Below are 122471 nucleotides of genomic sequence, written 5' to 3'. Positions count from 1 at the left end.
CAAAGCTCCTGTTCTGCAGGCATCAGGAAAATTGAGTGTAAGATCGAAAAAGCAAACAGCCTATTTACAAGTGGAAACACATTGGTTCTGATCACTCCTAACTTGCTGGGTGATCATACATACATCAACGTGAAGGTGTGACATCAGAATCATGAGCACCATGGCTGCAGTTGTGTGATCCAAGGCTAGTTGGCTTGGTAGCTGTTGGCAGCAGTTTCCCTTGGTCGGAAGCCTCCTTGCTATCTATTGCTGCTCTCTTCTTCTTGTCATCCTTAAACATTCAGTCATGTTCCCAGGTCTGAGGGGAGAAATGGCCAGACCAGTTTCATTACCTCTGGCAACAGAAACAAGGATTGAAATGGTGGTAGTTAAAAGTGCAGACACACCTGAGGTGCAACGTCTGCATCATCCTGGTGGCTAGCCAGTGCTGGGAGGCCCTGCCCTGGGATACCAGTTGTGACAATAAAGGGATGGCCCTCCTGGCTTCGGCATCCTGCAGGTAGAGCAGCCGCATTCCTTCACAAGATGGAAGGCAGGTGGGGATGTCAGGATGAGATGGGACCAGGTAGCCGAGGACAGTGAGGTGTGACTGAGCCACTTGAGGGGCAGCTGAACAGAAGGATGTCTGTGTGCGTCAACCGAGCAGATTGTGTGCCCACTCATTTCCGAACTACCTCTCCCCAAAGAATGTGAGGCATTGTCACCTTGTTACAGCTATATGAAGCAGAGCTCTCGCAACTCTTCCTGTCTACAGGCAGGAAAACCAGGATGGAGAAGGGCGACTTGCTTATTAGGATCACCCATCAAGTCAGGAGTGATCAGAACCAGTGAAGTTTCCATTTTTCATCCATTGCTGCCCTTTGTGTGAACAAATGTGACTCCATATTTATTACACAGCAAGGACTGCTGTGCGTGGGTGTTCCTCAGACCATCTCTACTCTTTGGTTAGGACACTAGGTTCTTCCAGCATATGAGTGAGAATATCGGTGGTATTTTGGGCTCCTCTACTGCACAAGGGCCAGTCCCCGAGTCTACTCTGATTGTCATGGGCACCCACACAGATCAGGACACCCTTTGAATTTTTGTTTGACATGAACTATTTAGGTGTTCCAAAACCTTGGGATCTCAATGTGCAAACTCCTTGGACTCCAGACCCCTGTCTGGTTGGCACTCCCAGCAGCGTGTGGTTTCATCAGGAAATCCTTGCAGCAGGGGTTTAGATGGTTCCTTCAGGAGGTGGGAAGCCTCCATAGCATCGAAGGCCAGCCTGCATCTCGCGGTGTGTGTCCACTTCTCCCCTCACTTTCCCCTCGCCCATCCCTTTAAAGTGATTGGCTGTGAGGAGCACAGAGGGTGGCAATTCCATCTGTTATGGGCTCAGAAGACATAGCCGCCATGTTGATTTCACATTAAACTGTGTAAAATGTGGAAAAGACTCAGCATGTTGGTCAAACAATAAACTGTCCTAATTCTCAAAACAAAGCTTCTTGTCTGTGTTTAAGTGGTGCAGTCATAAATGGGGGGTTCAAAAACAGTTCCTGAAGTGTGTGTTCCACAGAGTCCCTCTTCTCATGCCTGGGTGGTATGTCCACTACCTAAAGCCCTTTGCTGCTTTGCTTCTTCCTCCTACTGGTGGAGTTGGGCTGTCCACCAACTCCAAAGGGGAAAAGATGGGACACACTCATGAGAGTAAATCCACACACATTCCCCTAATCTCCATTCTGCTGAAAGGCTGATGGGAAGGGAGCCTCCAGGCAGAACTGAGAGTCAGGGGTACGATATATTCCTTCGTCCCCACTCTCTGCTTGCCATGGCTAGGGGATTAGGAAGGGGGGAGAGGGTACAGGGACTGGATCTCTCATGCTTCTGGTGATTTTCAGAAAGCCATTTAAAGGCAAGAACTTAAGGTGAACTATAATGACCTTTGACAACATCTAGCTGCCATATTCCATCCCCAGCCCCACCCCACACCAGTTAGGAACATCCCTGAGTGGCCCCTCCAGGTCTCAGTTATCTCCAGACTAAAAGATGCTCAGAAAGCCAGCACAGTTCTGGGACCAATCCAAAGAGGAACAAAGGCCAAGATTAGGTAAATTGCCCTAGCCTGGGAATCTCACTCTTCAAGTCCAACTTCACTAATTACCTTTCCTTTTAAAGCTTATAAAGGTTCCAGAACACCCTCCAATCTGCTGCCACCTCAAGGAAGCCATCTTTGATTAGAAGAGACGTCCTCTAATCCTCAAGGAAGCCATCTTTGATTAGAAGAGACATTGAGGCCAGGAGTTTGAGAACACACTGGCCAACATGGTGAAACCCCATCTCTACTAAAAATACTAAAAATTAGCCAGGTGTGGTGCCACACGCCTGTAATCCCAGCTACTTGGGGAGGCTAAGGCAGAAAAATCACTTGAACCCGGGAGGCAGAAGTTGCAGTGAGCCGAGACGGCACCACTGCACTCCAGCCTGGGCGACAGAGTGAGACTCTGTCTCAACAAAACAAAAAAACCCTTGAAACAATATTCAAGTCAACAGAACATGGCCATGTGCCTCACACATCAGCATCATGAGAACACTGGCACTTCAGAGGCCAGTGGAAAAGTGGCAGTCCTGTTGGGGCTGCATGGCTGGCAGCTGACCACAAGCCCACACAGCGCTTAGGAGTCAAGTGCAGCAGTGATGGAGCTCACACTACTGAGAGAGCAGGGAAACCACACTGAAAGGGCACATTTCTTAACCTCAGAATGGGGCTACTAGCCTCTAAATCAGGAATTGCGTTTTGTTTAGTATTTCCATGGTCTGCTGCAAGGCGTGGCCTTTACCCAATGGATAAATGCATACAAGGCTCTTGTGAGCAGTCAAGTTTCTCGAGGTTTACAGTTGAAGGGAAGTGGGATTGTTTTCCTGCGCCATTTAAATGAAGGTAGGTGTGGTGATCACCTTTCCTTAAATGTGTGAAGGGATGAGATAAAGAGATAGGCATCTTAATTGCCACTGATGGCCTTCAGGTGAGGACAGGCATGAGCCAACTGAAGCTTTGACAATTGTGCTGAACCCAAAACTTCAAAAACAAGAAAAAGCATAGACTGGCTGAAATGATCTAAGTCAACAGAGCATGGCCAGCGCTTCATACAAGGCAGGATCACAGGGGAACACTGACAGCCCAGGAGGCACTGAGACAGAGGCAGTGGGAAGAAGTGACAGACCCCAGCGACTCCCCACCAACAGCAGCTGCTGTTGATTAGGAACCCCCAGTGGACTGTCAGGCACCTGGTAGTGGAGAGGCTACCAAGGCCCAGGCTGGAGAGGAGCCAAAGGAAGAAACAGTGCAGTGCTTAGACCCCTCTGGGTCTGCCCGTGTCCATACCCACTGGGAGATTCCATTCCAGAAGTGGACAAATTCACCCACAGAGTGCCTGGGGCTCACTCATCACAGGTGCCCCTCCACAAGGGCATCTCACTGCAGCCTTAGCAGGGAACAGGGTCATTTGCATTAGGCAGCTGCTGTCCTAGGAGGTCTCAGTGTCCATACACTGCCATGTTCCCAAGGTGTTTCAAGCTCAAAAGTCTCATTTATGTCATACAGTCGTGCCTAGTTGGCCCATCTCCAAGACCTGACATCCATCCTACTCTGGCCACACCTGCCCATCTCACGAAATGGGCCTACTTTAGTCAAATGCCCTCAGGGCCACAACAGGGCACCACCTGAGTGGAGAGAGCACATTTGACCTCCCATCAAAACCCTGCCCAGTTCCCAAAGACTAGTCACCATGACCTCATCCTGGCCCAAAGCCACAAGAATGGAATGCCTGCTACTAGTACAGGAGTAAGAAGCAAGGTCAGAGTTCCCATGCCTGCTGACTTGACCTTGTCAGAAAAACTCAGCAGGGTGTGTGCCCCAAGAGACTTTAAAAACAAAGTAAAGGCACACGTGACACTCCAGGCCAGATCATCTCTAGGGATGCCATGCGACTGACAAAAGACTAATTAAGCATGCAGATTCCTGAGGCAATACCAGACTTGCTATTGAATCAAATTGAGAGTAGCGTCCTCAAATCAGCTTAACAAGCATTGCAGGTAATTCCAATGCCCACTAACATTTGAGACCACTGTTCCAGATAGAATTTTCCTTTTTTGGAAGACCTTCTTTAGGCCTTGAATCCAACTCAAACTTGCAGCCCTTCTTCAGTCACTTTTTCTGGTGTGCTGCTTCCTCCAATAAAGTAAGATATTAACCAGAAAAAAGAAAAGAGGCTGAGAGGGACACATGCCTCTAACAGAAGCATCAAGCCACTGACTTTTATTCCCATGAGCTCCTACTATGATTACATAAGCACATCACATTCATTGCTCTTACCTACTTCCTAAGTTACTGCTTGCCTAATAAGGAAAAGGGCAAGAAATGAGTCCAAAAGACACTCAGAACACCAGCAGCAGCTTTCAAGTAAGGACTCAGGGTCAGGGTCTCACAACTCCTCCATTTCATGTTTCATTTACATTGTCTTCGTGTCCAGCAGCAAGGCTGGCATGTGCTTTGGGGTGGGAGCCTGGAGTATTTCTGCCAGATGGTCTGAGGTGACGTGTACTCCCAGAGCCCAAGTGACCACCAGAAGGGACGTGTGAGACAGCAGGCAGAGGCCGTACATGGAGGATCACACTCCCTCAGATGTCATGAGCCCCATGCTTTATCCTTTGACTCCCCCTGATCCTCAAGGCCAGGTGGGGTGCCCCTGCCGCATGCTCCAGAGAACTGTGGGCCTCTCCTACCATGGCTCTTAATGCACTGTTCCATAACTGGCTTCTCCCCTGGACAGAGCAACCCTGGTCTCCTTGTAAGCTTTAGCTGGGCTTGTCCCTGAGTGTGTGGGGTAGGAATAGGAGAGTGTGTTCCTGTGTATGTTACAATCTTCAGGCTCAGGAGACAAGAAGTTAGACCTGAGTCCTGACATGTGCACTCATTTGTACTCACCATTACATTCTATTTAATTGCTTTGAGCCAGATAGGCTGTTTTCTTTACCACGAAATATACTAATCATTCAAAAAAGCCTTATGTTTAAGACAACAGCAAAAAACATCACTTCAAAAGGGCAACTTTTTTTTTCTTGGCATCAATGAATATGCACTTCAGAAATCTACAGAGAACTTTTTTCACTTTGTATTTGTTCCACAGCATTCTAGCCAGAAGTACAAAATAGGAGCTCTTCAAGCAGCACATGAAGATGGCCCAGGAGCCTTCAGCCATCCAGAGCAGCACAGCAGCACCTAAATCTCCATACACTTCCCAGTATAACCACTAAGAACACACTAGACCCTTGGCATTAGGAGATTTATCATTTCCAGTTCTATTATCTGGGAATGACTCCAAGGGTTTGTGACAAGCTTTTGAAACATAAGTGCTAAGGCTGGAGTGTGGACAAGTCACTGAGCTAATGAAGAGTAGACCCACTGTCTGCTTGGCTCTGCTATTTTGTACCTGTCTTCACATGTGGGGAAAACTTCGTAACTGTGCCCACAAATCAGAGAAATTCGCAAAAGACTAGACAATGTATTGCCTGTGAACTTCAGAGGCAACTGGAAATAGTGCAACTGGAAATCAACTAGCTTCATACATAGGCGGGTTTGTTTCCAGGGACCAAAAGCACAGAAGATAAGAAAACTTTTCAGGTGATGGCCATATTCTCATCATATCCTCTCTGTGTGGAGTCTGCCTGTTGTCACAAAAACCTTGACCCTACATCAAGTTACACCTTAACAAAGGGAAGATACAGGCATCAGATAAAAGGTACTTGTTTGAAAGGCAGCCACAAGGGAGAACTGAACTTTAAAAAAAAAAAAAATTCCAAGCTAGTTTCAACAGTACTTTGTTTCCAGAACAAGGAAATGTTTCTAACCACATCTTGTATTGTACCCCTTCCTCATCAACTCCAGACTACCACAGACCTTTTTCCAAAACTGTGTGTCACACATCCAGGTCTTGTGCTTTTGAGCTGCCTCTCAGGCAATTTTAGCCAGCCATTTCTCCAAGTCCTGGATGTCAGCAGAGCCCACGTCCCCTCTTCCACCCTTGGCACTGCACTCCAGGAACTCCACTTTGAGGGGCAACTGTGAGAATTCAAACTCTTTGCCTTTCTTCCCCAGCTGAGTAGGGGCAGTGCTGGAACTGTCCAGTGTGCTGGGGGCAGCAGAACGGGTAACTCGTAAGGTGTTGCTGTGGGGCAAAAGGAAACAAGTCAGGAGGCAAAATTTTTATACAGCAATTAAATCATATTAGTTTCTAAACATTTCAGCACTCATTTAAAACTTAACTATAGAATTGCCAATTATGCTATTAAGATTGTTGAATAATCCTTTGCATTTATAAGTCCCTCTCTTGGACAGAGAGGTGAGGTAGGTGGGGCGGGGTGTGGGGGTCGGACCTCACAGGGCTAGCGGGCAGGTGAGCAGTAGACCAGGTCACACCAACTTTCTTTCAGCCCGGGGCCCCCTTCTAATAGGATCTCCTAAATGATGCCATCTAAAAATATATTTTTAAAATACATGTTTTAAGTGTTATAAAAACATAAGTTTCTGAAAGTTAAGTGTGGGTAGATAGGGTATGTATTTTTATCTTGAGTCTATTTGGATATGGAGTTTAGAAATCCACAAACTCCAGATTCTCATATCTAACTAGGGCACAATTACTATTATCCAACCTCTTTAACCACCAAAACCTTCCCAGTGTAAGTCCCCTTACTGCCACCTGCTGGCCCTAAGAAAGGGTGCATAAGCAACACTCATTTGCCGGCCTCCCCTTCCCCTTTCTGCTATCCAGAAGCAGAGGAATACATGCTGCCAATCTTCTTTCTTACAAAATAAAGCATTTCTTGTTCTGTAAAGTTGCTTCAAAATTAGTGAAGAATCCACAGGCAAAACTAAGCAATACCTTGTTTAGGAACGAACACACACACACACACACACACACAATAAAATATTTTTAAAAAACAATACAAAACTGGATATTGCTGACCTCTTGAGGGAAAAGCTTTTGGGGAGAAACAGGGGCCTTCTAGGCATGGTGGTGAGTACATAGGTATTCATTTTAATATTTTTTAAGCTTAATGCATGTGACATATATACTATTATATGTAAGATATTTTACAATAAAAATTTTTTAAAGGAAAAAAGTAAAACATGTATTCAGCTTTTGCCACAAGGCCATGTAAATATAATATACCATGTTATTGAGAGATTATGAAATGCCTCTAAGCTAACAGGGCCTAATTCTCATAAATCTGAGATTAAAATTAGTCAGATTCCTAATTTTAACTGATGTTAACCTTTACAACTTTTCAACATTTTGTTTCACTGCCTTTTAAGAAAGCATTGCCTTTCAATGCTTTTAAGAAAGCATTGCCTTCTGTATTGTTTTTCTCTAAGTCTATAGAGTGAAAAGCAAACAGCCTATGGAAAACATGTGTTTTAACCATGGGAGACTTGGACTGTACTGTTAAAAATAACCCAAGACTGATTCACAAATAACATTATGACAGCTTTGGCTTCCCCAAAACAATTCCCAACAATTTCAAGAGAATTTTTAGAAAAACCCAACCATCCAATTGTTCCAATGTCCTTATTAACCTAATGGCAGCAACAGATACAATCCAAGAGACTGAGCATCAAGAGCACAGGAGGATAGGGTGATAAACTCGCAGCTCCAGACAGGAAAGGAACCACTGAAAATGGCATAGGCAGGGCCGGCAAAATTGTTCTGCAAAGAGCCAGAAATTAAATATTTTGTCGCATATTTTTCTTCTGTTTTTTACCTGCCCTTTAAAAATGTCGATATACTCTTGGCTTGCAGGCCCAGGCAGGAGTTTGCCAATGCCCGAAGCTGACTAGATTCTACTAGACTCTAAGCTCCTGAGTACACGAACACATTTCCTCCTACAGCTGCTCCCGACTGCAGTCTTGGCATCCACTAGATGCACTACAGGTGCTTCTTAAATGAATAAGGGAGTCAGTAAATCATAGTGGGGAGAAAAGGTTCTAAAAGTTGAATTTATACAGTTTTTCCTCATCAGATCCTTTTCAAGGCCTTACACAAAAGCAATAAGAAAACATAACTTGCTTTACTATAAATGTTGATCATTTCTTCTACACCAGCTTTTGGCTAGCTCTTACAAATTGGCATAACGCAGAAGACATGCTAGATGCCTTAAAATTCAAAAGCTTACAGCTCAATTTACAAACTTTGAAACACTCAAAGCAGGATATACAATATTGCCAAGTATTTTAACAATCTAAGAAGCTACAATATAGTATCGAAGACTTGCAGTCTTCCTCAGTGTTCTGTTCTTATTCTGTCAACAATAATTTCCAAAGTGGCTTTTAAATGTTTTAATTTCTTTTTTCCTGATTCTCAGTTTTTATTTTTTATTATTTACATGCATCCTTAAATACCACTTCACAGGCATTATTGAGTGGTGAACAAACACTTCCACTCACTGAAATAACACTGTTCTCAAGTTGGCATGTAAACTTTTTTAGCTTCTAAAACCTTTCAACTATAAATGATTTAGTAACAATGGTAAAATAAATTAAGTTTATGGTTTCAAAAAAATCTTCTTTCCATGAAATTTTAAAATATCTATAAGCACCCTAGTAAGCTTTTGTGATTCCATTATTTTGTAAATTATTTAACAAATATTTATCACACTAATCTTCAGTCTATAATTGTGATAATCACATAAAACCAAACAAAAGAAACATGACCATGCTGCTTACAGTCTTAAGTGTTAAGATGTATAATTAACCAACAGGCCTCTTTCACACTTACAGTTCTTTCTCCAGCTGCTGTTGAATTAACTTTGCTGATTTTGCCATTGCAATATCTGTAAAGAAATAAAGACACTGTTGTAGTTTAAACAAGAATGAGTTTTTTCCCCAAGACTTCTTACACAGAAGGAAAATTCCTATTTAAACCAGTAAGTTTTTCTTTTTTTTAAAAAAAAGACCTTTTATCACTAGTTCCTTCTCTATCAAAGTAAGCTTTATACTTGCACTAGGGGTTTTCCCAAGATAATGCTTATAAACATATTATGCTGGTGACCCTAAAACTGACTTTAGCTTTCCCTAAAGTTCTCCACACCTTACAGACCTTTCAATTCAAAACACATATAAGTTTACTCAGTTTAACAGAAAGAAAACCTACCAGTGCTGTGATTATGAGAAGTGCCTTCACATGCCAAAAGACAATGCCCTATCTGTCATTTTAAAGTAAACTTAGCATGTTTCCAATTGATCCTAAGACGGTATGTTTAAAGCATTAAGTGTACTAAAGGTAAGAAACAAGCTCTGGTTTGGCACAAAGCCCATGGCAAATAAACAATAACTCCCTTCCTTATACTCAATCAGGGAAATAAAGAGGTCAGGTAATGACGCTAATAACTGCATTCCCAATAAGGCATTATCAGTATTATCTGGTCACTTCTGAGAAATGCCTTGAACTCTTCATAGAATCAGAATTTCAGATCTGAAAGAGACCTGAAGAGATCCACTAGTCTATCTTATTGTACAGGTAACAGAACTGATGCCCAGTTTTATTGGGGATTACTAGAAAAGTTTTCAATGGTTATCAGGTTAAAGGAAAACAACTTCAGCAAACTCCCCTTGATAAAATGTGCTGTACAGTAAACTTGTTTGAAAGCAGAGACTCCACCCTCCAAAACTGTGCATCTGATATCACATATTGTCAATCTGATGAACTTAACTTGGTAAAGTAAAATAATTTATAATCAGAAAAAACACTGTATCAAAGAAAAATCAGTTAGCAGTCACTTGGTTATCATTCCTTGGTCTTCTGGTTAGAAGACTGGTGAAAAGGTAGGAGTAGAAATAAATTTTAAGATTAAAAATCCTTCAATTTATAGTTCTTTATAGCAATTATATCTCATCCTCAATAATAACAACTGTAAATAATGGAAATAATTCTTAGTAGCAGCAATCCCCAAAAAACTCAATTATTATTGCAAGAAAACATGATGGCACCTTGCTTATTGCAGGCTATTAAGAATGATGGTGTATTCTTCAGACCCATACTGTCAGTGAGGACTTGATACAGAAACTCAGCCACATCTTTCACCTCTCGCTGGAATGCTGCACTATCCACAACAAACACAATAGCCCTGGAGGGAGAAAACAAGAAAAACTGGCATGTGGACACGTAACAGGACATCATTATCTTGAAAAACTATCCTGAACTTCTTCAAAGTCAATCTTGGTGATTAACACTCAGCAGACACACATGCAGGTCTGTGCATATGTTATCATATAACATAAATCCTCATTTAACAAGGAACTATTGAGTGCTACTGTGTATCAACGACTGAAGCTGAAAAAAGACAGTAAGAAATGATTCCTGTCCTCCAAGACAAATCATCATATAGAGAACCATATGATAAATGCCAAGACAGAACTATGCACATGTATAACAGGAATAAAGAGAAAGATCATTTAAATGAGACCAGGTCAAAGGCAACTTTAAGGAGAATGTAACAGTTGAGTTGAATCTTAGCTAGACCAAAAATTGGGGCACAGACTGTCTGGAAAGTACAGGTTGAGTATCCCCAATCCAAAAATCCAAAATCTAAAATCCAAAACACTTCTGGTTCCAAGCATTTTGGATAAGGGATACTCAGCCTACAGTAGGTTCAAGCCTCAAATACGTGAAACACATTCCCTGGGGAAGTCAAGGTAAGCTGGTATACAGGGAGATGGGGAAATGAAGGAGAACCGAGTCAGACAGTGAGACGTGACACAATGACCTGTGGAGTTCATGCTTTTCTGTCTTATGAAGAATATTGGTGCCTAAATGGAAGACAAAGCAATCTTAGAGGGCGCTTGAACTAGAAGCACAGTGACCAGGTAGGGCCTGAATTAAGGCAGCCATAGTGGGACTCCTCATGTGACAGAAACAAAGAAATATCAAAGCTAAAGTGCAGCAGCCCAGGGAAACTGCAGACAACAGGTCTTAGGGGGCCGGATGCGGTGGCTCACGCCTGTAATCCCAGCACTTTGTGGGGCCGAGATGGGCAGATCACTAGAGGTCAGGAGTTCGAGACAAGCCTGGGCAACATGATGAAACCCAATGTCTACTAAAAACATAACAATTAGCCAGATATGGTGGCAGGAGCCTGTAATCCCAGCTACTTGAGAGGCTGAGGCAGAAGAGTTACTTGAACCCAGAAGGCGAAAGTTGCAATGAACTGAGATTATGCCACTGCACTCCAGCCTGGGTGACAAAGCGAAACTCCATCTCAAAGAAAACAAAAAAACAAAAACAAAATATGGCCAGGCGCAGTGGCTCACGCCTGTAATCCCAGCACTTTGGGAAGCTGAGGCGGGCGGATCACGAGGTCAGGAGATCAAGACCATCCTGGCTAATACAGCGAAACCCCGTCTCTCCTAAAAATACAAAAAATTAGCCTGGTGTGATGGCGGGCGCCTGTTGTCCCAGCTACTCAGGAGACTAAGGCAGGAGAATGGTGTGAACCTGGGAGGCGGAGCTTGCAGCGAGCCAAGATCGCACCACTGCACTCCAGCCTGGACGACAGAGCGAGACTCTGTCTCAAAAAAAAAAAAAATACAACCCTTATGGGCAAGGGTTTGAATGCCCAGGTGGAGATAAGAGACATGCAATGGCCAACATGTAGCTGGGGAGCTAGAACTGAATGCCCTGCACAAAGCCTACAACTTAAAATAGTTTCAGGGAGGTCGGGGCTTGCAAAAAAAGTTCCCTTAGAAACAGCAGGCCTCCACTGCCTCACACAGATATAGGGTATGAATTTATACTCTCTCCAGGTATAAGACCCCCAAGGGAAAAGGTTTACATAAAAATTGGGCCAGACTTATTGAAGCCCTATGGCCCCAACAGAAGGAACTATGAACTGCTTATGGAGCAAGGCTTTCATATCCTACAGGATTAAAGAAGAACAACCACAATATCAACGATGTGCCACTCTTGAAGAAAGGTTCTGGAGCAAAAATTACAAGGCACAGAAGAAAATAATTATGAGGGAGAATAACTGGTACCCCAAAGAGAATAATCAGCACCCCAAAACTAAGATAATAAAGCTATCTATAAAGTAAATGTTTAAAATTATTTAAGAAAATACTACAAACTACAATAAAAAATAGAATAGTATAAAAAGAAACAGGCTGGTTTGAAAAGGTATTTTAGACAAATATAGTAAATGATATTAATAAATCAATGGAAAAGTTAAGCAGAGATGATGCTCAGCTGAAAAGAATGTAATAAACTAGAAAACAAATCTGAAGGAATCTTACAATATGCGAAGTAGAAAGATCTGGAAGATACGATAGAGAGGAAACAAGAAAGGCCAAAATAATAAGGTTCAATAACATTCATAAGAATTCTAGAGTGTGAGAAATGATAATGGGGAAACAGCACTACCTGGAAAAACGATGGTGAGAATTTTCCAAAACTGAGGAGAATCTTTGCTCTGGAATAGCACAACTGAATTCCAAGAATGATAAAGCTAAATCCATCCTTGAACAGAAGAAAATCTATCCCTGGATAGAAGGTCAAATCAGGCAGACTTACTACAGTGAAATGACAATTAGACTGACTGGCAAAAGCATTCTCATCTGCAACAGGTGGATGAGGTCGGGAGTGATGTGGCTGCCACCCAGGACTCTGCACTCAGCTAAAAGAGACATTCCAAAATGCTGGCCAAATAGAGTTACAAATGAACAAAGACTGAAAACATTTCACTACTCATCACCCTCTCTGGAAACACTTCTAAAAGATATACTCAGTGAGAGAAAACTGAATCTAAAGGGAAGAAGTAAAATTCAAGAAGCAATGGGGAGCAAAAGACCATAAGCATCCTGGTAATTCTCATCGCTGAATGTAAGAGGAAAAAAAAGTATGGATGGAGGTTAAAAAGGAGCATAAATAAAAGGAAGATGTGACGAAGATCACAAGTGTTGAAGGTTCAGGAAAAGGAAACTGATATTATTGGTTTCAGACAATCAAATAAGCAAAGTTTAAAAAATGGGGGAGGAGAACCATGATGAGAACAGCAACAGCATATGTTGAAATCAGGAGAGGGAAAATAGCCACTAGGGAAACTTGGCGAAGCCAGAAAGTAGGATTAAAAAAAGTCACATACCAATATAGTAAATGTCTTTTCAACTTGCATGTTATCATGATTATAATTTACTTGAACTAAGTTTTATCTTCATATTTTGCATGTTTTATTTACCCAAAATACATGAATCATAGAGTAGTTATACTGCAGATCATAAAATATTTAGAACTGGCAATAGAAAAAGAAAAAAAATTTAATTGGAAATAAAAACCCAATTATGGCAAAATTTACCAGTTCTAGATTTGTCTCAAATGTCCAAGGAATTTTCTTATCTGTGACAAATTGTTCGTCACCACCATCTTGTGGGCAAAGATGCAATAATGAAATTCCAGTCTAGACATCTTCAATAAAAGGCAAAGAATCTACTACTTCATTCCATCAAAACTAAAATGCTGCCAATTAAAGACATTATTTTAGGGACCACTAAGAGAAAATACTGCCAATTAAACTACGACACCATCAACTATAAGATATATTCCAAATTCAGAGATATTAAAATGTGTCTTCAAATCAGTGAAATGTGGCATACTGATTTTCCTCTTCAGTTCTTATTAATGTTAGAGACCAAAAAAGCAGCATCTGAAACTGCAGCATAGGACTTTTTAGGGAAGAACTTAAGAGTCAGTAACACCAGAGCACACACTAAAAGAAATATGGAAATATTGTTCTGTACTTCTTGAAACATCAATTTTAGGTAATTTGAGAATATATATGGGCCAGGTGCAGTTGCTCACGCCTGTAATTCCAGCACTTTGGGAGGCTGAGGCCAGCGGATCATGAGGTCAGGAGTTCGAGACAAGCCTGGCCAACAGGGTGAAACCCCGTCTCTACTGAAAATATAAAAAATTAGCAGGGTGTGGTGGCGCGTGCCTGTAATCCCAGCTACTCAGGAGGCTGAGGCAGGAGAATCACTTAAACCCAGGAGGTGGAGGTTGCAGTGAGCCGAGATCACGCCACTGCACTCCAGCAAGGACAACAGAGTGAGGCTCCGTCTCAAAAAAAAAAAAAAACACTATATATACAAATGATGTTGGCATTTAATAACTTCTAGGATTCATCCCAGCTTTAAAATTCTTTTTTCAGATTTTAATAGTCATATACATTATTAAATTCACCTTCAGAATAAATGCAAACATTTAGTAACAATGACAAGAAGGGTTAACATTTCCTAAACACTAAAAAACACTTTTTAAGCATTTTAATCCCATAAAATCCTCATCATCCAGGTGAAGGTGGACTTGCAACCCAGAACTGGCTGACCCCAAGGTCACCTCAAGGTCTACCACAGGATACCATGCTGCCTCCCAAACACCACCAGAGCAAATCACATGAGTGGCTTTGATATATAGATACAGACCTAGACAAGCCCACTTCGCTTCTTTCCTTCTTACCTGGCTGAAGACTTAAACCGCTCTAAGAACTGAAGCCTCAAACTCTCATGGCCGGGAAGGTCAATCAAGGTCAGACTATTGCCCTGGGGATGGCAGCAATAACATTAATGTTTCAATACAGTTCCACATTCACAATATAAACCTTTAGTACCATATTTTGGCTACCAAACTGGTACCTAATTAATTAACCAAACAAATGTTCACAGAGCATCTTCTACTCATAAAACACTAGTCAACGTTCTGGGGATGTAACAGTGGCCAAAGACACAGTTCCTGATCTAGCAAAATTCATGAGAAAGGTGAACATAATGTAAAATTACACATAAATATAAAATGAGAACGTTGATAAATGTTTTGAGGGTACAGGAGAAACCTGTCTCGGGGAGTCAGGGAAGCATGATCTACCTGAGGCTTGGGAGATAAACCAGTGTGAGTACAGCAAAGTAGGAGTACAGTATGAGTATAAGCAAAAATGTGAAAACAGTAACAAGTACTCATAAACTAGTAATGTAAGAACTTACAATTTTTCATAGAGCATATTACTCTTACTGGGATCTCCAATCTTTATAACAAAGTACACTTTTATCATTTCCACCCTTAATCGAATTATTTAAATATTTATCTTCCAGACACATAATTTATTTGTTCCAACTCCGTCAGTATTTGTGTCAATTCTTGAGCCCCTACTGAGCAAATCTACGATGCACCCTAATAAGTTCTACTCACCATGCCAGGCTGCCATTCTTGAATATAAGGTCAAGGCCTGGAATGGTGAATAAAGCTTATATTCAGTGTAAATGTAGCTGTGCTCAACAATAAGACTCTTAGATGTGGCCTGATACATGCAGCAGACCATCATTTCTTAGATGTTCTACATTATCCACAGCCAACCATACCCACAGTTCAGAAGCAGGCAATCAGTATCCTGTACAGATTTAACACAATTCCAGCTGGGTTTATTATGACCTTACCTTTCACATAGCCTGTGCATTTCTTTATAGACAAATTTGTTTTTTATTAATCCCTTTCTTTTTTTTAAGTACTATTAAGAGTCTGGAGATCCCAGGTTGGGACTTAACTGCTCCATTTCAAAAGCAGCACTATACCACCCACCCTAAGCAATTCGGAAGATACATTACTAGGTACATTACTATCTAAAGAGATTAGATCGAAAACGTAAGGGGGTAGGAGAAAGAGTGAAGAAGGAAGGGAAAAATGCTCTATTATTCAGTAGAAATATTGATAGAATAGAAATATAGTAGAAATATAGAATAACAGAAGCCACATATATAATTTTAAATATTCCAGTAACCATAATAAAAAAGTAAAAACAAATTGGTAAAATTAATTTTAGGTTATTTAATTTAACATATCCAAAATATTATCTTTTAAAATGTAATAAAAAAGAAATTATTAATGATACTTTACGTTCTTTTTTTTCCATACTAAGTCTTCAAGATCTGGTGTGTACTTCACACTTACAGCATGCCTCAATTTGGACTAGTCCTAGTTTAGGTGCTCAACAGTCACATGTGGCCAGTGGCTACATATTAGAAGGTACAGATTTAAAGCATATTCTGGAATATCCTAAGTTAAAAATCTAGTGCAGGTACTAGACGATCTTGCAAACCTGGAATTTCAAAATCTGAATCCTTGGGAGTTTAAAAAGGTCTGGGCCACAAAGAGTGTCATCATCGAAAAAAAAAACAAAGATATCTCTAAGATATTTAAAAACATGTCCCTTTAGCTTTCTTTACAATCTTTAATTCTGGAGGCATGGAGAAAGGGGAAAGAAGACAAAGAGAAGAAGAAAAGGTCTCAAACCACAATTCTAATTCATCCATCTATCCATCCACACCCTCCAACCAGCCCTCACTCCACTCACTCACCGAAACTTATTACATGGCTGGGTGCAGTGGCTCACGCCTGTAATCCCAGCACTTTGGGAAGCCGAGGTGGGCGGATCACTTGAGGTCAGGAGTTCAAGACCAGCCTGGCCAACATGGTGAAACCCCATCTCTACTAAAAATACAGAAATTAGCCAGGCATGGTGGTGGGTGCCTATAATCCCAGCTACTCAGGAGGCTGAGGCAGGAGAATCGCTTCAACTCGGGAGGCAGAGGTTGCAGTGAGCCAAGATCACACCACTGCACTCCAGCCTGGGCAACAGAGTGAGACTCCTGTCTCAAAAACAAACAAACAAACTTATTACGCATTACAATCGGTTTGGTAGTCACTGTCTACATTCTGAAGTTACAGAGGTATGTAAAATGTCTTTCCCATGATTCCTTATATTTGTTTTGTTTTTTTGTTTTTTGAGACTTAGTCTCGCTCCATTGCCCAGGCTGGAGTGCAGTGGCACAATCTTGGCTCACTGCCACCTCCACCTCCCCGGTTCAAGTGATTCTCATGCCTCAGCCTCCCGAGTAGCTGGGATTACAGGTGCCCACCACCACACCCAGCTAATTTTTGTATTTTTAGTAGAGACGGGGTTTCATCATGTTGGCCAGGCTGGTCTTGAACTCCTGACCTCAAGTGATCTGCCTACCTCGGTCTCCCAAAGCGCTGGGATTACAGGCGTGAGCCACCAAGCCAGGCCCCATGATTCCTTATATTTGAAATACACTCATACATACTCTGTAAGATATCCATTGCAGCACTGTTTGTAAAAACAAAGGTTATAACGAAACTAAATGTCTATTAACACAGTCCTGATTAAGTAAGAATTTAATTTTATGGTATAGCAAGAGTGGAGTACTATGCAGTTCATAAACCAACCAGATGGTACTATGTATACAAATGTAGGAGAATAAGAAAAGTCCAAGTTGTATCAGCCGTATGAAAAAAATAATGGGCAGAACAGCATTTAAAAAAAAAAAAACCAATAAAGGATATACAGACATGTCTGTATATGCACAGAACATCCGGAAGACTACACACAAAAAAAGTAAGTCACTGCTTCTGAGGAGACTAGGTAGTGGGGAAAGGAAAGGAAAAATTACTTTTCACCAAATATATTTTCTAACCTTTTGAATTTTTGTCCCATGTGCACGTATTACCTATTCAAAACTTAAAAGGTTTAATGCCCACTCTTAAGAACTCATTGTAAAGTTGGAAAGAAGACACAGAAACAAAATAAGAATAAAATGTGATATAACATTACTGTACATTAAGGTACAACAATGCAGAGGGCATGATTAAATCTACTGTACAGATTGTCAAGAGCAGAATTTGTCACAAAGAATATGTTTCTCCATAAAAATAAGCTACAAATGGTACTTACATCCTCAGATGAACTCATCCTAAAAATGTTAACCTTAACTGACACACCACAGTAAAGTAAGACTGTCAGACTCCAAAACTCCACAAACATCTTACCCTGTTATTGTTGACTCTGTATACAGCACAGCTGTCAGTAATGGATGTCTGAGTGTCTCTATAAAGGCCTGTTAACAACTGTAAAAAAAAACAAGATGGGTGATATTCAAGATTTTAATAGCAAACCTAAATTGAGTTATAGTATTCTAAGTCTCCCAGGTGTAAGGTTAAGTAAATGAATGCTGCTTCCAATAGGTGAAAAAGACGATATTGATTTTTTTTACCTGTAGAAAAAAATCTAATTAATTGCATATTTTACTCCTCAATGGAATAAAAACAACATTATTCTCAAAAGACAGTTAGTGGCCAAATTTGCCAAGCTTCTGTAAAGATTTTTAACCATCAAAAATGATTTGATGCCTGGGCAACATAGCAAAATCTCATCTCTACAAAAAATATAAAAAAGCAGCCGGGCATAGTGTTGCACGCCTGTAGTCCCAGCTACTCGGAGGCTGAGGTGGGAGAATCATCTGAGTCCCAGAAGTCAAGGCTGCAATGAGCAGAGATCTCGCCACTGCACTCCAGCCTGGGCATTGGAGGGAGACACTCCCTCAAAAAAAAAAAAAAAAAAAAAAAAAAATTGAGATATTTCTCTAATGGAAGGGAAATAATTTATACTCTCAAAAAGAAGAGTTAAAAAGCAGAAAACCTCTCCTATTCACCACATTAAAACACAGTTAAAAATACTAAATGTATTAAAAATAAATATTAGTAAAAAGAAGCCTAACTAGCCCACTGTGTCAAAGAAGGATCATCCTGCGAAAAAGTGTCTTTGATAAACTCTCGTAAGAATTTGTTAACCAAGGAATTATAAACTGTAGGATACTGGCTTCTATGCCTTCTGCTATTCTGGAATGAAACTAATTAAATAAAACCCTTAAATGTGATAAAGACTAAATATCAGCATCTGGCAAGGGCAAACAGAAAAAAAAAAGGAGAAATGATCAATATTTCTCAATTATGGGTTTCTACGAGTCTTTTTGTTCTCCCAAGTAAGTCAAGAATTAACTCCCAAATTTAACAGCATCAGCTTCTTTTACAAAATAAACCATGAGATGACAGGAATACTGGGATGCTATAAAATTTTCTATTAAGCTTAACAGGGGTGTCAATGAAATCATTTACCCTGACAAAGAGCAACGTTTTCCCGGAATCACAAAGGCCAACAAGAAGAACAGCTCTCTGACTGCTCCTTCTGCTCCGGATTAACTTCCAGAAGACTGTGGAATAGACAGAGAAAAACAACAGAAATTACACCTTGGGAATCAGTATATGTGCATGGCTGGGGTGGGGAAATTCACAGAAGTCTGTGACGAAACACCTCATTCACCTGGAATTGACTTTTATCATAATGGTTACTATTGCTGTTGTTAGGGATCCACTGAGAGCCAGGCACTGTCAACTGTCAACTTTTCTTTCCAGTCCTTACTCTGACTGGGACTCAGGTGCTATCTCACTACCTTGGTATCCCAGCGCCCGCACGCAAACGCGAGAGGCTGAAAGTTGGTGTCAAGACCCTGAGTCTTTGCAGTGAGAACAGCGGAAGGCGAGGAACAGCGCGCTCAAGTATAACAGCAGATGACGAAGAGCAATCCGCGCCCCAAGGACCAGGACGTAACTCTGGGGGTTGCCCGGGATCCCCCTTAACGCCCAGCTGCTGCCGCTGATTCAGGCGAGAGGGTGGGGTGTAGACTGGGTGGGTCTCACCCTCCTGATGCCCTCAAAGCGCCCTCTCAGCCCCGCGTCCCCGGCCTGCAGCGGTGCAGCCAAAGCCCGGACCTCTGCCCGCCCCGAACCCGCCATAACCACCGGCCGCCTTTTACCTAGCGTCAGCAGCACCGCAAGAACCGCCAGCACTACTGACAACAGCGTTGGGTCCGTCTGCTGCAGCTCCTGCCGCAAGGAGTCTAGGTAGGGCTGGAAGGTGCCCCCGGCACCGCCGCCATCTGCCACCCGGCGCGAGTCCGCGGAAGCCATGGATGAGACGCGTGGTCCCCGGTACCGCAAAAGCGACGTGGCCCTGCACTCTGCGCAGGCGCGGGGAGCAGAGCCTCACGCGAATGGTGGTTCCTAAGCCATAGTCTCTCCCTCAGCCGCGACGATCCCCAAGTGCCTGATGGGAGTTGTAGTTCTCTGGGACTCCGTCCTCCTACAGAACGATAGGGACAGACAGGTTATTTGTCGAGGTTAAAAGACACACACGTGGCAGCAGCCGGGCTGAGAGGAGCGTGGCTGTCTCCTCTCTCTGCCATGGCGTGTGCTCGCCCACTGATATCGGTGTACTCCGAAAAGGGGGAGTCATCTGGCAAAAATGTCACTTTGCCTGCTGTATTCAAGGCTCCTATTCGACCAGATATTGTGAACTTTGTTCACACCAACTTGCGCAAAAACAACAGACAGCCCTACGCTGTCAGTGAATTAGCAGGTCATCAGACCAGTGCTGAGTCTTGGGGTACTGGCAGAGCTGTGGCTCGAATTCCCAGAGTTCGAGGTGGTGGGACTCACCGCTCTGGCCAGGGTGCTTTTGGAAACATGTGTCGTGGAGGCCGAATGTTTGCACCAACCAAAACCTGGCGCCGTTGGCATCGTAGAGTGAACACAACCCAAAAACGATATGCCATCTGTTCTGCCTTGGCTGCTTCAGCCCTACCAGCACTGGTCATGTCTAAAGGTCATCGTATTGAGGAAGTTCCTGAACTTCCTTTGGTAGTCGAAGATAAAGTTGAAGGCTACAAGAAGACCAAGGAAGCTGTTTTGCTCCTTAAGAAACTTAAAGCCTGGAATGATATCAAAAAGGTCTATGCCTCTCAGCGAATGAGAGCTGGCAAAGGCAAAATGAGAAACCGTCGCCGTATCCAGCGCAGGGGCCCGTGCATCATCTATAATGAGGATAATGGTATCATCAAGGCCTTCAGAAACATCCCTGGAATTACTCTGCTTAATGTAAGCAAGCTGAACATTTTGAAGCTTGCTCCTGGTGGGCATGTGGGACGTTTCTGCATTTGGACTGAAAGTGCTTTCCGGAAGTTAGATGAATTGTATGGCACTTGGCGTAAAGCTGCTTCCCTCAAGAGTAACTACAATCTTCCCATGCACAAGATGATTAATACAGATCTTAGCAGAATCTTGAAAAGCCCAGAGATCCAAAGAGCCCTTCGAGCACCACGCAAGAAGATTCATCGCAGAGTCCTAAAGAAGAACCCACTGAAAAACTTGAGAATCATGTTGAAGCTAAACCCATATGCAAAGACCATGCACCGGAACACCATTCTTCGCCAGGCCAGGAATCACAAGCTCCGGGTGGATAAGGCAGCTGCTGCTGCAGCAGCACTACAAGCCAAATCAGAGGAGAAGGCGGCGGTTGCAGGCAAGAAGCCTGTGGTAGGTAAGAAAGGAAAGAAGGCTGCTGTTGGTGTTAAGAAGCAGAAGAAGCCTCTGGTGGGAAAAAAAGCAGCAGCTACCAAGAAACCAGCCCCTGAAAAGAAGCCTGCAGAAAAGAAACCTACTACAGAGGAAAAGAAGCCTGCTGCATAAACTCTTAAATTTGATTATTCCATAAAGGTCAAATCATTTTGGACAGCTTCTTTTGAATAAAGACCTGATTATACAGGCAGTGAGAAAAAAAAAAAAAAAAAGACACACACATCTTTTAAGATATGAGTCAGTCGTCGTCACCTACGTTATGACTGTTGAAAGAATGATGAAAGAATGATGAAATCAATAAAATGAATGAATGGCTCCCGAAAGTACCACTGAGGATTTCCCGACCGTCGCTAAGTGACGTGAGACTTGTGAAGAACTCAAGCATCCTACAAACATTTAATCTGAATTTAATGTGGCAAGGGATGTGACAGATGGAGGTACGGAGCGATGTGGGAATACATAATGGGACGCGGAGTCCATCATGAGTTCAGAGAAAAGCTTCTGGACATTCGAATTGAGTCCTGAAGAATGAGTTAGCATCTGCGAGTGGTTAAAGGAAAAAGAGGTGCTGTGCAGAAGAAAATGAGTGTAAGAAACGATGTACGTGGGAAACCTAACTAATTCAGTGCCCCTACACTGTCAATCTAGGGCTGCAAACTCAAATATCTGCATTAAAGGAAGCAACTAGGAAAATCAACGCCCAGGAGAGCTGGGGCTGTTGAAAACTGCAGAAGTTATTTCTGCTGAAAGTGGGGCCGACCCTATTCAGCCAGGTAGGTGTTGTGGGACCTGGGTGGCCAGTTCTTCCAGAACTTTCAAGAGCAGCAATAAAGGCAGATTTTTATAGGAAATTTTCCACTTTTGAAATTTTCCGTAGGTAATTGAAAGCATTCAAAAACTTGTGGCCCAAATAAAACACCAAAAGTGGCCAGCCTAGAGGGTCCCAGTTCACAGTCTGTGTCATTAAACAGGTGTCATTGTTTTAAAATGTACACATTATTTAATTTAATTGTATAGCTGAGTAGAGACATGAAGATGTCAGTGTCACTGAAAGATTGAGAAAAGTTTATCACAGTTCCACATTGCCATTGAAAAAGTTGTCAGAATCAAAATGGAGTCACTTGTATTTTTTTTTTAAATCAGAAAAATGGAGCTGGTGAAAGGCCATGGAGGGAGGGTTCTCATGCACCCATGCCTGATGACAAAAACTGTCACAAAAGACTGCAAAAACCACAGCCTTGCACAAAGGCCATCGCAACCTTACACACACAAAAATACGTCTGTGAGGACAGCTACCCAGCAACTGCCTGTCCAACCTAGTACTGATGCCATCCTTGCTGTTTGATACTTGTAGCCAAGGATAATTATCTCAAAACAATTATGGACTCTGACTCATTTTTTCTTTAAAAATCTTTGTCTTCCTTTACACCTCCCTGAATATGCACATAGTTGACTATGGCATGTGTAGTCCCATTGCAATGCCTATTCCTGAATAAATATTATTTTCTTTTAGAGCGTCCCTCTCTGCTTGTTATTTAGCTTGATACCACTCAGGGCCACACAAAACCTCACCATGCACAAGGACAAGGAAAAAGAGAGGAACTGGGGTTGGACCCGGTGACTCACAGCTATTAATCCCAGCACTTTGGGAGGCCAAGGCAGGAGGATTGCTTGAGGCCAAGAATTCAAGACCAGCCTGGGCAACATAGTGAGACCCTATCTCTGCAAAAAACATTTTCTTTTTTTTTGTTGTTGTTGAGACAGAGTCTCGCTCTGTTGCCCAGGCTGGAGTGCAGTGGCACGATCTCGGCTCACTGCAAGCTCCGCCTCCCGGGTTCACACCATTCTCCTGCCTCAGCCTCCTGAGTAGCTGGGACTACAGGCGCCTGCCACCACGCCCAGCTAATTTTTTGTATTTTTAGTAGAGACGGGGTTTCACCATGTTAGCCAGGATGGTCTCGATCTCCTAACCTCGTGATCCACCCACCTCGGCCTAAAACATTTTCTTTAATTAAAAAATAATTAGCCAGGCATGGTGGCATACGCCTGCAGTCCCAGCTACTTGGGAGACTGAGGCGGGAGCGCTTGAGCCCAGGAATTCCAGGTTACCGTGAGCTGTGATCACATGCCACTGCACTCCAGCCTGGGCGACAGAGCAAGACCCTGCCTCCAAAAAAGGAAAAAAAAAAAAAAAAAGGAACTGGGACTCTGCCTTTATTACTAATGTGTCATCGAGTAGCTAGATAGAGACGTTTTTGATTGGGCAAGAAGTGAAACACAGATGTTAAGGGTTGTATTAGGAAGATTTGCAATATGATTTAGGCACACCCTCAAAAGCCAGGCCACAGGGGAAATGTAAACAATGTTGGCTGTTAGTTTGGCCTAGTGATCAACGGATGCCAAATCATCAATTATAAAATCTATAAAAATTGATTAGAGCAGTAATTTAAGTAGGAGTGACAGGAGATGAAGCTAGAAAGGTTGGCAGGAATCAGACCAGAAGGGATTTTGTGTGCTATGTTGAGGAACTTTAGAGTTTATCCAGAATGCAATAAGAGGTTTCATTTGGGGTGACATAGATAATTGACAGATCTATGGAGGACTATGACTTGAGAGAAAAAAAAAAAAAAAAAAAAAACTTCAGACAGAGAGACCAGCTGAGAGCATTTAGGCAAAAGATGCAGTATTTAGGCAAAGGATGCTCAGAGTCTAATACAGAGACAGAAATAGGTATGAAAACGAGAGCACAAATTTGAGAGATGTCTGAGAGCTAAAATACATAGGATGTGATTAGTTGGATATTGTGAATTAAGTAAAAGGAATGTTATCAAGTCTGCATCCTAGGTGGTGGGTGCGGGTGACTAGGAAGATGAGAAAGCCATTAAATGAATTAGGGACCTCAACGGGAGGAGGCTTGGGGCTGTGGATCCAACGTAAGAGTAGCCAGAATGAAAATTGTCTTTTTTCTATATGTTGAGTTTTGGGTGCTTCTGGGAAATCTAAAAGCTTATGTCAAGCAAATGATGAGTAAACACATATAAAGTTCCACAAGTATACACTAGATCTTCATTTGGGAGTTAGGAATAAATAAGTGGTCATTAAAATCATGGAGAACATGAAGAATGAGGAAAGGAACCCACAAAAAAAGCCTAAGAAGGAAGAGTCAGTGGCACAGGAGTAAAACAGACATGTCCTATAAGTGGTCAGTAGCATCTTCTGTGGCAGACAGGCTCCTTTGACAAGGCTTTGAATGAGTCTGAGCTCAAGGCTTTGAATGAGTCTGAGCTCAAGCTTTGAATGAGTCTGAGCTCATGGAAGCAAGACTATGGTGTATAGGGAAGACAGTGGGGCATGAAGACAGTTTCTAATATTAATGAGCACTTCCTGATGCCAAGCATCATTCTAAATACTTTTAATTTTTTTTTCAGGCAGAGTCTCACTCTGTCGCCCAGGCTGGAGTGCAGTGACAATATGGCTCACTGTAACCTGGAACTCCTGGGCTCAAGCGATCCTCCTGCTTCAGCCTCCCAAATAGCTGGGACTACAGGCACGAACACCATGCCCAGGTAGTTTTTTTATTTTTATTTTTGTAGAGACACAGTCTCTCTGCCGCCCGGGCTGGTCTTGAGCTCCTGGGCTCAAGCGATCCTCCTGCTTCCGCCCCCCAAAGCGGTGGGATTACAGGCACAAGCCACCACGCCCCGCCTAATGTATTAATTTGTTTAATTCTCACACTGACTCATTTTCTAACTTTACAGAGGGGAAACTGAAGCAGGGTTGAGTAACCTTCCCAAGGATATATAGTAATGAGCAGACTTGGGACTTCATCCCAGGCAATTGGGCTTCTATCTACTTAACCGTGTGCTTTAACATAGTAGGATTCATTTTCAAGGCATTTTTATTGATAAAGGTAGGCAATAGGAACTCCAGATCAAGGAAGGACGGTTAAGATGTGAGGCTTAAGTAAGTAAACCAACTACTTTATTTTAAATTACCAATTTCAAAAATATCAGAACTGGCAGCAGTCATGCCACATTCCATTTCTCTTATTTCTTATGGTCCTAACCGCTGCTCTGTATTCACCACCCAAAACACACACACACACCCCTTGTATAATGTAACCACTGATTCCTCTTTAGAAAAATCACTAGATATTATCATTAGACCTCCTGACTGGGGACTAAAGATTCAGGGAAGAAGGAAGAGCCAGACACGGAGAGTTCCAACTGTAACTGTCTTAACTCTGAGGATATTTGGTCAGAGCTATGTGAATGAAGAGGGCTGCCATGGTGGTGAAGTTGGGAAAGGAAGAAAGAAGGTTTAAGAAAACAGACTTTTTTTCTTCAGTATGTTTCCTGGGCAGAAGAAATGTGCACAGCTCCCACACTCAGTGAGAAGTTAGCACTCCCATTCACAGGAATGAGCAGGAGGGGTAAGATTAGTTGCTTCCCTGTACTCACCCATCTCCATCAGGAGTTCCGTGGGCACGGATGCAGAGGAAGGACATGCGATACTGACTGCTGCCTGCTGATAAGTTTTTAGTTCTTGATTCCAATAGCAGATGGAAAGTTACAATGAAACCAATTGTAGTCAGGGAATTTTTCTCTTCTCTTCCGTAAACTAAAATGTCCCATTCACCAGACACCTTCTTCCATCCACTCCCCAAAGCTCCAATGTACAATGGAACATACTTCAGACCTAGGGATACCAATCATGGGATTCCCCTGCTATGGCTTTGTTTAAAAAAAGGTTTAGAGGATTTTTAAAAACAGAATTTAACACATGCTTATTATATTAAAAACTCAAGCAATAATGAAAGCCACAAATCACCTCTATTTTTCTACCTATAATATCTGATAAATATTTAAGACATTCCTCTGTACATATGTACTAATAAGAAGGCTGTATGCATAAGAGCAGTAAATACAAATGAACATGTTATTTTTAAAGAGATTATAGTACACACCTCTGTATTCCCCATCCCTGTACAGTACTTGGCTCACGGGAGGCGCTGGTCAACTGTTGAATGAATGATCCCAGACCTACTGTGTCCATTGCCGTGCCCCAGGCTCTTGTCTGACATCCTCCTGCTTCACATCCCTGCCTTAGCGGGTTTGAGGACATGTCACCCTAGCCTACCAAATTTAATTTCTAATTTTAGCTTCTCAGAAAGTGGGATCTGCTGGTAAGAATAATTACATCTGAATAGAGGCACCATTTGGGATTTTCTCTAACATCATTCAATATTCTTTGTCAGATACAAGTAGGATCAGTCCCCCATATCCATCAATCACACTTAGTCCACAGACATCTGGCCAGGCAGCTTGGGCAGCTCCCTCCTGTCCCTTAAAGGATGGAAGGGAAGAAAGGTGAGTCCACTGGAAACATAAGAGGTCCTGACAAAGAGCTCCACTTCAGAGCTGACTCACTCACTTGATTGCACCATATCTAAGCTTATTCAGCTCTGATACTTTGGACAGTCCCACAGCATACATTGTAAAATGTAATCATTCATTTTTCAGGTGTAGGCATAGGGAAGGTCTGGCTCTATACCAAAACTGCTGGCTCTTAGCAGGCACCCGGTTTACACTTATTTAAATGCCTTGATCTGGGAAGGAAACACCCGGAGGTCCTAGGTGGTCCCTATCTGCTGATGGAGCAGCACAGTGTGAACAAATGATGTCTTATCCTTTTGAGACCAAGGAGGGGGATTTAAGGCCAGGCCAGATTACAGCCCTGAGCCTGAGTCATAGGCTGCCTGGTACTACAGAGGAACAGTGCCACACTTCTAGGTTCGTCCCTGGGGGAAGAAGGAAGATGATGTTAGCCACAGCTGTCCTGGCTTTACTCAAAGCGTGCTGTCATTACTGCTCACTGGCATGTGAAAGTGCACATGCTGACGTTACAGAGATGTAGACGAGAAGAGCCACCGTGGTGTTCTACAAGGGAACATTCCACTCAACTTCTGTTCATCCTTGCCAGCCTTTTCCACCCAACGGCACTTTTTCCTTCACATTCAAGGACTACTTTTTGTCTGTTAAACACAGAAGGGGTCTCTTCTACTTCTAAATCCTTCCTGATATTAACAGAATCTAGCTGGGACCTTTGGAGAATTATCTGGGCATACTTTCCTTAGACCTTAAAATACACAATTGCATAATATCAGGAACTGCAAAATTCAGATTATTTTACTATTAAACTTCTCCCCGAGAGCCACTTGAAAAAAGTAATTGAGGTAATAGATCTTCATTTTGAGAAGTTGAATGGTACATAAAAATGCAAAATTAAAATAATTATTTTTTTCTCTGTCCTTCCAAGGCTACTGCTCATATGTAACTGTCCTTTCACACACACGCAAGCATATATGTTCATGTTTTTTATTCAAATATATGATTATATACTATACATCTGATTATGAAACTTGTTTTACTGAACCACCTTTCCCCAGCAGTTCATATAGCTCTACTGCACTCTCTGTAAATGCTGCGGAGTATCCCAGTGTTTAGATATATCCTAAATCACTGTTGTACTCTAATGATGGAAATTTAGGATTTCATTTTTTTACCTTATTATAAACACCCTGTGAGAGTACTTCCATGGGATATATTCCTAGAAGTGCAATCAAGAATAAAGGACATATGTGTTTGAAGGATAATAGATTTGGTGAAACGTCCCTCTAGAGAAAGATTTCTCCAATCTAGAGTCACATCAAAAGTAGTAACCGTAACTGTTTCTCTATTCCTTTCTCACCTCTGAGTATTAGTAGTTTTTTTTAACTTTAGATGTTCTCATGCATTCTGTTTCTTTAATTATGAGTGAGTTGTTTCAAATTTTAGATGTGTGTTGGCTCTATGTGTGTTATCTAGTAACTGTCTAGTATTTTTTGCCTATTTCTTATCACAATGTTCATCTCTTTTTTAATGTTTTTAAAATATCTTTTATTTTTAAAAAGCTAACGTGCATTTTAGGAAACTGGAAAACACATGAAGCAAAGAGCAAAGTCATCCACAATCACAGGCAGTTTACAGTTTGACTTGTCCTTCTAGGTCCTCTGTGTGTATAGACAACAACATCCAAATTTATGGGATTGAGATCATGCAATTTTATGTGTCATGCTTTTTTACGCGTCATGAATATTTACCAGTTCAAAATCCTAAAGCTATGTGAGTATTTTGATAGTCAAGAAAACACTACACCAACTCAATCTATTAGGAAAAAATGTAATCCTGCCTTTCTTGGAACAAAAATTTTATAAAAGACAAAAATGGCATCATACCTCGAGATAAAAGCATTGGCAGAGTTCCAATTAAAATACTGCATTCTCTTAATGTTCAATTTAAAATGAAACATAAAGCAACAGAATACACTAAGTATAATGTTTCTAAGAGAATTCATTAGCAGATCTATACCATGAAAATATTAGCAAGAAGGCATATTTTCACTGAATTACTTAATGTATTCCTATACTACAGCCAAAAGAGATGCACATACATCAGTGGCTATCATCAAAATGTAAATGTATATCTGCATATATCTCTCCCTTTATGCTTCCTTTTGCCCCCCTGCTGCCAACTTAATGAGCAAGTCCTGATATACACTGCTCAGTGGTGGTTTAACAATTCCATGTCCAATATGCATCTTTTCTATCAATTATAACAAAAAGATATTTACAAATTGGCTAATTCGCTAGCTCTACTTTTAATCATACATTGTCTCCTCAGGACATTCATAAAGGTTAGGTGTTCCAAAAAATAAACTTTGTCCACAATAAATGCAGGCACTTTACTAAAATGCTGTTAGACCTATGTCTGTTATCTCAAACTATCTTCTGGATACCGAGATACTAGCAAAAAGCCCTTCCCTTCACCCTTCCCCTTCTCCCTCTTCTACCATGCCAGTGACTAAGTACAGGACTATGTCTAGCTCCAAGACGTGGATTAACAAAGATTACTCCCAGAAGGCAGGTCTTCCTAAAAACTAACAAAAGGACATTTATAAAGGGATATTTTACTACCTCTACTTTTAAACTACCTTGAGCATTAAGACTTGTTTATTCTTTAAAACACATCAATATTAACTGAAATTCACATACAGAACAATGGCTAGATCATCTGAACTAATCTAACTCACGGGCCCAGAGCCCTTCTCCTTGCATACCTCCTCCTCTTCCCGCCTGCCGACACCCGATGAACAGTCAGCATCAAGTTTAAAAATGCCATTCTCAAATGCAACCATCCCTAGGAAATAACACCAACCACAAAAATGCATAAAGGGTGTTACTTTAGCCCTCTATTTTTAATCTATATTGTGCACTTTTAAACATCTAGGAAGACTAGGTGTTTTAAATAGGACTTGAGTTTTCCACTTTATACACAGTAGCATTGAATAAATGGTGCATATACAAAGCAAGGCTATAAGTTGGATGTGTCTTCTAAATAGGAACATGGCCTAGAGCCCTTCCCCTTCCTATCTCTATCAATCCAGTGGACAGGTATAAACATCTGTAATGCTTAGAGGGGATTTTAACAATTCTACTTTTGAAGCATTTTTAAGAACAATCTTTCCTATGAATTTTTAACACACAGTGTACTCAATGTATTAGTTTACTAACTCTAGTTTTGTTATATGCTGGCAACCTCTTTAACATCTAGAAAGACTAGATGTTATAAATTAGGACACCATCCAATGTTATGCGATTGGGATCATACAGTATGTATCATGCTTTTTCACACATCATGAATATTTCCCAATTCAGAATTCCAAAGCTATGTAAATGTTTGTTGGTATACACAGCAAAGTAAAAGGAAATGCAGATATAAGGGACAATAGTCAATTGTGTCATACTGTAAACACACTGGTATAAAGCCCTTTGCACTTTCTTCTGCTCCTTCCTCCCCGAATCAGCATAAATATTATGTGGTTTGATCAGTTTCCAAAAGACAATATTTCATATGAATCAAAAGAATATCTACAAAATGTGTTATTTACTACCTCTACTTTTAACATACTTTGTGCACTTCTAAACATCTAGAAGACTAGATGTTTCAAATAAGGACTTAATTTTGTCCACTATATGCACATAGTGTTACCACTGGAGGGTGTCCAGGTTCTTGGCTTCTTGAACAAAATTGGACAAAATGCACAAACAAAGCAAGGAAAGAATGAAGCAACAAAAGCAGAGATTTATTGAAAACGAAAGTACACTCCACAGGGTGGCAGAGGGCCTGAGCATAGGGGCTCAATAGCCCGGTTACAGAATTTTCTGGGGTTTAAATACCCTCTAGAGGTTTCCATTGGTTACTCAGTGTATGCCCTATGTAAATACAGAAGACATTTCCCATCATAGCTGAAGTGTTTCCATTTGATTTAGTTCTAGGAAGTGAGCATGCATCTGCCTTATATTCCTTGCCTACAGACCCTATTCTTCTGCCTCATTTCCCTCCAGAGATGGGATCCCCATAAATCTTTATGGGAGGTGGAGGGGCCGATGGTCTTTCTTTTGTAACTGCTTCATGCTGGCTTGAGGCCTAGTCCCTACCTATTGAGGATCACAGAACTCCTGCCCTGCTCTGTCTAGTGAAGGCAGGGTAGCTCCTTGATGGCCAGGGGTGGTGGAACTGGATGAAACTTTTGTTGCATGATCATCCGAAGCTTGATGGTCTTTTGGCGAGAGGAAATGAATTTGGTTAAAAGATTTAATGGGAACTCGGGGTGGATATCTATGCTGTCAGGAATGTTTGTTATAGAGATTTGTAGGAGAAAAACAAAACCTGGCCTGTGGTCTGTTCTAGGATCTATGTGTTTCCTTAAGGTCTTGGCATAGGTGACTCCGTTTTGGTTTGGTTTGGTCTGTTGGGGCCTAGCGCACGGGCTCAATACAAAACAATGGCCTCCCATAATTTTGTTTAAAAAAATTCCCCTTTTTGGCTGGGTGCGGTGGCTCATGCCTGTTATCCCAGCACTTTGGGAGGCCGAGGTGGGCAGATCATGAGGTTAGGAGATCGAGACCATCCTGGCTAACATGGTGAAACCCCATCTCCACTAAAAATACAAAAAAATTAGCCCGGGTGTGGTGGCAGGTGCCTGTAGTCCCAGCTACTCGGGAGGCTGAGACAGAAGAATGGCATGAACCCAGGAAGTGGAGCTTGCAGTGAGCCGAGATCACGCAACTGCACTCCAGCCTGGGCAACAGAGTGAGACTCCATCTCAAAAAAAAAAAAAAAAAAAAATTCCACTTTTTTGGTCAGGTTCTCACTTGAGTGAGAGTGTGACCAAAACTTAGGGCCTTACTTAGCACCACTCTCAGTTACCAACACTTTGGGTTTTTGGTCTCAGCACGTCATTCATAGGTTACAGTGTCCTCATGGTTGCACATTTCTTTCAGCTCTTGTCATTCCAGTTGAAGAGAGACCATCTGACATTCTAGAGTGGCTGCATGCAAACATTTAAAACCTTTGAGAGAATACAGCACACCAGGGAGACTATTATTATGACTATCAGGAGGATAATACCAAGAGTTGAGAGTAAGTCCCCATAAACCAAACCTCCTAAACTCAAATAGATTAAAGAATGAGCTAAAGAGTCTACTCACTTAACTAAGCAGTCTCTTCATTAATTTGCTACAACTGAATCTCTATAATACCTGATGTTTTCTCCATAGGCCATGAGTGCCAGCAGCTGCACAGATACTCTTCTGTTTAGCCAATTCTATTATTTAGCATAACTTTCTTAAGATAATTTAGTCTATTATGTAACCATAGCCTTTACAGTAAACTGCTATAGAGCCTATTATGAGGGATACATTTGCCTCTTTTATTCCAAATCATGGAAAAAGGACCTAAAGCTGGCTGCAAAATTCTTCACAAATAAAAGTATACCCCATAATTGTACACAACAGATCCCTTTTCCTCTTCTATTCTTCATAGAGGCAAAAGCAAGGAAAAAATATTCAAAGGTAAGAGTCTCATGATAATAGAGAAATCTTGATTCATGATCTTGGGAAAAGTTGTTCACATCAAGGATGCCATCTTCTTCGGGAGAGAAACTTCCCTGGTTAGCTTTACCTTAAGGGTTCCAATGGGTGTACAGTTCCAAGAGTGTGGAGGGACTCTTCTCAGTTGTGAGATCATGAACCCAAAGTTCAAAGTCCAGAAGTTTTGCTATAGTGTGGATGGCAAGGACAGTCTTTATCCGATGTTCTCAGAAGATACAATCTTCAGGTTCTAGGTTGTGAAGGAGTTGATTGTCCTCAGTGAACCATAAAAAGCTTTCTTTACCTTGTGAAAATACTTGGTGGCATAATAACTTAGTGTTATAACATCAGCCCTCTTGCATTGGAAAGCTTTTATACAACCAGAAAACATGCACTGAAAATAACAATTGAATGAAATCCCTCTATAAAATGTTTAAATGGCCTATCAGGTGACTGGATGTACCTGAAGCTTTGATTGTTTTCCCAGGAGTATGGGACCAAACATTGGTTATAAACTATTTTAGCAATTTATAAGTCACCACATCAATATATTCAATTTGGATCATTTTATCTTTTCTGTGACAAGTCATGTAATGCAGAAACTTTACTAACAAAAGCTTTAAGGACTTAGGAAGGACAAGGTGTCCATCCTGGTTCTCCATGAGTTCATGCTTAATTAACATTAGACTCATATCCTCTTGAATACCAGTTGTTTCCCCAAATTAGGTGCAAAACACTGATAACTGATGGGTTATCATAGGTAATTTGATTTAGATGATGGAGTTTATTCAAATTGTATATCTAAACAGTTTCAGTACAACTGATTTAGCATGAAAATCTGGCAAAGTATTTTCTTGGTATTTAATTAATTTTTGTTCTACTTGGGTTAGCAGTTTTAGAACTCAGTCAGTCTTTTCATTAAAGTTCCAGGAATTCTTACCCAGTTCCAATTATATAATTCTAAACTTATTAGAAACCTGTATTCAAGAGTGCTTTTTAGGGTCCTTTCCAATCTTTCATGAATCTCCTAAAAGACACCATATTCTAGAACTTTGCATGCTTGTGAAGTTTTCAGAAACTGCATCAGCATTAAGCAATTAACTGTGGAAATGACTTTAAATAGTTATAGTTAAAAACACAATTGACAAGGAAATTTGGTTATTTCTGTGGTCTACAATAACATAATAATCATAATTATGATTGATAGCATATACTCAGACATATTGGAATTTTAGAAATCTCATACAATTTTGGAACATATATTAATATTATTCACTAAAATATAACCTGAAGAAGATTAAATTTTTTTTTTATTTTTGAAAATGCTTCCCATGTAATTAAACATGTCAAATAATTCTGTTTACCTCTCTTTTGGATGCTTCAGGGGCCCTCTGCAGCATCTCAAAGTTAGAGGTTAGAAAAGGCAATTTTGAAGCTGAAATTTGATTTTGGGAAGCCTATTAAATATGTTAAAGATTTAAAACACTTGATATTATGAAATAGAATTCCAGGTTACCATAGTCATTCATGTAGCAAAATGATGACTCAAAAATGTTTTAAAAGGCAAAAACCTTTCCTTGTTGATAGATGGAAGACTTACTTTACAAACAATCTGTCTCTTGTCTTTCCCTTCCTTTTTTTGGTGGGGGGTAGTTTATTCAAAAGGCAAACAAAGATCTTTCATTATCTTTTAATATTGCATGAAAATCTTGTTCAAGAGAGAAAGCCAAATTTCACCCTTGCATTAGTGTGCTATTAATGTCAACCCCAATTTTTAAGAAAACCTTGTAGACATATCTTTCCAATCTTAATCAGTTTGACCATAAGGTGAGATTCTCATAAACCTTTTATAACCCTTTACAAATGTTTGTTAAAGAGCAGACCAGTGCTTTAAGAAAACCCTGTTTGTGCTTTTATTTTGATGTTCAATTTATGGAAAAACCAGAAAATACCCCTTTAAATTTAGTCAATATGTTCACACACATAATTTTTTACAATATTAATTTTTATAAATCTTCCACAACTCATTCAAACTTTTAGCTTTATCCTAACTTAAAACAATCCTTTAACCCTTTAGACAGAAAAAAAATCTACATTCCCATGCCTTGTTATAATCTTTCACTGAAAATGCATTCACTTTTCTTATATACCTTGCATGTAAACCTGTTGCTTCAGTAGTCTCACTTACATGTTACAATGTTAACTCTTAGCAAGTTTTACTTTTGGTGAAAACTTTGGTAAGTTAAGGATTTTAATTATATATTAGTTGTGGAGTCTAGGACCCAGAGAGAAGTACACTTAAGGTCTGACTCCAGCATCTGACTCCACATGTCTCAGGCCTTACCTGGCTGTAAAGCAGGCAAGTTGTAGAGTTAAGAGTCATAGTGGCATTTTATGAAGCATTTAGGAGGTCTAATCACCGTTAAATTGTATATTTCTTGCATAAATTCTCTTTTGTAAATTATTTCATGACTTACACAGACCATCTATGACATGCTTGGACTTTCTAACTTGTCCTAAACATCCCTCTTTTTTAACAACCACTTATTTTACTTTAGGACAAGAATTTATGATATAAGATCCTTTATTATATAAAATCTCCTTTCTTTATAACCTTCTTTGCATAGCTAGGGGACATGGCTAATTCTATTTGTCCCCAGGCCTTATCTAGAATCTAATACTCCAAAATAAATTGAGCAATTTTTAAAAGTCAAAGAAGCAGTTTATGACCTTAAAGCATTTCGCAAACCTAATATCTGACCTGCATAATTTAGACTAAATATTTACATTTTGAAGATATTTTTATTTTATCAATAATCTTTAAAACTGTCTTTATTTCCCAAAGATTACTTAAGTTACACGAAGTAAATAAAAGGCATTACACATTTTTTACTTTTCTGACAAAATATTTGATTTAAGCTCATTATTATTAAGCTAATTAATTAATGCTCTTTTATAGTACACACACAACACATATAAATACACAGACAGAAGATAAAGGACTCATTCCCTAAACCAGGAACTGAACCCTAAACCCAGGCTGCCATTGTGAAAAGAGAAAGCATGGCCACATGGTTACAAGGTCAAGCTCCCAAAGACATGACTGACCAGTCTGCTGGGATGTCTTGAACAGCAGGCCTATGGGGTCCTAAGCACACATTTTATTCTAAGGTACCCCTCTTTATGACAAAACAATACAGAAAGACACAAAGCACACCAGATTCACTACAGCTTAAGATCGGCCTCAGAATTCTTTTTTTATATTAATCAAAACTTTACAGAGGAGATAAACAGTGACTTTTACTATTCATTTATGCAGTTTGCACAGAGAGACACAGACCAGAGTCTGGCTGGTAAGAAATTCTTACCCTTTTGCCAGCATGCCAGGTTTCTGGGTTCTGTCTCCCAAAGCAGCCCTAGGAACCCTGCTTGACTATATGCAAACAAACACATTGCCATGAATTAAGACTATTCACAAATAGTTTATGAATTTTGGAGAAAATGGGCAGAGGAAAAAAATATGACTCAAATTCTGTTTATGAAAATATACTCCATACACTTAAAGTATCATAAACAGAATTTGAGTTAGTTCAAGGTTAAAAAGCTGGTGTGCTCCATCAATTCCTGCCAGCCTGACAAAGGTAGCCTAGGAATTCCAGATAAATGGAACAAATGATGACTTGCTAGAAATGCATAGGGAACAAAATAACTATTCACAGAACCAAATAAAAGCCTTCTACTAGAAATTTAAAAAATATATATATGGTTTTATATATGCATACACAAGCAAAGCCAGAGGAGAATAAATGGCAAACAAATGAAAATTAGAAGCAAAAACAAATAGGAACCCAACCCTAAATTCTTCCTTCTCAATCTATCCTGGAGGCTACAATGTTTACCTAGGGCCCCCCAAAACCCACATAATGAATATTTTATTCCTGATACACAATTCAGTATCCTTAAGTTCACCAATATCACCATACATCCTGTGCAATCAAGAAATACACTATAGGCACATAACCAATAAATACTCCAGTGCCAGCACTATCCACAGAAAACAGTAAACAGTGTGAAGCAATGCAAGCATGTATGTGAAATTTGGCTCCACACTAAATCCGGCTTCATGCTTAACTATAGTAAAAAGGAATTGCCAAACTGCTGATGCATTTCTTTACAATGCTTATTTTACTTTTATCAAGACTAAGAGCTTTCACTATGAAAATGTTAATTAGCCAAATGTCTCCAATTCTCTATCAGGTTTTAAAGAATATTTTATTATCTAAACTTTTTCCATATCTTTCTCCTCTACTTACTGGTTCCTTATTACATTGTTTCATAAGTAACCTTTTCAAATCTGTAATTTGAACTAACTTTTAGATAACTTCTAAATTATTCTTTTTCTCACTAATAACACAACCTTTCTGGCATGTTTTGTATACAGAATTATGTGTTAATTAGAATTCTTATCCTTAGTAACCTAAAACTTTAGTGAAACGCTAAAAAGAAAGAAATCCTGAACTATCAGATATGGGAATTTATAGTTAAGAACAATTCCACAATTTTAGAAACATATTTCCCCATATCACAACCTTTCTAATTGGAAATGGCCCAGATACTAAATAAGCATCAAAAATAATTTTAAGACTTTACACAAAAAGCTTATCTAAAACATTTGTCCCATTCACTGTACTCAGTTGTTTCACTTTTAACAGTTTATCTAGATTACCTCTGTAAACCGAAATATTAGACACTATCTTTTAAAGTCAGTTATTTCCCTGTTAACCACGTTTTGAATAGCCAGTGAATATTGGGTGTGCACTTAAACCTAAGTAAGAGCCTCAAAGTTAAATACATAGGTATTTTTGCCAGTAATCCAGAAGATTTGGCTAACATTAAATTATGCTCATTTGTCCAAAAAAAAAACACAAACAAGATCATTTTGTTTTGGCTGGGTTTATAGTTTTATAACCTTCTATGCCAAACCCTAACACCTCAAAATATCTAGCAGAGACAAATATAAAATCCAGACAAAAATGTATGCTGACAATTCTGAAGGCATTTCTATTTTTACTTTACCAATAATTTTAAAACTAGCTTGTTTAGGAAAGTTATACTTAAGTCATGTGAACTTGAAAATTGCTTAGACTTATTTACTTAATTTATGAGTGCTCTTTTACTTATAAGCCAAAACACAACATATAACAAGTGTGCATACAAATAAACACATCTAGACATGTGTATATACACACACAAATGAAGATTCAATAGCTTTTACCTTGGAACCCTAACCATGAGATAGCAATACAAGCTTGCCAGTTTTACTTTGTTTACCCAATAAGCAATCCAATGAAGGCTGTGAACCATCATTTCAGGTAAAGCAATTTCCTTGGCAGTTTGATTTTTAAAGGCCAAACCTCCCCAGACTCGAAAGAACACTGGGGCCAAACAGCACCAAAGGAGAACATCACATAATAACTAGGCCCGCCCCTGCTTAGAACAGCAGCACCAAAGCCTGAATACATGCAACTGCATCCCGCTTTCCCATTCAACAGCAAATACCAGAATCCAAACCGTATTGGGGCCAAACAGTATTGCAACTGCAAGAGAAAATTCTAAGGAGGGCTTAGTACTAGTCCTTAGAACTGCTGCCAAGGGCATCCCCTCTGGATGCCCTTTGGAGAGGCTGAAGTCTGGAGGATCCCCTGGGGAATACCCCTTTGGGGTCCAGTATTAAGAGTGTCAGGCATCTCTGACCTTAGGTGGGCACCAGTGCCGCTTTGCATATTTTCCCTCCAGAGGCAACTGTGAGCTGTCCTTTGGTTCCTGGGTGTAATCACTGATGTTTAGCATCCTTATAATTTGATAAGGCCACACTATCCCATGCTTCCTGTTCCACTAGCGTGATAGCCATGAACTGTAATGATAGGAAATGGAAGCTGGGTAGGCTTCTTTTGTCCTTAGCCAGTCAAGTAGGGTAAGGGAAGAAGTTAGTATAGAAAAGGTTTCCGTTGCCTGAAACATATGCAAGTTCACCCTGAGCTGCAAGTTTGCCCTGAGCTGCGCCACACATAGGAATCAGGGCCCACAACCAGAAAAGATAGAAAAAAGTCCTTCAGAGTGGCCCCACCCAGAAACCTGCGTTTGCCTCCATGTTTAGGCGCTGCCCACCAAGGGTCCCAAGTTGGAAAGGAAAAGAGAGACAGAGGGAGAGATTCCCCTGTATGGAGTGGAAAAGAAAAGATGAAAAATCCCAAACTTTGGGCTTACCTCCTGGCTGGCTTGCCAAAATACGTTACCAGTGGAGGGTGTCCAGGTTCTGGGCATATTAGACCAAGAATTGGACAAAACACACAAAGCAAGGAAAGAATGAAACAACAAAAGCAGAGATTTATGAAATGAAAGTACGCTCCACAGGGTGGGAGAAGGCCTGTGCTTAGGGGCTCAAGAGCCCAGTTACAGAATTTTCTGGGGTTTAAATACCCTCTCAAAGTTTCCATTGGTTACTTGGTATATGCCTTATGTAAATGAAGAGGGTGAAATAAAGTTACAAAGTCATTTACTTGGTATACACCCTAGTCATTTACTTGATATACGCCCTATGTAAATGGAGAGGATGAAATAAAGTTACAAAGTCATTTACTCTGTTGGAGAGTATATGTCCTGTCATAGCTGATGTGTTTCCATTTCATTTAGTTCTAGGAAGTCTGCATGAATCTGCTTTATGTTTCCTGCCTCCAGACCCTATTCTCTTGCATCAGTAGGGTTGAATAAACTACACACATGGTTGTATCTTAAAGTGTCTTCTAAATAGGAATATTCTGATCTAGAATCCTTCATTTCTTCCAGCTCCTCTGCACCACCAACCTGGTTGGTGGATATGGGCCCATGTGTCACTTAGAGTTGATGTTATCATTTCACTTCCAAAAGTCGTTTTCAGAAGATAGTCTTTTTATAAACGTTAACACAAAGTGTACAATATGTGTTACTTTACTATTTTTGTCATACATTGGCAACCTCTTTAGTATCTAGAGAGTGGATATTTTAAAATTGGGACTCATTTTTCCAGTATATAACACAATATATAGTATAGCAAAGTTACATGCAATGCATTTAACATATAAGGCAATGGATAAACTGAAATTTTCTAGTACACAATAGCAAAACATCTTTTGTAATTTCTTCCCTCTCACCTTCCTCAACTGAATGAAGAAGTAACACTGTTCACAGAGGTGATTTAATAATCCCACTTTCAAACACAGTATTTCCCATCAGTTTTTAAGAGCTATTTACAAAAAGTGTTATTATACTATTTCTACTTTTAAATACATCCAGCATTTCTGACTATCTAGAAAGACCAGATATTTCATATAACTTTCCACTGTGTACATAGCACTGTAAAATAAAATTGCACATGTAACAATGGCTATAATCGGAGGTATCATCTAAATATGACAATTTTGACCTTGAACCAGTCCTTCCTCACTTCCTTCTCTCTATCTTCAATCCAGTAGACAGGTACAGGCATGTGTAACGCTTAGAGATGGCTGAACAAATTCATACCCAAAAATCATTTACAGAAGACAGGCTTTCCTATGAATTTCAACACAAAGTGTGCAAAATGTGCTAATTTTACTAGATACTTTGTCATACACTGGCAACTTCTTAAACATCTAGAGACCAAATGTTGCAAAATTAGGACTCATTTGTCCATTATGTACTCTACATACACAGCAAAACAAAATGCACAAAACATACAGAAAAATGGCGAGTGAAATGTCCCAGTATGAACACACTAGCATATGACCTTTGGCAATTTCTTCCCTCCCATTTCTAAACCATTGAACGAGTATAGACAGTACTTCCCAAGAATTTTAGCAAAAAGATATTTACACGGTGATATTTTACTACCTCTACACTTAACATACATCAGGCAATTCTGAACATCTACATAGATAAGATGTTTCAGGTAAGAAGTTAATTTGTCCACTATAGGCACAGAAGTCTTGAATAAAGTGAACACATGTAAAAACAGTTATGACTGAGTCTTCCAAATATGAACATTCTGGCCTACACCTTCCCATCTCCATCAACCCACTGGGCAATAATGCTCAAATTTTCAGAAGACAGTCTTTCCTGGGAATCTTAAAACGAAATGTACAAAATATATTAGTTTACTAACTACTTTTGTCATACACTAGCAATCTCTTTAACATCTAGAAAGACTAGATCTTGTAAAGTCAGGACTCATTTGTCCTTTAGATACACAATATACCCAGATAAGTAAAACAAAATGCCCAGGCATGAGACAATGGTTAACCTTGCCTCACTATAAGCACATTGGCATAGAGCTCTTACACTTCCTTTCCTCTCTCCTCCCCTGAACCAGTGCACAAACACAATGTGAATTATTAACAGGTGGTTTGGCCATCCCCCCCAACCAAAACAACATCACATATGAATTTTAACAAAAAGATTTACAAAATGTGTTATTTTACTACCTCTAATTTTAACATAGGCATTTCAGAACATCTAGAAAGGGTAGATAGTTCAAAAAATACTTAGTATTGTCAACTACATATACAGTCGTGAGAAATAAAATGCACACACAGAACAATGGTTGGAATATGAAAATGTCTTCTAAATATGACCAGTGTGGCACAGAACTGTCCTCTCTTCCTTCTCAGGTCTTCTGCCCCATGTCCTCTAACCCAGTGGTCCCCAACCTCTTTGGCACCAGGGACTGGTTTCACGGAAGGCAATTTTTCCATGGAAGGTAGGGGCATGGTTTCAGGATGGAACTGTTCCACCTCAGATCATCAGGCATTATCAGAGTCTCATAAGGAGCGTGCAACCTAGATCCAGGGGTTGGGGACTCCTGCTCTAACCCACTTAATAAACGTGGATGTGTGGCTCCTGCTGTCACTTCCAGAGGTGATCTAACAACTTCATTGCAAAAAGTCATCTCCAGAAGCCATTTATGTCCTATTATTATTATTATTATTATTATTTTTAACAAATGGGAATTTACAAGATGTGTGATTTTCTAACTATCATAAGTCGCAACCTCTTTACACCTAGAACGGCTCGATGTAGCAAATGTTTTCTTTTAAAAGGCTGGGGGGAAGTTGAGAGCAGCTTTTTCATAGGATATACAGGGGCCTTCTATAAACAGCCAATAATCTTCCCAAAGGGTGGTGGGCCTTTCCGATGGGCCTAATGGCGGAAGTTATTCTTCCACTTCTCTTTTCCAGCACCAGCATCTGGTAGAAGGAAGACGAGCTGGGCGATGGCCGCTAACCCTACCATCCCTCATTGCCGGACTCCCCTCACCTTCTGGGCCCATTAAGGACTTTGTCGGTTGTCCTCGGGACTAGGTGGGTGTCGTCCACTTGGGACTTGCGGCCACCCGAAGACCCGGATCTGCGCGGCTCCATGGCCTGCAGAGGCAGCTGAGCCGCGCGCAGACCCGTTTTCCTGGCCCTCTGCACCCGCTGGTGGCCTCCGCGGCGTTGGGGCCGCCTCCCTGCTTCCCGCCCGGCCATACCTGCCGCCACCCAGGGGCGCTGCGTCCAGGCGGCTCGGCGGAAGCTTCGTCTGGGCCTGGCAAGGTTGGGCAGGGAGACCCTGCAGCCGGCAGGTCGGGGAGGAAAAGTGGTTCGCCCCTGCTTCAAGGAATGGGCCCGGTGGGGCAGCCGCGGCCAGGGCTCCGGGTTCTACCGGGCGGAGGGCCTGAAGGGCCCAGCAGAGCTGGCCGCGCTCACATCTCAAATTCTGTTCTTTTCATACTAATTTCAAAATATAGATTAGCCCTTTGTTCTTTCTTAAAAATCTTCACATTTTATTTGTCTATTTTTGTCTTACAGGACTTCTGAATTTTGTATGATCTGAAATTAATATTTTCCTTAATTGCTACTAGGTTTGTGGAATGTTAGAAAATCTTTCTAAGTACTATATAAGAAATATGTTAACATAGTAATGTTTTTACGATTTTAATTTTATATTTAAACCTTTATACGTTTCGAAAGTTTTTACTTTAACCGGTAAGTTGGAGGTCCACGAGATTTTCTTCTGTGCCAAAATTTTCAGCCACTTTGCTTCTAAACACTTCAGTGAGTAGCCTATCTATCCCCGCCAAGTATAATGCCAGCTTTATCATGTACTAAATTCTCATTTGCATTTAATATCTGGAACTTTTATTCTGCTTCATTACTTCCATGTGACTGCCACCCTTTCCAGTCATCATTATACATTTCGTTTTTTAAAATAAGCTTCGTTGAGTATATTTAAGGTATACAACATGTTATGAGATACATACGTAGTTAAAAAAAAGATTACTACAGTGAAGGAGGAATCCCAAATAAAGTAGAATTTATTACCTATACTGTGGTGCTTATGTTGTACATTAGATCTCTAGCCTTGTTCATCATACATATCTGCTACTTGGTTTTGTTTTGTTTGAGACGGGGTCTCCTGTCCCCAGGCTGGAGTGCAGTGGCACGATCAAATCACTGCTCACTGCAGCCTCGACCCCTCAGGCTCCATCCATCCTCCTGAGTAGCTGGGACTGCAGGTGGGCACCACCACGCCTCGCTAATTTTGTGTGTGTGTGTGTGTTTTGTTTGTTTGTTTGTTGTTGTTTTGGTTTTTTAGGTTTTTTTTTTTTTTTTTTTTTCCAGAGATGGGGTTTTGTCATGTTGCCTAGGCTGGTCGCAAACTCCTGGACTCACGCAATCTGCCCACCTCTGCCTCCCAAAGTCCTGGGATTACAGGAGTGAGCCACTGCGCCTAGCCCTCCTATCTGTTGCTTTGTATCCTCTGACCTACATCTCTCCATCCTCCTCCACCTCAGGTTTTGTTATCTCTGTATACCTGTATTTGAGTGTTTTCTTTAGATTCCCCATATGAGTGAAATCGTGTAATATTTTTCTTTCTGTGTCTGCCTTATTTCACTTAATGTCCTCCAGTTTCATCCATGTTGTGGCAAATGGCAAGATATTCTTTTTAGGGCTGAATAATATTCCATTGTATATATATGTATATATATACCAGTTTCTTTATCCATTCATTCTTCAACAGGCATTTAGGTTGTTTCCCTATATTGGCTGCAATGCTGCAATGAACGTGGGTTCGCATTTATCTATACAAGGTGGTTATCTCATTTTATTTGTGTATATCCCCTAAAGAGGGATTGTTGGGTCATATGTAGCCCTATTTTCAGTTTATTTAGAAACCTCCATACTGTTTTCCACAGTGGCTATACATTCTCACCAACAATGCACAAAGGTTTTCTGTTCTCTTCACCCTTATCCACGTTTATGATTAATATCTTTTGACTTTTTGATAATAGTCATCCTATTATTATCTAGTATCTCATAATGGTTTCAATTCACATTTCCCTTATGATTAGTGATGTTGAACACCTTTTCATATCCATCTTGGCCATTTTTCTTCTTGGAGAAATGTCTTTTCAGGTTTTTGCCCATTTTTGACTGGGATCATTTGTTTTCCTGCTACTGAGTTGTATGAGTTTTTTATCAATTTGATATATCTTATTAGATACATAGTTTGCAAATATTTTTTCCAGTCCATAGGTTGCCATTTCATTTTGTTGCTTGTTGTCTTTGCTATGCAGAAGTTTTTCAGCTTGATGTAGTCCCATTTATTTATTTTTGCTTTTGTGGTCTGGGCTTTTGATGTGATAGACAAAAAATCATTGCTAAGGCCAAGGTTCAGGAGCTTATCATACATTTTAACAGCTAGAAGAGCTCATCCACTCTCATTATTTTTTTCTCAGAATTTTTCTTATCTGTCTCACTTTTGTTTTTTAGTTGAGGATTAGTATCATTTTGTCAAGTTAAAAAATTGTATATTGATTAATTTAGGGAGAATTGACATCTTTACAATACTGAGTCTTCCTATCCAAAGCAATATGTCTTCTTTACATTATTTTTTACTTTGATAAGTGTGGTTTAAATGTAGCTTTTATTAATTTACTAAATGATACATTTTATTTATTCTTGTTAATTATTATTGTCCTAACTCACTATTATTTGTATAAAAGAAAGTTATTTTTTATTTTAATATTTCCTTTCACTTTACTGAATTTTATCTTACCACTTTTACCACTTTATTTATTATTATTATTATTTTTATTATTTTGAGACAGAGTTTTGCTCTTGTTGTCTAGGCTGGAGTGCAATGGTGCGATTTGGGCTCACCACAACCTCTGCCTCCCAGGTTCAAGCGATTCTCGCGCCTCAGCCTCCCAAGTAGCTGGGATTACAGGCATGCACCACTACGCCCCGCTAATGTTGTATTTTAAGTAGAGATGGAGTTTCTCCATGTTGTCAGGCTGGTCTCGAACTCCTGACCTCAGGTGATCTGCCCGACTTGGCCTCCCAAAGTGCTGAGATTACAGGTGTCAGCCACCACACCCTGCCTATTATTATTATTTTTATTATTTTCCAGACAGAGTCTTGCTCTGTCACTAGGCTGGAGTGCTCTGGTGCGACCTTGGCTCACTGCAATGTCTGCCTCCCAAGATCAAGCACTTCTCATGCTTCGGCCTCCTGAGTAGCTGGGACTACAGGTGTGCGCCACCAAGCCAGGCTAATTTTTGTATTTTTAGAAGAGATGGGGTTTCGCCATGTCGGCCAGGCTGGTCTTGAACTCCTGACTTCAGGTGATCCACCCACCTCAGCCTCCCAAAATGCTGGGATTATAGGCATGAACCGCTGTGCCTGGCCATAATACTTTATTATTATTTGGTTCTCATGGATTTCCTAGGTGTATAATCACTTACAAATAAAAGTAATTTTGGCATTTAGTTAAATATTATAACTTATTTTTCTTATATAATTGGACTGGCCACCTGTTCTAAAACACTGTAAAATAAGATAGATAGTAATCAATTTTTTTCATGTTCCTAACTTTAGTAGGAATGCTTCTGTTTCTTCATCATTAGGTATATATTAGCTTTTGTTTACATGTATATAAAATTATGGCCAAATAACATCTGTCTATCCTATTTTAGTAATTAATTTAATAATTAAGAATGGATGTTGAATATTTTTGTTTTAGCCCAGTTGTCTAAGACTTCCAGGAATATACCTGTAGTGTAATAAAATTAGGTTTATTGATCCATTGCAATGAGACAGACTGCATTCCAGGGGAGCCATGGGGTATCTCACCAAACAAAGGGAAAGGCAGAGTTATAGGATTTGGGGTAAGTTTAGGTGAATATTAAATAAGGTTGAGTGTTGATAGGCTCAGAGGAAAGCAGGGCTGTGTGTAAAAAGGTCCATATCAGGTCTGGACTGTAAAGTGGACCCAGAGTCCTATTTTCTTGAATACTAGACAGTTGAGAGAGGTGTGGAATGTTGTGTCCAGATACCCCTTACCTGCAGTTCTGTATTTGAGTATAAGATGAGGCTGTGTTAGGAATCAGGAAAAGAAAGGAGCCAACTGAAGTTATTTAGAAAGCAAAATCAACAGAACTTGGTGACGCTGGATGTAGTGTGAGGGAAAATGGCGAACTGAAATTTCACCCCTCTATTTATGGCTTATGTGATTGGGTAGATGACCATGTCTTCAGCTGATATGGAATATACTATAACAACAGTTGGTTTAGGGAAGCAAGAGAGAGAAGAACAGGATCATCACTTCAATTTTTGATTTGTTGGGTTTCTGACTGCTGCAAGACTCGAGTGTAGACCCACAGGTAGGTAGTAGGATGTATAAGTGCAGGGATACTGCTGGAGGCTGGGGTCACAGCTATAGATACAGATGCCTAGGAGTCATGAGCATCACTGAAGGAGGGCCTGCAAAGTGAGAGGAGCACTGACCGGATCAAGAGAAAACCCCAGGAAGATTTTCCTAAGGTTTCCAGGCCAATAGGATGAGCCCACAGTGAAGACTACAAATGAACAGAGAGAGGTAGGAATCAAAGCAGAGGCCCGCCATGTCAGAGAAACTGAGGAAAAGAGTTCCAAGGAGGAGGGAGTGGTCACCTGTATCAACTGCAGGAAATGGGCTCAGGAATGGAAGACCTGAATTGGTTTAACAGTTGGCAGGTAGATGGTGACTTTTGCCAGGGTAAATTCAGGTAAGTTGGTGAAGCAGAAGACGAAATTCTGTGTGTTCAGCCAATAATAAGAAGTGAGACAGAAAAGTGAGCCTCCACCTTACAGGAAGCTGGGCTGAGAAGGGCAGGAGACAGGGCAGTAACTGCTGTGGCATCAGGCTCAGGGAATGCTTTTCAGCAAAAAAGATGTCAGTGTTTCACTTTTTTCAGCTAGTTAGAATCAGGACCTCAGCTATGCCTGATGTAATTCATTTAAAATACCAAAATAAAGGGAAGTCTTCTGTAGTCTTTCTGTACTCACTTGAGTACTTGATCTCTGTAACTCACTCTGCATCCTCCTTCCTGCCCCTTCCTTAGCATGACACACACACACGCACACGCATGTGCACACACACGCACACGCATGTGCACACACACACGCACATGCATGTGCGCACACACACGCACACGCATGTGCGCACACACACACACCAGTATACATTTGATTATATTTTAATGATCACACAGACCCTTTTAGAAAAGATATCTCCTTAAACTCTACCCAGGAGGTGTGGCCATGGCACACACAAAGCTGTAGGGAAAGACCAGACGAATCTTGAGCTGAGAAGGAAGGGCTCAGTTGCATAGGTATTTAGGCAGAATGCATAAACAAATCCTTTTGTTGAAAATATTTAGGAAAGAATGGAGTTTTTGAAATATAAAATCAATAATAATTTTTATTTTTTGTTCAGCACACATGGCAACACAGAGCTGTGAAGACAGACGTGGTTAGCACAAACCACTCGGGCCAGTGAAACCAGGGCAAACTCATGGATCATCTGCGTTCCCATCTTCACCTTGGTGGCAGCCCTACCTCTGAGATTTTAAGGTCTACGGAAAGCGCAGGCTTCCAGGAGTGCTGTGGAGCAGAGGAGAGAGGTAGGATTTTCAAAATCTTCCTATATTTATTTCTGAACTGTCAAGTGATTGAACAATTTCAGCATAGTACAAAGTGTGCAGACTTGCTGCCTCCTCTTCTGTGAACTGGGCCGTTCTCCCAGTGCTCTTTTCTACTTGCCTGCACAGCTCCTGTGCCTATCCTGGGGAGTGCCCCATGCCAAAGCTGTAACATGATTTTCCTGCCCTACAGGGTTCCCCACCTTGTTTCTTATGGGCGAGGCTCACACATCTGAGTTCGTGAGGCCGGGAGTCGCCCAGGAAGACTGTCCTCCCTGACCTCTTTAAGCAGGTGAGGAACTGACATAGCAAAAAGCACCTGCAATGTGCCAGTTACTGTGCTGTGGGCTAAGGATGGAGGAAAGAAGAGCAGAGCCAGACTGTCTGCTTTTGTGGAGGATATAGGTTAGGTAAACATCAACTTGATTCTCACAATAGCGAACGTAGACAAGCACATTGCTGCTTCTGTCAGAATTACATGGGGGCAACTTTTAAAATGTGGATACCTGACCTAGCACAGACTTTCTAAATCAGTATCTCAAGGCTCTGATAATCAGCATTTTAATAAGGATCAAGACTCCCTTATCTGCATACTCCTGTGGAAAGACTAACTGCCCTACACCACCACATGTTATTCCCCAGCTTCCAAATTTTTTCAGGTGACTCAGTTACACCCAACATAGTTATACTGCAAAGATGTGTTTTATTCTATTTCAGTTCTCAGAAACTGGTGTTCCAAATGAGTAGTATGCATGGCAACTTTATGGTTACCAGAACCTATCATTGTTGAAGCTGTCTAGAGCAGCGCTGTCTGAAAGAGCTTTCTGTGATGATGCAAACATTCTCTTTGCTGACCAATATGGAGCCACATGTGGCTGTTGAGCACTTGAAATGCAGCTGGGTGGGATTGAAGAAATACATCTTTTATTTAGTTTAATTTTAATTAACTTAAATTTAAATAGTCACATCTTGCTGGTGGCTACCCTATTGGACAAGGCAACTCTAATCAAAAGTTTACTGCAGAGCAATGGCATGTACACATAAACCCAGTCCTTTTCTTAGAAATAAGATGGAATTCTCTATGCCCAATAAGCTCACTACCTTAGTGCTCTGAGCCTGTATCCCCTTACTATCTGCCCATACAGCCTCGCCTGTCATACATGCCGGGCTTAGATTGTTCACTCACCATTTCATTTTGTCCATGTTGTCCTATCCCAAGGGCCACAGCCTACCCCTCCTGTACCCACCACCCCAGCACTCACCACCATGTTTGGTTGCCACTTCCCCATGCTGTTCCTCCTACTCACGTGAGGTGGAGCATTTTCTCAGGTTACCAACAGCCTTGACATATTCTTCTCCTAAGTATTTTTCATATGTGTTTCTGTCATGAAGTTTGGCCAAACATACTGTGTCATCTCTGAACAGAAGGTCCTTGGTTTCGGACCGGAACAAACAAAAGTTGCCCGAGCAGTCAGTTACGTTGCTTCCAAATAGGCGCTGTCAAGTGAACAGAAAGTCCGTGAGGACCTTGTGGTCTTTAGCAGCTGGGAACACATGGATGAGTAGAGTCTGAAAGCTCTGAACCAGCCCTGGGGAAAAAGGGAAGCTACAGAGTATGCCTTGGGAATTTTCCACCTCCTTTATCTGCCATTTACCCACTTAGGGCCCCAGCTCCATGCTTTCATGATGCCCCCAAAATCATCTATAGGGTCCCTGGTCCCACCTTCCTCTGAGAAGTCCCTCCCACCCACACCCATGCCTGCCTACTCTGACCTCTCTTCCCCACTTCATTGCCCTTCATTGGGGGCTGCTTATAGGAAATGAGAGGACAATAACATGTCCCTTCAGATGTTATTGTCAAAGAAGATGTTAAATGTGAACCCTCCCAGAGGAGTGGCAGAGGTAGTTCTTAAAAGTTCATGTTTGACTGCATTTTGAATCCTTTCTTGGGCAAGCCACTCAACTTCTCCATATCTCCAAAGGTTATAAGTGAAATGATGACTGCAAAATGTTGAACCTTCCATATAGCAGCTAGGAAATGTATGTTAAATGCTTATTATTGTCATGTACCTTAAAAGGACTTCTAAATATACTCTATCTTATTTTTTTTTAAAAAGGTAATGGTGAATCAACAGCAGGCAGCTATGCCCAAAAGGAAGGTGATGTGTGTGTGTGGAGGGGCCTTTAGGATTAGAATACTCAGGCAGCCCCTGTCTTCAACAAGGCTGGCCCTGAGTGGTTGTTCCCCTAGAGAACAGGCTCTCCGAGGGCAAGGGTCCTGTGTTTTTCAGACTGTTGAGAACAGTGCTCAGTCTGCCTAGGCAAGAGGAACAGAAATCTACTCTTCATGACTCGTATCAACAAGCGCTGGGAAACAGGAGCTGTCTTCTTCATTTTCGGGAAGGACAGGAATAGGGGAAATGAGAGTACCCCTGAACAAGGTTAGGGGGAGCAGAAAGGCAGATTCCTGGTCCCAAGAGCACATGGATCAGATCTAATCACCAGTGACCAGGAGCTAGAAGCAGAGCTGGGCCTGAGACAGGGTCTAGTTCCATAATTACACAGCTAACATATTTTGAGCACGTCCTATAGGAAATGGCATTTTCCTATGCCGTTTGGGTGCATGTCTTCACTTAATACTCATGTTAACTGAGAAGTAGGTAAAAATATTATTATTACAATTTTATATATGAGGAAGCTGAGGCATAGAGAGGTTATATAATATACCCAAGATGGCACACCTAGGAAGCTGTGGAGCTGAGATTTGAACCCTGATACTCTAGTCCACAATGCATGGCATGAAATGCACAGTGCATGAAATTCTAGTTTTCAAAAAGAAAGTGCTGGAGTCATGGCTGCACTTTGTTGTAAACTCCCCCCAAATAGCCTATAGCCATCTAGGAAGAAAAGGTGGGAGGCCCTGGCTGGTCCATACCTGCTGGTTAAGTAACACCTTGTAGACACAATCTTCCTTATCTTTACGTGTGACCACAGCATGATTCGGGGCTCTGGCCAGGTGGCATTTCTTAAACTCCCACACAGGTTTCCTGGAACCATCGAGGCACAGCAACGCATAGTCTTCTTTCTTCAGATTCTTAGCCCACGGATCAGGGTTCTCTCCTAGGGACAGGAAGAAGGTGGTTCAGCTGATGGCTTTGGTCAAGGTGCCCCACTGGGGAGATGGGACTGACTCAGTGATGTGTAGAGAACCTGGGCCTTCTGGCCAGCAGGAGTGCCCACACTGGGGTTACAGTGATATGGACAGGAAGAGACACCCATGTGGTCTACAAGGTGATACCAGACTCACAGTGACCAGGAATGATTATTGACCATCCCCTTCCAACCTTCCCTACCCAGCCAGGTAAGAATGAACTACATTCTGTAGATGCTGTTCAAAAAGATCTTCAATTCCACTAAATTCCAATTCCTTCTGTACCTCTTGCTCCAGCAGAGGAAGAATGTGACGCTCTAAGCCAGGTTTATCCATTTCTGTACTGTAACACATGGCATCTCCAAACAAAATAACTTTTCCTCAGAGAACACCTTTGGAATCTGCACCAGAATTTTAAATCTGACTCCCTTGTTCCAGTTCTAAATGAGAATGTGCACACGCCTGTGTGATACACGTCTGTATCCCATCTCAGCCCCTTTGCCTCTTCTTTTCTGTATTGTCCCTGAAAAAAAAATCTCACCCATTTTTAGGGTTTCAGCTCCTTCCTCCTGAGGCACTTTGCAAATATGTTTTGCTAATTTTTATTTCTTTCCCATAATTCAGGATTGCAACCTTTTTAAAAATGAATTTTTCATTTAATTTTCTTTCTTTAACTGAATAACTAATACATGAGATCACACTCATAAATTTTTGAATATCTCCCTATATTAACTAAAAGCCTCCTTTCCTATACTCTCCAAATCTCACTCAGTCTTATAGTGCCAGTCTTTAATATCACATTTGCGAGTTTCCGTCCACGACTCATTATATGTATTTTTTTACCTGTGTATATGGATTTCACATATTTCTAATTTTGTTTAGTGTTAGATCTTGACAAATGTAAAACTCTGTAGCTTTTTTTTCAACTGTTTACATACCTTATAGATTCTTCTTGTCAGTACATATAAATCAAGCTCGTTCTTCTTAACTACTGTATTATATTTCATAGTGTGGCTATAATAGTATCTTTAAACCATTCCTCTTTTAATAGGCATTTGAGGAGTTTACAATTTTTTGCCACTACAGTAGTGTTAAAATGAGTGTTACTGGCATCTAATTGTGCTTACATAGAAGTGGAATAGTTAGTTCAAAGGGTATATGTATTTTTATTTTATTTTATGTTATTTTATTCATTTATCTATGATACTATGTTCCCAGCCCTCTCCAAGGCACAATCTTATTGGAGGGGAAAATAACACACAAACCAAAACAAAAAATTGGGGGCAGGGATAATAATATTTTATATTTTGTAAAACACTCTAGATGCTGTGTGAGCTCAAACCAGGGCTTTGAGAACAAATGAATTAAGAAGCTGGCTGGAGGAGGCAAGATTTCGGTTATCTCTTATAGGGTGTGTAGGATGAGAGGAGGAGAAAGGAATGCCTCTCTGCGGGAGGAAAGGAGAGTGCAGGCGAGACTGGGGGCAGGTGTGTGCCTGGTGTTTCTAACGGAGAGAGGAGACCGCCTCTGGAACCATCTCAAGCAGTAGGGTATGTGAGGCACTCAGGCAAGAGGAAAAGTGGGTTTGTGAGGACTTATGAATGGAAATTGATGTTAATGAATGAGCCAGAACCTAAAGGTAGAAAATTAAGAAAAATCAGATGGGAGGTGATTCAGTCTGGCTAGGAGGGCATCTAGAAGGGCATGTTAAAAATATGCTTTTTCAATAAAAATAATACACATTTATTGATGGAAATTTGTAAAATGCCACATAAGTATTGGGAAGAAAATGTTGAAGCATTTGTAATTTCATAGTCTACGCCTTCAAAATTGGTACATTTTTAACATTCTTTTTCCTACACACACCTATAATATGCACACACACACACACACACACACACACACACACACATTGAGATAAAAGAGCCCATGTGGGCTGGGCGCAGAGTGTCACGCCTGTAATCCCAGCACTTTGAGAGGCCGAGGTGTGCGGATCATGAGGTCAAGAGATGGAGACCATCCTAGCCAACATGGTGAAACCCCGTTTCTACTAAAAGTACGAAAATTAGCTGGTCATGATGGTGCGCACCTGTAGTCCCAGCTACTTGGGAGGCTGAGGCAGGAGAATCACTTGAATCTGGGAGGCGGAGGTTGCGGTGAGCTGAGATCGCACCACTGCACTCCAGCCTGGCAACAAAGTGAGACTCCATCTCAAAAAAAAAAAAAAAGCCCATGTGTTTCTGTGTCTTCCTTCTTGTATATACCATAGCACTTAAGACAGATTTTGGAGGAGGGAGAGAGGGGGCAAGAGTTGAAAAACTACCTGTTGGGTGCTATGCTCTCTACCTGGGTGACAGGTTCAATCATGCCGCAAACCTCAGCATCATGCAGTATACCATGTAACAAACCTGCATATGTACGCTCAATCTAAAATATAAGTTGAAAAAGCAATAAACTAATAACAGACGAAGGTAAGAAGGTGCAAAATATAAGTATGATGAATCAGACATGATGTGACTTATATTTAGTAATATTTATCAGGAATGTGATATTAAGTCAGGGGTATTAGACCAGTAGTTCCCAAACTTACAATATATCAAAATTACTTTGGCTCTTAAAAATCATGTTGTCTACCTTAAATACACACAATAAAATTTAGTTTAAAAAAAGACACATTTTGAAGAAATAAGATATTGACTGACAGACTTAATCTAGGCCTGATGGGCAGGGAGTATAGCAGGATTCTCTATAAGGATAGAGGTTGGGAGAAGAGGAGGAAACATTGACAGAAAGATGAGGACAGTTGAGTTGTATATGGATTGTATATATACAACTACAGTATATGAGGACATCCATGTACACATGTAAAAAAATACAATTGCAATGCCAATGTACTCTGTACATAAAAGTGACACCTTGGGAAATAGACTGGAATGGAATTGAGATTGGATGTCAGGCCTCCTATCTTAATTCTATTCAGGAGGGAAGAATTTTTGAGTCATTGCAAAGAGTAAGAGAGTCAAAGCTTAGAGAAGGGAGCTCTACTCAGAAAAGTACCAAAAGAAATCAAGTGTGGCAAAGAGCCAAGCTTAGGGTAACACTCCCTTAAAGGAAAAAGCAATAATACGAGGGAAGAAAGGAAAATTAATCAACCCAATATTCCTTCAAACAAATTCTTAGCAACTGCTGTGTACTATGTGCTACACTAGGTGCTGGGAATATAAGAGGAAGAAAAAGAGCTCAAAGAGTTTCTGTAGCCAAAGTGTATTACAGAGTGTGGTGAATTCAATCATAATGGCAATATGAACAGAGGAGTCTTCTTGTAGGACAGGGTATGCCATCTGGGAAGGCTTCCTGGAGGGGCTGGTGCTGAGCTGGTTCATTCTGGATGAGTTGCCCAGGAAAAGTGAGGAGTTGGGGGAATGAACATGAGAGAAGGTGGGGAAGTATTCACAGCCTGAATTCCAGTGGGCTCTGCTGGCACTTAGTGATACTGAGGGGTCAGGTGTGGAGCGCTCAGTCTGGCCAATGTTTGTTTTGCTTTGTTTTGTTTGTTTTTAATGTTATGGCTGTCCAGCGTTCACCCACAAGTTAACACCCATTGATGATTCTTGCTTGAATCAGTTATCAATATATTGGTTGCCAAGTGATAGTTTTCTAACTCTATCATTCCTTCCACATTGATTAGTTTTCCCTTCTTCATTTGTTTAATCAGTATTGCCTCATGCATTCTTATTTCTTTCAATGGGCTATTATCCCTTACTGCTATCATTATTTATTTTAATGCTCAAAATTCCCAGACTTGGCAACAGGAGATCCTTCAAATTGGTTCTTGTATGCTTTGAGTGTCCCATCACTGTTTGAGCACTTCAGTGTGTTGTTCTAGGCTCAGCATGTATTTTTCCTGCCCCAGCCCTGAAGTCAGCTATTTTTCCAAGGAGTTCTGGTTCCTTTTAGCAAAGAAGAGTACTTACAAGCCAATATCTTGGTGCTTACTCCTGCTGGTGTGCCACTGCCTCTAGGCCTTCTCAATGGACACAGCCCAGAAATACAGAAAATGGCTATAAAAGGCATTACTGGGATAACTGACAATAGTTAAATGTGGACTGTGGACGTGACGAGTATTAAATCCACATAATATAAAATATCCTGATCTTGCTAATCGTACTGTTGGTATGCAAGATATTGTCTTATTCTTAGGAAACAGGCACTGAAGTATTTAGGGGAAAGGAGCACAAGGCTTGCAGCTGTGGGAGTGTGCGTTGGGGAGGATTTAGGGCCATTGGGGGCCCCATGATCCTGATCATTCTGCGCACTCAGGTGAACATGTCTCTCTTCACTGAGCAGACAGATTGAGAATCAGAGCTTTGAAGTCTGACAGTGTATACAATACTTCCACAAAGGCATACCTGAATACAAGTGAATACCAGTGACCAGGATCTAGTGATCTAGGGGGACAGAGGAGCAGGTGCACGTACCCCCAGTGTTCTGTAGGACAGTCTGGTCTTTCACAAAGGCCACATCTCCCTTCTCAACCAGACACCTGCAGAGGTCCAGACAGTGAGAGAGAAAAAAAAAAGGTGGTCAGAGTGACTTATCTGTCATTCAGGGGGCTACCTTATAGATTCAGGACAGCCATCTGAAAACAGCAACTGTAACTTCCATTCTAACAGTAAGCAATGTAAGGAATCAAGAGAACAAAAACAAAACATTCTGAATTAATTGTAGTTTTACAATCTCACTTCCACATACTAAACTTAATTTTTTTACAGTTTCTCTGAGAGATAACATAATTTCCCTGACATCAACAAGGATTGTAGGGAATTGATTTTCAGTGAGGTGATGCCTCCCCCAGCATATGAATGAAAAACTCAGTTCCTTCAGGTTCTTGTACAAGGCGAATGTCTAGGCAACATTTGTGAGAGACTGAAACTCCATCGCAAATTGCAATTTGTGCTGTCCTTCATTCCTTTGAAAAATAATTTTAACATTTATGGAGCATTTGCTATGTTGTGGGGTTTTTTGTTTTTGTTTTTGAGAAATGCAGAGAATATGGCAAAACCTGGCATAAAGGCACCTGACTCTACTAACTCCCAGGCTGCATACCTCTGGGTGTGGTATTGGGGGTTGTAACACGGCTCTGAGCTACAAGTCCCCAAGAAGTTTCAGAAAAGAAATAATAACAAAACAAACTCTGGTTATTAGGGTTCTAATTTTAATTTTGACTGTCTTCCAGTCCTTTGAAAGGGCATACCACACAGATGATGAACTAGTGTGTACTTCAAAGTCTACACAAGGCCCTCCTCAATGAGCCGAGTGGGTTGGACTTTTGAACAATGGACCCAACCCTGCTCTCCATGTACTTTAATCCCCTTGCCTCAAGGAAAAGAACCTGCCTATTCCTGCATTGGTTCAAGAGTTTTGGGGGTAGCTAGCTGAGAAGACGGGGTACCTGTTGTGCCACATATTGATTTAATTTTATTTTCTTTGGAGTTTGGAGTCTTTTTATCAGTCTGGTACATTTTACTTCATAGCTAAGTTTTATAAGACATGTTTAGAAAAAGAAACCTTTGTACACATTTATTTTATGTGTGTTTATACATACATGTTATTTGAGCATTTTCTCATGACCTATAATTCTCAAACGTATGTTATCACCAGAAAAAGACAAGGTATAAAAATGCAAAGGGGAACTCTATTTTAAGTCCCCCAAACTCTTCAATTTTTGTGAAAACAACACGCTCTACTTTGTGAAATTAGAAACTTGGGGAATGTGAATTGTACTTAATCTAACTTACAAAGTGGCTTTAACTGGAAAATAGGAATGACCTTTGTTTTTTACAGCATTACTGGGAAGCTCAATTATAATACCATCATCATTTGCAGTTCATGGATTCATGAACCACCAGATAACAGAAGGCCTAAAGCGGAATGGGTAGTTAAAAAGTAGTAAGGTAGGGCCAGACGTGGCCCACGCCTGTGAGTGCAAGCACTTTGGGAGGCCAAGACAGGAGGATTGCTTGAGTCCAAGAGTTTGAGACCAGCCTAGGCAATATGGCAAAACCCTGTCTCTACAAAAAATACAAAAATTAGCTGGGTGTGGTGGTGCATGCCTGTAATCCCAGCTACTAGGGAGCCTGAGGTGGGAGGATCACTTGAGCTCAGCAGGTTGAGGCTGCAGTGAACCATGAGTGTGCTACTACACTCCAGCCTGGGCAACATATAGAGACCCTGTCTCCAAAAAAAAAAAAAAAAAAAAAAAGCAAGATACACAGGTGTCTCTATGAAAATGAATGATATGAACTCCATAAAGTACAATTGTAGTTAGGAATTTAGGAATCATGTACTATTCTGTATTTCTAGATGAGTATTGTTCTGGATTACCCAGAGGTGCATGGAAAAGCTTGAGCCAAACTCTCGACTCAGTGTTTATCCAACTACAGTAGGGTATCATTGCTGAGGCACTAGTGACACTTGGGGCTGGATAATTCTTTGTTGTACCGTGTTATCCTGTGCATTGGTGGATGTTTAGCAGCTTCTATGTGTTAGATGCTAGGAGCACTTCCTCCCCCACCCAAGCATTGTCACAATAAAAAATGTCTGCAAACATTGCCAAATGTCCCTTGGGGGTCAAATCATCACCAGTTGAAAACTGCTAAACTGTACCAAACATAAGTCTCTGCTGTCTTTGACAGCCATGTCAGCATCCTGGGGGAGTCTGGCTGCCCCGCCCCATGTGGCTCTACATCTGGTTGTGAAATCTACTCTCTTAATACACGCCGCACTAACGGAATAGGAACCTAAGAATCTTACCTTAGTTCCTAAAAGAAATCTGGCCAAGGCTTGTATATTATTCTATTTGTTTCAGGGTTAAAAGACTCACCTGAAAGCCCCGGTGTAGCCGTAGTATCCCTCTTTGTTGTTGGGTTCACACAGGTGTGGGCCTGAGCCCATGCACAGCTTACAGAGACTGGAGTCTTTCTCAGACCCAGGGGCACAACCTTCACTGAAAAATTCATCTGCACAGAAGGACAAGAGGAAGTCAGCTGTTCCTGAGTCAATGCAAGCAGCTTTTATTTAAGAGATAACAGGGCTGCATGGCCCAGAATAAGTAGAACATATTCATTAATTGTGTGACCAGCCACCACCAACCCAGGACTTGCCAGGCTATAGGCTTTAAAGGGGAACCTATTGAGATTGGGAAAAGGAGTTAAGGACCATTACAATTCAGGGCAGAGGGGATTTGTTTGAGCACAATAATGATGTCATCACTACGCTAAACAAAGAAGAAATGAAAAATGTCATGAAAGGGAACAGAAAAAGGATGAAGACTGAAGGTCTTGCTTCCTGAGCTTGTGCCACCTGTTTTCAGATGTTCCCGTTCCCTGCCATTCATTAGAAGAGCCTTTGCTACATCTCCAACCTCAGGAAAGGGATGGGGAATTTTCTTTGTAGCTCAGCTGCTCTCCTGTGGCCATAAAAGTGCTAGGAGGTTCAGGAGAGCAGAGGTAGTGCCTTTGTCAGTGGGGATCCTGAGTTTTCTGAATGTCACCCTGGTCGCACTCTGCTTCATGTCTAAGTGGTGTCACAAAGCACCCTGGTACAGAGACATACTCTTATCACCACTTCCCTGACCCCACAGGGTTTTCTGGGTTAATAACCAGATTTAGAGGCCTTTTCTTTCTTAAAGAGTTGCCCAAATTTGGAGGTGGCAGGGACAAAGTACTTAGGAAGCTAATGTAAATCAAAACCACTGGAAAACATCTGTCCGTGGGAGAACTTACACTTAAAAGTTTAAGCAGGGTAGAAATAAGCTCATATCTGGTGATATTCAGAGGACATAGAAAATAAAGTGATTTCTACTGCTTAGAAGGGTCCTAGGAGCTGGGCAGGGACTTGGTGAGATTGCCAATGCCATAAAGAGACCCGGGATCACCCACACTCACATACCCTACAAAACCTTGTGGCAGGGATTGCTACCTGTCTACCCAATATCTGTTTCTCCTTGTACTTTGTAACAAAAATCTGGTTTTATCTGGGGTAGGGACATTTCCAAGTGAAAGATTACATTTCTTTTTTACAGCTAGGGATGGTGATGTACCTAAGTTCTGGGAAATGAGAAGTTTGCTGAAATAACTGGTTAGACTTCCTAGAGAGCTCCTTTAAAAAGGTGGCATAAACTTCCATTTGCTGTAACCCCTTGGTGATTGGGGCTGCCCGGATCATGGATGCGATGGCAACCATGGGGTGACCTTGAAGATGGAAGTCTTATGCTCAGAATGGAGGAGCAGAAAGTGTGAAGGAGCCTGGGTTTCTCATGACCATACCAGCCATGCACTGCTCCCCGCTGGTCTTTCTCATGAGAGATAAATGTATATTCACTCGTGCCATTGTGTTCAACCTAAATGAACCGTCCCAACTCAGCAACCCAGTTCCAGCCCTCCCAGCCCTTGTTGCTATGTCCTTGAGGACAGCGAATTCTACTGTTCTTTGACCAAATTCTACTTCTCTAGAACCAGAGCCCACAGTATCTTATGCCACACTCCTCTTCCCTAAGGCAGGACCCTGCTTTCTGGCATGGCCCTCACCAGCCCTCCTTCCCAATATTCACACACCAAATCTGCAGTGGTTGATCTTATTGTAGAGCAGGCCCATGGGGATGTTCCAGCCAGCGGTTCTGCCAACTGCCGTATGGCAGGACTTCTTGCCTTTCAGATTGTCCCAGGTGAGATCAGAAGCTGATTTCACCACTGCTACAGCAAAATACCCTACAAGAAAGACACCAGAAAAGGATGTATTAACATCTCTGGGGCTTCCAGAGTGTCTGCTTCCACTCAATTTCCCTAGGGAAGCAAAGATATCCTCAATCAGTCACTGTATCTTGAGAGGATCTTCTCAGTAATTGACTGAGGGGAAGTACAAGGAACTCTGTCAGGAGGAGATTAATCTGAACTTTAAAAACAAAATATTGTGAAAACACCATCATTAGATCAATGGCTGGGTGTATAACCCTTCCCTAAGCGCATAAAGTCACTGAAGTTATAAGCCAGCAATTCACCCTCCAATGAGTCCTATCAGAGGAATGGATACTGAAACAGCTAATGTAACCACAAACTTTCATAAATTAACATGTGTTGAGATATAGTAGTAAAAGATCAATAAGCAAAAGAGAAAAATTGGGCCAAACATTTTTTGATAAGGAGAATATAGTTTTATACCAAAATAAATATGCAAAATGGAAAATGTCAATATCAAGTCAGCTGCCATTTTCAGCAGCAAATATATACTGGTCCTTAAAATGGGAAATAGAACATCAACCTATGATTTCAGTTTGACAGTTTAATTAATTGAGATTATAGTTTCCAACAGAAAACAATCTTTATTAGCCATAGAATAAGAATGGCTTTTTCTATATCTGCTGAAGGGCTTAGCTCCCCAAGTGATGGGGAGAGGCTGGGAGGTTATAATCAGTGGAAGTGGCAAGGACAGACTTGTACAGTAATGGCTGTCTGGAATGTGACCTGCAGGGGCCTGAGCATAGGGGGCCAGTGATCGCCTTGGTGTAAGACTTCCTGACTTGCTCCTGCTCTGTTTCTTCAGATGTACCCTTACTTACCCAGAGCCCTGGGTGAGAGCCAGGTTGGCCTGGGTTCCTGGACCCAGCCCTGGCTAGAAGGTCAGATAATTTTATGTTCCCTTGATATCTTCCTGTGTGAGGCTCTCTACTGAGCCCTGTAAGGAACAAATAAGCAAAGTTCCTTGGTTGGTGCTTATTATCTGAAAATGTGCAGGCTTCATGTCATGTAAGGTGAGGATCAGTGGAAAAGACCTGGATTTCCCTTCCTAGATGTATAATCCTAGATGATCTGTCTGTAAACTCCCTGAGCTTAGGGTCCACTTGTGTATCCTTAGAGGATGCCACAACCTACCTTATAGCATTAAGTGAAAAATCCTGTGTGCAAGCCATGGCAAGTGTAAAGGGATAACCATCATTATCAATTACTATCCTTCCATGATTCTCTCGCATTGTAAAAATTGGTCTCTTACAGCACCTTATATACTTGAATTTTAAAGCTAACCAATTCCCCAAAACAATGGGAATTTATCTTTTAACTCCAGAGGTTACCAATTCAAACTCACCTGCCTCTGGTGTATTCTCACAATTATCGCTCTCTGCAGGAGAAAAGAAAATGAAGAAGGCATTAAACCCTGATTTATAGATTGGGAAACCATGCCTTTTTTTAATGCTGCAGCTAAGAATAAAGAAAGTCAGAGAAAATTATCTATACATGTCACCAATTCCCAACAAGTCCAGACTCTCTGGATGATGCAAGTCCATTTCACCTCCTGGCCTCTAGAATTTATCCACAAACTGCAAATGTCAAGTTTCCTGCTCTGTCTGCACTGAGCCCACAGAGGAGTGCTGGCCAACTATATTTAAATCCTAGCAACAGGGCAGCGAGAGAAGTGTGAGTTTTGGAACCTGGAAGACTGCCAGAAATCCCAGCTGTCCTTTGCATCTTCAGTGAGGACTTCCCAGTGCAGAACTTTCATTTCCCATTTCTGGAATGTACTATAACTCCCAACCTTCAAGATGACTGTGGGGATTTGAGATGAAGGAGCCCAGAGCTTGCAAAGTAGGAGGTGCTCAGAGAGGGAAAGCTTTATGGCAGCTGTGGTATGAATCAGGCTGTGATTTTTCCATCTCCTCTCTCCATGGCCCCGAGGGAAGAAAACACAGAGAGGTGCTCCCCACCACTTACTATTGTAGTTTTCTGCCAAGACAGGCACCAGACCACACTTGCCCGCTATGTAGACAAACCCTCCATCCAAGCTCATGGCATCAGCTTCTCCATTCTGCAAAGACACAGCAAATCACAGCAGATGAAAAGAGGCTGTTTCCTGTGCCACCCACTTTTCCAGCTGTTTCCTTGAAGCAGCCTTCCCAGCACATGAATGCCAGGGAGACAGCAGATGCTGATACTGAGCCCCCAAAGGCTCAGCCAGGCACACTCAGCAGAGAAAATCAAATATACTCTCATTTTCACCCAACCATCATAAACTGATCATCAACTCCAGGTGCCTAGTTCAAGAGCAAAGACCCACATTCAGTCCTCTTGCCCTCTCACCAAGAATTCTCATGTGCAGATGGATGAGTGGAGTCAGGGACTCGTGGCTGTGGCTGTGGAACACAGCACCTTCTGAAGCGGGGCTCTAGCCTCTAATGTCAGCCTCCTTGGGTGAGTGCTATTTCCGTGTTTGGTGCATATGTGTTTAATGAATGAGTCAAATATTTTCAAATGTTCTAAATCTCAGCTCTAATAAGCCCCAAATTTCAGGGATGCTTAGATTCAACAAGGTTTGTAAGATTTCCCTTTGGCCTGGCAATATACTTTCTAGTAATAAACCATAAAAGAACAATCAGATTGGTGGGCAACTATTTGGACAAAATGTGTAAGTGGGCAAAAATAACAGGTGTGATTTATAATAGCAAAAAGAAAATTAAACTAAATGCTCAATGACAGAGAAATAGCTAAATAAGTGGAAGCACATCCATGCTATGGAATAGATATCAATATTAAAATATCATTTTTTTCTTTAAAACGTAAGTATGGCTCTATTTATTTCTCTCAATTCATGCAAGATAATAATTACACATCAGCAAATATTATCCTCAATGATTTGATTCATAAGCATTTGAAATGTACGTAATTTCACATCAATAGCCTTGCATTTTTTTAATACTGTAAGTTAAAAAGCACCCCCCAACAGCCACTTTATATATTTTCAATACCTCCCTCTACACATCCAAACTTTAAAAAGTCATAAACTGAACATATAGGTCATGTTTAGAAACTTGAGGTTTTAGAAATCTGCTTCCTCACTATGATTCAGAAAACTCCTTATACTGACAATACAGTCACAGGTGGTAAAGGTAGTTGTAGGAGGGGAAAAGGAAAAAGACACAAGTTTGCTCTCCTACTATTTTACTAATCCTGTCTGTTGAAAATGGTGATGTCTTCAGAAGTAAAAATCTAGGTTGAATATGAGGAATGGAGTTTACCTCACAGTTTGAAACATGCATTTCAAATAATTTCCTATTTGATTTGAGCTCACTGTAGCAAACTGATGCCAAAAGAGAAAAATCATTTCTTCCACACATTCGCTCAGAGTCTGCCTGGTAATGTGTAATAAATTCTTTGTGTTTTAGCTTGAAGGCACCTGTCACCAGACCAGTTTCAGGATCCATGGGTCAGGGCTCAAACCAATTTTTAATGGATTTTCAAACTTTTTCAGACATGCTCAAATAGCAGCTTCAGAAAGTACTTTAAGTATGGTAGTCCCCTCTTATCCGCAAGGGATATGTTCCAAGACCCCCAGTCTTGGAACCTGAAACCCTATACAATGTTTATTTCCTAAACCTACAAGCCTATGATAAAGTTTATAAATTAGGCACAGTAAGAGATTAACAACAACAATAATAAAACAGAACAATTATACTATAATAAAAGTTATATTAATGTGCTCTCTCTCTCTCTCTCAAAATATCTTAACATTTTTGGACCACGGTTGACTGTAGGTATAACCCAAGAAAGCGAAACCTCACATAAAGGGGGACTACTGCACCTCATCTTCTGTTTCACAACTGTTAGACAGCTCCTCCCAAGTTCCTATAAGTCCTTTCTTTCAAGTTAGTTCTGTTAGTTCCTTTTGATTTGGCACAACAAATCCAATGACATAACAACAATTAACTGTTTGCAAATGCACAAATGTCATCTATTACTGAGAGATTCTTCAGAGTTGGCTCTACTTTCCCAAGGGAAACATAGTCTCCTGCCTATAGTTTTACAAGGTCCTTTTTATGATCGATCATCTGTAAACAACCATCAAACTCTTCAGCATCTCCAGGACATAACCACTTCTGTCCATTTCCATCTTCAAAGAAATCAGCTTTTGTTTCTGCTTTGTTTCTGTAGCATCCCATTGTCACTTTTTAGCCACCGATAAGAATTCCACCTCTGGGATGTGGTTTTTCAGTATTAAAGTATCCAGCTTCCTCCCAGTTCTTTAATTTAACTTCACGGCAAACTAATGGGACTCCCACTTCTGCCAGTATTGTAATCCACACATCTATAATTATTCCAGCCCCTGTAGGTTCAGTGAGTCTGGATCCCTGACCACAACAAAAACATATTCATGAACTTGCTGCCTGTTGCAGAAAGTGGAGCACTTTCGTACAATAAAAGCTGAATATTTCCACCTAGAAAGCTTCACAATTTCCAGAAAACAAAGCTGTCACACAATCCAGTACTATGATCTTTTGAAATGTGTTCCATTTTATAATTATAGGCCAGAATAAACAGATTCTGTTGAAGGCTACTCATTTCATACACTTTATTCATGACATTTTGGTAGATCTGATCCATGATTTCCAGAAGAGCTGCCATCAGTGTTGGTTTCAACCTGGAAGTAGACCCTTTGCTTCCGGTTTTTATTTTTTTATTTTTTATTTTTTTGAGATGGTGTCTCACTATGTTTCCCAGGCTGGACTCAGACTCCTGGGCTCAAGCAATCCTCCTACCTCAGCCTCCTGAGTAGCTGGTACTACAGCTGCATGCCACACTGCCCAGCCCATTTTTTACGTTTAAAGACTGATCCACTAAAGTCTGGAGTGAAGAGTAGCCAAGCAGCCATCCATGAGAAAAACAAAGAAGCTCAACGCTTAATTCTAGAACATGGGCCACAGGTAAATATCCAGTGTAGCCATCTTCCTCTTCCAGTCTGGGAATCCCTTCTGCCATCCCAGTAATACCAGTAATGATGTTTCTATGCGAGATGATGACTCCCTTTGGAAGTCCTGTGTGTCTACTCATGAACATGATTACTGCAATAATTGAGGGCACTGGTCACTCTGGGATCTGTTTTCCACACTCACCTTTGCTTTCTACTGCAGCCATGGTGTCCACGATAACAACCTTGGGAAACTGGGACAGGTCAGTGGCTTCCCATTGACAGTGATGATATGTCACAGGTGTGGGACCAAATAAACTATGTCTTTCAACTTTGTTTCCAATAATTCTTTACTAGCAATGATATTGGTTACTTCTGTTTCATTAATCCACAGACCCTGGACCTCCTAAAGTAGCATACAATTTTATGAACTAAATGTTATGCATGAAACATACCTATCCAGCAATCATCCACTTGGACGTGGTCTCACAGAACATGGCAATATTGGTCTTTGGTTTCTGCCCCAACATCTGTAAGCTATTTCCAACATTAAAGGCTCAAACGATGACATCTTCATAGGAGGGCAAATTATGATGTCCAAGAAGAACCTTTTAAAATATGTTTCCATTTGGTTGTACTTAATCTTCTTCATTTAAGATTTCACATGTTCCCAAGAGTCTTTTGCTCTTCCTTTTTTTTTTACAGACGTAAAAACTTTATCTATTGTATCACATCCAGAGTATAATATTGAAGCCCAGCCACTCAAACTGCTAACAGATTTGTATAGACTCAGGTTTTGAATTTGTAGGCTTTGCTTTAACTTAGTTTGGTTTTTCTTGTCTTGACTCAGACAAAAATTAAAATGGAATGTATGTTAAAATAGTATAAAGTGATATTTATAAATTGTATGAAATATAAAATAATGAGGTTGATGGTCCCTTTTTGCTTCATGGTACATAGTTCTGAAGATACTTGGTTATTCATAAGTGCTCAAAAAGCAGAATTAACATATTTCAGCAAAAATCAGTTGACAATGGCAAGAGGTACTAGTGCCTTTATAATATGCATCTTTGTTTCAATATATTTGCTGATTTTATTATAAAGGATCCAACTCAAGAATAGCCAAATGGAAGAGACACAGAGGGCAAGAAATGCGGGGAGGAGGGGGAGTGGAGCTTGGCACTTCATGTTCTCTCTAGGCAAACCACGCTACCCCATCTTGATGTGTGCACTAACACAGAAGCTCCAGATTAGGTTTTACAAGAATGATTTATGATATGGGAAAAGCTTACTAGATACTGTGAGTGAGTAAAAGGTAGCAAGCAACCTACATGAAATGATCCCAATAAGGGACTTTTCTCTGAATTACATGATTATAAGTACTTTTTATTTCTTCTTTATATCATTCAGGATTTTAAAAATTCTCTGTAAGCCAACATGGAATATTCTTTCTTTTTTTTAAAAAAAAAAAAGTTTTTAGAGACAAGGTCCTGCTAAGTTGCTAGCCATGAACTCCTGGGCTCAAGCAATCCTCCTGCCTCAGCTTCCGAAGTAGCTGGGACTACAGGTGCATGCCACCATGCCCGGCTAGGATACTCTTTTGATCAACAAAGCAAATTTCTACCTGCTTGGATCCTACCAGGCACTCAGGATCTTACCACAGTGATCATGGCACACCAGTGGTCTCAGGACACTCACACCATGGTCCAGCCTCCCTAAGCAGGCACCGCTCAGCCTGCCCTTTCACCATACACTCATACGAGGAGGTAACTGAGCCCTGTGGGCACCCTTCAGATCCACAAGCTCAAAGATTCTGAACCTCCGGTGGGGCTGTGCTCACATAGTCAGGGCAAGGTTCCTGGGAGCCAGGTGTTTGCATCATTCCCAGGAACACTCCCTAGCTCAGTCTTGGGGGCCAGCAGGCAGCAATGACAGGGACGCTGCCCTAGGAAGGCTGGAGTGACATACCATGATCTTGGCGATGCAGTCTTCAGTGGTCTCTGCTGATACACACTCTATTTTCCCTGCACTGTTAACACTCCACTCATCACACTTGAGCCTCTCATGGTGGCTCAGCGCACACCACTTCACAGGCTTGCATTCATCTGTTAGGGCTTCCGGGCCTATGGCATAAAACAAGAGCAAAGATCAGAAGCGGCCCTAGCTGTTGCCTGGTGTTTATCAGCACTACTCACTGTCTTCATGCAAATGCTGGGATTTGCCAGCAATAAACAAACAGACCCCATTCAAGGAATTAATCACCTTAGAAAGCAAAGTCAATGCACAATCTCTTGGTTGACTTCTCATTTAAATTTAGTTTTTTATGTCTTCTGAGAAGCCAACTTTCCTCTCCAGCCTCTGGGCACTACATGACCTCTGGCTGTTTTTTTCCTTCCTGTTTTTCAGATAGCACTTAACTACTGGAGGTGTTCTTATTTATATGTTCATTGTTTATTGTCAGGTTTTCTGCAGGAGAACAGAAGCTCCAACAGAGAAAGGGCCCTCCCTGTCTTGTTCACCAGGGCATCCTCAGGGTTAGGGCAATGCTAGCACATGGTCAGCATAATAAATGTCTGATGAATAAATGTACATCTGCTCATCTTTCAGACTGAGCTCAAGAGTCACTTCCTCAAGGAAGCTTTGCCTTAACCCCAAGTCCAGGGCCTGTTTTTCTTTGTTTTGCACTCTCATAGGGCCATGGTATTTTGTTGTTATATTTTTCCCCTTTTAAGCATATCTCTTGTTTTGTAATCATCATCCAACAGCATGACTATTCATTAAACATTTATCTTCTCCCCAGTTTGAAATTACCAGGACAACAGAATCAGATATATATTTGTCATGCCATCCTATGTCCAGCACCTAGCAGAGCATATGGCTAGATGTTCAATAAATGTCTGCTGAATAAATGAATGGTCAAGCAAAACCACAGTGACTCAATGAAATTGAGGACTGGGATCAACCTCTCTTAGAGCGCCTCTTCATTATGGTACATGTTGACTGGCTGGAGATGTGCAATATACAGCAATTTTGTTCTATTTCACTTACTCTGTGATAAGCTAATTGGCTTCACAAAGTAGGTAAGGCAGTCCTGATTGATGCAAAGGAAATACTGGAACCAACCCACGTCATTTTAAATGTGGATTTCCTTTAAAGCCCATGGTGACATCAAGGCCATCTCATAATGACTAACGCCATTCAGCATCAGTCTAACACTGGGCTCACAGACAGGTCAGAAAAAGGAGCATCGGGAGAGGCGTGCAGGTCCCTGAAAAGACTCAATCTCTGGCCCCTGTGCTCACCAGGTTTCCCAAGTGCTTGTGGTCACCTGGTTCTTCCCAGGTACTCACATGTGCCTTCCCGTAGATTCCGGATGGCAGTGACATACTCATAGCCCAGGTACATCCTGGCATCCATCCTGGGGGGTACTTTTAAAAACCCATGGGCAGAGTCCTTAAACAGCAGGTCCTTCCCATGAGGAGAGCTGAATAGTTGGAATTCTTTTGATTTGTCTTTGCCAAAATGTTCCTGTTCATAGAAAAACATAATAGTGGATGGCAACAGAGAAGAAAGGAGGCTGAGAAATGGGACTGAAGAGAAAACAAATCTCTGCAGGAAACAACATGAAAAAGTTCAAGATGCCAGGAGAGAGGGCAGTCGGACCTGCTCCTGCTCACCCAGCACTCCTCTGCCTGTAGCCCTCGTGGGTCCGCGATTTCCCTGAACCTGCTTCTGTGCCTGTCTCCCGGAACGGGTTGAGACATCGGTGAGAACAAGAAACGTGGTTAATCCAGAGCCTGCCCTGTATGGTTGCCAGTCAAACTCTCAGTGGACAGATGGGAGGGCTCGGCAAGAGGAAGCTGGCTGAGCCCAAATCACACAGCTCTTGAGAAGTAAAGCCGCTGTGTAGGCAGCCCCCTCACAGCCAGGCTGAGGGGCATGGGGAGAGAGACCATTTCCTTTTGGGAGGGTCATGGAAAGCCTCCTTAGGGAGGGGTTTCACTTTGGGCCTTGAAGTTTAGGTAGAAAGGAATGGAACAGAGCAATACAGAGCCTCTTCAGGTGTCACCAGCCAGAAAGGCAAGGGCGGCAGATGGTAGCACCACAGCAGGCTCCCTGCTGCTCTGTGAGGAGTCCCAGCTTTTAGAGAACTTAATGACGTGTGGCATGGCTCCCACTGTATCCTGAACACACAGACTTCCAGAGTGACAAGATGGCCAGGAGGAAAACCCCCAAATCCAAGCAGGGAGCACTAAGCTGGAGGGGAGGGTGGCAGGTGGGGATACCTGGGCCTGGTTGAGAAGCTCCCAGATCAAGTCCTCCTTGCCGCCCATACTTCGGGCCACGACGGTGTGAGAAGGGACCTGGGCCAAGTGGCAGTCCTTGTATTCATCTACCGGCTTCCGGGTGTTGTCCAGGCAAAGCAGCTCATACTGGTCCCTGTCAGCCTTGTTTGCCAAGTTCTCTGGGAAACAAGGGAAAGCCCAGGTGAGCTTAACACAGCAGAGCCATGGGCTGTGGTGCCCATCCTTGAAATTCCATTGATCATAGAAAGTATGAGCTGAGAGGCCTGGAGTGAGCACTGAAGGCCAGAGAACATGCAGGAGAATGACTTGCTCAAGACCCCACAGCCAGGTAAAGGCTTCTGATGCCCATGTAGCAGTGATTGCTCCTCATTCCACCATGAGCCTGACCTAAGCAGCACCAACCCCCAGTCCTTGGTTATGGCAACACTACCCCAGAGGCAGAGGCACTGTGTGGAGAGACTGAATGATGGAAAGAGGCCCAGGAATCCAGATGGGGACCCCGTAGGTACCTAACTCTGCACAGGTGGAAACCCAGGCAATGATAAAGGAGAAATACAGTATGCTCATGTCCAACTACTGAGCATGAAAAAGGGAACACAGAAAAAGAACACCCACTACTTGGAGGGGCCCTGGTGGATTCTTGTCTCATTCTTACCAAATACAGTCGAGTGCTTGACAAAGGCCACATCCCCAGCACCATCCTTCAGACACCTGGGTCAAAGAAACAAATCAGCAGGGCTCCTGCAGGGCAGGCCCTTCTCCTGCACCTGCAGAGTCTGATCACACTGTCCAGCACTCACACTAGGATAGAGCCTGGGGAAAGCCTCTGTGCAGCCCCGTAGCTGAAGCAACACCATGGTGTGCAGACCTCCAGTGCAGTGCTGAGATGGGGGAATGAGCTCACACGAGATAAAAAGCCTTCATAACCCAAAGAAGCAAAATGCAACTGAAGATATTTTCATGTGAAAAGAGTTTTTAAACTTCTGGAATAGAAGATAATGGTATAGTGTCTCCTGAGGGTGAAAATGTGCCTTTGGCTGGTTGTAAAACTTTAGGATATAATCAAGGTAAAAAGAGAGAGTAAGAAATCAGCTTCCCAGATAGAGACAGTGATAGGGGCAGGAGATAGGCAGTGTGCTGAGCAGGTAACACTGCTGAGATTGAGGGAAGAGGGCCAGTCCCTGGACAGTGGGCCCAGACACTAGAGGCATGATTGTCCTTTCAGGCTCTGCCCGATCCACTGAGAGGATACACCGACCAGGCTTGAGGGCTCTGGGGAGAAAGGAAGGGCCCCCAGGAAAAGGACCTGCTTGTCAGGGTCAGATGAAAGGGAGCATGGGCTGGCTTGGCCTAGGAGTCCCAGGTTGTGCTTCTGACTCACTGGGAGGGGATTAGGCCACCTTGATGCCCCTGTAGGCAGGCAGGGCTCGGCTTTGGACCAGGAAAGAATTCTCACCCTGAGGACATTTGGCACTTTGGCCACCATGGAGCAGCAGACATCTCACTCACTTGAAGGCTCCCGAGTAGCTGAAGTATTGGTTAAGGGTGGAGCAGCCACACCCTGGACACAGTTGACACAGCTGGGGGAAGTCCGTCCCATCCGCACAGGGGACACAGCTGCCCGAGAAGAAATTGGCCACTGCTGCTCAGCACAGAGAAATGGACAACAGAGCATGAGTGAGGCTGGCCACAGCCAATGGTATCACCCCACCCAGGCCCATCAGGGAACAGAGGGGACTAAAACCAAACCAGTACATGCAGTCCCAGCTTGCCCTTATGCTAACTCATCAAGATCAAGGATTTCTAATAGGAACAAGTTGATCTCTGTCTTGCCACCATCCATCAGAGGAAACAGGCCTATGCTTCCCACTAACCAAGGCCTATCTCAGGTCTTTCTCAGCACACCTTCTCCCTGCTTCGTCAGAGGCTGGAACAGCTCAGAGAGAGGTCCCTTCTGGGATCCATGCCCCAGACATGAGAGAAGTGCTTAGAGAGGTGCAGGGCTCCAGAGAAACCTCCAGGAAAGAAATCCAGAGAAGCGGACAAGAGAGCCACCATCATCTAGACTGAAGCCCTCTGCCGAGCCTTGCGCCCTTTCCTCACTCATCAGAACAGCCTCTGCTGGGGTGCTGGGAGCTCAGAGCAGAAAAAAGCTCAGCTCCACCTCCCAAGTGCTGCTGGTGCAGCAGACCTGCCAGTTTAAAGTTCGTTAACCTCCTTCCCCCACCTGAGTTCATCCCACATGTCTGCTGATGGTGATTGCCTAGTGCGGCCTGTGTGGGCATCTGGAGCAGAGGCAGCTGCTCGAGGGCACCCAGACTCCTGCCAGCTTACCTTTCTCAAGAGGTTTACGTGGCTCAGGTAAGTCACAGTAAAGTAAGCCTATGGGGATGTTCCACCCAGCGGACCTGCCTAGACCCGTGTGGCAGGACTTCTTGCCTCGAAGCTGGTTCATCTGGAAGCCACTATCCTTCTTCACCACAGCAACAGCATAATAGAAAGTCTGTGGATCTGCAAAGGCACAGTATGAATGGAAGGCCCTCAGCCTGGTGTAGGGAAACATGGCTCATCACCACCGGACTCTTGAGGAGGAAGGGGGGTGGAGAGGCCATGCTTTTACTGGACTGGGTGATAAGGAGTGGGGAATCAGGAAGACCTTCCTAGGCTTGCAGGGGAGAGAGAAGACCATAGAAGGTATATTTGTAATATTACCCCTCCAGGCAAACAGGGGCAAGAAGACCACACGCACATGTGTCCTGAATGCTTTGCCTCCCCTGGCCCTGCAGCGTGTCTGCCTACACCTAACCAACCCTAGCCACCAGGAAACTGGAGCTGTGGCAACAGAGGCCCATCAAAGCATTTCCTGTCCCCTGGCACAGGCCCAGAGACAGTCAGGTTGATCTCAGAAGACTTGCAGGGCTGCTGGCATCTGAGTGTGTGCTCCAGAGTGACCTCTCCTGTGTGAGTGGTACCTATGGCTCCAGAGGCCTCCAGGGACCCTAGACATATCACTAGACCGCAGTAGCCTTCAAGTCAAGCTGCACACAGCCTGCTGTGTTTCTCTGATAAGCATATCCCCCTGGCCCAGGGGTCAGTTTTAGGAGCACCAGCCCTCAGCCAGCCCAAAGCCCCCAGAGGCCTTGATGTGTGGCTGTGGTGGCTGACGGGGCCCCTCACTCTCTACTCACTCTCCAAAGATGAACGTTCATTATATCTGATATCCAAAACCTGCCTGTAAAACACAACACTCAGCATAGAGAATAAGGATGACAACTCCTTCCTGGGGTCCCGGGTAGAACTTACCCTCTTTTGACCCGTAGAACTCTGCCACCACAGGCTTCAGGTTATTGGGAGCCAGGTAAGCGTCATACACCAAACCTGCATCCAGCGTCACAGCATCCGCTTCATTTGCCTGAAAGAGAACAGGCCAGTCCTGGATGAAGCCTTGACTTCCAAGGAAGGTCCACCTCAACCCACACAAGTAGAGAGTGGCTACCAGGACTCCACGGACCCAGGGCCAGAACTCGACTAGACCATGCACAGACCTGCTGGCTTCAGTTGACTCTGTCTCCCTCGCAAGGGCACGTAGCCACGAAATTCCTATTCCTTCTGCATAGACAGAGGGATGGATTGTGTTTCTCTTTTCCCTGATGAGGTGCCCAGCTCCTGGCCAAAAATCCTACGTGACTTTACCGTAGGCAATTACGAAGGATTAACCTGGCAGGCTCCGTGGGAGAAAGCCGCCCTCGCCACCCCAGACTCAGAGCACAGCCAGTGCAATGCAGTCTCTGAAGGGGACTCTGCTATCAAGGACACAGCTCTCTTGGGGTGGCCACGCCCTTCTTACACCTGTTTTCATTCCTAGCCCATGACCTTTGCTCAGAGCCCTCTTTATTTTGAGACTTCCTTTGAGGTCTTCCTCAGGTGCTTCTGTGGAGATTTTTTTTCTAGGGGAAGATGGGAACCTTGAAAACATTCATCTTCACTCTGACTCGGTACTCAATGCTCTTCCTTCCTGTCCTGGGTCCATAAAACTGCATTACCCTTTTGCTGAGGGATTGGGCACTTTCTCTGGGTTTAGCTTCTTGGTGATACTATGTACTGAATGATCAAAAGCTTGATTATTACTTCCATTTTTGCTCATCTCTGGTATAAATGTCTACTCCAACACATGGGCAGCCCATCTCTCTTTCTATCTCAGCTCCATTTTACAAGTGAGAAATCTGAGACACAGAAAGGTTAAGTCACTTCCCTGGGCCACGTAGCCAGTAAGTCATGGAGCTGGGATTTGAGTCCAGACAGTCCGGGTTTATTTCTTATCATTACACTGTTACTTCAGGTTATGTTCCTTTTTGACTTTGTGCTTCTATAAGCCCTCATCTTTACATCAACAGGTCCCTTGAAATACTATAGCTGCCTTCTTACTAGATCTATAATTTATTTTCTTTTTATGTAAATCCTTAAAGTGAGCCCAACCATCTTTTATTTAGACACTTAAACACATAGTTTTACTCCTTTTTTGTTTTAAATGTCTTTAATCAAAATGATTTTTCCAGAAGCCCTTGCCAGTTCTCTATGAAGATTTCTCATTGATCAAATTACAAAGCAGGCCGGGTATAGTGGCTCATACCTTGTACTTCCAGCACTTTGGGAAGCCGAGGCAAGTGGATCACCTGAGGTTAGGAGTTCGAGACCAGCCTAGCCAATACGGTGAAACACTGTCTCTACCAAAACAAACAAAAATTAGCTGGGCTTGGTGGCACATGCCTGTAATACCAGCCACTTGGGAGGCTGAGGCAGGAGAATCGCTTGAACCTGGGACGCAGAGGTTGCAGTGAGCCGAGATTGCACCACTACACTCTAGCCTAGGTGACAGAGCAAGACTCTCAAAAAAAAAAAAAAAAAAAAATTACAAAGCAAAAACTATAGTTCCATGAGCTTTGTTGTGTTACAATCAAGTAATAAGACAATAGTATTTCTAAATGAAATAAAATACGTTGTAAGACAAACTGTATCAGCAGTCTCGCTCTTGTCCCCCAGGCTTGAGTGCAATGGCTCGATCTCGGCTCACTGCAACCTCTGCCTCCCGGGTTCAAACGATTCTCCTGCCTCTGCCTCCCAAGTAGCTGGGATTAAGGCGCCTGCCATCACACCCGGCTAATTTTTGTATTTTTTTTAGTAGAGATGGGGTTTCACCATGTTGGCCAGGCTGGTCTCGAACTCCTGACCTCAGGTGATCCACCCGCCTCGGCCTCCCAAAGTGCTGGGATTACAGGCAAGAGCCACTGCGCCCAGCCAATTTTAACCATTTTCAAGTGTACATTTTAGTGGCATTAAGTACATGCATTCACATTGTTTTATAACCATCACCTCTATCCATCTCCAGAAACTGAAACTCTTCACACATTAAACAATTACCTCCTATTTCTCCCCCACCCCAGCCCCTGGTAGTCATTATGCTACTTTCTGTTTCTATAAATTTGACTATTCTAGATACTTAATAAAAGTGGAATCTTACAATATTTGTCCTTTTGTATCTAGCTTGCTTCACTTATGTTTTCAAGGTTCATCTCGGTGTAGCACATATCAGAGTTTCATTTATTTTTAAGGCGAAAAATATCTCATCATTTGTGTTCACCACATTTTATTTATCTATTCACTCATCAATGGATATTTGGGTTGTAGAACATATTTTTAATATACCACAATACAAAACAAAATTAAGAGACATGATGGGCCTTTCTGTTCCACAACAACTAGACCTTATATATGAAGCACACTTCGTGGTTTTGTTTAATCTGCAAACACCTTCCCTTCCCCAGTCCTCACATTGTTGAATAAAAACGAAGCAAACAGGGTGCAGCACACCAACATGGCACATGTATACATATGTAACAAACCTGCACATTGTGCACGTGTACCCTAGAACTTAAAGTATAATACAAAATATATATATTTTTTAAAAAATGAAGCAAACAAACGAGAGCTTTGCCCAGTGCAGTGGGGTTGGGAGAGTGGTCAGGAACCTGGTCTTTCTTTGCCAAGACACCAAGAAATCACTGGTGCCTCGGGGGCTCAGGGAGCCGAAGAGCTAAGGCCTAAAATACAGCATCCAGCACTAGAGCTGCGGGGTTCCCAGGGGAACCTGCACCAGCTGGGAGGGACAGGATTCTAATCAAGCAAGCTCTCACAAGTCAAGATAACCAAACCCAGAAGAAGGAAAGCTACAGAGAGAAGGCTGGAGGGAAGCCAAGGGGAAGCCAGCAGGAAGACATGGGTAGAGGAGGAAAACCCCAGTGCGGATTCCTCGAGGGAAGCCAGGCTCCATCTGGATGTGTTTACCTCTTCCACCTTTTCCCTTCGGCTAACCTCCTGCTTGCTTTGTGCTGAGAATGTAGAATTTCCCACACTTGACAAGTCTGTCCAAACCCCTGCACTAAGAGACCTGACCAGACTCTGGCATGGCTCCTAGCAGAACAAATCTGTGTCCCTAGGATGGCCCCGGTTCCCCTTAAAGTGCTTGCCTAAGAAAACTCAGTGCTGCCAGGAAAATGTACCTGTTTCTTCTAGTCAACACACAACTGATGATAGGCCCCTGACCTCCCTTTCCAAGAGCATTTACTAAAAAGGGCTTAAAACTGTGAATATGTATCTCTTGAAACTCACAAGCATCTCTCTCAAGGACTGAGAGCCATTCCTTTGCAACACAATCATCAGAATGGATAGAGTGTCTGTCTCGCAGTCTCTGTGGGAGAATAGAGTCCTAATCAAGAGAACTGCCAGCTATCAGACACAGCTGGCCTCCTCACATTTACACTGACCAGCCCTTTCTACCTTTTTACTTCTCTGACTCTACAGAGCCCTGCGTTCTCCCCTTCCTCATTCTCCCTTTAAAATGCTCACATCACCACTGCACAAATCAGAATGGAGCCTAGCTCTTTCCCCCACTGTCAGTAGTTACTGAATGAAACCTATTGTCACTGCCTAAACTAATATCTGGCTGTGCTTATCTTTGACAGCTCCCATTACCCTGGCCTCCCACTAGCAACTTAAATAAGCCCGCTCTGCTCTGCCTCAGGCCCTTTGCATATGCTCTTTGTTTGCTGCCTGGTGTATTTTACACTGGAGCCCACCCAGGCTCAGTCCTTGGGTCTCAGCTTCATTATATCTCTCTCAGAGAGATGGTCTCTGACCATCCAGGACAAAGCAGGTTTTTCCATGAGTCCCTGTCAGAACACTCTCCTCTTTCCCTCCATTGTACATCCCCACATTTTGGAATTAGTTGTTTACTTATTCGTGTGTTTTTCTGCTCTCCTGACTAGGCCATGAGCTCCCTGAGGGTAAGGACCAATGTATTTAATTCATCACTGCAGCCCCATTGCCCAGCACAGGATCTGACATGTACAGATGGGCAGGGGCAACGTTGAAAGAATGAAGAGCATTTTTGTAGACCTAAGAACAAAAGGATCAGCTGTCACCTGCAATCAGGACACTTTACTCTTCCCCCTGCATGCATCACTCATCTTCCCAGTTGTGTATCAAAAGCTGCCAAAGAAGGTTATATAATAATTTTGATAGTGGGCATTCTTATTTATTTATTTATTTATTTATTTATTTATTTATTTTGAGATGGAGCCTCACTCTGTCACCTAGGCTGGAGTGCAGTGGCAGAATCTTGGCTCACTGCAACCTCCGCCTCCCCGGTTCAAGCGATTCTCCTGCCTTAGCCTCCCAAGTAGCTGGGATTACAGGCATGCACCACCATGCCCAGTGAATTTTTGTATTTTTTAGTAGAGATGGGGTTTCACCATGTTGTCCAGGCTGGTCTCAAACTCCTGCCCTCAGGTGATCCACCTGCCTTAGCCTCCCAAAGTGCTACGATTTCAGGCATGAGCCACCGCGCCCAGCCTGATAGCAGGCATTCTTATATTTTCGCCAAGTTCAGAGAACCTACTGTCTCAAAACAGTCACCCTTGCATCTACTGTGTCTGGAAAGCAAAAGTCAATGTGCTTTTTGACTTTTGCTTTCCAGACACATTAAAGAAAACCTCCCCGTTTCCACTTTTGAAGTGATTTTAATAACAGTCAAGGTTGACTGCCCCATATATCAGCCTCCTACCTGTGAGTAAAGAATTGTTCCAAAGTGACTGGAAACAGAGAAAGTATGGCTTTCTTCCACTCTCTTCTAGGCAGCAGCGACTTACCGCAATGGCCCTGATGCAATCAATGTAGGAGGCTTTCTTCACACAAGCAACACTGGGACCATCCGGTGGAAGGACGCCTTTCATATGGTCGCGGAAACTCTGGCACTTAGTGGCCTCATGCTCCGACACTGCACACCATCTCACAGTTTTATCAGGGACAGCCAGACACAGCCCTGGGGGAGAGAGGCCAGAGAGGGAAGGGACCCACTCCCTGTGCTGAGGGAGAGACAGCATCACCCCTAGAAAGGCCTTGACAGCCACATCCCCTCAGTCCTGTCCTCCTCTCACTCCTGTCCATGAACGCTACAGGGCACAAGTTCTACTGCATTCTGAGACTGAGCCAATAGAAGGTTGCCCTAATGGCCTGCCAGTTTCCTACTGACCACCCTTTGCTGGCCAGAGGGATGCAGGCATGGCCATCAGCTCCCAGCTGGAGATGACAATCTGCTCCTCTGTATCCGCCTTGTCTCCTCCCACCACTGTCCTGGTCCCTGGCCCCCCATGGAACATAAGCCTCAGTATGCACAGGGCGTTTGCAGCTACCCCAACACATTGGCTCGATACCTTAACTACGGAAAACCAGTGGGGGAGGAATTGCCATCTTTTTGAGAAGAGGGAGTGAGACTCAGAGAATGATGCCTTTTTTTTTTTTTTTTTTTTTTTAACCCAAGGTCACCCTGCTTGTTGTTGGCCAAGCCAGGCCTAGAATCTGGGTCTCCAGACTCTGGGTCTGCTACTCAGGGCACAAAAGAAGAAAACATTCTGAGTTACACCCCTTCTTGGCCACTAGTTGAGGGTAAATTAACGAAAAGATTAATTTGTCTGTAACTCTTGTCTGTTGCTCTCTGTTTAGGAATAACTAAAAACTCCACAAATTCAACAGTCTCCCCTCTGTCACCACTGAACTATCCCTCCATTTTCACCACACTTTTTGGCTGCCATTCACAAAAAAAGCTGAAGCCAGCCATGGCTAACTATTAAAATCCACATGGTTGCAGAGACAGCATCCCTATCACATGAGCTTTTGCCCGGTCCCCAAGGCCCTCTGTCATCTCCACTCCTTGTGGGCCACAACAGCAAGGCTGACTCACTGGCTCTGAAGAAGATCCACCAAGCCTGTGGAGAGGAGGCCCACAGCTCTCCAGGATGCATGAGGAGGGGCCACCAGGGATGGTCACCCCAGCGACCCCCATTTTCCCTGTTGGCCCATGGGAAATCCTAGGAGGCAACGTAAGTCTGTGGCAGCCCCTCCACAAAGCCATGCCTCCAGAGTTCCCACAGGCGAGAATGTGTCCTCAGTGGAGCATTACCTTGCAGAGCCTGTGAAGTGCTCTGTGAGGGGATAAAGGCAAGTAACGTGGGGTCCTCTCTCAAGGAATTGCTAGCTTATGGGGAGAGACAACTAAACGTGGAAGCCCCCATAGTGTGACAAATGCCCCATGAATGGCAGGCAGAAGTTAGAGTATGAAGGGGGCCCCACCTCAGGAGGTCGGGGAGTGAGGCAGCAGTCACTGCCCCATAGCAGGATGTGTGCAACATCTGCCACTGGTACCCGGCATCCGCCACCTCGCTGACCCTCACCTGACCCTCCCAGGCAAGTGCTGTGATGACCCCCTCCCTGGTGAGGAGCCGGCCAGGATTTGAATCCAAGAAGTCTGGCTTCAAATCCCATGCTCTGACCGCTCGATGGCACTGCTTCCTTGGCAGGACATCTACAGCTCCCAGGGCACCCAAGGGACATCAGACTCTGAAAGGGGCAGTGGTCAGACCCAGGAGGCCTTGAATGCCATGCTAAGGAGTCTGGACTTGACAAGAGGCAGCAGCAAAGGGTTTTGATAACCTGCTTAGACGTGCTCTGATTTATTGTATTTCACTGCTGCAAGATTTACTGGACAAAGAGAAGGAGGGGGAGGAGACAGTGAGTGCAGTGAAAGGTGCCTAGAAGCTCAAGCAGAGGCGAGGGGTGGGGCGTAGAGAGGCAAGGGAAAGGCACCCAGACACCCAGGCTTCTAGCCTGAGCGCGGAATGTATGCAAGCTGCGCGGTGGCCGCCCGGGTTGCAGGGAATGCGCGGGCCAGCGACTCTGCGGTGCTTCCCCGTGCCCGCACTCACCCAGGACGGCGCAGGCCAGCAGGGCTCCCACGGCAAGCCTCATCCTCCGGGTGCGGCGCTGAGCAGCGAGCACAGTCCGACTCGCTTCTGTGCAGCCTCCCGCGCCCCGCGGCCCTTTATTCCCGGCCTGGGCCGGCTTGGCGCAATCTTTGACCTCCCGTGTTTGTGCAGCCCGGTTGCCCAATCGCCCCTCTCCCAACCCCCCTTCCTTACTCGTCCCACTGATCACCTCATTTTCTGAGCTCTGGAGACGACCCGCGAGTGGAAGGAGTCCAGCACAGTAATGCTGATGGGAAGGGACATGAAGCACAATGCAGCCATTGTCATCGCGGCTCGCTCGGTGCCAGGAGCGGCTACGGCGGGCTGGGAGCCGGGTGGCTCTGCTCCTGATTCCAGGGCTGCTGAGCTGGTCCGTTCCACCAGTCCTATCTGCTCAGTCCACAGAGGAAGACTCCGAGGCTGGAGAGGGAAAAGAACTGCGCCCAGACCCCACACTAGAACTGGAGAATGACAGGCAAAGCCCCTTTTGGGGGAGGATGCAGGAGAAACAAGCTGGGCTCAAGGTCAAAGACAGACTCAGCACCTTTTGCTCCCCACCAGGTGTCCCTCGAAATCCTGCTCCTGGGCTCTCAAAGGTCCCCCACGGAGGAGCTGCTCCCTCTTCCTGCCCCGCTGAGCTCAGGCTCCTGGGCTGGAAAACTTCCTGCCCTCAAGCTTCCTGTGGGACACCTTAGACTAGGGACAGAGTCATAGGGGAAGATGAACTCCCTCCAACAAGAAGGTTCCAGGAACATGGTCAAGACACTGTGAGGCTCAGAACAAAGTGCCATCTTAGCACAAAGCAAGCGGCCCAGTGGAGGATGTGGCCTGTTCTTACAACCTGGGGCCACCATGTCCCTCTGTAGTTGATGAGTCTCCTAACCGGTTTAATTGCACATCCTTATCATGAAAAATATTGCACTTGTGCCTTCTATATGCTTATATTTTAACTAAAAAATGTGTACACTTCAATCATGCACAAGGAATAGAAATTTGTAAAAGGATGAGCTAAAGATGAAACTCATTTTCAAATGTCGTTTTGCTTATGCGGCCTTATATAGGATTATTATCTCAAGGCATAATATACTTGGGGAAAGGTCAAGATTCCTTCCACGAAGTGTAAATCCAGACTTCAGAGATTTTGCGAAAAGTTACTTCTTATCCAACCTGACCAGATGGTCATTCATTCTGTCTCATGTTTTAGTTGACCAAGCTCATATCAAGCCTAGTGGACATGTCAGGTCAGGCATTTGATTTTTGTTCACTTGTTTTTGTGTTGTCAGAATTGTCTCCTAATTCTAGTTTCTTTGTAGGAATCTTTTTAAGGCATGTGTGCATCTCGTGAAGGTTGGAGGTAAAGCCAGATTATCTAATCTGTACATCCGTTTAACTGGGCACATACAAACCACAAAGTATGGAAATAAAAATGCCAAAACAAAGGGCAGGGTCGGCACTCCCTTCTTCACCTATAGCATTGTGAGGTGATCCCCATCTTCCCTTAGGACACCTCAAAGGCTCCATCTGTCATGACTGCAGACTCAGGTGGGAGATAGGGCCAATTCACACATTCAATATGAATGAATGATAATTTGTTAATCTTTTGCAATAACAATAAATATAACTGGAAGTTAGATTATGTTCTCTCATACTCCAAAAGATTATCTCATATGCAAAGGGGTTACACACCTCCCACTTTAGAGTCCACTGCAGAAGCTTTCTGTTTACAGTGAGGACAGAAGTCAAGTCTGGCTTTCCCAACACATCAGCCTCACCAGCGAGGGAGAGTGACCACTGCTGCCTTGTCTTACTCCACCCTTGCCCGTCCATGGGCCCCTTGTGCTTGAGCCGTAGGGAAAGAAGACTCTTGGCATAAGGGCCATATTCCTACTGCCCCTACAGCAGGCTCTAGGCAGTGGTCTGGATTCATTTGGAGACCTTGAGGTAGGGATGTGAGATGAGCAGGAAAAGTCAGGGGCAAGGCTAACTGGGAGGCGCCTGGCAGAGCAGCATGCACACATACAGCTGATGCATGGACAGGCCCTGTAGTAAGCTTGCAGGGTCTGCCAGAGAGCAGGAAGTGCAGTTACCAAAGGTTGAGCTCATGCCACAAACTCAGGGAAGCTCAACGCAGGGCATGGAAAGAAGATGGTCAGTGATTCGCCTTCTCTGGAGCCCATCTACATTCATAGACTAAGCCCCCCTGAGGCCACTCCTCCAGCCACAGGCCCATAGCCTAAGCCAGAGCTCCTCAGTAGGGAGCAACTACCTACTGGCCAGGCTGAGTCCTCTCCAGACCAGCCAACTCTATGCCCTGTCCTCAGAGGGGTCCTTTGAGTCCAAGCCCAAGACAGGGGCTGGGAAGGAAGTACACAGCCTCATAGGATATGAAGGAAGCTCAGACAAGACATAGAGAACTGGTGCTCCCACGTCATCTACACACACCTAGATGGAGAGGCCAGGGCCTTGGCTCTTGCTCAGGAGGACAACAGCAGGCCCTCGTGCTTGCCATTCCTTGGATGGGGTAGGCAGGGGTGAGGCCAGCTTTGGGGTGTACATGTGTGCATGGCCCTAGCTGTAGGGGGTGCCTATGCCTGTATATGTCTATAGGAGCATGTGAAGGTAAGAGGTTAACATTACAGCGCTCCATGTCCATGACACTTGTACCTGTGCTCTCACTTACATTCTTTAATTCTACACCAGAGATGCTCTGGAGTTGGAGATTCACTGTCCCTTTTAATAGCTTAATGATGGCTGAGATTTACTGGGAGCTTCACTGAGCATTTACCATACCCCTCTGACTTTGGTGCTTTAGCATCTGCATCTTACAGATAAGACAAGGAAACTGAGGACCAGAGAGGATGATACCTTGTTCAAGGTCAGCTGCAAAGTCAGAATACAAGAGAAGGCAGTCTGGTTCCAGAGCGTACGCAGTCACCAGGGACACTGCCTCTCCCAGGAAACCAGGACATGCAGGGGCCAAGGAGCTCATCTGGGGTCACACCGAGAGAGGGACAGACATGAGACTCCCAGCCTTGCCATTTCTCCAAAAGCACACAGCGCCCAGGGCTTTGCCAGCCCAGAGGCTTGTCAGTCTGGGAGAGGTCTGAGTACCAACTGCAGATCCTTAGACATGGACTGGCTTGATTATGCTCAGCCGGAAGAAAATATCATGTTTTTATCCCCTTGTATGTGTCAGGCACTGTCCTGGGGCAAGATCATTGGGGCAGCCCTGCAAGATAAGATCAGTACCTTCATTTATCAGATGTGGACATTACAGTCAAATGATGGGTCCTTATTCATGGAGCTCTGAGACCTGAACTCAAACTTCCTAAATCTTGCCCTTCTCCAGACCACAGCTGCCTTCTTGATATAGACCTTCTCTTTATTTATTTAGTGGGGGAGGAAAGAGAGGGAGGGAGGTGAGAGAGAAAGAGAAAGAGATTGAGAGAGGACATAAAGGAGCTTCCAGTTCTAGACCAACCCAAGCATGAGCCAAATCTTTCACCGCAAACAGGGGAAAACTCTTAAATTTCAACCGCGAGTTGGCCCTTAAAGAAATAGCTGTGCTTGTGTGTACGTGCAGGAAAGTTGGAAAAGCTGACCAGCAGGAGGTGGGTAAAAGCAGTGGGCCTCTGAACCAATATTTGTTGTTTCCAAATGTTGCCCAATTGACACAGAAGCAAAGCAAACAAAGAGCCTCTGTCTGTTTTGAGCAGTTCCTCCTATCCCCAACCCAGTGTCCTCCGCCTGACACCAGAGACTTCTCTGAGTCTGGGTCATCCTTCAGAAACAGCAGCCTGGCAGCCTGAGAACTGACATTCACGAAACCAGTCACCCTGCAAGCCTGCTGGGTCGCGCCATATGACCAGGGGGTTGGGGACTGGGCAGGGTACTTTTAGGAAAATGCCAGGCATTTTGAAATGCCACATGACACCACTGCTTGCTCGCTCTCGCTCTCTCTCTCTCTTTCTCTGTCTCTCCTTCTCTCTCCCTTTCTCTATCTCTGTTCTACCTCTCAGAAGTCCTTGGACAATAAAGATTCTCAGGGTTTCCATTCTTTTCACAGGGGAGTCTACAAAAATACCTGTCTCATGAAGAATAGTCCAGGGCCAGGTGGAATGAATTCCATCAAACATTCAAGAAGAATTACAGCGTGGGGGTGGTGGCTCATGCCTGTAATCCTAGGGCTTTGGAAGCCTGAGGCAGGAGGATCGCTTGAGCTCACGAGTTCAAGACCAGCCTGGGCAATATAGTGAGAACTCGTCTCTACAAAAAATTTAAATCAGCTGGACATGGTGGCATGCACCTGTAGTGCCAGCTACCCGAGAGGCTAAGGTAAGAGGATTGCTTGAACCCAGGAGTTCAAGGCTGCAGTGAGCCAAGATCACAACACTGCATTCCAGCCTGGGCAACAAAGTGAGACCCTGTCTCTAAATAAAGAAAAAGGATTACACCAATATACTCCTCCAGGAACAGAAAAGTAGGAACACTCCTTAACTAATGTTTTCAGGACAGTATGTATACTTAGAAAGGAAAAACTAACAAAGACATCATGACAAAGATAAAAAAATAACTTTTATGAACACAGATGCAAAATTTCTACACAAAAGATTAGCAAATAGAATCTAGCAAAATGTAAAAAAGATTAATAAATAATTACCAAATTGGGTTTATTCCAGGAATGTAAGCTATCTTTTCAAGTATCAATCACTGTAATATATCATATTAGCGGAATAATAAAGGAAAATGGTATGACCCTATCACTCAGTATGGGAACATCATTTAATAAAATTCAATATCCACTCATAACAAAACCTCTTAGCAAACTTATTCGACAAACCTTTCTCAGTCTGATATCAAGTATTAGTGTACCATAAAAATCTACAGAAATCATACTTAGTGTGGCATGCTGAATAAAGCTTTTTTGTTGAGATCAGTAATAAGACCAGAATGTTTGCTATTATCATTTCTAGTCAACCTTTTTACTGGAGGCCCTTGCCGGTTTAGTCGGGCAAGAAAAAGAAATAGTAAGTAAAAGGATTGAAAAGGAAAAAAATAAACTCTCATCTTTATGCATAATAAATTGTATGTGTATAAAATTCTGAAGAAACTAGAGTATATCTTAGAATAAATGAGTTAAAGCTGGACGTGGTGGCTCACGTCTATAATCACAGAACTTTGGGAGGCTGAAGCAGGCAGATCACCTGAGGTCAGGAGTTTGAGACCAGCATGGCCAACATAGCGAAACCCCTTCTCTATTAAAAATACAGAAGTTAGCTACGTGTGGTGGTGCACACCTGTAGGCCCAGCTACTCAGGAGGCTGAGGTGGGGGAATCGCTTGAATCCGGGAGGCAGAGGTTGCAGTGACCTGAGATTGTGCCACTACACTCCAGCCTGGGTGACAGAGTGAGACCCTGTCTCAAAAAAAAAAAAAAAAAAAAAAAAAAAATAGAGCTGGATCAAGGTAGGTAAATACACCAAAGTCAATTGTATTTCTATACTCAAATTGAAAAAAAAAAAAAAAACCATGAAAAATGCTACCTAAAGTAACATAAGAAAAACAAATGCCTAGGATTAAATCTATCAAAAGACATCTAAAACTTTTATGTACCAGACTTTAAATTAAGAAACTCAAAGCAAATGGAAAACTATATCTTGAACAGGGAGTGGAAGACTTGATATTGTAAAAATTACAATTCTCCTCAAATTGATGTAGAAATTCGATGTACTCCCAATCAAATTCCAAATGTTTTTTCATGTAAATTAACAACATAATTCTAAAGTCTGTAAAAGAAAATGCAAAAGAGGCTGGGCACAGTGGCTCATGCCTGTAATACCAGCATTTTGGGAGGCCAAGGCGGGAGGATCACTTAAGGTCAGGAGTTCGAGACCAGCTTGGCCAACATGGTGAAACCCCGTGTATACTAAAAATACAAAAATTAGCTGGGCATGGTAGCATGTACCTGTAGTCCTACCTACTTGGGAGGCTGAGGCATGAGAATCGAGAATCACTTGAACCCAGGAGGCAGAGGTTGCAGTGAGCTGAGATCATGCCACATTGGGTATTTCTCCTAATGCTATCCCTCCCTTAGCCCCCAATCCCCTGAGAGGCCCCAGTGTGTGATGTTCCCCTCCCTGTGTCCGTGTGTTCTCATTGTTCAACTCCCACTTATTAGTGAGAACATGTGGTATTTGGTTTTCTGTTCCTATGTTACTTTGCTGAGAATGATGGTTTTCACCTTCATCCATGCCCCTGCAAAGGACATGAACTCATCCTTTTTTATGGCTGCATAGTATTCCATGGTGTATATGTGCCACATATTCTTTAGTCTATCATTGATGGGCATTTGGGTTGGTTCCAAGTCTTTGCTATTGTGAATAGTGCTGCAATAAACATACATGTGCTTGTGTCTTTATAGTAGAATGATTTATAATCCTTTGGGTATATACCCAGTAATGGGATTGCTGGGTCAAATGGTATTTCTGGTTCTAGATCCTTGAGGAATTGACACAATGTCTTCCACAATGGTTGAACTAATTTACACTCCCACCAACAGCGTAAAAGCATTCCTATTTCTCCACATCCTCTCCAGCATCTGTTGTTTCCCGACTTTTTAATGATCACCATTCTAACTGGCATGAGATGTTATCTCATTGTGGTTTTGATTTGCATTTCTCTAATGACCAGTGATGATGAGCTTTTTTTCCTTATGTTTGTTGGCTGCCTAAATGTCTTCTTTAGTGACATATCCTTTGCCCACTTTTTGATGGTCGTTCATATCCTTTGCCCACTTTTTGATGGTTTTTTTTTTCTTGTAAATTTGTTTATGTTCCCTGTAGATTCTGGATATTAGCCCTTTGTCAGAGGGATAGATTGGAAAAATTTTCTCCCATTCTGTAGGTTGCCCGTTCACTCTGATAATAGCTTCTTTTGCTGTGCAGAAGCTCTTTATTTTAATTAGATCCCATTTGTCAATTTTGGTTTTTGTTGCCATCGCTTTTGGTGTTTTAGTCGTGAAGTCTTTGCCTATGCCTATGTCCTGAATGGTATTGCCTAGGTTTTCTTCTAGGGTTTTTATGGTTTTAGGTCTTACATTTAAATCTTTAATCCCTCTTGAGTTAATTTTTGTATACAGCGTAAGGAAGGGGTCCAGTTTCAGTTTTCTGCATATGGTTAGCCTGTTTTCCCAGGACCATTTATTAAATGGGGAATCTTTTCCCCATTGCTTGTTTTGTCAGGTTTGTCAAAGATCAGGTGGTTGTAGATGTGTGGCGTTATTTTTTGAGGCCTCTGTTCTGTTCCATTAGTCTATATATCTGTTTTGGTACCAGTGCCGTGCTGTTTTGGTTACTGTAGCCTTGTAGTATAGTTTGAAGTCAGGTAGCGTGATGCCTCCAGCTTTGTTCTTTTTGCTTAGGATTGTCTTGGCTATGTGGGCTCTTTTTTTGGTTCCATATGAAACTTAAAGTAGTTTTTTCAAATTCTGTGAAGAAAGTTAATGGTAACTTGATGGGGATAGCATTGAATCTATAAATTACTTCAGGCAGTATGGCCATTTTAACGATATTGATTCTTCCTATCCATGGGCATGGAATGTTTTTCCATTTGTTTGTGTCCTCTGTTATTTAGCTGAGCAGTGGTTTGTAGTTCTCCTTGAAGAGGTCCTTCACATCCCTTGTAAGTTGTATTCCTAGGTATTTTATTCTCTTTGTAGCAATTGTGAATGGGAGTCCACTCATGATTTGGTGCTCTGTTTGTCTATCATTGGTGTATAGGAATGCTTGTGATTTTTGCACATTGATTTTGTATCCTGAGACTTTGCTGAAGTTGTTTATCAGCTTAAGGAGATTTTGGACTGAGACAATGGGGTTTTCTGAATATACAATCATGTCATCTGCAAAGAGAGAGAATTTGACTTCCTGTCTTCCTATTTGAATACCCTTTATTTCTTTCTCTTGCCTGATCGCCCTGGCCAGAACTTCCAATACTATGTTGAATAGGAGTGGTGAGAGAGGGCATCCTTGTCTTGTGCCGGTTTTCAAAGGGAATGCTTCCGGCTTTTGCCTATTCAGTATGATATTGGCTGTAGGTTTGTCATAAATAGCTTTTATTATTTTGAGATACGTTCCATCAATACCTAGTTTATTGAGAGTTTTTAGCATGAAAGAGTGTTGAATTTTGTTGAAGGCCTTTCCTGCATCTATTGAGATAATCATGTGGTTTTTGTCATTGGTTCTGTTTATGTGATGGATTATGTTTATTGATTTGCGTATGTTTAACCAGTCTTGCATCCCAGGGATGAAGCCAACTTGATCGTGGTGAGTAAGCTTTTTGATGTGCTGCTGGATTCAGTTTGCAAGTATTTTATTGAAGATTTTCTCATTGATGTTCATCAGGGATATTGGCCTGAAATTTTCTTTTTTTATTGTGTCTCTGCCAGGTTTTGGTATCAGGATGATGCTGGCCTCATAAAATGAGTTAGGGGGGAGTCCCTCTTTTTCTATTGTTTGGAATAGTTTCAGAAGGAATGGTACCAGCTCTTCTTTGTACCTCTGGTAGAATTCAGGTGTGAATCCTTCTGGTCCTGGGCTATTTTTTCTTGGTAGGCTATTAATTACTGCTTCTATTTCAGAACTTGTTATTGGTCTATACAGGATTTGACTTCTTCCTGGTTTAGTCTTAGGAGGGTGTATGTGTCCAGGAATTTATCCATTTCTTCTAAATTTTCTAGTTTATTTTCATAGACGTGTTTATAGTATTCTCTGATGGTAGTTTGTATTTCTGTGGGATCAGTAGTGATATCCCCTTTATCATTTTTTATTGTGTCTATTTGATTCTTCTCTCTTTTCTTCTTTATTAGTCTGGCTAGCGGTCTATTTTGTTAACCTTTTCAAAAAACCAGCTCCTGGATTCATTGATTTTTTTAAGGTTTTTTTTGTGTCTCTACCTCCCACAGCTCTGCTCTGATCTTAGTTATTTCTTGTCTTCTGCTAGCTTTTGAATGTGTTTGCTCTTGCTTCTCTAGTTCTTTTGTGATGTTAGAATGTCAATTTTAGATCTTTCCTGCTTTCTCCTGTGGGGATTTAGTGGTATAAATTTCCCTCTAAACCCTGCTTTAGCTGTGTCCCAGAGATTCTGCTACATTGTGTCTTTGTTCTCATTGGTTTCAAAGAACTTATTTATTTCTGCCTTAATTTCGTTATTTACCCAGTAGTCATTCAGGAACAGGTTGTTCAGTTTCCGTGTCGTTGTGCAGTTTTGAGTGAGTTTCTTAATCCTGAGTTCTAATTTGATTGTGCTGTGGTCTGAGAGACTGTTATGATTTCTGTTCTTTTGCATTTGCTGAGGAGTGTTTTACTTGCGATCATGTGTTCAATTTTAGAATAAGTGCGATGTGGTGCTGAGAAGGATGTATATTCTATTGATTTGGGGTGGAGAGTTCTGTAGATGTCTGTTAGGTCCGCTTGGTCCAGAGCTGAGTTCAAGTCCTGAATATCCTTGTCAATTTTCTGTCTCGTTAATCTGCCTTATATTGACAGTGGGGTGTTAAAGTCTCCCACTATTATTGTGTGGGAGTCTAAGTCTCTTTGTTGGTCTCTAAGAACTTGCTTTATGAATCTGGGTGCTCCTATATTGGGTGCACATATATTTAGGATAATTAGCTCTTCTTGTTGCATTGATCTTTTTACCATTATGTAATACTCTTCTTTGTCTTTTTTTTATCTTTGTTGGTTTAAAGTCTGTTTTATCAGAGACTAAGATTGTAACCCCTGCCTTTTTTTTTTTTTTTTTTTTTTTGCTTTCCATTTGCTTGGTAAATCTTCTTCCATCCCTTTATTTTGAGCCTGTGTGTGTCTTTGCATGTGAGATGGGTCTCCTGAATACAGCACACTGATAGGTCTTGACTCTATCCAATTTGCCAGTCTGTGTCTTTTAATTGGGGGGCACTTAGCCCGTTTACATTAAAGTTAATATTGTTATGTGTGAATTTGATCCTGTCATTATGATGCTAGCTGGTTATTTTGCCTGTTAGTTGATGCAGTTTCTTCATAGTGTTGATGGTCTTTACAATTTGTTATGTTTTTGCAGTGGCTGGTACCGGTTTTTCCTTTCCATATTTAATGCTTCCTCTAAGAGCTCTTGTAAGGCAGGCCTGGTGGTGACAAAATATCTCAGCATTTGCTTGTCTGTAAAGGATTTTATTTCTCCTTCACTTAGGAAGCTTAGTTTGGCTGGATAAGAAATTCTGGGTTGAAAATTCCTTTCTTTAAGAATGTTGAATATTGGCCCCCACTCTCTTCTGGCTTGCAGGGTTTCTGCCGAGAGATCTGCTGTTAGTCTGATGAGCTTCCCTTTGTGGGTAACCCAACCTTTCTCTCTGGCTGCCCTTAACATTTTTTCTTCATTTCAATCTTAGTGAATCTGATGATTATGTGTCTTGTGGTTGATCTTTTTGAGGAGTATCTTTGTGGTGCTCTCTGTATTTCCTGAATTGGAATGTTGGCCTGTCTTGCTAGCTTGGAGAAGTTCTCCTGGATAATATCCTGAAGAGTGCTTTCCAGCTTGGTTCCATTCTCCCTGTCACTTTCAGGTACATCAAGCAAACGTAGGTTTGGTCTTTTCACATAGTCCCATATTTCTTGGAGGCTTTGTTTGTTCTTTTTCATTCTTTTTTCTCTAATCTTGTCTTCATGCTTTATTTCATTAAGTTGATCTTCAATCTCTGATATCCTTTCTTCTGCCTGATCTATTCGGCTATTGATACTTGTGTATGCTTCACAAAGTTCCCGTGCTGTTTTTCAGCTCCATCAGCTTATTTATGTTCTTCTTCAAACTGATTATTGTAGTTAGCAATTCCTCTAACCTTTTTTCAAGGTTTTTAGCTTCCTTGCATTGGGTTAGAACATGCTCCTTTAGCTTGGAGGGGTTTGTTATTACCCACTTTCTGAAGCTTCTACTTCTGTCAATTCGTCAAACTCATTCTCTGTCCAGTTTTGTTCCTGGCTGGTGAGAAGTTGTGATCCTTTGGAGGAGAAGAGGTGTTCTGGTTTTTGGAATTTTCCACATTATTTCTTTTTTTTTTTTTTTTTTTTTGAGATGGGGTCTTGCTTAGTTGCCCAGGCTGGAGTGCAGTGGTGTGATCTTGGCTCACTGCAACCTCTGCCTGCCAGGTTCAAGCAATTATCTGTGTCAGCCTCCTGAGTCACTGGGATTACAGGCACCTGCCACCACGCCTGGCTAATTTTTGTATTTTTAGTAGAGACAGGGTTTCACCATCTTGACCAAGCTGGTCTTGAACTCCTGACCTTGTGATCCACCCGCCTCAGCATCCCAAAGTGCTGGGACAACAGCACAATTATTTCTTATTATCATCTAATACTCAGTCAATATAGCAATTACCCTTGTTGTCTAAAAAAGTGTTAGGTTGTTCAAACTGGATCCCAAACAAGATCCACATGTTACATTTAACTTTTAAATCTCTTTCACTCTAAACAATCGGCAGCATTTTATGTTGCATACTTGTCAAATAAACTGGATCATTTGTCCTTGGGAATTTCCAACATTCTGGATTTGGCTGGTCTGTGTTCTCATGGTGTGATTTTGTATTTAACAGGTTTTTTTTTTAAGAAACTTTCTCCATTTGGGTTTTTGTGGCATCACCACATGATTTGACTCAGGTTGTGCATTTTTGGCAGCAATATCACAGATGCAATGCTGTGTTCTTAATGATTCACAGAATGAATTAGTACTATATTGATTGCAAAATGAGGATTTTCAGATATCACTTCTTCTATGCTTATTAATTAGCATTCTAAGGTAAGGAAGAACTTCCCTTTCTTCATCTGTTTAGTTTTTTCTATGACTTGTTTTTATCTGCATGAACTCGTGAGTTCCTGTTTTGTTTGGTGGGTTATAGCCAGTTACTGTCATTATCTAGTTCAGTGCTCAAACTGTTGCACATGTGGCCAATTGGAGGCATTTCCAGCTGGCTCCTGTGGACCTGTTACAAGCCTCAACATTTTTTAAGCACTTCACTTTCTGACAGAAAAGACATTCAAGCCTACCTTGTACCTTCCCTGTACCAGCTCTGGGATCTCTATTTCTGGAACCTCCTTCTCTAAGGTGACGGACATATCCTTTTAGTGGAGAACGGTATTTAGAAAGCTAAATCTGGGTGCCAGGTGTGGTAATTCTTGTTGCAGAATCCTTGATACTAGGCTCTCCAGACAGAGCTAGGGGACACAGAAACACACACACATCTATACCTGTCTCACACCCTTACACAACCATGAGTTCACACTGATCCCTCAATTCTGACTGAACAGCACTGCAGATATTCTAGCTGTCTTCCTCCCCATATGTGCAGCTCCCTTCTCTGGCTATGAGAAACCGCAGTCCCAGTGTGCTCACTATTTTCAGCTCTTTGCTCATTTCTCTTGTACGTAAACAACCTCCTGATCCTCCCACTGCCTGCTCCACCCCAGTCCCTCAGGAGCCACTGCCCATAGCCACCTCAGGCAAAAGAACGAGAATAGAATAAATACATGTTTTTTTTCTTAAGGAAGGAAAGAAAATGGAAACAAGAGAAAGGTAGGGCAATGAAAGAAGAAAGGGAGCAGCCAGCCTTTTAATCATCTCCTCTACAGGACTATGAAAGGCAGATAGGATTGTGTGCAGAATGGAGGAACAACGGAGCAGAGATATTCAGCATTGTTCAATGTTACAAAGCCACGGCTCCTTCTCCTCAACTCAGTCCTCCTTCTACAACTGGGACAGACCAGGAGCTGTCTGTTCTCATTTTTAGACAGAGATGTACCCTGCTAAGAAACCCCTTTTCTCATCACCGTATTTTCAACCTCACCCAGTTCCACTTTACCACCAGGCTGACAGCTAGAACAGCCACTGAGCCTGGAGCCCAGCACACTCTGGGAACTCTCATGTGTAAAGGAACAAAGGTCCCTGATCAAAGGCAGGTGTGCAGGAATGCTAGCCTTCCCTGACACACTGTTTACAGGACACCTGGGCAGGCTCGGCAAAGATGGGAAGGAGATTAGTAGTCAGGGATGGGGAAGCACGAGTTTTGTGCCCCAAACTGTGAAATAGGCAGCCTGTGTCACAGCAGCTGCTTCAGCCCCTTCCTCCAAAAGCCCCTCTCCCAGGTGAGATAGTAGACGCTCGGGAGTGGAAAGGAAGGCTGTGAAATTTTGACAGCATGGCATAAAGTAGGCTGGGACAACAGGTGTCAAAGAACTTGGATTTTAAACAAAAGAATAAATTCTGATAGATGAATGTGCTCCCAGAAGTGGGGTTTATTCCTAGATCTGAATTTGGAAATAATCTTCACACTGCAAGGCAGGAACATAGCGTTGGTAGAAGTGGCATTCAGTACACAGGACAGGATCATAACTGCACAAATTAGGACAAGAGAAGATCCTGGCCCTGGTTGTCCCTGACTGAAGACACCACTAAAGCTACAGTGGCTTGATCATTCGCTTCTATACACTAAGACTTTCAGGTTGGACAGTGAGTTAGGCAAGTCACCTAAGCTCTTAGTGCCCCAATTCCCCATCTAGAAAATGAGGACCATAATGTGTCCGGCATTGGTGGGTTCATTGTTCTCACTGAGTTCAAGAATGAAGCTGTGGACCGTTGCAGTGAGTGTTACAGTTCTTAAAGATGGTGTGTCCAGAGTTTGTTCCTTCTGATGGTCAGACGTGTCTGGAGTTTCTTCTTTCTGGTGTGCTCGTGGTCTTGCTGACTTCAGGAGTGAAGCTGCAGACCTTCATGATGACTGTTACAGCTCATAAAGGTAGTGTGGACCCAAACAGTGAGCAGCAGCAAGATTTATTGCAAACAGCAAAAGAATAAAGCCTCCTCACCATGGAAAGGAACCCCACTGGGTTGCCGCTGCTCGATCGGGTGGTCAGCTTTTATTCCCTTATTTGGCCCCACCCACATCCTGCTGATTGGTCCATTTTACAGAGAGCTGATTGGTCCATTTTACAGAGTGCTGATTGGTCCGTTTTACAGAGTGCTGATTGGTCCGTTTTGACAGAGTGCTGATTGGTGCATTTACAAACCTTTAGCTAGACACAGAGCACTGATTGGTGCATTTATAATCCTTTAGCTAGACAGAAAAGTTCTCCAAGTCTCCACCGGACCCAGAAGCCCAGCCAGCTCTGCTTCATAGAGTTATTGTGAGATCTAAATTAGTAATTACTATAAATCACCTAGTACAGTATCCAGCACCTTAGCATTTTTCCTCTAATTTTTATTTATATCCTGACCGATATCTTCCCCTTCTAAGTCCCATGTGCACAGCTCCTGAGTCCAGCCCCTCAGGTCCCACTACATCAAGGACCCTGCAAGGATGCTGACCACTAAGTCCTAGGCAGTCCATCACAGAGAACAGAGCAGACAGATCCTAGCAGGACTTTTTCTCTGTATACTAGTTCCCTGTGCCCACCTTCTATTAATAGTCACCTGTCCATTCATTCACGGAGTATTGTCACATGCAATCTGTGCAGTAATAAAATGGGCATGGAATTGGAGTCAAAGACTCTTGGGTTTGGATGTTAGACCATTGAGTAGCTGCATCATACTGGACAAGTTACTTAACTACTCTGAGGCTCTGTTTTCTCATTAGTAATAGGAGTACAAATGTCTACCTTGTCATTCTGAAGATTGCTCACATTGCTACTAGACTGCTTGCTCTGTCTGACCAATAGATGGTAATGACACCAATAGATGGTGATGACAACTATCATTATTACAGAACACCCAACATAGACTACATACCAAATACACACTCAGTGAACTAATGAAGTTATTCTGTGTGACTGCTTTATGTCTCCCTCCATTGCTACTGGGCCCTTTGGCAAAATACACCCTGAGAGACCATTTAGTATAGAGAAGTGATTTTACAGAGACAAAAACTGAGCTCAGCTGGAGGACATAACTGGTAGGCTGTCCAGCAAGATGGAAAGCTAGAATCTAGGACTATGAACTCAATAGCCTGAGCTGTCCCCACTGTCCTGTGACACACTTTCTTGAAAAGTGTTATTCATAATTTCTTCCAACATTATTTAAAGATTGTACTTCCCATTGCTCCTTCACCAAGACAGGTCAAGTCCCAAGACCTTCAGATAGGCCTATGAGAGGTGGCTGGTTAAGCTGAACAGAGTCCAGTGCTCCTAGGGCCAAAGTAAACTGATCACTGATCCTTCTACTACCTCCAGAGTAAACTCCCTTGTTTAATGTCCTCAGGGTCCATGGAAAAAGAAGATCAAAGTTCACCAGGTTTCTCAGCTGTCCAAAGTAAATATCTGACCTATACAGATTTGCAAATAATTGGTGTCAACTTTGGTTTCTACAATGGAATGATTTTACCCTTTTAGTTGTTTTAAATATTCCTCACAGATAGGCCTTTAGAATATGTATACGTAAAGTGATACATGTACAATTTAATAAGACTTACCAACCCCCTAGGGTAGCATCTACTTAAAATCAGTTCAACAAATCTCCATCCCTACACTTCTACGACTCAGGGAAAGGCAGTGTGAGGTCACAGAAGAATCACTGAACTGAAGCTATGAATGCACAAAAATTGTATGTAAACGTGTGTGTGTATGCATGCTTGTGTGTGTGTTACTAGAATGAGAGTTACCAGCTTTTATTAATCTTCAAAGGGATCCATTAGTATCCCAAATATATTGAAATGTTAAACATTAATTATCTGCTCTGGCTTTCTTTCCAAGTTCTTAGAATTGGGACAAAGCAGAGGTGGGGTTCTTGACAGTGCTCCCCCAGTGCCACTGAAAGACCCCTATTGGACCAGGGTCTTCAGGCTCCTGCCTCAGGTCTGTGCCACTTAGGACTGCAAGGTTGACTCTCCTGGTATAGAAAATTGGTGGTAGAACCACAAGCCCATCATAGCCAGCAGTCTCTGGGCTTTGGATAACAGAGTCTGAAGATTTGTAGCAGGTGAAACTCCAGGGGAGAGTCTTCCAGAAGCCCAGAATAAAGGATAGGCATGCCCATGGCTTCCTGGGGGAAAACTTCAAGGAGAGAACACAGGACTCAATGTGAAAATGCCATTTCCAGAAGGAGTGAGGTCCTGTCCCCAGAAACTCCTGGGTAGGAAGCTCATGAGCCAGGGGCCCTTCCTGTCCCCTCTAGGACTGAGTTCTAGGCTGGAGAGAAGATCTGCCTTCTGCTGGGTTCTTCAGCTCTGGCAACTAAATGAGCTGGAAGAGTCAATCTGGTAGCCCACTGGGTAGATGAGGAGCTTGAGATAGGAGCTCATTTCGCTAGATGTGCTGATATCAATGTAGGGACACAAGAAACATGAAAAAGCAAGAGAATATGACACCACAATAAATGTCCACTAAAAGGCCACAAAGAAAGGGGAATTTACAAAACACCTGAAAAGAAATTTAAAAATACTGATCTTAAGGAAGCTCAGTGGGATACAAGAGAACACAGACAAACAATTCAATGAAATCAGGAAAACAATTTATGATCTGAATGAAAGAAATCAACAAAGAGATATCATATAAAAGAACCAAACAGATATTGTGAAGTGAAAAAATTCAATGAATAAAATAAAATAATACAATTAAGTGCTTCATCAACAGACTAAATCAAGCAAAAGAAAGAAGTTCTGAACTTGAAGATAGCTATTTTAAAGTAACCCAGTCAGAGAGAAAAAAAACAAGAATAAAAAGGAATGAAGAAACCCTATGGTACTTATGGGACACCATTCAGTGAACAGATATTCACATTATAGAAATATCAGATGAGAAGAGATGAAGAAAGTCACAGAAAACCAATTTAATGAAATAATAGCTAAACACTTCTCAAATATAGTAAGAGATATGAACATCCAGATTCAGGAGACCCAAAGGTCTCCAACTAGATTCAACCCAAAAAGATTCTCTCTGAGGAACGTTATAATCAAACTGTCAAAAGTCAAAGACCGAGAAAATTCTAAAAGCCACAAGAGAAGTGTGTCAAGTCACATATAAGGGAATTCCTATCAGACTATCAGCATATTTCTCAGCAGAAACTTTGCAGACCAGGAGAGAATGGCATGACATATTCAAAGTGCTGAGAGGAAAAAAAAAAACTGTCAACCAAGAATATTGTGTCCCACAAAGTTATCCCTCAGAAATGAAGAAGAAATAAAGTCCTTCACAGACAAGCAAAAGTTAAGAGAATTAATCACCGCTAAGACCAGCCTTACAAGAAATGTTTAAAGGAGTGCTGCAACAAGAAACAAAAGGATGATAATTACTGTCATTAAAAACATATTAAAATATAAAACTTACTGGTAGAAGTGATTTCATAAATCAAACTAAGTATACTCAGTGATATAATGGTGCTATGTAAAACTCTCAGTCTTCTAGATGAAGATTTAAAGTTAAATGGTTAAAAAACAACTACAATTAGTGGCTGAGGAACACATCATAGATAAAGAAGTAAATTAGGGCAACAAAAATATTAACTGTGGGAGGGAAAATGAGTACTTTTATGCAGCTAAAGTTAAGTTGTTATCAGCTTAAAATTGTCTATTATACTTACGAGACTCACATTAGCCCCATGGTAACCACAAATAAATAAATTACAGCAGATATGCAAATAAGAAAGAGAAACCACAGAAAATCACCAAACCACAGAAGTAAACAAAAAAAGAGGAATAAAGAAACAAAGAATCTACCAAACTACCAGAAAACAATTAACAAAAATGTCAGGAGTAAGTTCTTATCTATCAATAACAGCCTTTGAATGTAAATGGGTTACATTCTCAAATTAAAAGATATAGGGTGGCTAAGTAAATAAGACTCAACTATGTGCTCTCTACAGGAGACCTCACCATTAAAGACAAACATAGACTGAAAGTGAAAAGATGGAAAAAGATATTCCACGCAAATAGAAACCAGAAGCAAGCAGAAGTAGCCATATTACATCAGATAAAATAGACATTAAGTCAAAAATTGTAAAAAGAGGCCAGGCATGGTGGCTCATGCCTGTAATCCCAGCACTTTGGGAGGCCAAGGCAGGGAGATTGCTTGAGCTCAGGAGTTTGAGATCAGCCTGTGCAACACGGCGAAACCCAGTCTCCACAAAAAATACAAAAAAAATTAGCCAAGCTTGGTGGCAAGCATCTGTAGTCTCAGCTACTCAGGAAGCTGAGGTGGGAGGATGGCTTGACCCCAGGAGGCAGAGGTTGCAGTGAGCCAAGTTCGTATCACTGCACTCCAGCATGGGTGACACAGCCAGACCCTGTCTCAAACAACAGCAGCAACAACAAAAACAACCTATAAAAAGAGACAAAGAAGGTCATTATATAATGATGATAATGATGAAGGGATCAATTCAACAAGAAGATATAACAATTGTAAGTAGATATGCATCCAATAGTGGAGCACCCAAATATATAAAGCAAATATTATTACACCTAAATGGAGAGATAAACTGTAATACAGTGATAATAGAGGACTTCAACACTCAACTTCCAACAATGAACAGATTATTTAGACAAAAAATAAGCAAAAAGAAAAAAGGCTTTAACTGCATCATAGATCAAATGGGCCTAAAAGATATTTACAGAACATTCCATCCAACAGCTGCAGAGTATGCATTCTTCTCAACTGCACATGGGACATTCTCCAGGATATATCACATTAGGCCACAAAACAAGTCTTAACAAATTTAAAAAGATAGACATCATACAAAGTATTTTTTCTAACCACAGTGGTATACAACTAAAAATCAACAGTAAGAAAAACTTCAGAATCTTTACATATATATTAAACATCATGCTTCTAAACAACTGGTGAGTCAATGAAGAAATTAAAAAGGAAAATTTAAAAATTCCTTAAGACAAATGAGAATGGAAGCACATTGTACTAAAACTTATGAGACACAGCAAAAGCAGTTCTAAGAGGGAAATTTTTAGCAATAAACATCTACAAAAAGAAAGAAGTTTTCTAATAAACAACCTAACTGTGCCCCTCAAGGATCCAGAAAAACAAGAACAAACTAAATCTGAAATTGGTAGAAGGAAGAAAATAATAAAACTCTGAGCAGAAATAAATGAAATAGAGATTAGAGAAACAATTCAAAAAAATTAACAAAACAAAGGTTTGGTTTTTTGAAAAGGTAAACAAAATTGAGAAACCTTTAGCTAAACAAAGAAAACAAGAGAAGATTAAAATGAATAAAATCAGAAATGAAAGAGGAGACATTATAACTGATACCACAGAAATATGAAAGATCATAAGAGACTATTATGAATAATTATATGCCAACAAATTTGATAACATAGAAGAAACAGGTAAATTACTGGACACATAAAACCTACCAAGATTAAATTAAGAAGAAATAGAAAATATGCACAGACCAGTAATAAGTGAGAAAATTGAATCAGTAGTAAAAAATCTTCCATCAAAGAAAAGCCCAGGACCCAATGGCTTCACTGCTAAATTCCACTAAACATTTAAAGAAGAACTAACATTAATTATCCTCCAACTATTTCAGAAAATTGAAGAGGAGAGAATATTTTCAAACTCATTTTATAAGGCCAGAATTATCCTGATTCCAAAACCAGACAAGGACACAACAATAAAAGAAAACTACAGATCAACACCTTTAATGAATATAGATGCAAACATTTCAAGAAGATACTAGTAAATGAAATCAAATGGCACATTAAAAAGATCATTCACTATAATCAAGTGGATTCATCCCAGAAATGCAAGGATAATTTAACATAGACAAATCAACAAATGGGATACAACACATTAATAGAATAAAAGACAAAAACCATATGATTATTTGAATAGACACAAAAAAGGCATTTGATAAAATTCAACCTCACTTCATGATAAAAACTCAACAAATTAAGTAGAGAAAGTATGTACCTCAACATAATAAAGACCATCTATTACAGACCCATAGCTAACATCATACTGAATGAGGAAAAGCTGAAACCTTTTCCTTTAAGATCAGGAAGAGATCAAGGATGCCCACTTTCAGCACTTCTATTCTTCTTAGTATTGGAAATACTAGTAACAACAGTTAGGAAGGAGAAAAAATAGGGAAAAGGCATCCAATTTGGAAAGAGGGAAGTCAAATTATCATTGGAGGAGTCATAATCCTATATAAAGAAAACCTTAAAAACTCCATCAAAAAAACTTAAAGCTAATAAACTATTTAGTAAAGTTGCAGAATATGAAATCAGCACACAAAAATCAGTATCATTTTCATATGCTAATATGAAACTAAAAAAGAAATCAAGAAAATAATTCCATTTACAATAGCTACCAAAAAAGATACCTAGGAATAAACTTAATCAAGGGGGTGAAGGATCTCTACACTAAAAACTGTAAAACTGTGATGAAGAAAATTGAGGACACAAATAAATGGGAAGACATCTCATGTTCATGGATTGGAAAAATTAACATTGTAAAAATGGCCATACTACACAAAGCAATCTATAGAATTAATGTAATCCCTCTCAAAATAACAATGGCATTCTTCATGGAAGTAGAAAAAAAAATCGTAAAATTTATATGGAATCACTAAAGACCCCAAATAGCCAAAACAATCCTGAGCATAAAGAACAAAGCGGGGGGTATCACAGTACCTGACTTTTACTATACTACAGGAGTGGGAGGGAGACACCGCGAGGAACACACTTTGAGCCTCATACCCCTCCCCCACATGCCCAACACTTCCACGCCAACACCTTCAATGCCCACCAATCCCTGGGAATTAGAGGGGATAATGTCATGGACAAAGGAAACTGCTTACTTATTTCTATTATGGATAACCATTGTTTGGGTCCTTATTTTAAATACTAATTAGTCTCTCCAGAGGAGGTGCTTGTGTTCTCCCGTTAACAGGGATATGCAAGGGATGACTCTCTGATTGGATCCAAACTCACAATATTGGAGATTAAAATCAGCATGACAGGTGATTTTGCAGGAATTTTATCACACTCCTATGTCTACTCAGGATTAATGAAGTGAATGTATATCACCATACCTTTGTTCCCCTAATCCCATGAAAAATGTTTCTCTGGGTTCAAGGTACATTCTTTTTAAGAATGCTGAGCACATCAAAAATCAGTGTTATGACACTTAGGTGGAAATGGCTAGCAACTGTCAGGAGCACCTCTCCAGTTTTCTCTCCTGTCTTCAGGTCCCTCTATATCTAGCTAGGATGAACAACTCCCATTCACATTTCCTAAGCTCCACCACCCTATTTCTTTCCTTCATGCCCCTTCATAGAATTCCAGTCCTGAATGAGCATGATCCCTTGTCTTAGATGTGTCTCTATCTCAGGGCAAGGTAGGTAAACAAAAAGAAATCTTCCTGATCCTTAACTTCACCTCAGCGTTCCTGCTTTCCTTTCTCTACTCTAGACTAATCGTTCTCAAAGTTGGAGGTGAGGAACCAGCAGCATCAGTGTTGGCTGGAAACTTGTTGGAAATGCAAATTCTGGGGCTCTGGAGGTGGGGCCCAGGGACTGTGCCTTAACAAGACCTCCAGGAGATTCTGATCCGTGCTCAAGCATGAGGACCACTGCTTTAGACAGCTGCCTTCCTGCTCTGTAGAGCAAACATTTTCCCACTTTCCACAAACTTCTGCCTCTCCACATCCCCTTACCCCACAACATTCATACACTGACCTGTGCTCCTGCTTCCCAGAGAAAACACAGAAATCATTATGTGGCTTTTTCTCAGCATCCCTCCAACAGATCTGCCAGCCTGCATCTCCAGTGCCCTCTTCTGCCAGGTACAGAAGAGGGAAGGTCTCCCTCCCAGCAAACATGTCCTCACCAGGGACCCTGCCCTCACTCTTGGCAACCTTCTGCTACAGCTATACTCTTTCTCTTACTCAATTAGAACCTTTCCTTGTTCACTGGGCTCTTTTCTTCACATTTATATGTCTTTTCATTTTACGAAAACAACAAACCCTGCATTTATCCCACCCTGTTCTCCAGCAATGGGCTTCTCTTCCCACTCATACAAATACCTAAAAGAAATCATCCTCACTCACCATCAGCACCCCTTCCCACCACTCTCCCTTCCCACCACTCTCCTGAACCCTTGCCCATCCAGCGTCCAGGACTCACTCATGATTAAACGTGCTCCCATCAGGGAGCACAGGGTCTATTTCTTGGCATATATTTTATTGGGTCTCTCAAGTTCATTCTTTCCCCAGTGATTTGAAATGTCACCTTTGTTACAGACCAAATGGCAATATATCCATGAATCTCTCTTGGACCTCAATTCTTTTCCACTTGTCATTCTTGCACTTAAACCATCCTTAAACCATTATTACATCATTATAATGTGATTTTTGTATCTAGGAAAACAAAATTCCCTTTGTGTATTCAGTTCTTGTTTGGTCCCTCAAGCATTGTTACTTTTTTGAGAACCAACTCCCCCCACCCCAGCCGCCTCAATCCATGTGGTCACAGTGGAGGCAGCTGTCACCTTACAATGTGACTTCACTGCATGAGTTGCGTGAACAGGAAGCTTTCGCCCAGACTGTTGTGTCAATCCCCCTTCCTGAGCATTGGGACGAATACACTATGGTCTTTGTTTGACTGCTCCTTTATAACTGATGAACTGTAACATCACTGGGACTGCTGGTTGCAAACATTTCCCTCCAGGTAGCCTGAGAAACCAAAACCCACCCTGCAGGGAAGAAGAAAAATGAGGCAGATGTGCAGAGAAAGACAAGCAGACGGGAGAAGCAGGGTGTATCCCTTTATATTAAAAAATCATGTGTTGTCTATTTGGAATTCTAATTTAACTGGACATCCTGAATTGTATGTGGCAACCCTACCCTTAAAGCATTTTCAATGGCCTCCTAGGCTCAGGTATCAGCCCTTTCAAGGAGGGAGCACTCAGAGCACCTGTCAAGACAGTGCCCTTGGTGTAAGCTGCTTCACATGAGGTTTTCTCACTTACAACCAACGGGGTCCTTGTTCATTCTACAGAAGAAAAGAGACATGAAGCAAGGTAAGTAGATAAAATATATAGTAAGCTAGAGAGTAATAAGTGCTAAAGAAAACATAAAGCAAGAAAGGGGGATATGAAGTATTGGCAAGGGTATGTGCAAGCATGTGTGTTTATAGGTTTAAAATTACAGAGTGGCCAGGAAAGTCTGCCCTGAGAAATCCTAAATAAAATGAGGAAACTAGCCATGATGATCTGAGGAAGACAAGCACTCCAGATGGGGGTAGGACCAAGTGCAAAGTCCTCGGGGAAGGGGTGTGCCTGAGGTCTTCGAGGAACAGCCGAGATGCCAAGCTGACTGAAACAGAGAGTGCACAGGGAAAGAAGTAGATGAGGTTGCAAAGGCCTCTTAGATTACAAAGAACCTTATAGATCAAAGAGGCACCTTAACTTTTACTCCGAGTGATATGGGAAATCATTGGTGGGCTTTGAGCAGAGAAGTATTAATATCATGCTTTAAGTTTAACAGAATCACTTTGGCTCATGTGTTGTGGAGGAGAGTGGGACAAGACAGATGCATGGAGACCTGCTAAGGGGCTATGATAAAAATCTGGGGAGAGAAGATGGTGGTTTAGATCAGAATGGTATCAGTGGAGATGGGCAGAGAGATCGATTCTGGATACCTTGAGAAGTACAACCAATATAATTTGGTGATGGACGAGACATGGGGTGTGAGAGAACAAGGGCAGGCATAGGAAGTAGCAAGGTATTGACATTTTTTCCAAAATGAAAAATAGAGTTGCCCTTAACTGAGATGAGGTGGACTACAGGATGCAGCATTTGGGTGGGAGTGTATGGAGTTTCAGGAGCTCAGTTTTGGACACTTAAGTTTGATATGGTGATTAGAAATCCAAGTGGAGATAGCCAGTAGGCAGCTGGATCTACAGGTCTGGGGTTTTAGGAAAACGTCAGAACTAGAATGTAAATTTGGGAATTGTCAGCATACAGAGATAAAATCACCAAGAGAATGGGCAGCAGAGAGAAGAACTCCAAGTACAGAGCCCTGAGTCATGCCAGCATGTAGAGGCTGGGGAATTGGACAGAACCAGCAAAAGAGACTGAGGTGCAGTGTCAGGAGTGGGAGGGGAGAATCCAAGAGAGTGTGGTATTCCTTCTAGAAGCCAAGGAAGAAATCCAAGAGGAGGAAGTGATGGGGGCTGCCAGTGATGCTGGTAGATCAATTAACACTGGAACAGGAATTAAAAGAAATTAAAGAGTGTGTAAGCTGATTGCTTAAAAATCCTGCAACAACACAAGGACCAAGAACTGGCCTTTCAATTTAGCAACAGAGATCACTGGTATAGTTTCATCTCCACAGTGGTCGGTGGTGTACCAAGGGGGTTGGGGTGGTGGGAGTAGTCTGCCCATACTCTGACAATAAAGAGGTATATTTTCTGTAGATCATTGAAAAACAATAATAAAACCAACTCCATGTTGGCGGTTTGGGACCTGAACAGATTCTTAAACTGGGTCCTGGGGAGATTTAAAGGAGAGAAATTTGAGTTAGCAAAGATATTTAACTCTTTCAAGGAATTTTGTTGTAAAAAGAAGAGGAGAAATGGGAGAGGAAAGTGAGGCGGAGAGGTTTTACTTAGTTATTTGTGTTTAAGATGGAAAAACATAGCAGCATGTTTTGTATGCTGATGGAAATGATCTAGTAGAGAAGAAGATTTGATGCTGCCACAGAAAAAGGGAGAACTGCCAGGGCAACAATCCTGAACAGGTGCAGGACAGGACTTAGCGAGGAGATAGCCAGGTCACCCCAGTAAGAGGAGGGAAGGCAGTAACTAGGGCCACAGATGCTGGCATGTGGGTAGATATGGCAGCGGGGTGTTGTAGAATTTATCTTTCGATTTCTTTTCTTAAGAGAAATAGGAAACAAAGGTATGAAAGGTGGGGGAAGAAGTGTTGGAGGCTTAAGGAGAGGAGAAAGTATGGAATTGTCTTCTAGGAGAAATGGGGTAGTGGGAGGACTAGAGATACATGGCTCATTTAACAGGGTCCTCATCACTTAAAGGGAAACCAGCCAGCCTGGAAGTGCAGGCACAGTTGATTGTGAAATGTATGCTTGGAAAGGATAGAAACAAAGGCCATGGGGAAAGGTGCAGGATCAATAGATCACAGGTCAGCAGGAGTGAATGGTTAGAGGAGTCAAGAAACTTAAAGGGCTGGGTGTGGTGGCTCACACCTGTAATCCCAGCACTTTGGGAGGCCGAGGCGGGTGGATCACCTGAGGTCAGGAGTTCAAGACCAGCTTGGCCAACATGGTGAAACCCCGTCTCTACTAAAAATACAAAAATTAGCTGGGCATGGTGGTGGGCACCTGTAATCCCAGCTACTCGGGAGGCTGAGGCAGGAAAACTGCTTCAACCCAGGAGGCGGAGGTTTCATTGAGCCGAGATCGCACCACCACACTCCAGCCTAGGTGACAGAGCAAGACTCCATCTAAAAAAAAAAAAAAAAAAAAAAAAAAACCTCAAGGAAATGAAAAGACAGGTAGGAGATGGGGAGAATGAGTGGTTTGAAGCTAAGACTGCTTTTTATGTGTATGTTCATTTCGGAAGAAGTTGTGGTTCTAGACAGACCATCAAGCCTAATACCAATGCACCTTCTGATGTAAAGAAAAATTAAGCGATTTCATCCAGATTTAATGTAATGATAGTATATGTTGTTGCAGATCTGTGAAAATATGTAATTTATGCACGGCTTATGAAAGAGAGAAAACTTTGGAGAGGGCAGGACAAAGTAGTCTGGTAGTGGAATACCCTGGTGTCTATGAATAAAAGAGAACTTTCTAGAGCCTCATACATTGTTCACATAACTCATTCATACAGCATTGCCCTGCTTCCTCAAAGGTCCAGCACTGCCCACAATACCTAGAGTTAAATCTATGTCCTTAGCCAGGCCAATAGGGCTCCGAGACAGCCAGTGCCTCTCTCTCCGTGCCCTCATCCACAGACCTTCTTCTCTGGCCTCCACACAGCTTGCCTTGCCCTGCCCCTATGCCTTTGTGCTTGCTGTTCCTTCATCCCAGGTTGCTCTTCCTCCAGGTTTTCTCAGGCCTGATTCCCACATGACCCCTCTGCCTGCTGAGGCCTGCCCTGACCACCTTTTCTAAAATTTCTAAAACTGGTTGCTGCTGCATCGCCTCCCTTGGTTCCTCAGTAGCACTTACAGTTGGAAAGTATCCTGCCCTTTATTTATGTGCTGTTGTCCTACTTTCCCCAGAAGACTGGGAGCAGGGGAGGGACAGGTATTATGTGTGGCTTTGAGACAGAAGAGGGACAGGACTTGGTACCCCCCATACCCCACCAAGGACCTCACTGCAAACTGGTAGAGGGGAGGCCCCATGGGTGGCAGGGACCCCAACCAGCCCCTCCAGACCTTGCAACATAAACCTTGCTCAAGGAGCCATACCTGCTGACTGCCGGACCCTGAGGAAGCTAAAAGCAGCAGCTCCCACCATAAATCTTACTATCTCCCACATGCACGCAAGGCCAGGAGAATGACTGATCCTTCACTTTAGCTTCATTATAATACGAAAAATCACACCCAGGGGTGGAGATGTAACATGCTTATAAGACATGCGATGCATGAAGAAGCATGTCATCAAACTGTGGAGGTGCTAAAAGTTCCCTGCCTCTACATTCCTAGACATCACTCCTTTCTCACCGTGGCCCCTTTACAACTTCCTTTTCAACACCCTCTGGGGAGCCAGCCAGAAAATTCTCTCTCCCTTGTGTTGCCTCCCGTATTCCTGGGCATAAGCTCCAACAAAGCCTTGTCTGGGAAAACTATCTTGGCCTTATGACAATTTCTATTGCATTGAGAGCCCAAGAACCCATGGTTGGTAACAGCTTAACTGCTGTAACACCTCTAGTTAGAACAATACCTATTAGGTGCTCAATAAATATTTTTTGAATGGATGGAGGAGCCCAGGAATATCTATTTTTAAAATATACTTACCAGCCAAGTGTAAGAAGTGAGGTGTCTGGTGTCCCTCCTGTGATTTTAAACCAAGGCTCTGATGGATTCTTGACTTGTCCACAATCACACAGAAGAAAGTGGCAAAAGTAGAACTAGAGTTGTGACTCTGCCACCATCATTCTTGCTTCTCCCTAGGTGCCCTAAGGTGCCCTAAATCATCTGGGTCTGCAGGAGAGTGCCCTAGAGAAGAGCTGGACTTGAGTCATTGGAGCCATTCAAAATTTGCAGTAGTTCTGTTTCCTAGATTCTGGCTCCTTCCAAATGCAGCAGCCAGATGCTGGGATGATGGAAGAAGTGACAGGACAAGAAATGTACTGGGTTGGTGCAAAGATAAAGGTGGTGCACAGACACTACTTGCCTGAAAGTCCCACTGGAGCCGTAGTATCTCTCCTGGCTGTTGTGAGCCCATGTGTGGGCAGGATTACACCTGCCACCACACAGAGCACAGAGAAGGGAATCCAGATTAGACCCAGGGGCACAAGTGCAACTGAAGAAATCATCTGCGAGAAAGGACAACCAGAGGTCAGGATCAGCCCTCCCTGCCTGTGTTAGCAAGAAAGCCTCAGATTCTGTCCCCAAAATTGCCTGATAAAGACACATTCAGTTATTTGTAACATATTATTAAAAGCAAGACTTTATGGAATTTAAAAAAAAAAGGTTCCAGCTGGAGATAAGTAAAGGGGAACTGACTCAAGTTGGATCAAGGGTCTGTGAGCTCACAGAGGTCTACTCCATCCCAGCACAGGGCAGTGGCATCAAAAGATGGACACAGAGTTTAACAGTGAGGGGACAAAAGAGAAGTCCTGGCTCGCGGAACCCGGAGCACATGTTTTCTGGGCTCTGCTGCCGTTGCCCTTTTTCACAAGGTGTGCCATCACAGCTTCAAGTCCAGGAAGAGTCTAGAGAGGCACAGCTGCCAAGCCCTGTGCTGGGCTCCAGGGCACCACCACGAGGAAATCAGACACAGGCTCTGCCCTCTTGAAAACTTGCAGCCTGTAGGGTGATAGTCAGAACTCAAGTAACCACACCAGTAAATTCCTGTTTCCCTCTTTGCTCTGGGAAAAAATAATAGGGTTCCATGAAGCTACAATAAAAGAGCCCCTTGCAGCCCTAGGGGTCAGGGAGAAGGTTTAAGCCGAGACATGAAGAGTGAGTAGGAGTTGCCCAAGTGAAGGGTGGAGGGGAAGAGCCCTCCAGACAGGGTACCAGCATCTGCACAGGCCTGTGTTGGGGTGGGGTGGAGGCACGGCACAGAGAGCCTCATGGAGGCCTTCAGGACTAAACCACCAAGAAAATGGTGGTGAGTGCAGTGCGGGGCAGGGTCCAGACCCTTTTACCGTCATTAGTTTTGTTCTTTATCTTTAGAGAGATGAGAAGTCTCTGAAGGGTTTTAGACAATGCTGGGCCAGGGGCAGTAAGCTGGATGTGGTCATATCTGCACTTTGCAAAGATTGGCCTGGCAACAGGGTGGATGGAAACCAGAGCGGATGTGGAGTTCGGGTGCCAGGCTCCTGGAGAAGTTCAGGGGAAATGAGGGCAGCTGGGGCTAGAGGAGCACAAAGGGGAGGGAGATGAGTGGAAGGAGGAGAAAACGGCACCCCTGGAGATAGATGGCTGTGTGGAGGATGAGGCTTCCAGCGGGCACAAGCGGATGGACTGTAGGGTCCTCCACCACACCAGGTAGTTCTGAAAAAGGACCAGGCTCGGCAGGGATGGTACATTCAGTTTTGAACAGGATGAGCTTAGTGTGCTTTTGAGATATCCATCTAGAGATGTCAAATAGGCAGTTCAATACATACATGTCTGGAGGCTAAGGAGAGATCTGTGCTGGGGATAAGAACTTGACAATTATCAACACAGAGATAGATAAAAAGCATTTACCTAGTGCTTATCATGTGCCTAGCTTTGTATGTGTAACACCCCTTTGGATGGCAATCGAGGCTGTGGGCATGGATGTGAGTGCTTGGGGATTCCGTTGAGATTGGGAAAAAGAGTTTCATTTAGCAATGCAAACGTTTCTTAACTAGATTGGAAAATGGGGACCTTGAGAGAGTAGAAGAAAAACCAAGCCAGTGTGTTTTCATAAAAGCCAGGAGATATTATTTCAGGGCGATATGAGGAAATGCTGCTGAGAGGTCACGGGGGAAGCAACGGAAGCACATCCTTCCAACTGAGCAGTATGGAGGCCACTGGTGGCTTGACCAGAATCCTTCCTGTGAAGTGATGCAGAGGAGCCAGGCGGCAGGGAGTTGAGGAGTGAGTGGAAGGGGAGTGGTTCCAACAACACTTTGATCACTGTGGCCTTAAAGAGGAGGAGGGAAGGAAGGCAGGAGCTGCAGGAGAATGTTGGGCGGGGGGGAGCAATTTTAAAGATGGAAAACATTGGGTGTGTTTACATGTTGAGAGAAATTGTTGGACACACCAGAAGGAGAAGTAATAACTGAGGGTTGAGACTGTGGAAGGGAACATGGGAGTGACCTGCACCCAAGTGCAGGTAGAGGGAATGGCTGGGGAGGAGGAGGTGGGGAGGTGCAGCCCCAGGAGGCCCGCAGTTTTGGCAGGGGGATGTTAAGGGAAACTTCTCTGATGGTTTCTTTGTCTCCTGCAGGTGCAGGTGAAATGGTCTGCTAAGAAAGGTAGTAGATGGTGTGGGTTTGAGGTGTGTGGACAATTAGGACATCAGGAGAATCACCGGGAAATGTGGCATGTGGAGCAGAGAAGTGGTGGGGGTGTTTGTAAATGTTGGGGGCACACCAACGACAGTGCCTGAAGCATTCCAGTGACACAAACTGCTCTGCTGCCCTGTGACGCTCTCCAGCCACGTTCAGCTGCTCAGGTGAAAAAGAGAGCAGGTAATAGGATTCAATCAGGGCTGGGATTTTCAGAGAGTTGGGGAAAGCAGAGGAGCAGGAGCCTCTTAGGTAGTGGCATGAGCATAGCTGAAATGATGAATGCATCTAAGAGAGATGAGGATGGTCTACGGCCATACCACCCTGAATGTGCCTGATCTTGTCTGATCTCGGAAGCTAAGCAGGGTCAGGCCTTGCTAGTACTTGGATGGGAGAGATGAGGATGAACATGAAAAACAGCACTCCAGGACTTACTGGTGGAAGGTTTCCAATTAAGAAGGCAGCCATTTCGGTTTATATGTGAAAACAACACACTCGTGCGCACCAACGCATCCAGCCCGGTCTTGCTTTGCGAACCCAGGCTTGTTCCCTGAGCCATTTGTGAGACATCAAGAATAGAGCTATTTCCCTGAGATCTGCCCTTTGGGCCAGGGTATTCCCCTCAGAAGCAAAAGGATGAGAAGGAGAAGGACCTGCTCAAGGAGATGTGAGGCTCGCCCACAATTTCTGTCAAGCTCTTAAGCCCACCACCCATTTATGGCATTTTCTGCCATTCATCAAACTGAATTTCTCCTTTACCCAGGCACAGGCACAGGGAATGAACTGCCACAACACCTCCCAGAACATACTCACCACATTTACAGGACCCGGTTTGATTGTATATTAAGCCCATGGGGATGTTCCAGCTTGCAGAAGTGCCAACTGCAGTGTGGCAGGACTTCTTGCCTCAAAGAGAGTTCCAGGTGACATCAGCATCTGATTTCTTAACCACAGCCATGACATAATAGCCTAGAAATTGAAATACCAAGATGCAATTTCTCTTTTTTCAGGGAGAGAAGGGGAAGGAGGAGGAAGAATGTACGATCCAGTGAGATCTGGCCAGCCCTCCTGCACCGGGCCATTAAATGCTATCTCCATATGGTGGCTATGCTGGAGCTGGTATTCTCCATTTCCATCCTGTCCCCCTTCTGGCTGGAAATATGGAAACTACACTTCCAATGTTTCCTTGCAGCTGTGTTCTTAGTGTCAGTTAGGATGTGTGAAATTTGGAAGGTGGAAGTCACATAGAAGTCTTTGCCTTCCCCCTCACCTCTTTTCTGCTAGGAAATAAATTCTTGGAGATGTTAGGCTTTTCTGTCCAGATCTCTAGTATCCCTTCTCCATCCTAGAGGATTAAAAGCTATTGTAGCAAATGCAGCAGCAACAGCCACTATCAATTCTGGCTTCCTATCCCTTGGTCACAGCTACAGGATGTGTCTTGAAATCACTGTACTAGTATAGGTCTTGCGGGTAGTAGGTCTCCTAGGGAGTCAGCTGTTTCACTATGGGTGGGAGTCATTCCAGAAACCTAGTGTCCACTTTTTGTTAACATTTAATTCCCTGTATTAAATCCCTTCCTGCTTAAAATAGTGCTTCATTTCTTTACTGACCCCTCAGTGATGCACTCTGTCTGTCCTTTGAAGCAGACAGCAAGACCATCTCAGAGAAGACTTCGCTGGCAGTAAGTTGCTCTTATGGAAAAAAAAAAAAACAAACCTATACATTTAAATATATACATATAGCATTTACTTATATACTATGTATTTATACATATATACAAATAAGTATACATATTTGTAAATGTATACATTATAAATTTATATATATGTTTGCACACACATATTTACATATATATATTAGTGGAAGGGGTGCCAAGATACTATCATCACACCTCCAGGGCACTCTGAAAATATATTTTAGAGCTACTGCTGCTAGCCCCTGCCTGTCACTCTCCCTGGGGAGAGGGAATATCTTAAACCCCTCATGTTACTCTAGTAGAGGACCCTCCCAATAGCTATCATTATTAGGTACTGAGCCAAACAGACTAACACTACTGCTCCCTAGCTATGTCTACATACATGCACCCACATACACATACATACACTGTACTTTTTCAATAGAATCTTGCTATGTATTATTTTCTCTTTTTTTGAGATGGAGTCTTGCTGCATTATTTTCTGTGAGTTGCTTTATTCCTCCTCAATAATATATTGCAGACACTTCTTTGATTCAGTAGTGATAGATATGGCTACATCATTCTGTTATTTGGCTGAATCTTAGTTATATCTTATTATATATGGATGTATCATATCTATACTGGTAGGTATTTTTATTATGGCCCATTTTCCCCTATTAAAACCCATTTATTTCTATAAATGTTTATAATTATGAGTATGCACTTGTTTAAGTTTTTCTGTTGAATATAAGTTCAAAAGAAAGCTTTAATGAGTTATTTTTTAATGTTAAGTCTCTGATTTTCTAGGTTTACAATAATATTTTCTAATAATGACAATTTATTCTCTCTTCTCTTTCCCAATATTTAAAAAACCCAACTCTTTTTCTTATCTTACTGCATTTACTTCCAATATAATGCTGAATACCTTTGGTGGGAGTGGGCATTCTTGCCTTGCTCCTGATTCTAATGAGAATATCATGAATATTTCATTTATTCCAGTGCCAATACTATATAACTGAATTGTGCTTGTTGAGTAAGGTTGAACTGCAAACTGAAAAGAATAATAAGATTTGAATCATAAATTCTTAGAATTAGAAAATAATGTGGCTCACCACTCCCTGCTTTCCCCGTGTACACACCTTTTCTCTGTGTTGTAGATCAGGTCTCTACAAATTCAAACTTGGAGAAGTTGGGAGTCAACATGGCAGGTGGAAGGTCTGTCTTGTCCTTCCTAAGTGACCTCAGATGTGTCCTTATCATCTAGGAGCCTAAATTTTTCTTCAGTTAAATGGTGGCAGTGGAACCCCTCCTGGAGTGACTGATGGGGATCAGAGGTGCAGATATGAGCATAGGCACATCAGGAACAGGAAGAGCAGGTTAGGGAGATAGCTTTCCAGCAGTAGTGCAGAAGCAGGACTGGAGGCCCCTCCCAGTGAAGCAGGTTCTCCTGAGGCCATGGCAAGCCCTTGCCTACCACACTGTGGTCCATGACACCAGTCTGGTAGCCAAATGCTGTCATAGTGCCTTCCTTCAATGCCACTATTTCTGTACCTATGGCATTCATTATTGTCATCCATCTTTCCATGAGCGCGTGCGCGCGTGGGGGTGTGTGTGTGTGTGTGACTCTGAGGTTAACTCTCCCCCTCTCTACTCAGATGGCACCTTCTCCATCACAGTCAGCCACTCTGCTGGTGTCTAAACCATCCTCTAAGCATGCTTGTTGATCTACATTTGTGTATCATTGCAGTTTCTGAAAATGTCAACTACTCTTGAAGCAGTTAGGGTTGTTTCTGATTATAAATGATCAGAATAGAATACATAGCAGATAGAAGGTTGTTTGCTGGACTTTGGGATTAGGGATGAAGACACAATTTAGAGAAGACTTCTTAGCCATGATAGCAGAGAGGGATGAGGTACAGCATATCCCTGGGCTGGGGTCCTGCCACACAGGAAGGGGAGATGCTGCAGGTGAGCAGGGAAATGATGCCTCAACTTTGCACTCCAGTGGCCTTTGTGCAGGGTAGGCTGTGCAGGGTCCTATGACCCAGTGCTCAGCAGGGGACAGAGACCACAGCTCCTTGTGCTGTGATGCTCCAAATCCCTCACCTTCCCCAGCCATCCTGCCCAGAAGAAACTCTAAACCCAAGTATGCACTTGGTTTTCACCTCAGGATTCTCTATCACAGCAGTTTTCAAACTGTAATGTGCATTAAATTTGTTAAAACATAGATTTCTAGCCCCAGCCCCAGAGCTTCTGACTCAGATCTAGGATGGAGCCCCAGAATTTTTGTTCCCAACAAACTCCCAGGGGATGCTGATGCTGCGGGCCCAGAGACGACACCTGAGAACCACTGCTCTATCCATTTTCCAGGAGTAGGTACTAGAGACAGACCCTCTTTGCTTATCTGGAGGCACAAAATGGAGGAACTTGCCCCCTAGTGGTGGTCTTCTACTCTAAAGACTGATAACTCCCCTGCTATCAAGCTCCAGCTGGCTAAAAGCTGAAAGGTGGATTTTATTTTCCTCCTCATCTTCATTATCAGCATCTATGAATCTCCTTCTCTCATGAGGTCTCTACTTAGCCCAGAAATACCAGGAATGGGCCCCGATGTGGACCTTCATACGGAGATGGGCAGGCGGCATGTGCTCAGGCGCAGTGTGGTGCCAGGAAGGGCCTGGGGTTTCCAGTTATTCCTCCTCTTCTCAAACCCAGGTGCAGCCACCTCCTGGCTGTGTGACCCTGGGCAAGTCACACAGTCCCTGAGTCTCCAGCTCCATAACATGAGACAACAATGCCCACATACTCCAGCGTTGCTGAGAAGAGGGAATGGGAATAGTGCAAACAGGAGTCCTTTGCCAACTATAAAGTACCCTGCAAATAGTATTATTACAGTCCCAGGATAGGTTTGCATCTTAACAATTAACTGTGAATTTTTTTCCACCTCCAGTCATTTTTATTTGTTTTTAAGCTTTCCTCTCCCCAACAATGGGCCTTTACCTTTGAGCCAGTGTTACTGATTCTAACTCACCTTCCATGGGTAAATTCACAGACTTAGACCTAAAGTGTTCTGAAAAGAAAAAGAAAAACAATCAAGGTACATGACATTAAACCCTCACATTACTCCATCCGAAGTCTGGAGCTTCTCAATCTCAATAGTCAATAATAATATGAGCAAGGTATCATTGGGTATCAGTGGGTTAAGGTTCTGCAAGCCCATTTTACCCTCTTCTGCTCTTTCCAATTTGAACATAGGTTCCATCCCAAAATCTCCCCAGTACTCTAGCAGATGCAGGCAAAGAAAGTGGAGGTGCTCATTGAAGGGGAAGAGAGGGAGAGGTCATATCCCTTTGCATTAGCTGTGTAATAAGTCATCCTGATATCTTTCTTCCCTTCAGAGTCTTAGACTGTGGTAGGCAATCATTATTTTTGCTATACGGGAGGGCAAGAACCCAGTCCAGGGAGTCAGAAAGATCTGGATTCAGTCTTTATTTTACAATGGAAACATCACTTATCCTTTTTTTTTTGAGATGGAGTTTCACTGTTGTTGCCCAGGCTGGAGTGCAATGACACGATCTCAGCTCACTGCAACCTCCGCCTCCCAGGTTCAAGCGATTCTCCTGCCTCAGCCTCCCTGTAGCTGGGATTACAGGTGCCTGCTGCCATGCCCGGCTAATTTTTGTATTTTTAGTAGAGACGGGGTTTCGCCATGTTGGCCAGGCTGGTCTCGAACTCCTGACCTCACGTGATCTGCCCACCTCGGCCTCCCAAAGTGCTGGGATTACAGGTGTGAACCACCGCGCCCGACCCATCACTTATTTTTTCTAAGCCTCAGTTTTTACAGCTATAAAATGGAGATACCACTATTCACCTCACAGAGTCGTTTTGTTTTGAAAGATAATGTAGCAGATGAGGTGTAATCAATGATATTAGGGAAACCCTCTTTTACGCCGGCTTCATTTTTCCATGTGGATGGATCCCCACTAAAGAACATGAACTTGCAGCACCACCTTCTCAACCACCCAGTGCATCTGGGTGAAGGATCATGAGCACGTGTGGCTCAGCCCCTCTTTCTTTCTTGAAGACAAAGGGGAGAGAGTTGTTTGGGTCTTCTCACCTATGACAAAACGTGTTTCCCTTTGCCCTTAGTCATGGCATAAGCCATCAGACCCGTTTTCCTGAACTAGTGGGCAACTTTAAGGTAAGGGTGACTTGTAGCCCCATGCCAGCTCTACATCACACACTCCAGTATCCCAATCTCAGAAGTAAAGGTGTTATTTTGATCTCTTTCTGCCTAATTCCTTTGTCTATATCTTAATTGTTTCTGGCTCCAGGAGAGGGAGATTTTTTTTCTACTAGCTCCGTACACTCCAATAATAGTTATTATCTCAACACTAAACTAAGTTATTTCCTCATCTTTCTATGCCCACAGCCCAGGGGAACTGTGGACAGAAAAAATGCAGAAGGACACTCCCCTCCTCTTACTGTTGTTCTCTGCCAGGACAGGCACCAGACCACATTTGCCTGCTATGTAGATGAATCCTGCATTCAAGCTCATAGCATCAGCTTCTCCTTTCTGAAGTTAAGAAACAAATCAATAGCACCAATAGCACAATAGCTGTCTCCTGGGCCTCTGACCCTCAGAGGTTCTCATTTCTTTGGCTTCATGTAAACGTCCTTGTGATTAACCAATTGTGGATCACTCAAAGCTTCTGCCATGTAAACACAGGGTTTAAAAAACTGGACATGCTCTTGGCCTGTTGACCTGGGAACAAGTTCCAACCCAGGTCATGCCCCCTGGACATCTCTGTGTCCTCTGATGAGACCCATGCTGCATCCTGGACATGACCTCACCACCCCTTCTTTGTGACTATAGTCACTCAACTCAACGATTAACATGGCCCAACTCAGGAAATGCATTTAACTTGTTTCTATGGGATACGTTTCTTCCAGATAATGGAGTTCAAATCTGTTCCCATAATCCCACTCGCACTGTACTCAGTGCCTGGCACAACAAAGATTTTCAATAAATAATTCATTTCTCTAGATAATACACTAATAATTCACTTATTATTTTAATCAATTAATTTTTCTAATAGAGTAAAAAATGTATACTTATAGATAAGGTCACCAAGATAAAAACATACACATACATGCTCTTTGCTTTTGACCTTTTCACTACCCTTCTAGAAATCTAAAAACAGTGACTACAGCAGCAAAAACTTACCAAGCCTTATTATGTGCCAAGCTCCTTTCTAAACACTTCACAGTGATTACCTCATATATTCCTCACAAACTTCAATAAGCTAGATACTAGAATTTCCCCTCTTTTATAAATGAAAGCAGAGAGGTTAAGTTTGTCCAATCAACAGCTGCTAAGACTTAAACCTAGGCAATTTAATTCCTTGTAACCACTATTCCAGATGGCCTCCAAGATCTGTCTACCCCAAAGCACGTTTCCCTCAATACTATGCTATTTACATTTTTCCATCCATAAGTTGGGTAAAAATTATACCCCATAGGTTTATCATGAAGACTAAATGAGTAATACAGTTTAAGAGCTCATAAACATGCTTGACACACAGTAACTACAGAAAAATTAGTTACCATTAATATTAAAGATATACTCAGAAATGTAGGCATTTATAGATACAAAGATTTTTCAATCCCACATTGTCTATAATAGCAAAGGATTTGGAAATAACTCAAATATAAACACTGAGAAATGGGTTAAATGGAGGTCAACATACTTGGTGGAATATTACATAGCCATTATTTAAATGAGTGTTTCATTATTTAAGAAAATATACCAACTGTCCCCGGGATTTTGAATAATAATAATTGCTAACACATACTTACTGCTAACTATATGCCAGGCAATGTTATAAGTACTCAGATTTACTTAATCCTTACAATTGACACATTTAGGGGACTACATAACCATCAAGATCTTAATCTTAGGAATTAGTGCTAGGAAAGTTTACCAAGATGAGGGTCTTCTCAAGTTAAACAAAACAAAATGAAACGGGTGCATAGCCTTCTAAGTTTGTCAAATTTTCATTCTTTATTTATAAGTTTATTTTTTCCTAATCACAAAAATATTTCTGCTCATAAAGTTAATAACAACACAATTTCATCACTCAGAGATCATAATAAATAAAATAAATAAAATCATTCGCAACTTCGTCACTCAGAGATCATTATCACATGATCTCTGAGTGACGAAGTTGCGAATGATTTTATTTTTACTTTCTGATTTTTTTAGAGACAGGGTCTTGCTCTGTCATCCAGGCTAGAGTGCAGTGGTGTGACCATGGCTCACTGCAGCCCTGTTTTTATTTATTTATTATAATATTTTATAACCAGAAGAAATAAACTTACAATTAAAGGATTGAAAAGGTTGATCTGCTTTCACAATTCACAGTAGCCCTGACCATAGCCCGGAATGTCACCCTACTTCCTGAGACTCCTAGGCAAGACACTCCACTGAGCTAACTGGACTCCAGAGCTGAGCCCCCTAGGAGTCCAGCTCTTGGACTGGCTCTGTGTTTCTGCCCTGCCCAGAGCTGGAGGAGCCTGTGGGGTGAGTGGGAGGCAGCACACAACAGGTGTCCTTATCCTGGAGACTGAGGAAGAGGCATTTGGGAAGATCTTCAATGCCAGATTTGGCAGAAGTGCTGTGTGTTGGAGTGTCTGAGCCCAGCCTTAAAAGCAGGGCCCTCCAACTGTGATGGCAGTGATGCAGTCGTCTGGGGTCTCCTCCATGGTGCACGCCAAGGCACCACCTCTCACAGCACTCCACTCATCACACTTGGCTCTCTCACGGTGGCCCACTGCGCACCACCACACCCTCGGGAGTCTTCCGCATTAGGCCAGGTGGAGGGATCCAAAGGAAGCCCCAGGTGGGTCCGGGAGCTTAGTGCTGCAGAGTGGCTGTCCAATGAGGCCCTCACTGGCAGCAGCAGAGCTGACATGTCTCATTCCCATGACACTGCTAATTCCTGCCTGTCACCCTCCAGGAGAAATGGGAAACTCAGTTCTCAGAAAAATCAGTGAAGACAGAGCTTGCCCCTGATCCTGACCTCAGCTCCTCAGGTATCACCTCCCCAGGGAGGCCTCTCTGAGCACCAGCCCAGCTCAGGGCCTTCCGGGGTTTTCTCTTGCAAGACTGGGCTCCCCATCCAGGAAGCATGCCCCACTTGGCAGTCACGAGTTCTGTTCTGGCTGGGTCTGCTTGCTCTCCCCTCACCCAGTGTCTTTGTTCACCACCATATGCCCATGTCTAACACAGTGGCTGCTCTTCTGTAGATGCAAATACCTACTGGTTGACTAAATGGAGGGCAAAGCTAGAAGAAGGAAAGAAGGAAGAAATAAACCATAGAGATCCAGTGGATGGCCACACCAGAAACCTCTGGATGGTGGTAGTGGCCACGTTCCCACTTCAGTTTAGGATGGACTATTTTTATACTCCATGTCGAATAGACCCACCCTGGGTGGGATGACCCCAGTTAATAAAAAGGAGCCAGGGCCATCACGACTTCAAGTTGTCTAGAATATGAAGGCCTTTAAAGCCCTTTTCTAGTCACAGAAAACCCCCTCATTAACCCAATGCAGTTAGTAGCTCCCTTGGGCTCTGCAGGCCAATAAACTTTGGGTGAAGCTTGCAGGCACCTGGAAAGCCTCCCATGATGGCCCCACCCCACCCTGCTGCCCAAGCTGGCCAGGTCCCTCCTGGGACCTTACATACCTCTTTTGGGATCCTGAGTCGCAGAAAAACACTCATCTCCCAGGTACAGCTTGGCATCCATCTTAGGTTGGGACCATTAAAAACCCATGGGCAGCATCAGTAAACAGCAGATCTGTCTCGTGAGGAGAGCCAAAGAGCTGAAATTCTGATGACTTGTCTTTTCCAAAATGTTCCTGTTCAAAGGACAAGAGATGGTGAAGGAAGGAGGATGGCATAGAGGTAAAGGTAAAACAAACCCCAAAACAGACAAGGGAAACAGAAAGCAAGATATGAGTGTCTGAGGGTGAAGACAGTGGCCAAGATCCCCAGCATCCCTGGCTCATGGTGAGGGAAAGCTCTCCTCAGATCCCAGCTTGTCTGCCTGGTGTGGCCTCAAGGAAACTGCCAGGGGCCATCCTCCAGATCCATCCCTTTCTACTATGGGCTGCGGCTCTGTGTTCCCATGGGGCAGTTCAGCAAAGGCTGCCTCACCCTCCGGCCATCTGATCACCCTAAGCACCTGTGGCAGTCTCCATCCTGAAGAGGCTGGTGATCCAGCACCATGGGCTGCGATCAGATTTCCTGAGCTCCTCTTCTCCCCACGCCAAGCCTGCCACTGAAGGACCAGCTGTGGGACACCAAACGGTCCCTTCCCCTTTGTGGCCTCCAAAAACCAAAGGGCTCTTTGCCTATGACTCCAGTTGACTGGCCCAAAGCCACTCCTGACATAGCTCACAGCAGCACCTACCCACGTGCTCTTTCAAATGGCTGGCTGGTGTTTGCTTTTGCAGCGACTCTACATGAAATGTTACCTGCTGCCCTCCCTGAAAACTCCCACCCCCCAACTCCTTAGGATGCACACAGTTACTCCCCAGGGCCCAGGAACTTTCCCAGATACACCCTGCAAATCAGTCCCTTTGTCCTCCACAAAGGACACCATCCATGTCCATGAGGTAGTGCAATTCCATCGGGTAAGAATGCATACTCCTGTGCCTCCCACACTCATCTGTGAACAACTCAAGACAAGTCTTTGCCTAGTTCATCTCTGAATCCCCAAGTGCTAAGGAGAGAGCATTGGCAGAGTTGTCAGGAGGGCGGGATCACATGCCATGGGATGACAGGGGAGGACTCTGTGGAGGAAGAGAGGCATGTGAGCTCATCCTGAGGACCCGTTTAGAATGAAAAATAATTAAATGGGACAAGAAGGACTTCTGCAGAGAGTCTTTAGTCCACCAGGTTCGTGGTTCCAGACGAGGTTTTATTCCTTTGCTGTCTATAATACATATAGACTGAGCGGCTTGTCAGTGAAGAGGATCACGTGTGGCATGGCTCCCACCGTACCCTGAACACACCAGGACATCCAGAGTGACAAGAAGGCAAGGAAGTTAACCTCCCTCCAAATCTAAGCAGGGAGCACTAAGCCAGAGGGGAGGATGGCGGGTGGGGATACCTGGACCTGGTTGAGAAGCTTCCAGATCAAGTCCTCCTTGCCACCCACACTTTGGGCCATGACAGCATGAGAAGGGACCCAGGCCAAATGGCAGGACTTGTATCCAACTACCGGCTTCCCGGTGTTGTTCAGGCAAAGCAGCTCATACTGGTCCCTGTCAGCGTGGTTTGCCAGGTTCTCTGGGGGAGGGAAAGCCCAGGTGAGCCTAACACAGGAGAGCCATGAGCCGTAGTTAGGATGACCGATGCCCCTCACCGAACCATCAAATATGTGGCCTGAAGAGGACTGAGAGAGAATTTTTTTCCAAAAACAGATAAGGACTAGAGGCCTGAGGAGTGAAACACCTAGTTCACAATCTCACTGCAGGGCTGGGCGGTGTGCCTGGCCCAGGGCCCTCCGACTGCCCCACTTCTCTGTGGCTCTGCTAATAGGAATGGTGACAGCAAATGTGTACTGTGCACTCATAGCTCATCAAAGACTTGCTGAAGGCTCTCCAGGCTCTGTCGCATTTAATCCTCACAAGAACTTGGAGAGGCCAGTAATATGATTATCCCATTCTACAGATTAGGAAACTGAGACTCAGAGACTTAAGGTAACTAGTCTGGGGCTGTCGCATTACCATGTCAGGATGGCCCAGGTCCCCCACTAAAGGGGCCACATTCGCTTTGATGCAGAGCCTCCTGCAGAAAGGTGAGAGGGTTGAGAGATGGAAGGAGGTCTAGGGGCCCAGTCAGGGTAACCTGCAGGTACAAAGATGAACCAGAAAGACCTTATGAGGAAAACAGTTTCTTTGATTCCATTGTCTAGGTATTGAAAAGTGTTGTGGGTTCAATAAATTCATATATTGAAGTCCTAATCCACATTACCTCAGAATGTGATCTTATTTGGAAACAGGATCCTTGAAAACGTAATTAGTTAAGATGCGGTCACACTGGGATAGGGTGGACCCCTAATCCAATATGACTGGTGTCCTTATGAAAAGGGGGAGTTTGGACACAGAAGACAGCACACAGGCCATGTGAATATAAAGGCAGAGGTTGGAGTGATGTGTCTGTGAGTCAAGCCACACCAAAGATCAGCAGCAAACCACCAGAAGCGAGGAGAGTGGCCTGGAACAGACTCTCCCCACAGCTCTCAGGAGGACCCAACCCTGCCAGCATCATGATCTTGGAATTCTAGCCTCTAGAGGTACCAGACAAGACATTTATGTTGCTTAAACCACCCAGTTCATGGTACTCTGCTACAGCAGTCCTAGAAAACAAATACAGATGTGTTACTGGATAGAAAGTCTTGACTGTGAGTTGTCCAGGTTCTTGGCACATTGAACAAAGAATTGAAGAAAATGCACAAACAAAGCAACAAGAGAATGAAGCAATGAAAGAAGCAATGAAAGTGCAGATTGACTGAAGTGAAAGTACACTCCACAGAGTGGGAGCAGCTCAAGAGCCTTGATCACAGTGTTCTTTAGGGTTTTTATTAAGCAAAAAGAATTTGGTAACACCCCAGGTGCCCTTTAGAGGCCTCCAATTGGTTATACCCTATGAAGGACTGACCCATGGCCAATTAAAGGCTGAAGTGGAGACTTCAGTCTTGTTATCACAGGAGCGAGGATGTGGCCTAAATGCTGCCTAATCTTGCCTAGAACTAACTGACTACACCTGCTGCCCTATTGCTTATGCCTTAACCCTTGATTACCCTAATTCCCTATTCTCCTACATCAGATGGTCTTTGGGGTTGATAAAATCTCAAACTGAAAGAGAAAGAGTGTTATCAGGGCTCCTGTGAGTGGTTACAATTTTAATTCAGTATTTTCTTTAGAAAATACGTTTTAAATCTTTACATTAAAGAAAAATTTCAAAATGACTTAGTAATGTTAGAATTAAATTTAGAGAATCAATATGACCTAATGGCCTCAGAAATAAATCACTTTTCCACCTTAGCCACTCAAAGGCCCAGGGGGGCAGCAGCAGCCCAGGGCTCTCCACCCTCACACATTGTCATAGTCTCATGACATTTTCCTACCAGGCAAGAAGAGATCTTACAAAATAGCACACAAGTGACTTTGGGCAAAGGTAAATCAAGATGGTCTGGGACAATCTGTTGTTTCCATAAAGTGAGGATGTTTTCAAATACTTCAGGGGGAGATAGAAGATGCTGCCACTATCATTAAGTGTGGTAACTTGAGCATCCAAAGGACATAATAATTATTTGGAACAACTTGATGAGACCGATAGATGACCCCACTAATTAAAATTGTGGATAATAAGACATGCATCAATTGCCAAAATGCTAACAAACCAGTGTAATAATGAGTAATAATTGTAGTCAATGTGTAATAATAATAATTTGATGAGACCTATAGGTGACCCCACTAATTAAAATTGTGGATAATAAGACATGCATCAATTGCCAAAATGCTAACAAACCAGTGCAATAATGAGTAATAATTATAGACAATGTTTAATAATGAGGAGACAGTGAATTGTGAATAACTGAACAAGGGAACAAAGGACACTGAAGTCAATTTCACGTTAGGAAAGACATTAAGTTGTAAGGAACTGGGACCCATGTAAAAAGCGAGGACCTAAAATTCTCCTCAGGTAGCAGACATTTATTATAAAAATGAGCTTAGCACAGTGAATATATACCTGTATTTCAAATGTTTCGAATGTTCTGTATCTGATAGAAATTTAATTTGTTATAAGACCCAGAATCTGGAAACTCAATTAGTCTGAAATATTTTGTTTGTTTGTGGTAAACTGTCCAAAATTCTGAAAAAGTTTGGGTTTTTTCCTAAATGTAAAAAAAAAAAAAAAAAAAAGAAGAAGAAATACATTTTTATCCATGGCAATAATGCTTTTGCAACAGATTTAATTGCAGATGTGCTAATAAGTTCTGAAATATTTACAATAATTTGTATGTTTTGCTTAAGGTGCCTGAAGCAGTTGAGAGACATTTATAATGAAATGTTCAGGAGAATGTGATTAAATTTGAAATTTCAATGACTAAGAGAATTGATTATTACAACTTGTTTTATTAGATAGTAAGTATTGT

At 42.6% G+C, this 122471-nt stretch overlaps 4 protein-coding genes and 1 pseudogene across 5 annotated transcripts; 1 reads left to right on the top strand and 4 right to left on the bottom strand.

Annotated features, from left to right (window-relative positions):
- Nucleotides 1-4265: 4265 nt before the first annotated feature.
- SRPRB (SRP receptor subunit beta) lies at nt 4266-42052 on the bottom strand. 2 transcript variants are annotated; one of them, XM_054483115.2, is made up of 8 exons: nt 41858-42052; nt 19742-20067; nt 19044-19138; nt 17919-17996; nt 14541-14623; nt 10025-10161; nt 8814-8868; nt 4266-6206 (listed from the first exon to the last, which is right to left on the bottom strand). In XM_054483115.2, the coding sequence occupies exons 2-8, from the start codon at nt 19893-19895 to the stop codon at nt 5993-5995; spliced, it is 816 nt and encodes a 271-aa protein (XP_054339090.1). In that variant the 5' UTR covers nt 19896-20067; nt 41858-42052; the 3' UTR covers nt 4266-5992. The 2 variants fall into 2 exon arrangements, with proteins under 2 accessions (XP_054339090.1, XP_054339091.1); XM_054483116.2 differs by lacking the exon at nt 41858-42052 and adding an exon at nt 41644-41764.
- Nucleotides 20031-21531, top strand: LOC129033915 (large ribosomal subunit protein uL4-like). Its single transcript, XM_054483113.1, has one exon. It carries the CDS (start codon nt 20169-20171, stop codon nt 21450-21452), a length of 1284 nt encoding a protein of 427 aa, XP_054339088.1. The 5' UTR covers nt 20031-20168; the 3' UTR covers nt 21453-21531.
- Nucleotides 42053-47094: 5042 nt separating the features above from the next.
- Nucleotides 47095-79496, bottom strand: LOC129033914 (serotransferrin). The gene is made up of 17 exons (XM_054483112.1): nt 78838-79496; nt 76726-76898; nt 71825-71933; nt 70856-71032; nt 70031-70163; nt 69177-69232; nt 68501-68679; nt 67565-67742; nt 66183-66337; nt 61247-61340; nt 60624-60656; nt 59099-59251; nt 57367-57502; nt 54962-55026; nt 50268-50452; nt 48640-48829; nt 47095-47294 (listed from the first exon to the last, which is right to left on the bottom strand). The coding sequence occupies exons 1-17, from the start codon at nt 78878-78880 to the stop codon at nt 47260-47262; spliced, it is 2094 nt and encodes a 697-aa protein (XP_054339087.1). The 5' UTR covers nt 78881-79496; the 3' UTR covers nt 47095-47259.
- Nucleotides 62342-65574, bottom strand: LOC129033919 (fatty acid CoA ligase Acsl3-like; annotated as a pseudogene).
- On the bottom strand, nt 79225-119325 carry LOC129033918 (inhibitor of carbonic anhydrase-like). The gene is given in 5 exon segments (XM_054483118.2): nt 79225-79296; nt 105880-106400; nt 109383-109538; nt 113273-113311; nt 117989-119325. Coding segments are annotated over 4 exon segments (516 nt in total). The 5' UTR covers nt 118050-119325; the 3' UTR covers nt 79225-79296; nt 105880-106140.
- Nucleotides 119326-122471: the final 3146 nt, after the last annotated feature.

The sequence above is a fragment of the Pongo pygmaeus genome, chromosome 2, assembly GCF_028885625.2.
Source record: "Pongo pygmaeus isolate AG05252 chromosome 2, NHGRI_mPonPyg2-v2.0_pri, whole genome shotgun sequence".
Lineage (NCBI taxonomy): Eukaryota > Metazoa > Chordata > Mammalia > Primates > Hominidae > Pongo > Pongo pygmaeus.
The sequence above is the reverse complement of the archived record's forward strand: the minus strand, read 5'-3'. Positions and strand labels throughout refer to the sequence as shown.

What these genes read in the sequence shown, in the direction of transcription:
- SRPRB (XM_054483115.2), bottom strand. Translation starts at nt 19,895, where the DNA reads ATGGCTTCCGCGGACTCGCGCCGGGTGGCAGATGGCGGCGGTGCCGGG. An exon ending in ACAGAGTCAACAATAACAGG is followed by an intron (nt 14,624 to 17,918) that starts GTAAGATGTTTG and finishes TGCCATCCCCAG; the next exon opens with GGCAATAGTCTGACCTTGAT. An exon ending in CGGTTTAAGTCTTCAGCCAG is followed by an intron (nt 10,162 to 14,540) that starts GTAAGAAGGAAA and finishes TTCTCCCTCCAG; the next exon opens with GGCTATTGTGTTTGTTGTGG.
- LOC129033914 (XM_054483112.1), bottom strand. Translation starts at nt 78,880, where the DNA reads ATGAGGCTTGCCGTGGGAGCCCTGCTGGCCTGCGCCGTCCTGG. An exon ending in GTTCTACGGGTCAAAAGAGG is followed by an intron (nt 71,033 to 71,824) that starts GTAAGTTCTACC and finishes GTGCCTTTGCAG; the next exon opens with ATCCACAGACTTTCTATTAT. An exon ending in TGAGAATACACCAGAGGCAG is followed by an intron (nt 59,252 to 60,623) that starts GTGAGTTTGAAT and finishes TCTTTCTTGTAG; the next exon opens with GGTATTTTGCTGTAGCAGTG.
- LOC129033915 (XM_054483113.1), top strand. Translation starts at nt 20,169, where the DNA reads ATGGCGTGTGCTCGCCCACTGATATCGGTGTACTCCGAAAAGGGGGAG.